We start from the raw sequence: 144,179 nt of genomic DNA on the forward strand, positions 1-144,179 counted from the left end.
TGCATACTCGTTAAAATTATTTTCCTAATTTCCGATTTAAGTAAACAGAGAAAAGTTTCATCTACGCTAAAGATTTTAAAACGTTTTTTCTATTGTGTAGAGTTGATTGTTTATGGTACCTACATTATAATATTAATAGTATCACTTTAATGTATAACGTACAATAACGTAGGTACCTATTCAGTGGTGGATTTATACAATTACTGGTCCTATAGACAACTTTTATTTTGACACTCTTAGTCAAAAATTTGTTTGGTCATCCATTAGTCACGATTCACGAGTAACGTTTTTATTGGTTTGTTATTTTTTTTTTAAGTAGGATTAGTAATGCTAATATTTTAGACAAACATCTATGAACTGACTATAGTGACTAACAAAACGTTTAAGTACCTACCTACCTAAATTGTTCTAATAATTACGGGAAATGACTACAAGAATACAAATTATTCTGAAGAATAAAATGAACGAATATTCTCAAATAATTTTTACCATTCAGTGTTCACAACCTACTTATACAAAAAGATGGCGACTTGAAATAGAGGAAAATAATTCTGACTTTATTAATATTATTTCTATAGCTCACAAGCTAATACTGTTTGAAAAAAATATTGGTTCCCAATCACGGCTATGTGTTTCGATATCAAATTATAAATAAGTGACTACCATTTGTCAATATTTTAAATGATAGTACCTTTATTGCACTATAGTTATAAGTAACATTATATTATGCTGTTTAATAGGCGGCTTATTCCTGTTTTGTCCGGCGCTATGTTTACCAAAGCATATATTTTGATTATATTAAAAATTAATACCTTTTACTTATCAGATACCTGCATAATATTTCAGATTATTTTCAAATTATTTAAAAAAACATAATTATTAATAAAATAAAATGACTAGCGTTTTGATTGGGCTTATGTTTATCATAACACGATGGTTATCTACGGTTAATAACATTGGTTTAATAGATACAGCTCAAATTTGTTTTGCCTAGACCCTCATATTTATTAGTTTTAAGTAAAATATTTTTTTTATCTATATACTCACGAAATTTTAAATTTGATGAATGTTTTGTAAAGCTGGAATCTCATAATTTAATAATTAATTTCATCTAAAATAGTGTTTCTTAAAGCTCTTATAGTTAAATACGTCATGAGTTTCCTCTTTTTATAGTAAACCAAGAAGTATTTACGATTTAGTAGTATTTTTCTTACTCTCTTTAAAACAAATTTTAATTATAAATATATATCTAATGATAATTCAATAACGTCTTATATTAATATTTTTACAATTAAAATATTGTTAATGATTGTTATTAGACAATTTAGTTTATTTAACTATTTGTCATTTTATAGCTATACACCATATTATGTAGTTTAGTCTAGTTTAGAATATTATTGTGTACACGATCGACGATTTCTTTTACGGCTGTAGAATTGTAGCAGTATATATAATAGCCTACGCCCTACAATTTTTATAACCATGTTGTTGATTTCTATACTCAATTTAATCAAATATCAATAACCATTATAGACTATATAGTATGAAGATATAAAAACAATTAATTGGGTTTATCACCTAAGCAGACACAGCACAACCGCCCACGACCCATATAATTTTTTATTGATGAATTACGTGATTCAAATATACCCCCTTTGAGTCATCACTTTACTGACTACTGATCAGAGTTTTAGTATTCTGCTCGTTTCTTATTCTAGCTTGACTCTGTAGTCAGAACATTTATTATATACAGTTTTGAAAGCAATGAATAAATTCAATATTAAATTATGCGATTTGTGTGAAAAATGTTCAGAGAAAATGCCTTTCTTGTAGAAATGTATTTAAAAAATATTATTAAATCACTCCATTCAGAATTTAAAATAATAAATTGTTCTTTAAACCTTATTAAGTATTAAATGTGTTACCCATGTTAAGTAAATGATAAACATTAAGTAATATATTATGTTATATAACAATGTAGCTTTGGGATTTTTTTATTCTTAATGAGAAAAATGATCAAATGATCATTATTTTATTTATAAAGTTTTCATTTAGTAGTATTTTGCGACTTTGTTAATAGAAGGTATATACGTATACAGCATACTATATACCAGTGGTCGCCCACCTTTTTGGACTCTGAAGCCGCATAAAAAATTTTAAAAGTTTTGTGGGCCATGTCATACAAAAATTAAAATCGTTCAATCTTGTTTGGAAAAAAAAGCCGTATGGAGTAGTCTTGCGAGCCGCCGGTTGCCGATACTGCTATAGACTATATCACAAACATTGATGTTATAATTATTATTATGTTGTTACTACTTATGTTATTTTTATTTTAATGCTCTATATAATACGAGTAATACTTAATTGATAGCGCATGGCAAAATTAAATTCCCAGTTGATATTTTTAAAACCAAATGCAATATGTTATATTATCTAGGTGACTAGGTATAATATGATTATATTTTCTGGTTAATATCCAAATCCTACATTATAGCATATCAGTCCCAATTCGATTGAAAACACATTTTATTTTATTTTAAAGAAACACATCTGTTTATCTAGCGATGACATATTCATTCGATATTTATATGCTAAAAACAAAAAGCTAAAAAATATAAATAAAATATACAAGTAGGAATGTTACAAACAGATCGCATGCTATCAAATTGCTTTAATAATAATATATAAAATAATCTTTGATATTCAAACTAAACTTTGAAGACTTAATTTGAAACAAATATTTCTTATACATTTAAACAAAATATAAAATATAATATTACCTCCATGTATCGGTATCTTATTAAAATATATTTTAAACCTATGTTAAACCTAACAATTTCTAACTTGTATTAATTTTATTATTTTCTTTATTTTGTACCTCATTTAAATCTTATATAACTATATATTAAGTTAACCATCAATAATACTAATAATAATGAAATAAAACTTACTTTATCATGAATAGATATTAATGTTTTAAATATTTAAACATTAATTATCATATAATAGTACATTTAGTAGTTATCATTATAGTTTATCTAACTAATTTAATATTATTTTTTTATCACTCTTGTTTAAGGAAATGGTATAAATTGATATCTGCGGATTGCGATTAACTTATGATGAACTGGAACATTATAAGTTGCACAGTTACGGTTTACAATCATTTATTTAGCGATTAAATAAAAAAATTAAAACATCTCATATCTCCATTAAAATGTAAGACTTGTGATTTTGAACACGTAAAACTCTGCAATTTGGCAGACCATAAAAACAATTTTGAATTTCTGCTTAGATTTTTCTTCAAATTTTTAATACTAATATTATTATCTAGGTACTAAAAAATAATATGTATATCATGCATGTACCTGCAAAGTATACGTTTATTGGTATATTTCCATTTCCCCTGTTCAAATATCAGTAATATAACTCAGTTACTTTGTTAAGGTATTTAAGATACCTATGCCAACTATAAATAAAAATACGGGAAAACAGCTTGCTACAAATGTTATAGTAACAAACATTTATTTAAAAACAAAAATTGTTTTTTGACAACTTTGAAAACTTTAAATTTAAAACGCTTTTGATCCCTGATTAAATCAGCACTATGCCGTAGCCTGTAGATATACACTATATAGACTACTTCAAAGTATTTTACTCTTCAGTATAGTTTTTAGTCAGGTTTAAGCCTTGGAAAAATTAAAACTGAGAAAATTGAATTAATTGTACCATATCTTATTACTACGTTTATATGATAAAACGAAACACAAAATGTCAAATCCATAGATTTGGTGTATGTACATCTTATTAGAGCTTTTATCTATATCTTATAGGTGGTGCTCAAAAAAGGGTAGGCACATCAAAAAAATTCATAACCTTTTTTTTATGGTTTTATATAAGCCATATTATTTTAAAATAAATTCATATACTTTATTATTTAAATAGATGTTTGGATGGATGACTTTAAATTAACTTAGTCGAAGTTTTTCATAATTAATTATTTATAACTAATAATTACTTCCTACCTAATAAATAATGTGATTTGTATTTTGTGAATAATGTAATGTTTACAAAAATTGATCACCAACAGTTTTTTGATCACTCGTATATTATCCATTTATTACATTAGTGAGAGTAGCCAGTAGATATACTTAGTTAATAGTTTATTTTAAAATGTACGTATCAATGTATCATCATCCATCGACTTTTTAAGAAAAATAATTCACATTAAAAAACAAAAATCCCATAAAATGTATACATACTTAACGAAGTGCAATGACATGGCATTTGGGAGGAGTAGGAAGCTTTGGCCAAAATCCAAAATTTAATTCAAGATTGTGCACCTTGTAAAATTAAATCGGACCATACATGGCGACGATACGAACATTATTTGGAAATTGATACTAGATGACTTACTTGCGAGGACTTTATATATACGTCATACATCGTTAGGCGTTCATTAAACTGTTATCGAGTTAATTATCGGTAAGTTCCCATATATATATATATATATATATATATTTTATATTCAATAATCTAGCATACATTTCGTATTCGTTATATAATGTTATGCTAATATACTCATATGTTATTAAAATAATTGTAGTAATAAAATATAATAGATATGAGATTAGTGATTATTGATGTGTCTGACTTTCTTATAGTTTGTTTATTATACGCCTAAATAATAAATAAAATCATTAGTTTAAAATAATAATAATATGTTTAACTTGGAATTAAATTAATGTTTGATTAATAGATCAATGTCCAATGTCTGTAAACAATGCCATCTCATTTATTTGTTTTGTCATATTTAATCAAAGTTAAATAAAACAAATTTGATCCACTCTGCAGTCTGCAGTCGAAAACACTTTGCAATTTGCATTGTAAAAATGTTACATTTCAGCTATTATATACTACGCAGTAGTAACTTAATTAGAACTTAGAAGCGAGCCAGTGTGTACTTTGTCTTTAGCAATCGGCGATTGCTGAAACACTCTAAAAAAGAAACCATGATTACTTCCGCCTATAGCACGACATATATAAATATAATTGTTATATATATTAATATTATACATGTCTCTATAATATTTGATGATCATAATTGAAAAAAAAAACCAGGAAAGTAGCTTTGCTGTATAGTCGGTTTCGAGTGTACCTCGTCATTGAGCCTACCTCAGATAGGTACAAAAAATTTGAGCACAATAATATATTCATTATATAAATAAACGGTTCTGAGCGGGGACTGTCAACCTATATTTCTGAGATATTTTAATTGTATTATAAGATATGCATGCTGATTTCTATATTATGCTATTAGTAATACGGTCTTGCAGTTAAACTCATTTTTGACAAAAACAAATCGTATATTATATTATTATTGTTTTATAATAATTATTGTAATAATACTATCTGTTATTAACTATTAGCATCAATATTGTTCATGGCAAAAATAGCTTACAATAATAATTTTAATATTTTGAAAGTTATATTCTGTATGGTTCATAATAATATTCGTAATTGCAAAAGGTTTCAAGTCACTACGAATAATATTTTTAAATTTCAACAAAATAACCAATATTGTTATTTGAGTAAAAAATTTCGTGAAAATTTGAATTTAAAATGTTTAAAGAAAAAATGTCATTAGGCAATAGATTTTATAGATTTTTTGTTGTTATAAAAACAATAATTGTTTATAAATTATTTATAATCTTATATTACAATTTTCAGCCTTAGCAATGAACATTGACAATTTTTTAGAGTAATTTGTGTAATATCTTTTCGCTTATAATTTAAAAGTAATATAGGTTTTGTATATAAATATTAATTAATTATAGAAACAATAAAGATAATCAATTTGACACTTTGTCCTTTTTATAGGTACATAGGTATCACATTAGTTATAATGTTATGTACATAATTGTTGCTAAAATTGCGTTAATATAATTTAAAATGTGAAGTAAATGTCTATTAATTTACGAAGAAGGTATATTATGTCATGCTATGTTAGACACGACGAATGGCATGTAGAAAAATCAATGGTTTTTTATTTGACCGACCCGCAAACGATGACATTATTATTGACCCAAGTTCCTAACGTTTTACCTACCAGCTGGCAGCTACCTTTTTATAATACCATTGATGTCGCTTGCCTATCTTCGAAAAATACATATTTTTACTCGAAAATAGAACTATTTGAAATACATTGAATTCAACATTATCCATTGACATACAATCAGTTCAGATTAACTATTGTAAAATATATTTTAAGTACCTATGTACATCGTACATGAAATTCTAAAAAATAAATCATGCACTGCATATACACACACTGCATTCTATAACATGGTACCTATAATTAAATACATATAGGTATAAGGTACTCTTGTAACTTTGAAAATGGAACTGTTCAATATAATTACTTCGTGAGCTGAGGAGTGTTCAATAAACTAGTTTTACTTTGCGGATCGACTGATGCTGGCAGTGATGTATAACCTATCTATATACCTATACCACTGCCACATATATTATTTTGTGAAAACCTTGTAAGACCATAAGAGCAACAATGCAACATAAACCAAGAGCACAGTGATGTCTGGTAAGTAAACCAATTTTTAAGCGAATATATTATTTTCTATATATATATATATAGGTCCCTACCTACAACCGTTCGATATAATATGGTCGTGTCTGGTGTCTCGCATGTCGCAGTCATCATATTATACAACATTGCGGTAGATCAGTGACAGTGTACGACTGTACGATGGAATAATATGAACCGATCACAGTTAGGTATGATAATTAAAATGTGTGGGTAATGTACTTGTATGTGGATGTGGCAACGCTGTAATGAAAAAAAGTAATTGTAAAAACGTTGGTAAACACGATCGTATTTTGACACAACCATGTAGTCGATAACGACTTGCGACAGTTTGCAATCTTAAAACCTATATAGCATAATGTACGTTATTATCATTCATCGTTCATAAAATATAATATGAATTCCATCATAGCCAGTGGCTTGCAGTATATTCCTAATAGTTTTATACAAGCATGGGCAAGTTAATGATCATTTTTAACTTAGTTAAGTCGAGTTGATAGAAAATATTTTAAAAAGCTTGAAGTTAATAGTTATCCTATTTTTTTAAAACTCTGTTAAGTTAAAAGTTATTTGAAAACTATAAGTTCACCTATTAACTTAAGTTAAGTTAAGTTATTTTTTTTTTTTAATATATAAGCAGCTAGTTATATGGTTTAAAATATTAAAAAGTAAATATTTATGCAATATATTACATCATCAATAATAATTTTACTATATTTATTATTGAATTATTTGTAAATGAAAGAAAATGGATTTGATTAAAAGTAATTCGTTATTTATTAAGTTAATATCAATACAAATCAGTTAAGTTAAAAATTAAGTTAATGAAAATTACATTTTAAAAAGATAAGTTAAAAAGTTAAAATGAACTAAACTTTTAACTTTAACTCATTTATGCTCAGGCTTAGTTTTATATACCTACTTATGAACAGAATTTGGCAAATCATCAAAAATAATTTAGGTACCTACTTATTTAAACAGGTATACTAATGCACTACCAAGATGAAAATATTAAAAAATAATTAAAAAATAGGTTCAAATTACAAAATTATTTTTGTGTGATATTTAAAAATTGACTGACACATTCATACATTTAGTAATAAATATTTTTTTATTAATATTTATTAATATGTTTATTAATTTAGTATTTATTATTAGATATCGGATATCATTAATTACCATAGTCGCTCCAACGAGAACAAAAAAAAAATTCTAAATAATTACCTCAAAAAATAAATTTTTCTGATTTTTCAAAATCGAAAATGCGTATTATTGTGTTTTTCTGCAAGGTAATTCATCAATAAATCATTTATAGAAATTATTTCTAACTTTTTAAAAACAAATAAAAGCATTAAAATGTGTACTTATTAGAACATAAATATTACAATGAATGAATGAATCAATAAAATATAAATAATGCATGGCCGTTACTTAACAGTATAAATAATAAATTAACGGTAATTATTTACATTCCATTAGGGGTTTTTCACTATATGTTCGTACAGTGATATTTTTATATTATCGATACTTCGATACATTTTGTTAAGTAGAACATAATACTTATGTTGAATATGTACATATTATATACATATATATGTATATAATATAAACACAGTCAATATTTGTATGTATAATTCTTTGTAAGTTCGAAAGTTGTGTTTATAATTTTGTAAATTATTTGAGATAATGATACCTAGCGATCGTTTTCGATTTGCTATGCATTTTTCCTAAAAGCAAAGAAATACTATGGAACCGTGAAAAATATTGAAGGAATCTCAGTAATTGCTGTTGTAAGTGTTTTAACTGCTAACAGCTCCGATTAGATATGAATACTATGATTTATCGCTTTTAAATGTATATGTTAATAGTATAATAGACCATTAACCTGTGTCACTTATAAGGTGATGGAAACAAGACGAGTTCCTAACCTATGTCCATATTCTTTTCATTTAAATTATTAAATGTTTCCTATTAAGAAATAATAAGTAGGTAATAAAATTAGTAATAAAATAAATTAAAAAGTGTTTTAGACGATTTTTTCTTCTTCAAAAATTACCATCTTAGTCAGAACTATGGTTGTTTTTGTTCCAGATAAACTGTCTAAACATATGTTAACTATACTCCTTGATTTAAAGTAACATTTTACTATTTTATTTTATTAGAATTAGGCATTTATTTCGTTTTAATTTTATTATCTTTGTTGAGTGGCTTTTCAATAATGGCAACAGCATTAAGTTTATGAGTCATTTTCCTGTTTAGATAATCTATTACGTTTTAATATTATAATAATATTAAAATACAAACTTAAGTAAATATTTACATAAATATCGGAACCGTAGTAGATTAAAAGTATAAAACTACGTCAGTTACTCATTTTCTACTCACCTGGAACCTGCACATGTAATGTGTATAATTGGTATGATAGCCAACAATAATCGTTTAACTGTTTAGGAAATTGGAATCTGATATTCATTATTAACCAGAAAATTCACCTTCCTAAACTTAGTAGCACAATGATAACAGACACTTATGAAATACTGACAACATATTTGTTGGTAACTTGTTGGACATTGTTGGATTACTCCCAAACTTGTCCAACAAATCTTCATTGTGATAGATTTCCAACAGTGTTCAGCAAATTAAGCTCAATATTTTTTATTAGAGTGAAATTTTGATGACACAAAATTGTGCCATTGGAGTATAGTTGGCAGTACAAAAGTTTATAAAGCTCTAACTTCAAAAATAAAGTTCAACAAAGTCTGGGAGTAATCCAAAAACATCCAACAAGTTACCAACAAATTTGTTGCACATATTCATAAGTGTCTGTTATGTTTGTGATGTTAACTGTATAGGGTAGGAAATTCTCATTGCTTACTCTGCTGTACGCTGTAACATTAGGTATATGCTATGCGTTTAAAAAAATTTAAATGTTTTATTAACGCTGTGATTGTTGTTGGTAACTTGTAAGTAAATTGAATATTTCATGCGAACACTTATTTACGAAACATAAAACTATACAAAATACATTTTAATCAGTTTTGAGATCAGGTATTTAAAGGGAATTTAATGACAATACTTTCCAATGTTTAAAATAAAAACACCCAAATACTTAGTTTTATAAACAATATTTTAAAAGTAATATTCAAAGTTTGGATAATTATAAATACTACAAATTATTCATATTATATTGTTTTCATTATTTCTGCAATTTCTTGCAGTGAACACATTGTTTATATTATAACTCCAGCCTATTTTGCATGTACTGAAAAGTGAAAATAATTGAATAATGTAAACAGCAATAATAAATAATCAGCTAAAAAGCATATTTTCCACTTAATAATTTAGGTTGTATATTAATTGTGTTTAAATATCGTATACAGCAGTTACGCTGTAGGTACTCAAATAATTACACTGCGGTTAAATTATGGGTAATATAGTTAGATATTACTTATTCGGTGTTCCTCATTAGTATCTGTAATTATATTAATAAAAGTGTTAGGATTCTGACTTTTTACACTAAAAACAATAAAATACGTGCATACACATATAATATGTGTTTGTATGACGTAGGTATGTAATTTGTATGTGTATGTATCTACCTTTCTATGTATGCAAGTACCTATAATAGATGTATCATGTATGTAGGTACCTATGTATATGTATGCAGCGTAGTCTGCAATTATTTTTTGAAAAAATATGCTTTATGTTTTTTATTATTATGAACATTTATTTTTATTTTTTGATTTAATTATAAATATTCATCATTAATATGTTAATAAAAAATATTCATCTATTAAATTCATAGTACGTTCAAAATAAAGAAGACCACTCTGCAGGTGAGCGCAATAACTCAATATTTTTAAATAAGATAGGTACTTTTGATTATTGAAATTTTTTTTTTTGATTTATGAATTCTGTGTAAGTATTTACTTACAACAATAAGAGCATCATAATTCTGAATTTTTAAGCTAAAAAACAATACAATTATGAGCATTGTCTGACGTGTGTAATGTGTAATGTGTATGTATGTATATATGTATGTATGCTTATTGCGTATGCATATATATGTGTATAATGTACAATTATTTATTTTTTGAATGTTGGTAATTAAATGTTTACAAAAATATGCATAATCTTGTTTATTATTATGAACATTTTTTGCTTTTTTGCTTAACTTATCCATATATCATACATCTACTTTCTATGTATCGAATAAGAAAATTAAAATTAAAAAAACCACTCATTAATTTTATAGTATGATTCAATATATAGATGACGACCCTTATTATTATTATTATTATAGATTTTTCTTCTAGTTATTAATTATGATATTTTAGATTCTGAAAGGATGGATAAATGTATTGATTTTATAATGAAGTGTAGTTTTTTTTATTTAGGCCTATCATTACGTCCTTCAACATATTTTCTAAAAGGAGATTTAATCTAGTTGGTACTTTAGATAACCAAAAGAAAAATCAGTTTCAAAAGTTTTAAAAAGTGTCAAATAAAAAGAAAAAAAAATTAAGAAAAAACTGAGATCTGTATGCAAAAACCTTTTTTTGAAAAAAATTAATTTTGTTTTTTTGGTGTTACTCTAATTAAATTAACCATAGATTCTTGAAATGTTCACCGAATATTGAAATTTTCAATAAACAAAAAAAAACGTTTAAAATATTTTTATTATTTTTGAACTATTTACTTATAGGAAAAAGAAAATTTCTTGGCGAACTATTTCGAATTTAGTCATTAAGAAAATATTTTAATCCATAGATAGGTAGTAAAGGTACTTTTATAAACATTACATTAACTTGCTGTACCAAATACACGATAGTATTAAGCGATATTTATTAATATGGCCAATTATAAAACCCATTGAAAATAATTTTATGAATATCTTATATAAAACTATTAGATCAATTGAATATTAAACAGAAAAAAGCAAAAAGTAAAAAAGGTAAAAATACATCCATTATCTTAAATATTAAATGAAACCTATTTTTATATAAATACCATTTTCTATAATTATTTTAAAAAAGGGGCTTTTGCCTTCAAATCCGAGACCTACGTAGTATGTACTAATAATACCATAACAAATGTGTATTAGGCCGAAGTGTAGAATTAATTTTATGTTATGAGCTTTTTTATTAGAGTCAATTTATCTATTATATAAATTTAATGTATAAGACCATTATTATCATTACCTGTGTTTGTTGGTATTTTAGTTTTTACGATGTGAAAACGTATGAATATGTAAAATATTATAATTTAAAAATATATATTCATAACTAGTTCTTAAATGTTCTTAACTTTAAGTTTGATAAGAGGCCAATTCACCTTAATATTAAAGCTTACAATGCAAAATTGATTCTGCTGAACTTGGGTTTGCTATTTTAAACATTTGTAAGACATTATGAAAAATGTACACAATATGACAGTGACTGAGGTTCTCTTGGGTTCTTCAGCTTGAATATCTGTTTTCTCACCGTATACTCTGCCGATAATATATATCGCATGCTTAATATTGCACTACCGTCAATAGGTACTATGTATTATGCCAGTAAAAAATACTCAACACAGTCCTAAAAAACTTCAACGTTGAATAAATAAATATAACTATATCAACAGTCAACAGTTTAGGCTAACTTTCCAATTTAATTACATATTTTATGTTGACTATTTGACCTGAATGCAAAAAAAAATTAAATTACCAACCGAAACCATAAAACATAATATAACGATTGAATCTAGTTGACCACAATAATATGTGTGAGAAACCAATTGCACATTTTTAATTTTATTTACAAACGTTATTATTTTATTTCAATCAAAACAAATTTGTGATAGTGAATAGTGGTTAAAAAAATTTTTAAAAAAATTAATCATTTATTTTTATTCTACAAAGTTCATAGCTCATTAGTCGTTTTGATAAATGGTAATTAAAATTTAATGCTAGGTACTTTTTAATGGCACACAATTCATATAAATTAATTTTAGTTATGAATATTATATTATTATGGTATAAATTTATAATTTAATATATAAAAGTATAGCTCATTTGATTAAATATTTATTTAGATAAAATTATGCCCAACTACTTTATATTAAAGATATTATACATTTATACTTAAATATAGTATAATATATAGATATAGGGAGTAGGTACCTCCTATAACATTGATATACGTATTACACTACGTATAAGCCTTACTTATCAAATAAAAAACAGAATTAATATGACCTATTAAAAATATTTTGTCTTTATTTCTACATAGATCGAAAATCTAAAATCTAAATCTCATTTTAATGAATGCAATCCTTATTTATTACAAAATATTATTGATACCCAGCTTATACGGTTGTCTAATAATTAATATATATTAGTATACTCTTGAATATATTTAATTGTATATGTGGGTATCTATAACACTTTCTATGATTAAGTTTTGGAATTTTGGTTAGATAATCCAAATTCCAGTACGTGTTTGACCACTGTCCGATTCAAACGTGTATAATCTTATCACGTTTCATGTTAATATATAGCTTCCGATAGTAGTAAAACAATATTATCGCCAATGTATACATGTGTTATGTTTCGATACACTTCACTGCCTTCGCACTCATTTTGGGGTAAAGCATTATGTGTCAGAAACGGTCGAATCAAAACAAGTATACTGAGCAAAACTCGAATAAATTGGAGATGGGGGCAAACATCTTTTTATCAAAAATTAAAAAAACATACAATTTAATTCACAACTCAATAACATTTATTTATATTTCAATACCTAACATTTGACAATATTTAATACTGTTGTATTTTTTATAACAACAATACATAATATTTGTATTTGTATAACTTATAGAGGTATCATATGTATGTGTTATTGTCACTACACTTATTATTTTAATATTTTCTCTATGATATTTGTTGGTATTGTTTATTTTATTTAATCGCGGTCCGAAGGCCACTCAATGCAGTTTGATCATACATACGGTGTGACTGGTGTGTTCTATACAGAATGTAACAGAAAGATCTGACAAATAAATAAATTAATTGATACTAGTTAAACGTAAGTATGATGAAAATTATGAAAATTATATGGACAGTAAATAATTTAAGAAATTTTCTTATGTCAGAAAATTCCCAAAAAAGGATATATTCAAATAAATTATTACGTTTCAAATTACTTTACTCCAAAAAATTAATGATATTTTGAAAAATTGGAAAAAATAAAATTTTTGGTTGGAATAAACCTTTTACCATCAAAATTTATCAAAAAATTCAATTTAAAAATTTACTTTTTTGACTTTTTTTTGTCCTAAAAAAAAATGTTTTAATATAGATTAGAACAAAAGTTATTTCATTAATCAGGATTTTCTGTTACACTGATACTAATTTACAACATATATGATATATAATATTATTGTATTTTTATGTTATATGAGAAATTGGACAGTTTGGACTCATTTTGACAGTTTATATTTGCTCACTAATAAGCTTTTATGTAATTTTTTTAAAATATTTTTTATACACTTGAACGACCAATTTAATATTGGTTGGTGTTTGGGAAGTACATTAGAATGTTATAACATGTTTAATGTTCATTTAGTCACTCTTGAGTTAATTTTATTTTGTAAGAAATTGTTTATTTAGGTCTTTACCTTTTAGACTTTGAGTGTAGCGATAAATGAATTTATAGTTATTATAGTTATTACAATGATGTGTGTTTTATTATTTGTGTTTGTCATCCCGTTTTGGAGCAGTAAAAATGTAATCTTCCAACTGAATGGTTATTTCTGGTGTTTATTGGATTTAGTGGGCGTGTACTTAGATGGGTCAAGAGTAATAGGTTTTAAGAACTTTTCAAAATAATCGGGAAAAATGAAAATTTTTACTCAAAACTAGTTTTTCACAAATTTTTTCTTTTATTGTACTTAATTGAAAAATGAATAACTACAGTATTGGAAATGTTCACCAAATATTTATCTTATCATTAAATAGACATGTGATATAATTTTCAAAATATTTTGGGCTATTTATAGATATTTAAGAAATATTCAATTTTTCTTTTAGTTTTTTTTAGATTTAGGTATATGTAGTGGCACACAGAGAAATTTTGAAAACATATGTATTACCAGTTAACCACATGTGTCGCATGCAGATACCACCTGCCCTTTTTATATTTGTACAAAATTGTGTTTCTCTGCTCGACAATTATGCTCTCAACACAATTATTTGAAAATATATTTTTAATTTAATATTAAATATTTCAGAATAGCTTAGTATCTTACTAATACAAGACTTTATAAATCAGTAAATCACTATAGTACTAGTAGATTACCCTTCGAACACACACTCAGTTTCAGTACTTAGTAATCTGTCTGGGCGCCACAGGATTTAATGATAAAATTATTGTATATAAGTGAAAATCATTAACATTTAATGCAAGTTTCTTCATAAGTTGTTCTTACCGCAATTAAAAATACTGAAATTATATAGTTATTTTTTTTTTTAATTAGCATACCTAAATACCTAATTAAAACGAAATTATTACGGAATTCGTCAAAACCAAAAAGAAACATGTTATTTTGTAGTTAAAAATGCATAATATTTTTAATTTAAACACCGAAAACTAGAAAACTGAATACAAGACTCCTCTCTAGTTTTTTTTAACTAACCACAAACCTATATTTATTCACACCGTTGATATTAACTTATAAGTTACGTAATAATAACTAATATTTTATGCTACTGATTCCATGCTTTGGTAAAAAATAGTTCAGCCCACCCCGTATTAGTAATGGAAAACTATGTTACTCATATAAATTTAAATACATACAGTGTGTCTAACGATAAAGGTAACAAAAAATATTTTGAACATATGACACTAAATTACAAAACCATTTTTTTTGAATAGCATCTCCATTTTTAACTGACTTTAAATGTAATTAATTTTTTTTTTTCATGTTGACAAATAGTTTCTTTCTATTTTAAAAATGGACGTATTGAGAGTGAATTTGAGTTTCAATTTATGCATGTTGTATATTTTATTGTATTTTTAATAGTTCATTTACAATTTTATAAAGATCCATGTGATTTTGTGTGATTCTTTTGATAACTTAGATATTGTGTTGTACAAGAACGAATTCACATGACACTTTGTAACTCCATAATTGATCAAATATGTTTAAAATAAAATAATCAATTCAAATTTGAATTAAAAGTGAAATTTAAATTCAAAAAAAATTGTTTTGCAAGTGCACGAAATTTTTTGAATAAACTAAATTTTTCAAAAATAAGTGTAATTTTAAGTTCATTAAATTTATGGTCATGCGTTCGAAATAGTTGTTGTATAGTGTTGCATCTATCGTCGAACACGATGTATAATACAATATTTTTAAAAATAATAAATATAGACTGGCAGACAGTATATCCGCTCAATATCGTTTTCATCGATACAATCATTGAATTAAAATTAATCACATCCATTACTGACTACTGTGACCTACTCAATGACGAGGTACATTCAACAACCATAATAATTCAGAGGACGTCTGCAAACCCACACGTGTTTTTTCTGTCTTACAAATGTGGAACATAGTACATTTTTGATCTGTAGATCCAGTTTTAGGTTGGTACTTTAATATTAGATTGAATTGACATTTATCTTACATTCAAACATAAAAGTAAGAATATTATCTATGTTTTCTTCTTGGGTTTTTATAATATTTTAATTGTTAAGCGAGTTATGAGGGTTTTAAATTTTTAATAACTAAAATATCGTACAAAACCAACAATATAATAGATATAAGGTTAATAATACTTATTTGTTTGGTAATGAGTCTAAAGCATTGCTGAACCACTATATATATTTAAGGTAACAACACATACTTGCCTAAGGTACTTTAGTATTAATACCTATGTTATGAGTTAATAAGACGAAGATAACATGTGTGGTATACATCCAGCTAAGTAGGTATACCGCGTACATATTATATTTTCATAGTTCCATCCTTTTTAATTAAAGCGCAATTATTGTAATTTATAAAAAATATTATATACATATTAATATAGTAATCATTTGCTATATTTAACTTACTGTTAGTAAGTATAGGATATGTGACATTTACATATGATGTATAATTTAGTACCTGTAGTATATGCAATGATGAACAATTTAAAATATTGATTTTAGTTTTTAACTTGTCTATAACTATAGAACACATGTTACATCCACTGATTTAAATTGGTAGATAAACATGAAATATTTACTGATGTAGTTATGATGTTATTATAATATAGGTTTACATATTTATTATTTACACAACTATTGACTTGATAATTCATTAAAAAAGCCTGATAAAAAAAAAAAAACCGAACCAACAAATTTTAACAAGTAAATATTTGATTGAATTTATTAAATTTAAATAGAATAGGCATGTACCTATTATGAACTTTGTTTATGCGTACCCACCTAATCCAAGTACCAACGATATGAATGACGTTCATAAACTCAGTGAATACACGTTCTTTTCAATCGCAGAAACTTGTTTTCCTTATTTGTTTGTTTGTTTTAAATGACAATTATATTGTGAATATTATACACTTATATTTATATTGATAAATATTACATTATTTAAAGTACCTATATATAATGTAATGCGTTTGAGGCATAAATTATAAATATTACAAAAATATTTTCTTACATCTAATATATTTTTTTGAATTAAATTATTTAGGTTTAAGACCGGATTACGACCTCTAAAGGCCCAGGGGCCAATACACGGTTATAAGCCACTATTAATGTAAAAACAATAATACAGTTTTGTGGCTGTCCTTATCTTTGTTAAAAGATTTTAATATTAGCCACATTGGCGTACCCTCATAATTTAATAATAAATTATTCTCTGTTGAGAAATGATATCAGTAATATCACTATTTTATTTAATTATGGGTACCTACATTATTATGTTATTTTTGCAAGCTTTAAAACAAAATTAATCATGTTTTCACTTGTTCTCATTTTTCTCTTCTCTGCTTCATTGCGAATTTGCGATGTTTAAATCGTAGAAAAAAAATCGTAATTCGTGTAATGTGTGTAGATAATGAATTAAATTATAATATTACAATTTACACTATTATAGATAATAGAATACTATAGTAGATAGATAGTTGAAATTAAACAGAATTTTTTTGTACTTCCTGGTTTTTATAATTATTAGTTATTTACATGGTAATAAATAATAATTATTTACATATAATAAAAATAATAAATTGGTATTTAGGTACTACAATGCGGTCATGATATCATGCATAAGTCGTTAGTGTCTGTTTAAATACAATAGGTGTAAGTCCGAAATTATAATTATAGTTTCTGCTCTCGTGTTATTTATTATTCAGAAATGCTTAGTACTAAATGTACTTGTTGTTTTCATATTGAATGTTAATACAAAGTATACAAACATTACAAACGTTTTAAGAATAATACTTGTAGTAAATGTAAAATTGAATTTAGATTGAATGACATAAAGCGTTTATTAGTACCATGTGGCTGTATCGAGCTGGATAGTAAAAAAATAGAGTAGGAAAAGCACATGTACCCGACGGGCGTTCTATAAAGTTTTCCAGATTTCTCAATAAAAATACACAAATCGATTAAAAAAAAAAGTAATTATATCAACTATAATCTATACGTGGGTACCGCAGACCACAGTTATTATTTGATGCACCTTTTAAACAATTTAAGAGTAGCAGGTACTCCGTGTAGGTATATCCAGTGGTCGAAGTGGGGGGATACAGAGGGATGACATCCCTCTACTTTTTTGTATTTACATTTTTCATCCCTCTACTTATTTTATCTAGAATAACGCATTCCTCCTAAGACTTGTGTTTTAAAATGATATAATTATTATGATTTTTATATTTATACCTATGTATAAGAAAACTTTTTATTTTTCGTATAAGCCTAAATCTGAATTGTAAGTCATCCCTCCACTTATCTTGAGCAATTTCGACCACTGGGTTTATCTATATACAATTGTGCCTAATATATATTATATACTATGCACAAATTGCTTATATAAGAACCTATCAAACAGTATTATTAATTAAATGTTGTACCAACTTGTTATTTTTCACTAATTTATGAATTATGCTTTAATTTTTGTCAAATATTAAATCATCGTTAAAACTATAAGAAGTGTCAGGTTTCTTCGTGTGAACGCACGTGACGACCACATTTTTTTTTGTGCTCGCGTATCCCTTACAAGATTACACCTACTCAGTTTTCACGACTATAAGAATTGGCCCTCACAAGACGGCTATTGCATTCCTATATAGTTTGTTAGCAATACAATTATTTTGATCATCATATTTCATTCAAACTGTTCGACGTTGCCACGCTGGGAAATCACGATTCCGTGTATAGCCTGTATAATATATTACATGTTTACGTCACGATAAAACAAAACTTCCATTTTCTATATCGCTAATAAAATAGATCTAGATACTATAGGATTGCAAATGTTAAATGCTCGTACTCAATCGTATCGTATTCAAACGATTCCTTCGTCATCCGACAACTGTGCACAGACGTGTTCCTAAAAAGGTTAACCGTACGCAATCGTTGATTCTTTCATGGTTTATGATTTAGCCACTTAGGTACAGGTACATCGTATATGAAATATATTCATTGTTTGAATTGTGGAGATGGGAGCAGAGGGGCTAAGTAGCTCAGCTAAATGTTCAAATATTTTAGAGTTTCACTATTTTTTTTCTAATTAGAAGGTTATATTCTGTACTTTGTTTAGTATTATTAAAAAATTTAAAAAAATTTTTTGTCAAAATATACCAATTACAAAAATTGTGTAATTGATATTTTATACAGAAAATACATGATAATTATGTAATATAATTGCATTTTTTATTGGGGTATAAGGTAAGCACTGATAACTGATAAGTAACCACTAACCATGGCCTACAACTTTGTAACAATGTAACCGCAAATGTTAAAAGTCGAGAAGACTACGTAATTTAAAGGATTTTTTTTATTTTGTCTTAAAAGACAAGAATATAATGTTTTGAATGCAAAATGTTACTATTTACATAGTTTATCAAATATTGAAAGAGTCAAGGGGACTCTATATCACCGCATGTGTTGTCTCCATCTTCTAACTCGTAACATAAGAACTTTTCAAGTTGAGAAGAATGCGTGTTACTGATTTATTTTTAATATTAGAATGAATTGACCTATCATCAAAATTAAATGTAAGATGAATATGATCCAGTGTCTCACATAGGCTTTTTTTATATAGTAAGTACATTAATTTTAAAGCAAGTTGGAGCATTTTAAAATTGTAAATTTTATAATTTGGAATAATATTTAGGTATCTATTCTCTTGAATAAATTATTTCTTTAGTAATTTAACAAAAATATTTCTGGTTAAAACACCGGTGTCGATGTGTCATGTTACCCCCGTAGTTGTATTTGACATATTAAACCAGCTTGTCCTGCATATATTTCTCATCTTATAGAATTTCGAACTGATTTTACTATTTTAGACAAAAAATATATATGTTATACATAGCCCTCTGTTTTCTAGAGTGTATTAATTAGCTAGGGACGCGCATTTCTTTTGTGTCATCACGTACCTCTACTATTTATTTTACAAGTCAAGCACTGATATCACTGCATTACATATGAATGATTAATTTATAATATTTATATTGGTCAGGTGCGTCCCCAAGAAAGGGGGTATTGAAGAGGCACTCCCCATAACAATTTTGTATAAAATTACTCTGATTTTCAACAAAATAATAATGATCAAAATTGTAATTCATAGGTTCGTTCCCCACCCCTTCTTGAAAACTGTTAGGGATACCCCCGATATTGGTAGGTCTTAGGTAGTAGAAGGGACGCTTGCAGACTAAGTGAAAATGGTGAAAAAAAAAGTTAAACTTTGTTGGATTCGTCACCACATCTCCAATTATAGTAGTTGAAAAAGGTAACAATACCTCTATTATATTTATATATATAATTATTAATTAGGTACATAAAATATGTATCTGTTTAAGTCAAGTTAACTTGAACTTTATGTAAACATAGAATATTATTTCTAATAATAAAATACAAAATGTGAACACATTTAATTAGCTAACAAAAAAAATGTAGAGAGATACATATATCGTAATTTTTAAAACTCAATAAATATTTAATTTAAAAAAATCATTATATTGTAACTTGTATTTTTAAAATATGAATATAGCGTTCGTCTATTTTTATTATTTGTTTGCAACGTACTCGTACTTAAGCTGCTAAGCATTTAAGTAGGTACCTATCAATTAAAAAAAAAAAAATAGTGTAAGTAGTTCCGGAAAATCTTATTCCCTGCTGCCTATGTTTATTACTCAAATTAATAAAATATTTTATACCCTCGGTAAATGCCGATTATACGGAAAAATAATATTATACTTGAAGATGCTGCTTACATGAAATATATTGGAGAAGATTTCATTGAATTTTATTGAGAGGGAGGGGGGGAGTTAAAATCCACCTACAGTGCACGGTGTCAACAGTATAGACGACCGACGTCGATACCGGGCAAATTTAATTTTGGCGTAGCTTCACGTAATGCATTCATGACGTGACAATATGCACACGTCATATAGGTATTCAGTAGTACTCGACGTGTCGAGAATAAATTTTTAATGAAACCATACTAACATGTACTACTGTCTTCTGTACATGTAACCTGATGTATTAATTGTTTTTTTTTCGTTAAATGACAATCAAATGATTCTCAATTTTTTGTCACTGATCATTTTAATGATTTATAATATTAACAAATTGTAAACACTTACAAAGTTCTGATGTTTTTACACATAATAAATTTTTAAAAAAATCTCAGTAGGGACTAGGAACCATTCTTCAGGTGCCTCTGTCTCTGAGTAGTACCCACCTGTGTACTTAATTATAGGCGAATGAAATGATTTTTGTTATTTTAAATTTATGTTTTTAATAACTGTTTCGATAACTTGTAATTACTGTACATTATAATATTAATGCGATTTCGCATATTGTTTTTAATTGATTAACGAAATACCGGTGTATCTACAACTAACTTAAACGATTACAACTATAACGATGTAAAGTTCCACCTCAGTATAGTATTCAACATTTTATTTAGAAAACGTCAGTTGTTTTTTTTTCATTATTGAAATTTGATTAAGCAATATGATAAATTTATACGTTGTTGTTTTTTTTTTATCCGAGCGTCAATCAAATTAACACGTTTTAATTAACATGTATAATAATAATATTATGTTATGCTATATTATTCAATATTGAGTAACAATCTGGCGCTCGTGCGGTAAAGGAACTGTCTATTATTATGTGCGTTTACGTACATCATCAACTTACATCATTTGAACTTATTGACCATTGATTATTATTTTTGGACGTTTGCGTGCGGAGGTCAAAAATGAATTTTCCTATACTTGCGTCTCGCCATCTATATATAAATATATATGTATATAATGAAAACACTCTTAAATTAAGTTGATCTCAATGAACCGACTGAATCGTTGTTGGTTCTTATTTCTTGTTTATCAAATTACGTATAGGCAGGTCGTAACACGTCAGGATATAGATTATAAATACATATAGGTATAACACAGTAAATACAAATTTATTATATAGACGTATACAAATATAGATACCTACACATGTTTAATATTTAATATTTAAATATATTGCGTCAGGGTGCATTTTCCACTATCAATTATTGTTTTAATACAATATATAATGGTCTACCTAATACCTATTGAATACAAAACATTATTTTTTCATAAACAAGTAACAATTTAACAATTTGTATATTTAACTCAATAAACTTAGTTATTACTTATTTTATTTTAAGCTGTTTGAATATAGTAAAATACTATGATAAATAAAAATACAATTTTCATCTGAAGCTTTCATTTTTATTCTGAATAGTAAAATAAATAACTTTGATTCTAATCGGATCATACTATAATAGGTATCGATTAGGTTATAATATTTTAAAAAATGTTTTCTTTTGTTGAATAAATAGTTAATTTTTTGATTTTTGTACAACTTGGTACTAGGTAGTAAAATAAATATATTTAAGACAAATCTAAAATAATAAGTATAGGGTAAAGGATTGTTTAAAAACTACTTTTGGTATTATCCAAAACATTTTAAGGAAATTGCAATTAATGAAGAAAATTTTTGGGACTCTGATTTGAATATTTTTTTTTAGTAATACCGTCATCATTCAGAAAATAATTATTTCTAGGTTTTAATTTAATATTACGTAACTAATAATTTTATACACGTGATAACATTTTTAAATATTTAATAATCTATTATACTTACCTATACTTACCTATATTTTTACAAATGAAGAAATGTTTGGTTTTTCCAAAATGTAAATTGTAAATTCAAACTTTCAAAGACTTACAAGTTACAACTTATAAGTCTTAAATAAAATTAAAGACTTAAAAACTAATAAAATAATAACGTACCTACTAACTAAGTACATAAATGGTATAATAGTTACTATAACATAATCCTATATGCTATCAATTAACTATATCTTTATAGTAGAATGCGTTTTAATTAGAATTCAACTAAGAATATATTAATTTCATGAATATTGTTTTGATTAAATGTATAATCTCGAGTACCTAGACGTATGAAGTTAAATTATAAATAAATACAAGATTAAGTTTACCGTGTTTCAATTATTTCTAAAAACATCTCAAAAGGTTTGACTAACTTTTTTTTAAATAAATGCTTAATTTAAAAGATAATTTTTACATTTTATTTTAGAATACTATAAAAGACGTAAGTTCCTATATTATGATATAATTTTCAGATATCTTTTAATACTTAGTATTTATAGTCAGCTTTTTGGTATATGAAAGATAGACGAAGTGGGTCTACAAATTAGCCTACAAAGTCTACAAAGTAATGTTGTACCAAACATACTCACCATCACTTTTTCCTTCAATAATGAATTTATTCAAATTCTGACTTTTGTAATTTTTAAGTAGGTATGTTTATTACTTAAGGGCCATTATTAAAATTATTTCATTTTTTCTACCATTGTAGTCATGGCCTGGCAATACAAACTTCTTTTTTTTTAAATAAGTGCTAACCTTTTTTATCTTACATTTTAAAGTAGATGATTTTTATGAAAACGTTGATGTATAAAAATTAAAATTGGAACGAGTATTTTCTGAGTTTATAAAATGTATATGTTAAGGAATAAGGATAGTAGTATTTAAAGATAATTTTACAAACGTATACAATAGATTTAATATTGAATTGAATACATATTATTTACTGACAATGTTTACAAATCATAAAATATTAAAAGTTTCAATACAGAATATTACTATCGTTTTAAATTATCATCCCATAGCCCTCATATCTTCCATACCTATTTTTTATCAATCATCAATTAGCAATAATTATCTTTAGTAGGTATACAAAGTTAAATAGTTCAAAGGATACTCTTCGAATTTTCATTTAAATACATCAACATTTTCAAAAATTTTATCGGCTTAACAAGTTTATAGAAAACAGGGTAATTCTTATTTTTTTTTTAAGTTGGTATTGGTATAGGACATTCCACAAATCTATTAATATGTAATTGTAAACTTGGTTTTTATGTATACTTAAAAATTAAAAAATTCAGAATTTGAATAAACTCATCAGTCATTACTAAAACAAATGTGGGTGAGCATGCTTTGCACTTTGAGAATCACTCAGTATAAATTCACTGTTAAATTTATTTTGTTCACGATCAATTTAAACTTTAAAAATGTTTTATAAATCAAAAGTAGGTAAACTTAGATTTGTCCAGAATCCGAATCGTTTTTAGAATACAAATTACAATAATATAATATTTTGTAAATTTATTCATGATTTCAGATTGTATAATAGGTATTGGAAATATTGGCCTAAACAATAAAGCGAGCAAAGCGTGAGTACGTGACAATAACAATTATTTAGTGGCTGTGAATTTTGATAATATTAATATTAATAATAGCTTATATTAGTACCTATACTCACTTCCCGAAAATGTACAATTGCAAAATCACTAAATACATTTATTATGTAAAATTATTATTGAATACAATTAAGTTTTATAATCGAATATAAGTTTAAGTGTTAACAATGAATGTTGAACTTGTATAGCTGTATTTATATAGTTTTGTCTAGATTATTGTCAACGTTTAACCAAAGTTAGAGTGATTTATAAATATTTTTATGTCAGGTCAATTTTTCTGAATGCGTTTCCTGGTTCTATATTTATATACTAGGTGGATAGAAGGTATTATGAAGCAGCCTTTTTGTGTTCTACAATTGAAAATTAAATTTCTGCAAATTATTAAAAATATTTTGAAAAAACTTAGTACTAGTTTAGATTAGATTAGATAGATTTGGGGTGCAAACTTTATGTAGGAGTGCAAGAGTGCAGCGTTAATTAAATACCGATAGGAGACAATTAGGTTTTGCATGATAGGGGTTGAGAAGAAGATTTTAAAATGTGATGCTTAAATTTATTATAAACAATTTGGTTACAAAAATTGCCACTGGTTTGAAGTCAATAGCTGTAAAAAAGAGGGAAGGTGCTGTGTGAAGTTGTTGTCCACATCGGGAAATCATTTTCCCGAGTATGGGTGGTGTTGCAAATTGTTGCAAAATATTGTCACTGGATTGGCGTCGATCGGCAGGGGTGGATCTGGCTTGGGGTCCACGGTGGCCCTCTCCCAAGCCCGTATTTTTTAAAAATTGTATACTGTTAAAAAAAAAACCTTTTATATAATATCGAAAGTGTTCTGAAAATTATGACTTAGCCCCCGCCCCCCTCCTACAATTGATGCAATTAAATAAGGGTAAGTGGTAACTGCTGTCTGTTACAAAATATACCATGAGTAGGATTGGATTCTATTCTCTAGTATATGAAATATAGTATTTGGTAACATTGTATAGCAGTATGTGCTAACTAACTATTATATTCAGCCAATCACAGCGCTAATTTTTTTTTTCGGAAATTACGGTTCATGGAGAAGTGTTTGCCTTTAGCAAGCCCATATGCAAAAGAAAACACTCAAACAATTGAGTTTTATGGTCAATTTTTAAAATCGAAATTCTCTTTTTAAATATAAAGAATGGGATGATTGGACAAATCACCAAATGTTATTTAGTCATTTATTTGAAGCTTTGACGCCTTGTAGAGATAAATAGATAAATAGGTAGGTATGTACAAAAATAGTATGATTTCACTATCATATTTTTATGATCGTTAAATCCTTAATAGATTGTTAGATTTAAAAAATATATATTGTACTTTTTTGACGTATTAAAGGGAATTTGTAGGTTATATAGGCAAAAGTAATATACAATTTTATTTTATTTTATAAAAAGTTTTAATGAATGTCATTACGTATCATCATAATGTATTTAATGAAGTTTATAAATATTTTTGACTGTGTAATATGTTTTATATAGATGGGTACTATTATAAGTATAATAATATAACAAACGTTTACGTAGATTGTACAACTATAATCTGGGCCCCTACACTCGTGTCTCAGTGGGGCTCAGTATTCTTTCCGAGAAATAAATAATAATAATAAGAAACTGTGAATCATATTTTTTCGGTAGACAGTTATTGTTTTCAGCGCGGTAGATCGCATACTGCACGAATGCCAAAGAAATGATATGCGCCCCTGAACATAGTAATGACAATATTTGTGTAGCGTAAAATTCATATTCATGTTATATCATACTTCACTACACTTGACATACCTACGCAATAATAATATACTGCAGACACGTTCTTTCGTCTCATCGTGAATATTTTATAATAATATCATACCAACAATTTAAATACGTAATAATAATTTGTTATTAAAACCTCAGCAACGAGATGGTTTTACGACACTATAGTCGTGCGACGTCGTATAATTAAATAATAATACATATCGTATAAATATATTGAATATTATTATTATTATTATGACAATCCCTCGTAAAAGAGCGGACACGTCGTTGTTTTTTACACGACCGGTAGACCGGCTGTAGTTCTCGACCCACGCGGAGGCCACAACCACACCAGCCGACGAGTGCGATACATAAACGAGTACAGGACAGCGTATAATACTACGCGCACACGAAGATTTCGGCGTCGGATCGGTGGAACGGGCGAGATTTCGGAAATCATGCCGAGAGTGAGTATAGTTGTGTGCCAGGCGAGGTGACCGCCGCCGCCGCCGCCGCAGATGTAGTCTGTGGCACGCGGCGTGCACAGACTGCAGCAGGCACATGATATTATTATTATTATTATTATTATACACGGACCGTCCTACCGAACCTGACGGAGTGATGACGACCACCGCTCACCGAGTTCAATCGACCTCGGTTTTTCGACCTTAATATAATGCGGCGGATGTGACGGTGCGGCGGCGTGCGTGTCGTGTCGACGCGAAACGGGTACGCTCGCTCGCGAATCATACGTAGTATATTGTACATCGATATATAGCTACCCATAATATATTTTATACAATATTATAAATGGGTATTTATACGGTACAAGTATGCGACGTTACAACAGACACTCGACACGATATGCCCGGTGGTATATACCGCCGGAGTGGTACGCATAATATTGTGTTTGTGCATTTTTATTGACTCCGTTCCGCCCACGTGCGAAACGTTTGTTTATTATTTTTATACGATATTATGCGATATATTATGCTTAGGGTCCCAAGTCGTAACAGTACCGCGGGCGGTCATCGGGTGCAAAGGGGAGAGGGTTTTCCGGGGGCTGAGCCCCTCCCCTCAATGGAATTGCGTACGCACGTCCGTGAACCGTATCAAAATAGTAATCAAAGTGAAGGCCACTTTACTACGCCTAGCCCTTCCCCTCAAAATAAAACTCAACCAAATTTCCGGTAATGTAATTCACATGGGTTCCGATGAACAAACGTTCGTTTGTCCCTAAACAGTCAAACATCAAGATCAAATACTTTACAAACGTGAAACGATAATTAGGTACCACGATGAATACATTTCACAATAAGCCTACACGGGTAGGCGATAATCATCGTTATTCGTTATATTATTGTGGCTGCGGCGGCCGGCGGTGTATCGAACTATCGTGTGGCGAAAAAAACCCAAACGCACGTTTGGCAGACGTGAAATGACGTAAAGACGTAAAGTAATTACAATAATTACAATTGACCACGGATTCCTGTATACTACACTATAGATAAGGAATTTGTGTCATCAAATGAATCTCGTTTCGCCATTTTATTGGTCGGAAAATTGTACCGCCCCGGTAAAACAATGACGTTTATCTACGGTATTTCGGTATGTCGCCTAAACGGCTAAATAGTTTGCAATTTGTATGTCCACTGGCATTTTTACATCCCAAACATGGCGGACGACGAGCTTCAGCTACAGTTGCCTACCTACTTATTTTGCATTCGTGTTTTATTCAGATTTCCTAATCTACAGTGTAGCACAGAAATCCGTGCAATTTACAACGGCGTCTGCGCGAAAATCGCGGTGTGTTATCGTAGTCATTACGTTCCGTCGGCCTCGGATGATGACGTCACCGCGGCAAGACTTTCGGCACAAAACGAGGCTAGCTGCGGCGACCGAGTGCCCGACCCGGGACGGAGCGGTAGGCACGCAACGTCCGCGGTGTAACTTTTTTCGACAACGCGGAGTGCTGCTAATAAACTGAATAAACTAATAAATAATAACGATAATACGTCCGACCACCGTCATTCGTGACTAGTGTCTCGTAATATGTACCTGCCTAGTGCCTAGTGCCTGCCTACCTACTTAGTCCCAACAACAACAGTACCATATTACCGTCAATATATAGAGCATCGTGCACGCACTATTCGTATTATTATATAAATAAATAATGACGATTTCCCGGACGAGACGCACTCCTCGTGGCTCGTCGATATCGCTGTTACAAGTTTTGTAACAATAACAATAATAATCTCGTAAAGTGCGTCGAGCATGACGTCAACGCGGAGGAGAAAAACAAAATTGCTAATCGAAAGAAATCTACCAAGAAGAATAAGGTGCGGGCATATCGGGTGTAGGCCGGCAGTGCGAGCGCGCAAATGCCGCACGTCAATTCAATTCCCCTCGGTGACGCGAGTCCTCTGCGGCGGATTCGGTAAGGGAATACCGCGTGGTAAAAATGCGCCGCGCCGCCGGCAAATGGGAATAATAGTCGATCGATACGACGGTACGGGAATCGCGCGGGGCACCAGGCCACCGGCCACTGCAGAAGTGCAGAGAAAACGCGAAAACAAAATAACCCGTTGACATGATACGGGACGAACCACGAGCGGCCCGGCCAGCTGCTCCTCGGACGGTGGTGCGGAGGTCGAGGGGGCTCGTTGAGCGGGTAGCGGTCGTCGGCGCAGCGGCGGCGGATCCTTTATAGTATTACTACTACTACTATTATTATTATTATTATTATTATTATTATTATTGTTACACCGTCATCTCGCGCGGTGTCTGGCGCGCGAGTGATCGCACGCACTCACTGGCGCGCCGCCGACCCGCCCACCGACCGCGACCGCGACTGCCGCCGCCGACTGTCGCGCGCTCTCCCGTCGTGCGATTGCGAGTGCGGCGAACGCGAGCGCTTAGGAGTTCGGAGAGTGTGTCGTGTACTATTATTATTATTATTATTATTATTATTATTATTATTGTGCTGCACTGCATCGCTCGCGCTCTCACACAATAGCGGACGATGTGAGGGCAAGAAAGACGGGGAAAAAAAAAATACAAACGAAAAGCAATTTTTTCGTTCAAATTTTTTTTTCCCTCCACTTCCCGTCGCCGCCGCCACCGCTCGTTTAGTGTGCGTGTGCGTGTGTGTGTGTACGTGCGTGTGCTTGTGGAAAACTGCCGCCGCCGCGCTTTCGTCTGGGGGGCCCCTATCGCACAAGGAAACGCGACGACCGACGACAGCTACAGCACAACACACTACCCCGACGGAGCCACCGATCCTCATCTCTACAGGCAACCGTGGCACAGCGAGGACGTGCCTGTCGATCATCTGCCCGACCATACACATCCACTGTCGTGTCGATCCGATCTGGTCTTCCCCTCATCACCTTCACCTCATCTGGACCACTACACCGCCTGCCAGCCGGACGTCCGGTCCGTCAATCAGCTAACTCCTTGCCACAGCAGTCACCGTCGTGTCCACCGTCTGCAGTCCGGTCTATCATCTTGAAATGCCACTGTTATCAGACTGCCACCGCATTCTTTGCGGTGCACTGCCAAAGCTGGCTTCATCGCTCTAATATACACCGTCGTTTTCGGTGAGTGTTCTTCAGATGTATGGTCGTACAGGCCAACTTATAATATATTATATCTCCACCTAGTTCCGTCAGTGCATTTGCAATCCTAATTTATGTACGTTGTAATCAGTTCACTGATTTGCCTATATTATGTTAGCTTTTAAGCACAACTTTTGATTAAGTCTCAGTCATACTTTTTCCGTCAACCTGAACAATATTTAATCTTATTTATTTGTGGTGGTTATAAAACTATTTGTTTCAAATGCAGAGAACATTGTTAAATTCTATTAGGTACTTAATTTTTTTTTTTTTAATATTTATCAAAATTTGATTTTTGAGTTCATGGTCACCTAAGTTTATTTTGATAATACTTACTACCTAATAAAGTAATAACTAAATTGCTTACATTTTATAAAAATGTATATCCTAAATGAGTTTAATATTTATAGTTATATATTTTTCAATAATAATACAATTGCCTAGTTTAGTAAGGTTAAGCTAAATAAGAAATAATTTGTTTCACTTCAGTAATGTTTTATTTGTATAATATATTAACTATTAAGCAAAAAAAACTGAAGTATGAACTAAATACATTTTTTAGGATGTTGTTTATAAAGTTGACCAGATAGAATTATTTGTTAAAAGTAAAAATATCTAGGTAGGTATTAGGTACTTTTTTTTTTTAATTGCTTAATAAATATATTTAAGTGTGTAGGTACCGATGCTTATCAGTCTGTAAAGTCGATATTACATAAATATACTAAATTTTTTCTATTTGTTTTCAATTATTCGTAGTTTTGTTTACTAAATAATAATAATTTATTAAAATTTTTCCCAATAAATTATACCTACTGAGGTATTATTATTTGTCAATAAACCTCATGTTAGATAGGTAGTCTGTAGATGTACATAACATTACTATCATACTTGGTAACTTTTACATCATTATTTTTTTGTTAATTATCTTATTTCAGTACCTACCTATTTCAATTTCAATTTGTGATATTTATATAGGTGTTTAATTATACATTTGAATTTGTGAAAATTAGAGATAAGAATTTGTTATCATGTATTCTGGGTTCAAGAGTATTAACTACCAATTCATATATAAGTATATAACCCTATGTAGGTATTGATTCTGATCAATTATTATCAGTGTGGATTGTAGATATTTTATGAGTTATTTGGACCTGAATATTGTATATCAATTAATCAATACAGTACTTACCTAAGTTATTTATGTCACGTATACACTCTAGTATAAAATATGTAAGTAGTATATTAAAAGTATCAGAATACATTTTCCTTTAAATACTTTTTGTTAACATTTCACTGTTTAATAGGTATGTATGAGTGTATGCCAAAAATATTGTATTAATGAAATGTAGGAATAAATACCTTTTTTTAAACAATCTGAACCATAGGTACCTATTACCAATATTTCATAATTAGTAAGTATGCATACATCTACCAAAATTTTTTAAATTACATTTTTATTAAAAAAATTAAACCTCCATAATAGGCTATTATTTATATAAAAGTCATATTTGTCAATAAAAATAATATAAAAAGTTATGTGGAATTTTTTTGTTGGAAATACCTATAAGATGTTTTTTAGTTAAATACATGGGCTTAAATATTAAATAATGATATATAATGAACTTTTTGATAGGTACTACCTATTACCTATTGATTAAGTATAAACCTTCACTATATCTTCACTACCTAACTGAACTTTATAAAATATGATTTTTTGATATTCAGCAAATGCAAAATTGTGTACCTATGATTTTATTATAGAACATAAATAATTGTTGTGATGGATTTATATTCATTAATTAGTAATTACTTAATATTTTATTTATGTGTACCTATACAATTTAAAAATATATTTAGCTATTTTATAAATATCATATAAATAAGATGAATAAACATTTTTATAATTTCTATTTGTATATTTTTATCTATAATTTCCAGGTGCAGTAAGATTTTATCTTATTTTCAACAACATACTTGTAAAAACCAAATCATTTGCCTATAATATGGCTATGGTAACATTCATGAATCATGAACTTTTTGTTTATGTATAATACAAAAATTAACTAACAATGGATAGTAGAAGATCTTGGAAGGGGCAACTGTCACTGAAGGAGTCTGAACATCGTCGGTATTCAGATTCAGAAGAACACAAGAGTAAAACATCAGTATCAAATAATTCAGGTAAGAATTAAGATGGTATTAAAATAATATTGGAATTTTAAATGAAGTACATTTTATCACAACTTGTTATATGAAATGTTATTTTCTAAGTTTTATTTTTTCTATCAATATCAAATATTTGTATTGAACCTGAAGAGATTATTACTTAGGCATTTAGTTTACCTTTCACCCAATTTTAATGAAATCAAATGGTTACAAATAGTATTGAAAACTAATTACAATTTTTACAAAGTCTCTGTAAATAAAAATATATTATTTTATCAATAGATTATCTATATAATTTAAGCATATTATATACAATGCATATAAGAATACATATTATAATAATAATTATTTTAATGTTAGAAATATAGAAATCTGAATAGATAATACATAGGTACAATTATTTTTAAATAAATTGGTTAATTGCTCAAATCATTAAAAAAAATTGTAGAACTTTACCAATTATAATATAGGTATGGATCATTTGTAATACATGTGCCTACCAATAAATGTAAAATCCAAATAAAATCAAGAATTCCAAAATCAAATAACGATGTGTGATTAATTTCTTTCAAAGTGGGATGCAGTAATTGAAACGAGTTAGTTGAGTAAGCTATAGATACCAGCAGGATAGGATTTTAAATTTTTAACCTATGTTTGGCATATCCAAAAACTGATTTATAATATGTTTTTTTGTTTTTATAATTTTGTCTTTGTTTTTTTTTTAAATATAACCTTTGTGAGTACAATGTTTCTAGTTTTAAATTATATAGTATTCAGTTTATCAAGAAAGACCTGTAAATAACAGCATTATTTACTGAACAAAATACTGTTTTTTTAAAAATAAAAATAAAACATGTAAGAATTGACTGAAGTTGGTTTATAATTTATTAGACCTTAAGAGTTTCAAATAACATAAATTGTAATAAATTTCAACTGTATTCACATAAACTTAAAACCACATCAATTTTAAGTTAATGGTATACAGATTATTTTGATTGAAATTAAAACTTCAAGTGTTATTTTGACCAGTTTTTGTATTTTGTATAAAATATGTATACTTTGATGTATACTTGTATAAAAGATATTTTCCTTGGAAAAAATATACCACTGGACAATCAATCTTATCATATTCAACAAATTTCTTTTCAATTCTTTTCATAGTATCTTATTTGATAATATCTATATTAAGTTCATTCATTTGACTGCTTTATTTGAACTATAATATACAATTTAGGAATTTTTGTGATTATTAGATTACAAGAATGGTAGCTAGTAGTTACTGACCATAATATACACTTCTATTGCTTTCAACCAAAATTTTAAATAAAATCTATGTTTATTTATTTATTTGAATCTTTTGTATTGTCACTAGTATTCCATTATACCATCAGTTGTAAAATATAGGTGTAACCAATCTGAAATTTCAAATGTTCACATTTTAAATGAATACATACAAAAAATCAAGGTAACATTACAGAAAAAAGAAAGGTTTTAGTGATTGTAATCATGATAAAGTCATTATTGGGAAAGGTACTATTGATAATAGTTATTCACAATCGTTGTTTCATTGTCTCAGGGTCGTATCGATTCCAGGGTAACAGGAAATTTGTAAGGGATCTTCTAAAAGAGGCTTTAGAGATAAGTATTCTTGATAAGGGTGTTATAAATATTCAACATAGCTTTAAATAAAATACTAATTAATTTTTATAGTAAAATAGAATAAAGTATTAGGTACAATTTTTGAATCAGTATGGTAAATTAAAATTCTTAAAAAAAATTGATTAGGTACCTAATTTATACTAAAAAATGTTCAATTTCTTTAAATATAAAAGTTTTTGATGGATTAAATAATTGGTTTTTGATAGTCCTATGTATAATATAAATGTATTCTAGTTTAGGTGTTCATATACTTTATGTACTATTTACTTTTCTTTACAACAAAGTTATTATTCTAATATTTAAAAATAAACCACATTTTATTTAAATATATGATATTATTTAATATTACATTTGAAAATAGTAGGAGTAATATTATAGTTTTATGTAATCAGTTTGCCTATTATTTTGTTATGTTAAATTTGAATGACCTTCTGTAGATACTATTATATTTTTATTTAATTACATGTCATTATTATTATAATATTTTTGATTCCTAGTCTCATGTGCTTATATTACAATGTAGCTTGAGTAATGAGTTTAAAGATTTTGTAGTCTTATGGAACAATGCCAATTTGATTCTGATGTCCCTTATTTAAAAATTGTATAAAATGTCATGTGGGTAGTAGTAACTAGTGACTTTTGGTAAAAAATATTATAAATATTTTAACCACTCAAATTAATTTAAAGCCATTTTAGTACATAGCATTACATTAACATATTTTTAAACTTTAAATAAGCAACTATATTATGTTATGTTTTAAAATACAATAAAATAAGGACCGTATATTAAACAGAATATAAAGTGCTAGTGTGAATTAATCTCTATCTAAAATGACCTTGATCCAAAAACAATATTAATATAACAAAAGTAGTTTAAAAACTTATAACATTTTGAAAAATTTGTGAAAGATAATTACATTAAATTTAATATTGTTACTACAATTTGTTAAATTATAAAAATATATTTTATGAAATAAAAATTAAATTTGTAATTCTTCAATTTTGTTGTATTATGTTTACAGTTTACTATATTTATTTAATTTTATCAGTTGCTTTGACGTGTAAATTATTTTATATCATTATTATTATCCATTACCTACCTATACAAATTAAAAACTAATGGTTCCAATGTACCTATTCTAAACAATTTTAAATGTGTAAGTACTATGAATATAAAAACTATTTTTGATTTTATTTATTATATAATTGATGTTTACAAATTTAACCATCATCAAATCAACATAATTTGATTTAATTTAATTTCCATTCAAAACATTTTTAAGGAAATTATGTAGCATGAGTATTGACTGTTTTATAGATTTTAATAAATTATTTTATCAAGAATAATTTACAATTTAACAACATATTAAAACATAAATATAATTCTCATTTGATAGATTAAGGGCACATCTTACAGATACTGACTTGATGTTTAACAATTTTTTACCTTGTATAGCATTACATTTTGTGTGAAGTTTTTTAATTTTAGAATAATTATGTAAATATTTGGCACTGTACCAAAGATAAAATCCTAAAAAATATCATCTTAATTCATATTGTGTTACTTTTACCAACAAATATTGGTTATTATTTTTAGATATTTAGGTATAAATCAATGAATATTTTCATGATCCTTGATTTCTTAAAAATGTTTTATCCAAAGTCATTAGCACCAGAATTATATTAATAATTGTAGTTTAGTTTGTTGACTTCTAATATTAAAATCTATATTTAACCTTTGCTAATAATTATCAGTTCTTAACCTATTTGAATCTTACCCGATTCACAGATTTAGTCTTATTATTTTTTATATGTTGTATATTCTTTTGATTAAACTTTACTGTTTATGAAAAATATGTGCATCATATGTTATCGATTTGTTATCAATAAACCTAATTATTATTTAATAATGAATTACTTTCTATAGTGATATTTTAATCTTTGATTTTATATTCATTATCCATATATACTTCAATTAAATTATTAATTGAGTCAGCTGTCGATAAGACTGTATTTACTATATTTTATTATTTAGTTTATTATGTAATGATTTTAAATATTCAGTCACAATTTATTTTAATAAACGATCAAATTTATGTAAGTGTTTATAAATGCCCATCTAAACTTCTAAAATCCATAGTTAAATTATTAATATTATATGAGGTAATAAATTAGGTTCCTATACAGTTTATGCATTTTCGTATTAAAATCAGATTTATGTTTAGATTCATATCAAAGCCTCAAAGTTTTACTGTCATTGGTACTGCCACTTTAATGTTTTATCAATTTAATACAGAAAGATTTTTCCTTAAAATATGGGTTTCATAATTTTTGAAAGCTTTAAATATTAACACAGACAATTAGTATTAATTATACTATAGTTTTCCTTTTTTAAATTACATATTAGACTCAGTTTTTTTGAACACTAAGAGTTGTATATTATTGTCCTTATACATACATTTGCAAAATGTTAATTTATCAAATGTTTTGTTACTGGGTCTTGTTATTATGTGTATTATAAACATTTCGGTTAACTTTTAGTACCTATTAATTGGATTGAGTATTAAATGTTTATGATACATTTGTACATATGTATTAATTACTATTATTATCAGTTATAAATGCATTATTTTTAATAGTGTTGTTAAAATATAATTATGTAAAGGTAACCTATGTGACTGACACATCTTATCTATGTTATTCTAATATCAATTAAGATAAATCAATATATTTAAAAATATCCAAATTAATAACATAGCAATAATTTAGGGTGGCTCGGCTTGGTGTTTTGGCCGCTGCCAGTCGCGGAATGCGACTGAGAGAAAGTAACGGCCACAGTTACTAGTTCCCGGGTGGGTGACCACCCGGGTTCATAGTAGTTAAAAACCTTGCCACACATGTACGTGTTTGCTCCCTACTGTAACAATCGTAAAAAAAAACTACCAACCAACCTTACTTCTACAACAGCTAATAGCCTTAGTCGCCGGGATTAAGTTCAATAAAAAAAAAAAATTATTTAGGTTTAGTTTGCACCAGTTGTTTGCTAAATAAGAGTATCAATGTATTTAAACAGTGTTTAAAAACAGAATTCAGAGTTGTTACATTTTTTAACCAGAAAATTATCTTTAGTTATTTAAACTTAAACCAGAATAAATAGTAGGTATAGTCTGGATCATAATAAATTGATAATTCTATATTGTTGAAATATTTATACTGAAGGTATAACAATTAATAAGGTCAATAATTTATTTGTTGTTGTATATTAAAACATATTTTAAGTAAAACCTCATCTATACATTTTATAAATGTCATCACAAGATAATACAATTTTATAAGTTATAACAATTAATAATTAAATGACATATGATTGGTTCATTACATTTTGGTGAACTTACTTGATTTTTATGCAACAAATGTAGCCCTAAATATAGTGAACACAATGTAAACTCATATTTTAGGATATTTGATTATGTTTTACTATCTGAATTGCTATTTAAAAATATTCTGCAAAACAAATATTGTTGTTTACATTTTCATAAAATGAAAAGTAAGGTTTTAGTAGATTGTAGATTGATGTACAGTGTAAGTCTTAGTTTCAAAAACTTTTATCTCTTGATTTATGGATGGAAGATACTGAGTTTAATTTAAGTTTATTGCTTTAGTTATTTCATTGTTCATTAGATTTTAATTTTGTTTAACACATTATTACTACTCCAGAACATTTTTACTTATTTAAGATGAATATTTTTTTACTTAAAAATAAACTATTTTTAATTCTTTATTTCCTATATTTTCAATTAATTAATTTCATTTTTTTTGTTTTTTTTTTTAATTTTTAAAATTTTAATATGTTATTTGTCTATAATTAAAAAACTTCAATTTTTTTTTCATAAAATCACACATGTGAATAATATGTATGTTGTTTATTCAATACTACAATATCAAATTGACTTCACACTGAGGTACCTATACACATTTTAAGACTATATTTTTATATTTTGTTATTCTGGTTTACTTATATAAAATATGTAAAAAAAATACAGTAATGAATGATTAAAAATTATATTTATTGATCAATTGATTCAAAAATACTTAAAATATAAAATTGAATACTTAACTATTAGCTATAGTCTATATCCTGTATTATAAAGTGTATACAATGCTGTATATTTTCTGTTCATTTAAAATATCACATTTAAATTTTAAGTCTTAACTATGATGGGTATGATTACTATTATAACTACAAATTATTCTTATTTGTTCTAATATCGTATACAATAGTTTGAAAAGTATTTTTTTTTACAATCAATAAAACTATAAGCAGGTATACTGTCCCATTGATAAAGTTTCATAAGGCTGATTTTAGAAAAATTTGATAATTTATTTATATTAAAGATACGTGTTTTGTACACAGTATCCACTCCTATGTATATTTTTGTAGTTTCAAATTAGTCGTATCATAATGTTATTACCAATTTTACTTCTAATTTTGTAGTAACTTTAAAGGAAATTTACTATTTTCATTGCTATAAGTATGTTATTTTATAATTTGTTCAGAATTTCTGAAAATTAAATCAACACTAATAAAAAACATTTATATAGTTCTCTAAGTGTTTCGATATTTATAAATTATAAATATACATTAATGCCAAGTAAAATGAAACAAAAATCAATGGCATTCATAAAATATTGGCACATGATCTATTTTCTTGGGATTTTGGCAGATTTAATACTAATATTCAGAAAATTTGAGGTCATATGTCACTGTTGGCATTCATTCTTTTTAGATTTTAGCTATTGCACATAATATTTGTCTTTCATCTTTCAAATATCTGCAATATAAATATTATACTAAACAAATTATATGATATTGTTTTAAATATGACATTAAATAAATTTAGAAATTGTCAGGACCGTATGACTTTTTAAATCATATAGTAGACCATAAAATATATGTTTAGTTTCATCTTTTAGTACAGGAAAAAGATATTAACCAAGTTATTGATTTTTTTTTCAAATTGTAACATGTCTTTCTATTCTATAAAGTTTATATTATATATAATATTTAGGTATTATATTACCCATTGTGCCTGTTAGGTTAGAATGTTGTTCCTTTCGATTTTCTTTGCTTTTGTTGGTTTGATAAAAACATTAAAGCTTAAAATTAAGGAAACAAATGTCAGAAAACACTGATGTATACTGGATATTTGCCTAATATTGTCTAATGTAGGGATTCTCAAACTTTTATAAACACCGTACCCCATTTTACCAATTATCTTTTTTGGGTACCCTACTTAGTTAGTAAATTAAAATGTATATAAACAATTAAAAAACTTGCACATATTTTTATTTCATCAAAAACCAACTTTCAAAGAAATTAGTGAGAAGGTGAGCTTGTTTCTGTTGGCACAGTTGATCAATATTGGGTTCTAATTTAGTTAAATACAATCTTAAATCATTTTCAACATTTAATTTGTGTCTATATTATTTACTTTTAACATAAGTTAAACTTGATAAACTTTTTTCCCGGCAATAATGCAAGGTTTTATTTCTGCTCATAGACGCACATGACACTGTGTCTATATATTATAGACAGACTCGTCCTTATACCTTTTAAAAAATTTTGAGTAGGCCCCAAGGGGTATGCATACCACAGTTTGAGAACCACTGGTCTAATGTATTCAATTTATTGTTTTATTTTATTGCATTGTATAATAATTCAAATATTCTATTATTTTGTTCTGTTACTATATTTATATTAGCAGACAGTATTTATCACGTGCAGTTTCTATATGTTTATCATTTTAGTAGGTTATCTAAATTTGAACATTTTAATACACTGTATGACAGTAATAATATTATTACCTATTGGTTCTATTTATTTTAGAATCACAAGTTACATGTTTTAAATACATGATATTAAATTTATCAATTTAAGTACCTACTCTGATAAAAATAAATAATTGTAATGTATTGTGTTGATGAAATTAAATAGTGTTGGCAGTTTCTAAATAACATTTTGGAAAAATGTACATTTAAAAATGTATAGACTTTATCAGTTGAAAATATTTCATGTTTAATACATAGTATACATTGTCTAGTTTTTATTTTATAATTTCTTTTATTTTTCTCAGTTATCTGAAGCACGTGCCAATTAAATTATCTACTATATTTTTTTAATATAAATGTGTATATAAGTATAATCTTGTCCTCTTAAATGTATCATGTGACTAATTTGGTCAAACACTTAAGAACACGCTCATTACTATTTTATTTTATCTACTTTTTATTACAAGGTTCGTGATTTTCTGTAACTAATATAATTTATTTAAACGCTAGTTGTCAGAGCTGTAAGTCGTAGGTTTCATTAATATTTTATATTTGAAGCGATTAACATTACATCGCTGTTCAATATGTGCTATGTAAATTCTTCTTTATTTGTTTGTGAACAAAATACTCATTTAAACAATAAAACTGGTGAGTTATATTTTATAATACATATAACACTACATTTCTTACATTGAGCATTTTTAATATTAATGACTTATTAATTATTATTAACTAAATTGTTCGTCGAGTATTAGATATATTTTACAAGGCATTCGGCATATTACGTTTTTAGTAAATCATAATTATTTTTTTTTTCTCATACTAGCGTTTTGCTTCACACGCCATTTAGTGAATAAGAACCCTTCATCAGCTTGATGGAAGATACACAATTGAAAATATTTGCTAGGGACTTATACCATCAAATATAATTTTGATTATTCATTTAAATAATTCAAGTATATGCTTTTTAATATACACTGTAGTACTTTGACATAATATTTTTAAATTTAAAATACTAAAATATCTCTTTTTAATAAATTGACCTTTTATTTATTTAAAACTTTTTTATACTCCATTATTTATTTTTGTTGATTTGTAAATGCTATTATTTTTGATAAGTTGTTGGTTGATAAAGATTTTTTTTCTATACACATTACTACATTAGTATTTAGTATAATATGAGAAAGACTGTAAAACATTGTGTTCCTCATATTATACTGGGGTTGTTGCTAGTTCTATGTTAACATTTATTATTTTGTTACACTTGGATCCCACATTCAATTTAGTGAAACTTGCATTATCAACAATTCACTGTATTTCATATTATACCTACATAATGTGAAGAATAGTAATTTTAGTAGATACAAACAATTAAAAGCTCGCCAAATACTCGTTTTTTATAGGAAAATTTAATAGAAATGTTAAGAAAAATTAAAATTAAAAATAAAATAGATATATTTAAATACCTACTGATTAAAAGTATCTTGAAAGTGTTCTCGTATAAATACCACATACCAGTAATGGTCGTTTCATTTAGCATATTGCATAATAACAACATTTTATAGAAAAAAGGTAATGCACAAAAAAGAACCATTTAAGTTGGTGTCATAGTTGAAAGCCAAATGCATGTACAATAAGGACAACAATATTTAGTGTGTCACAGCATTTTTATTTTTGACATCATTAATACAAAATAAGTTATTTTTGTTTTAATGCCTTATTAAGTTAAATAACTTTTTTTATGCTAATGATATCAAAATAATAAAAATGTTCCCACACAGAAAATATTGTCTTCTGTATAGAGTATAAATTTGATTTTCCAACTATGACCGTAACCTAAGTGGCAAAACAGTTTTCACAAATAATTTTTGGATGTTCGTAACTGGAAATTACACTTCAAATCAAATTATTTCCTAAGCAACCTATATTTACATAAATATGTTACCATGAATAATTTTTGTTTCAATCGAATAAACAAGAGATCTTTAGAATTAAGATAAATATTTTAGAAGTATAAATAAAGGACTTAAAACAATATAGTCATTTTGAGCGTCTTTATTTTATTAATTTACTCATGCTTTTTCAAGGCATTCAATATTTTAAAGTTAGTATTGTTTAAATAAAAAAAAATCAAGTATTTTTTTTATAATTGGGTTTGATTTATCAATTCTAAATACATTTAAAGCCAGAAGTGCCATAATGCACACTTCTAACAATTTGTAATTAATATGCTTAATACTTTCCTAATATTCAAAATAAATCTGAAGAACATGCAATGGTATTTTTTTAAATGTCTTTATTTTTCTAAATTATTTAAATTTTTAATAATGTGCAATTTTATTAAAACTATGTTAAGTTTATATTCCAGGATAATGTAAATTTATTTTTACCTACACGCATAATGTATTTTGGATACCGTGATTTACTTTGACTATTAAGACGTGTTCTTTGATCTCTAATCATAATTAAAAGATAAATATTTTATTAAAAATTATTTTTATGTAGATATAATACTAAAATTTAATGACTAAAATGATAATCATTTGTAGGTTTTTTGACTACTATAAACATTGTACTAAGCTAAAGCAATATTATTTATTTTTATATAACAATTTTAAATGATAAATAATATGTGGCCTTTTTTTACCATACTATAATATTTCATTAACTATATTTTATTTATTATTTTTAAATTTAATATTTTGTTAGTTAGAAATACTAATTATATTTTTGATATAAATTCTATTAATAACCAATAACATATATTTGATTAGATAAATATTACATTTATAGAAATATAATATTAGTATAATGTATTGGATGTGCTATTTGTATAGAGACATAAGTATGCTAACATTTAACAATCTATTTGTTTAGGTAAAGATAAAATTAGGTTTGAAACTATTGTATTTATAGATTCATTAAGATAACTTGAGCTTGTACTTCAAAATAATCACTTATGATTGTGCTAATATTGACTTACCATAAATGATTATCTTGTTGTGTTTTTTAAACAATATAGTTACTTTAGCACATCTTTTCAATAAAAAACCTTATTATATAATATTATATTAGCAGTTACTAAATGTAAATATCAAAGGTCATCAAAACCACTTATTGAGTAGGTTTATCATCAACTGTATTTGATTATTCTAGAAACAAATCACAACACTAAAGTTGTACAAAAAAATGAAAACTCAGATAATCATTATTACTACAATTTACTTATGTATTCTATACCCTTATAGTATTGATTGGTTTAATAATATATTATCATATTCAACACTTATAGGTTGGTTTATAGTACTATTTTAGATTTTAATTGTTTAAATAGTTGTATCTTATAAATAATAGTAATACATTTTATTATAATTTATTGCATACAATAAGTATACATTTTTATTTTATGTTTACAGAATTATCAAATTTAGTTTTGATGCGCAACAGTACATTGGGGCAGTCAGCACCTTCCTTATCGAATAGTTTGGTGTGTGAATATAAAATAATGTTATAATTCTGTTTCATTTTAAATTTATTATTTATAATTATTTTCAAATTTATTTTTAGAGAGAATTACATGTTGCTGGATCTGGAAGACGTTCTAACAAGGCTAGTCATAGAAAAAGCTTTATATCAAATACATCACCTACATTACCAAGATGTCATTCTCCAATGTCAAGTAAATTGCTTATTAATAATATTATTTTAAATAATGTCTGTTATTTAATTGATTTGTTTTAACTACTTTATATTCAGGCAGTCCGTTGGAAAGCCCTAAAGTAGTTCACTCACATCCTCATTTTCCATTTGTTTCAATAAAAAGGTAATTATTAGTGAAACAAGAACGATTTTGATGATCATTTGAGATTTTCTTTAATCTAATTTTTAACATAATAATTTTTTTTTTATAGGTCATATTTAAGATAAATAATATCTTTTAATATTTTTATGTATTTATCACTTTCTAGGCCGTATAATTTACTCACCACAGATTGCCGTGATGGAAGGAGATGGTCAGTTGCTTCATTGCCATCGTCCGGTTATGGAACAACTTCTGGAAGTTCAAATGTTTCAGTAAGTGTTGACAATTGTGTGCTTGATGAATAATTTTTGAAAAACAATAAAATTGATTTCTAGTCTCAGTGTTCCAGTCAAGAGCGTTTACATCAGCTTCCAAATATGCCAACCTCTGATGAATTACATATGTTTTCCAAACATTTTTCATCCAACGACAGTACCCATAGTGCAGAAGAAGATAACATCATCTATCGCAAACCTCGTTTCAATCGACCACGTTCAAGAAGTTTAAGGTTAATAATCGGTCTATTATACTTGCGTGAGTATGAGCATTTTTTTTAACATTTGGCTTTGTTGCAGCAGTCCGAGCAGATCGCCCGTTATTGATAATGATATTGTTATGATGAATGTGCTTTATAAAGATAGGTTTCCCAAGGTAAAGTTTAATCTTGGTGCTTAAACATTTAACTTTAATGTGTTATAGTAATTATGTACAATAATGCATTTATTTAGGCTACTCATCAGATGGAAGAACGTTTAAGCATGTTTATAAATGAATACGAAAAACTTAATTTAGAACACATAGAAATATCAGCAGATGCTGTACCTATTGTTAGATTTGTTAACCATCAAGTGTTGGAGATAGCTAGAGATTGCTTAAAAAAATCTGAAGAGAAATTAATAACACGAGGTTATTTTTATGAAATGTCAGAAAACTTGGAGTTATTGTTGGCTGAGGTATGTTGTGTAAAAAAATATTTATCACGAAATAAAAATATTTGTTTTTATCACAGGCGAGAGAAAAGTCAGAAGAAGCTACTGCACTACTGACAAGAACTATGAAAAAATTGTTATTAATAATATCTAGACCAGCTAGGTTGCTCGAGTGCTTAGAATTCGATCCTGAAGAATTTTATCATCTGTTAGAACAAGCTGAAGGCCAAGCTAAAATCTGTCAAGGCATTAAGGATGAAATACCGCAATATATAATAGGAAAATTAGGATTAAATCGTAACTCAGTTGATGGTATGTTTGTATTAATTTTTTTCAATTTCACATAATGTATTTTTCTTAACTTATTAAAAGTATTTCTATATATTTTTTCAGATATTGATGTAAACTTTCACAAATTAGATGAATATTCTTCGTCTTTAATGAAAAAGACTCAACAACAAAGTACCAAAAAAGATACATTTTCTTCTGTAAGTAAATATTAATTTTCTATTATTATAATTTCTTAATTTTCAATCATCTGTTGATTAACTTTTAGGCACCTTCAGAAGTCGATTTTGATGTAATTAAATTGATCTCTAATGGTGCGTATGGCGCTGTGTATCTTGTAAGACATAAACAAACTCGTCAAAGATTTGCAATGAAGAAAATTATCAAGAATAATTTAATGCTGCGTAATCAAATTGAACAAGTATTTGCTGAGCGGGATATCATGAGTTTTACTGACAATCCATTTGTGGTCACTATGTACTGCAGTTTTGAAACAAGGGTAAGTGTTTGATAATTAAAACATGAACTATATTAAAAAATGTTAATTATTTTATTGTGTACCTAGAAACATCTTTGTCTTGTAATGGAATATGTTGAAGGAGGTGATTGTGCATCTCTTTTAAAAAATATTGGCCCTTTACCACCAGATATGGCAAAATTTTATTTCGCTGAAACTGTACTTGCCGTTGAATACCTTCATAATTACGGTATTGTGCATCGTGACTTAAAACCTGACAAGTATATAATAAATTCTTCTATAAATATTTGAATTTGAATTCATTTTTGTTCTATCTTTTCAGTCTTCTAATTACTGCATTAGGCCATATAAAACTGACCGATTTCGGATTAAGCAAAATGGGTTTGATGTCATGTAAGAAACTTATTTCCAAACTTATGCAATAATAATTGTTTCAATTAGTATTAATTAATATAATATTTTTATTGTAATAGTGGCAACTAATTTATATGAAGTACACGTGGACAGAGATACAAGACAATTTTCTGACAAACAAGTTTTTGGTACACCTGAGTATATAGCTCCAGAAGTAATCCTAAGGTATGTATAGTATGTAGGTATATATAAATAAGACAACTATACTTCACTACAGCACACTTTATATTATTTATTAAGAAAATATATGTAATTATCATTATTTAAAATATTATTAATTTTCAGACAAGGTTATGGCAAACCAGTAGATTGGTGGTCTATGGGAATAATATTGTATGAATTTTTAGTAGGGTGTGTACCATTTTTCGGCGAAACACCTGAAGAACTTTTTGCCCACACTGTCAATGGTAAGATCATTTAATTGATGTTATGGAACTGATTGAATTTAAACTAACTAAAAATGATGTTTTTTATAGACGATATTGAATGGCCAGATGAAAACGAATGGCCAATTCAGCCAGAGGCTAAAAATATAATATCGTCATTACTGCAACAAAATCCTAGAGATCGATTAGGCACTGGTGGATCACATGAAGTTAAAGATCATCCTTATTTCTATGGTGTTGATTGGAACTCATTACTGAGACAAAAAGCTGAATTTATGCCACAATTAGGCAATGAAGAAGATACTAGTTATTTTGATTGTAAGAATGACATATATTATAATGTGAAATATTGTACTTATTTTAAATTAATAATAAATTGTAATTTTTTCAGCCAGAAGTGATCGTTACAGCCATGAAATTGACGAGGATACAGATGATGACTCGTTGATTTTGGGTACATTTTCATCTTGTTCTCCTCAATTCAAAAAAGTAGCAAGTAAATTATCAATGAGCAATGAATATTCATCATTATCTCCTTCAGTAAACTATAAAGATGATTCTTTATCTATCAATACTGGTGAGAGATCATATTTTACTCTGTTTTATTTGGTTATACACATGTTTAATGATGTGTATTACTGTACTATACATTTTTTTTTAGTTACCGGTTTAATTTTAAATGGAATATTTTTATTTTAGGAATGTTTGACACATCAGCTTCAGAAGGAGAAACAGTCGATGAAAGTTTAAAATCACCTGTAGCGAAGAAAACAACTATTGACAAGTCACAAAATGAAGACAATGAATCAAATACTCAAATCAGTCGTAGGCGGCGTTTATATAGTAAAGAAAGTATACCAAAATTTTCAATTTCGATTGAAGATGACAGATCTCCGTAAGCCTATAATGTTATTTATCATACTCTTGTGCTGAATAATAAAATATAGAAAATATTTTTCTTATTTTATTTTTTCGATTTAAAAAATGTTTTTTTGAACCGGGAGAGTAATATATTTCATAATATGTGTAAAATGAGTATTATTTACTCAAGATGAAAAAGTTTTAAACGCATGACATTATTTAATGTCATCTACAAAATTAATGAATGATATCATAAATAAAAAAAACATTGATTTGTGGTTTATTATTAGTTTTTCTGCTTTAATAATAAATATCATTTATAATCTTCTGAATTGGGGAATACTATTTTGAAATTTAAATTTAATAACAAAATTTGCTTTCCATCTACTTTTTTTAGTATAATATGAATTTTATTTTTTTTTAAATATCCAGTTTGTACATTCATTTTAGTCAAGTTATAATTATTGTCACATCTAAATTGGTAATTTTTTTTAAACATTTTCAAATTTGGTTTTTCCAGTGTTGTTTTCAGTTCATGATTGTTCTATATTTTGGAATTTTTTGAACACTATTAATAAATCTGTTAAATTGATCAATTTATTTCAATGGTTGATACTTTTAAAAATTAAATTGTACTTTAAGTATAATCTACCTCAAAAATCAGTGCTAGAACAATACATTTTTTTATGTTTCAAATAAATTTATTACCATTGAAATTATAAATATTAAGAACTATGATCATTAGACTGTTGATCTAACCGTAATACATATTTAAATTTGATTTGTCCCTTAATGTTTTTACTTTAAATATCAAAATATTTGGAATCGTATAACTATTATTATATGTAATGCATGATCAATGTATAAATAAACTACAATTGATCAACAAATTAATTATCAATCAAAAATAAAAAAATTATAATATTGAACTTCAAATTTAAATGATTACAATTATATACATTTTAGAATACGCAGAATACAATAAACAATTTTATTTGGTACTAAAAGTAACATAACTTGAACAATTTTATTGTATTTTCATTGAGTATTTTTGAATGAATGGCCACTTTTTTGAAATTTATGCTTAAATACAATCAAAGTGTTTTTTTGATCCTCGCCTTATATTTAATAATATATTTCTAATAAATGAAAAATATATAATAATTTAGAAATTTTAATTTATAAAGGTATTGAATAAATAGTCCTTTAGATTCACAACTGTATTCACTACATTTTGAATATTTATAACTAAAATAATTTTATGTAGACATTTACCAATTACATTTATAATGTTTATAAGTTTTAAAGGTGTACTGCTTGTTATAAGCTATCCTAAATATGCGTGTGTGTATTATTCTGTCGAGTTTTGATAAATATTTATATTTTCCAGCTTTTAGACCATTTAGTAATACAAATTTTCCCCCATCTCTCTGTCTTCTACTTCATCTCTCTAGTTAGCTCTTGGGTCTATTGCTTTCACACCTCTCTTCGTACAATATTTCCATTTTAGGTGAGACCTGTCCAATAGTATTCTTCCTAATGGATTCTCCTTAATCTTGTCATTGTGTAATTTTTTCACCAGACATGCCCTGCCCCTTATTTTTCACAATTTTGCTCGTTATACATGGCCTTTGGAACAGGTTTTGAAGTTTCTCATAGTTGCGTATTATCCATTCACCAGTTTGTCTGCCAATGGGCCATCAATGTATGGGCCGCGTATTCGCCTCAATACTTTTCCTAAGAAATGTCCGGTCTTACTTCTTCTGTTTTTCTTAGCGTCCATGTTTCGGAGACATATAGGATGATAAGATGTATTTATGTTATTTACATATTAAGTTAAGTTTTTTTTAGACATAGTTTTGGATATGAACGCTCTAAAATAGTATTTGTTTGCCATTTTTATTCTTCTTAAAATTTCCGTTTTTAACTCATTGTCTAGAGTTATGAGAACTCTTGAGTTCTTAAATTGTGGTACTCTATGTGATATGTCCTTTTACTTTTATATTTTCTCCGTGTTTATATTTCCTATACCTTCTGATACGTTTTATGTATTTCTTTTTTTTTTTTGTTAATTATTGTATATATATATATATATACAAATATATATTTGAATTGTTGTTCTGTAGTTATAGTCGCTTCTTGTAATCAATAAAACATTGAAGAACTATTTCTTCATTTATTTAATCAACCACACAGTGAATGCACAGTGAATGCACATTAAATAATATAATGTAATAAACTGTTATAATTATTATATCTTGGATTAATTAATGAACTAAGTACTCTAAAGTCTAAACAATGGTAATTTAAATTTTTATCACATGTTTTTAAATTAGATTATATACATATTTTGTCATATATAAGTATATTTGAAGTTTATTTCAAATGTTAACGTTCAGTGATGCTTTATTAGCTGCTTATCTAATCTGTGCCTCAGTGTACACTTGAAATTTGTTTTTTAGAGTAGGTATTGATTGTTTACTCACAATTCACTGATTATTTTTAATACGTATTTATAATAATAATTTTTCTTCCATCATCTATTTTTATCATTTAATATTTAGAAAATTAATATTTTGAAAAATGTTAAGTGAATGCTTAATACATTTTAGGCAAATTTAACAAATTAAAATACAAAATTTGAGTAAACAAATTATACTGTAAAAAATTCATATTCAATTAACAGAAATATTTTATTTTTTAAAAAACTATTAATTAAACATCTTGGTTTTTAATTTACCATTTAGATTTTAACCCAGTTTAATACGATTCTACCAATAATTTTTTTATAAATTCAGTTGAATAATATAGTGGTGATTGTAATACTAATATAAAGATAAAATATCCTCTGAATTGATTCATTGTATCTTCTAATAGTTTTAACAGTACATTTTATTTAATATTAATGTACTAATATTATTTGAATACTGTTAAATTATGGATGAGTTTCAGATTATCTTCCCTCAATTGTTCAGTGAAATCTGTAAACATAGTATTAAATTATACACAATTGTTATTTATACATTATATTATTTTGTGTAATTTCAATTGAAAAATAAACTACTGAAGAAAATGTTATTTTGAATTAGTAGAATATAATATAAGATATAAGATATGAGATATATTTAATAATCCGTTATACATACTATTTTATACATTGTTGGAATTGTTTTATCTATGGTTGCTTTTTCCTCTCCACCATTCTTTATTTTTTTAAACATAAAAATGTTTTTCATTTTTTTTTTCTGTAGTTGTACCTTGTCTTTAAATAATTAGTTGAGTTAAAATAGATTTTTTTAAACTTCTATTCGTTGAAATTTTTATACTTTTAATTTAACTTCAGAAGAAATCATATAACATCTATCATTTCAGTCAAACATATTTACTATAACAGTAGTTTTTTTTTATTGTAGTTAAACAGTTTAAATGAAGTATCTATAACATAGTGTAACAATGATTTAAGTTTTAATCTAATGTAATGTTATAATAAAAAATATTATTATTAGTTTTAATATGATTATTAGGTTACAACTTATAAAACTTAAATTCAAATCATATAGCAAGAGTCTTACATTAATTTGTATTTAGTTTTCTTTATAACATGTTATCCATAAACAATTTAAAGTATTTCAACAGCTTGGCTACAACATAATAGAATACAATACAATTTTTGCCTATATTACTGTAAATGTGCAAAACTACAATACAAGTAACAGATGCCTCGCCAACATGCTATTAAAGATAATCTCATTCAAATTCTATTTTTTATCTATCAAACCTAACCTTGGACATCGAATAAAATGTGATATAAAAATAATTTGTTTAATCCTAGGAGTTTAACTTTGCCAAAACTCTAAAAGGTGTTAAATGATAAATGCATTATTTTCATTCCCAATTGGTGTAAAATACTAAATACATAATACCATAGACCTTTTATAACATTCATTGTTAAATAATTTGTTATGAATATCATTACAAAGACTAAACGTATAAATAAATATCAACTACAGTGAAAAACTTAATAAATAAATAATAAGCAATTCTTCACTGCAGCATTTTGTCAATATATAGTAAAATTGATTTAAAAAAAGTATAAGTTGTGATTTTTCAATGATACAAAATTTCTGGTTTATTGGAAAGTAGTTAACAACTTTCTACCACTCTTATCTCATAAACTTATTTAGTTTTATTCATTAAAAATTAAAAATTTTCTTAGTATTTGGTTATTATGAAATGTATATACATTAAAGTTTATAATTTAGAACAGCTACATATATTTATTAAATTATTTACATAGTAATACATGAACATTAATTACTTTTTGCTTTTACTTTCTACACAAATATTTGAAGTTTTAATATAGGTATGGTGTTCTAAACCCTGCCTATCACTTTATTAAAGTAAAAACAAACATTGTTGTTTATAAAATAAAATTGTATTTTACTTTGTTACTATTTTTTTTTCCTGAACTATTCAATCATTTTGTTATCAGTGTATGGTGTTGATTGGATTATTTTGATTAATGGCCAAATTAAGTTTTATTCATAAACTACCTAAAATAATTTTTTGTTTGTCACCTTATGCTAATTTTATTTGAAAACCATATTCAACAATGAGTCTTCAACAATGCATTATGTTTTTTGTTTTTCAGGCAACTGAGAAGCTTATCCGAAAATGAGTCTGATGATCCTTCATCAGAAAAACAAGAGGAATTCCTAAGTTTACCTGTGACTGCTAATCTATGTCCCACTTTACCACCCTCACCAAGTACTTCAAGCATGTCGAAAAATCACAAAAGCAATACTCTTGGTGGTCAACGGGCAAGATCTGTCATTAAGAGTTTTTCAGCCACCGGATTGTCTCTGATGATACCTCCTGGTTTGTATACAATGATTAGTGAATATGTGTTATTGTAAGGTAAACAATTTAATTTTTACTTACCCTTTATTATAGAATCCAGTAACAATGGATTGCAAATGAAGTCTCCAGGATCATGTAGTGCATTGAATTCGCCCTGTCGCGATGTACCTTTAATTACCAGCTTGAAGCCACCAATTATATTGCGCAGAGGTCCTTCTGGCTTCGGGTTTACAGTTAATACTATTCGTGTATACTTTGGAGATAGTGATTTCTATACTATGCACCATTTAGTAATGGTATGTAAATGTGTTTGTCAAAACATTTATCTATATATGTTATCTTCTCATAAGCTGTATGCGTGTATGTAATTAAATATAATTCAGTAAAAAACCACTTGTAAATCCCAATATAACTCAGTTTTTATACATGAGTATTCAATTTGTCACATTGAGAACATTGTTTCTCTCGAGTGTATTTTCAATGAGTTTAAAGTGATTATACATACTTACGTCATCAAATACTACAATATTTATGATTAAATTGGTTAGTAAACGTTGAATCATGTACCTAATACATAGACCTTTAACTATGGACATAATTTTTAAATGGACATTTTATAATGTATATTATATATTATTTACATACAAAAAAAAGGGTTTTTGAAAATGCGCAATAAGCTAAAGTTTAATATTTTTCAAGCTATTAAAAATAAATCTTACATGTTCTACCAAACATATAAGAACGCTCCTATTGCTATTCCATTATTTACCTTATTAAGCAGTTTTATCATTTACATTTTATTTATGAATGCAATATTTAAGTGTTTGTTAAATGTCAAACTATTAATAGCTACTTGTTTCAAAAAACTAATGATTTATGCAAATTTGTATTAGAAATTATATCTCAATTAAGAATTAAATTCACACTTCCTTAGTATCATGTGTATACTACATGTTTACCTAATTTGATCAGTTTGGCTAAAAAATGAGAATTATTGGTTTTTCTGTAATTAGTATGTTATAAGTAGATGTAATCAAGTGTATTACACTGATTTTATACTCACTTCAAAGTTTTAACGAATAGCAATGGTTTTTATTGAACTTTCTTTAGAATCTTGGAATGTTGTATACAGTTACATATTAAACAAAAATTTAAAATATTCAAATTAATTTTGATATTTTTTTTTGCAATTGATATACATATACATATACATAATGGACTTCTTTTTTTTACCAAGACCAAAAATTCAATTTTGTGTATATTATTAACTTTTTAGTTTTAGTATCGAATTGAATATATTACTATGTATAAATGACACGTTAATATTGAATGTGACTATGATATGAAACATTCATGAACACTGAATTAATTTATTACCCGGAATGGAATGTTAAAAATTTATTTTATGGCCAAGCCATATCTTACTTTTTAATAGCATGTGATAACAAGTACTTAGGATTGCTATAATCAATAAAATTATGTTTTATAGTTTTGCTCGGTAGGGCGTTTTGTATTATTTTAATAAATGTGTGTATAAACATTGATGGCATATGTGTAAATTGTGCTCAACCCCAAATCTTCTTTATGTGTTTGTACCCTGCATGTCGAATGGGAACCAAAATTTGCATTGCGAGCAGGAAACTCAATAATATTATGTGATATGTTCAGAAAAAACCTCCATAGGGGTAAATAAGAAAGGAGAGGAAATATAAATCTTCCTGTATGTGGATCGATAGTATTTAAGCTTTTGGGTCGGCATATTGTGAACGAATTTTTGTAAATTGTAATTATTTATAAACTGGTCGGCGGACAAAATCAACATAATATGCAGTACAGTGTGTTCATGGGCGCCCATTGGGTATGAGTAGGGGCACTTGCCTCCCTCTCCCCCTGAAAAAAATATGATTTTGTAGCTCAATAAATATTATCTAATTTCCAAGACAATTATTTTTTAAATCTTTTTTAAGATATGAAATAAGTATAGAATTAATACACAATTTTTTTCTATACTTATTAAAATGTTTTTGAATATACGTATTTATACATTTATATGTGAAAATAACATTAAATCCTTATTATTATCTTAAATTTGAGAATTTTTTATTTTAACCCTCCCTAAAATTGCACCTATGGGCGCCCATGATTGTGATAATATTATTTGGGTATTACAGGCGGTGGATTCCGGAAGTCCGGCTTTCGAAGCGGGCCTGAGCCCGGGTGACTTGATTACGCACGTCAACGGAGAACAAGTCCAGGGGATGAACCACACACAAGTGTTGCAGTTGCTGTTGTCAGGCGGTGACAAGGCTACTCTGCGGTCCACGCCACTAGAGTTCACGACTATCAAGACGGGCGGACGCCGTCGGGAACCTGGCCAGAGCAAGTTGGCATCGAACGCCAGACACAGAGGCCTCGGGTTCGCTCACCACTCGCACCGGCACAAGAGGTCGCAGCGTAAGGACATTCCGGCCGGCGAGAGCAGGCGCCGTCAAAAGTCGTCGCTGTTCAGGCGAATCAGCACTAAGTGCACGCCCGATTATCAACAGGTACGTACACGGCGGATACTAGTGTGTTTGACATGTTGAAATTTGAAAACCAAATGGAATCAATAATAATTACTAATGAAAAATATAATTAAAATGTCTTGACCATTCCCTATATGCCGTTATTAATTTGACTGTTGGATATGCCTTATATAAACTTAAAAAATACATTTGTAATATTACTAAAAAATTAATAAAACTTATTTACTTATTTCTTAGCTTGAGAAATTATTTTATTTTGAATCAAACTGGCAGTATGTGTGTCAAAGTTAAATATGGTCTGATCGATTGTTAATATATGCTTATATAAATAACTAGTTAAGTAAATACTTATAATTTCCGAATAATATTATTGCAATACGTCATTGTATAAATCGATTTTATGTGCATAGTAATTAATAGAGTTCAAATGTTCAAGACATTTTAAAGAATATGTGATGGAATCAATAAAAATAATTTATAATGAAAATATTTAGTCAACAGAATTATTAAATAATAATAAAGTACAATAATTACTCCAATAATACTGCAAAGTTGACTTTTATGCAACTTAAAAAAAATGTTTGGGGTAACAACCGCTACTCCTAGTTATTACGATTATGAACGTAGGGCTTACATTTTGAAACTGATTTAAATCATGAAGACACGCACTATGAAGTATTTGTACACGTCTTTAGACGTCTTCAGCTACGTGCTATTTTCAATGATATTAACAGTCTGTCGTCGTTTGTTCACAGCTGACCATCATGGGAAACCGATCGCCAGCCGGAGTCGTCGCGCAGGATTCGGTGGCAGCAGCTGCGGTTGCTGTGTCGTCGACGTCCGCGGACTACTCGTCTTCGACTAGCTCGTCGAGCTCGTCGGCCAACTCGTCGCCGACGGTGACGCCCAACTCGCCCACGCCGTACCAGCGACCGTCCACGCTGCACGGGCTCAAGCACAAACTGCACTCGGCCACCAAAAACCTGCACTCACCGAACCGGCGCAAGTCCGTCGGCCATATTCCGCTGTCTCCGCTGGCCCGGACCCCGTCTCCGTCGCCGCTGCCGCAGTCTCCCACGCGGTCGCCCAGCCCGCTGACATTCTCGTCCGGCCACCAGCCCGGCAGCTCCAACACCACGCAGTCTTACAGCCCATCGTCGCTGACGTCGTCCAACCCGGCGGCGGGGGCCGGTGGCGTGACCGCGTCAGGGTGTGGTGCGGCGGCCGGCGTCGGTGGAAGTGGCGGTCCGTCGGGCTGTTGTATCAGTACCGGCGCCGTCGTCGTCGTCAAGAAGACGGCCGGTTCGTCGTTCGGCCGGCCGTGCAAGACGTCGGAACCGGGATCGCCGCTGTTGCGACGGGCCCTGTCTCCCGACCGGCTGCACCCACGTACCGCCGAGACCAAGTCCAATTCTATTTCGCCGCTGTGCGATCCCGCGCTCAAGGTCACCACACATCACGCGCCCCGCGTCACGGTCACCACCAAGTCGCCGCCGATGTGCGCTCGCGGACCCGGCGCCGCGGCCGCCAACTTGCCGCTGTCCAAGACCTGTACTACCACCACTACTACCACGACGGCGACGAAAATATTGCAAAACAACTCTGCGGCTTCGACGCCCAACGCGGAGGAGAAGGCCGTCGTCGTTCCGGCGGCCAGTAAAAACGAACAGCCGCCGTCGTCACAGGTGAACAAACTGTTCTCGGCGGACGTCGGCAGTGGTGCCGCCGGTCACGTATCGTTGCCCCGTATAGCCGAAGAAAGAGATCATCTGCAGCAGAATCAGCTTCATCATCATCATCATCATAATCATCAGCTGATGCAGCCAACTGTTGCGGCCGCCGCCGTCGTCGACAGACCGAAACCTGCGAAATCCGCAAACGGTGGCTGCAGGTATTTCTTCAACAGGAAATACAAGCAACAGAGGGAACAGCAACAGCAGCAGCAGCCTCAACCGCAGACGCCGCCGCCTTGTTGTAAGCCCGACGAGGCGTGCAAGAACGGCGCCACCGGTAAACACGGTGCGGCGAACGATACGTCTCCGCCCGCCACGTCGTCCACTCATCAACCTTGAGTGGCGACGGCGGTCGACGGACGACGACGGCCGCTCTATCTTTTCCGCCCACGACTATAACTCCTTTTATTGTTTACTCCAAGGCTCTCGCTCTCGACTCTTAGCGCCCCCTCCCCTCCCCCTCACGGGCTCTTACGGTTAATTATTTTATTATTGTCATTCATGTTATAATTATATCATCCTTTATAGACGAGGTGAAAACTGTAGGTTTGTTTTTGTTGATTTTTTTTTATATAATTTATATATATAGTTTACGTTTTAATCATTTGTTTTCCGCGCTTTTGAGAACGCCTCCGCTTTTTTCATCGTAGACTGTGTAAATTTCGTAGGATTGCACCCGTGGACTCGTAATATTAAAGTAACTACCATTTATCAAATAATCTATACGTATACGTTCGTCAGCAATATTATTGTAATTTCCCATCTGTGACCAATCCGAAAAGATTTAAATGAATGATATCCGTTCACTACTGCAACGATGCTCTGTATTTCATTATTGACTAGGTATTGTTTAGGAACAATTTTAATAATATCAGTTTCGTCGTTTTCGGTCTGGGTGATTTTTTTTCTTTCGAATTTAGTTTTTGGTTTCATTTCATACAACGTACAATTGTACGTTGATGTATGGCGCAATTAGATATTTGTACTTTGTTAAGTGGTAGTGTGTTTTCATCTTTTATCGTACTTCATGTTAATTATAGGTATTTATACTACCTATGCGTTGTGTGTTAGTTTGTGTTCGTGTTTATGGATCGTGTGTGTGTAATATTATTGAATGCAATAAATTTATAAATGCCACACTCGACGTTCGATTAGTATTAGTGAAAACTGTACACTGATTGCGTTTTCGGTATTACGCAATCTAGAGTTATTTATTTGTGATATTTTGTGATAGATATACAATGCCCAAACATTTTTTTTTTTATTCATAATTGTCGCCTTTTATAATATTAAGTAGAAAGGTAAGTAGGTAGGTATGTAGTTTCCAACACGTCATCATAAAAACCCATTCAATTTTATTATTAATAACATATTACTTTATTTACTATATAACCATCACTTAAGATTTATATGTAAATATATTTGTATGTACGATATATACAATATACATTTTATAATAGCCTATATTTTATTTATAATATTTTGTTTTTCTTTTGTCATAAAAATTATTTAATAATCAAACTTTTTTAGTATTCTATTGGTAAAAATCCTTCAATGGTGATAGTTATAAGTATACGTCAGGTTTATGAATTTTTTCCATATTGGTACATTGTATTTGAAATTTAAATTAAAAGAATTGTAAATCGTTTTAAAAGACTGGAGATTCATTAATCATATTTGTATAATTTAAACATTGCACTCTATGAGCAAAAAATATTTAATTTTGTTTTTAATATAATATTAATCTGCAATTCGTAATCCGGGATGTAAAACGATTGTATTTAGTATCGTTCTAAACGGTTTTATAATTGTCAATATTAAGATTGTTTTTAATTTATTTAATCAATTTTTCTATTAAAATAATAAGTATATTAGGAAATAATTTGTAATAAGAGTGCCAATCGCGAATTTAGAATATTTTTTTGCAATAAGTCCCAATTTGTTCAATGCCCGAAAATGTTTTTTTTCTTTGTAATTTTAGTTTTAAGGCTCGTTAATAAGCCAACTTCTTGTTATGTTCTGTTATGATACGTCGTTTATGAAAAATGTTCGAAAACACATCCGCAACACTCGTTTTGATACTAAACTCGTCACATTTTTCTTACGCGGTTCGTTTATCCGTTTTTAAATTTATGTTTTATTTTTGTTTTCTTCCTAGGTATCGTGTGTCTACCCTAAATTATCGTTAATGTATAACATTATGACCGTGCTATTATATTGTATCGTTTTTCCTGCGTTTCGCGACGCCATCAGAGCTCAAAAGGTAAATGTTGAAAAAACAAATACCAAACAATTATTTATTTATGAACTTTAACTATTATTAACAATCGTTTGCGTGGTGATGGTGCACACCGTGCACCGTCAAATAGTATAATAGTATAGGTGCAATTGTTATATATTATACGATTATTCGCTGTGTATCATGTTCCAGCCTGTTCTTGTTTTTATTTTATTTATTTTCTTCTTTGACTTTACGTTTTTTTCTTGTTGATATTTTAAGATATTTATATATTTCGCGAATGCAATTTATCATGTAGGTGTTCCATGTTTATTACAATTTATCTCCTATTGGATCATATATTTTGTAATAATAATAATAATAATAATAATTATAATAAATATTATCATCGTCCTATAATGGGTCGAACTTTCTGTCATGTCTACCGTCCGTTGGTATTGTTTTTGTTATTGTTACAGGTACATACCGAAAGCGGTAATTTAAATATCGTGATCAGATAGGTTTTATCTTTTTATTTCATTCTCTGAGTACATAATACCATAGTCGTAGCGCGCGCTTATCCACGAGGACCGCGTTTCCTTACGAGATATGCATAATACGCGTTCGCTTCCCAAAAACCCCCGGTTTGATTTAATTTAATTTATTATTACTATTTTTAAGGTATAATGTATCGGTTTTCCTTTTTTAGATAGTTATGTCTTAATCGTTATTTTATTTTATTATATTTATTATTATTATTTTTTTTAACATTATCATTGTACAAAATAGTTGATAAATTGTATCTAATCAATAAACTTATTTTTTTTAACTTGTTTTTTAATTTATTATTTATATTAAGATATCTACAACAATCCTTTCGAATGGTAGGTTTCATAGGTATCAATATAAAATATTGCTATTCATTATATATTTAAATTATGTCATCGAGTGTGTTTACTTTAACACTAATCGGTCACTTTATGATTTTTATTTTGTAATTCATATTTATTTTTTTATTTATATTTCATAAACGTATATTGTGCAGGTAAGTAGTTACATAAAATATATTGAAGTTTTAAGTTATAATTGATTAAATGGGTGTTTACTAATTAGATAATTTTCTATCTAAATTTAATTTTAAGTGCAATTATAATTATAAAATATGATTAAATTATGTAAATTCTGACTAAGATAGGTACATAATGAAAAATAATACTATTTTTCTTGGTTTTTACAAATGTTAAGACAATTGATATCAATTCAAATAGCGGGTGGAGGCCATGGCCGTATAATAATATCATATCAATTAAAATAAAATATAGATTTAAACAAAAATATTCACTTGCATTTCTCCTTAATTTTGCATGGCCATTAACCATTCCTCCCTCCTTAGCTATCATCAGTCGTGGGAAAATGTACCTTAGCGCCAACCCTGCAGCAGTCTTCATTTAAACGAATCTCTTTTTATACTCCTTAAGGTACTATTACTACACATGATATTGGAAGTTTTGCAGTTGTATTTGCCAGACGTCCATTTCGATGGACATATATTATAATATAATATTGTATTAACCTCTTATAACCTGACGATATTACCAAAAATATAACCTTAAATTAGACATCATAGGGAACGAAGATAAAATAACTTAAACATTTTTGTTATTTTATCATCACGTTGAATCCAAGCTCTAAAAAAATCCCACCACATTTATGGAGAACTGATACCTAGTTATTACTAAGGATCGAAACTGAGAAAAGGCAAGATTTTCCGGAAAAATTCTAAGACTTGAGTAAAATTAATAATTAATAATTACTTAAAATATGATTTTTTTGGAAAAAATATCTGTTTATAATTTATTTATAGATATTTTCAAGTATAATAAGTTATTATACTTGAAAATTTTAAAGTTATTATTAATAACCTACCTCTTAATTTAAAATGTTAAAATAATTACACACAAAACTACATTATTACAGTACTACATGACGAACAGTATATCCGTGTCGATAATACCATTGAATACCTCATTTTATACAAATGAAATATTAATATTTAAATTGAAAATAATTACAAAGTGGTTCTTAGAAATGTGCGAATAAGTCATTAAAATATTATAAGCCAAAAACTCAGTAGTTATATTAACAACAATAGATTTCGTGCCAGGAGTCTATTGATACTTTGGAATTTTAATATTTGGTATGAAAAATAATTAAAATGGTAAGCTGGTGTATCAACTAACAAGCAACATATACCTCGGTATAGGAATCATTTTAAAAACTTGAATTCTAAAAAATGACATATTTTAGACTGTAGAGTTGATGATGTTACGAGTCTTTAACTACAATTTAATACCAAATGGGTTGACTAAATATTTTGAAAGTGAATTTTTATTTTTAAATTAAGAACCACTGGCTGTTTTCCAACGCACTCGATTCTTATGTTCTAGCAATTAACAAATACCTACTTATTTAGTCATATGGACATTACCGAGTGGATATAAAGATCGTAATCAAACCTAAATAAAATTAAAAAGTGATAGCATAGGAATTTTGGTGTAAAAAATAGTAATTGTATGTAATTTGGTCATTATTCGTGTTTAAAATATGAAAAAATAAAATAATTTAGTTAATACTTTATCTGTTGTTTTTTTTTACTTCCATTTATCGACGATAATGAACAACATACTTTATAGGTAGGTTACTACTTATCGTAAATTCGTAAGGTCACATTCACTCGGTTGTGTGTTGATGACTATCAACTTGACATTTGTGTACGATACTACGATATTGTATAATTATATAGGTGCCATAATGAATGCAATGTTGAGATATTTAGGTTTATCATATATTACCAAACATATGCCTCATATGTTTATTAATTTAAAGTATTATTATTTATCTTTATCCATGCACGAGTTCTCGCTGAGAGCAAAACTAGAACAAAACCTTTAGAAAAGTGATTTTTCAACGTTTAAATCTAAATTTATTAGGAATTCGAGTTTCCTATATTGCATAGAATATCATTTAAAATAAAAATAAAAATCTAAAAAACGTGAATTTAATATTCTTTATGCAATTGACATAGAATTTATGGCCAAAATATTATCATCGACTGCGTGCGGCGTGCCCATGCATGTTGTAGATAATTTTATATTATCAAATTAGCAATACTAAGAAAATTAGTAATAAATACCTAGGTTCTAGGTAGGTACGTAAATTTTTTTGAAAACGTAATATATTATTAAACTAACTTTATGTATTCCTATTTTATTATTTGACTCGTTGTATATATATATATATTTAAAATTTGGTTGACTGCCCTTGTACAACAATTTTGAAAATTCCAAATCGAAAATGTGCGACGAAATTATTTCAAAATTTCTTAGCCAGGTAGCCTTAATTTGGTGAAATTTCAGATTTTAAATCATGCTGTTTGCGGGCAGCACAAAAGATTCTATAAAATAGGTAAACCCAACTTTGGACTGCAATGAATGAGTATAAGTAACGTAATGTAACGTGTTATATGTTTGTTTACTATTGTTATCGAAACAATTGTAGAGATGGCGTTTAGTGTTCACCGCTAGGTACACTAAAAACTGATTATTATCGTCGCAAATTAAATTACTAATTAGTACAAAACAAAGGCATCTACAGGCTACAGTAGCCAGTGGGTATAAGTATAATATTATAGTCAGTTAAAAATTGTACAACGGTCGAATTTCCGTGTGATTATATATATTATAAAATTATGTAAATATTTATTATTCTTTATTGTCAAGAGAAAAGCAGTTATTTATGAAATATAAAGTTAAAAGACATCGTTTTGCGGATTATATATATAATATTACGTTAGATCATATTTAAATATTTTCCGGTAGGCACGGTATCTGTCGGTTGTCGTTACGTGTCAGGCTGGTGTGAACCATGTTACGGAAAAATAAATATAAGTATTTAGATCATTCGTGGTCATTTGCACCAAAATAAGTTATTGTCTGTACCGACTGAACCTAAAATACATTTCAACTCTTCTAAAGCCTTTACTTCTACAATGTTGATGAACCGATTCGAGTTGTATTATATTTTTTAACCTGTCCTGACCTTCAGCGATATTAGAATTATTTCGGAATTTTGTTGCACTTCGGTATTTGATGTAAATAGTAGTATAATATTACGATTTATGACTGAACACAAAATACGAATACTTATAATTTGTAACTATGATAACAAATCTTAATGGTCATCATCGCAATAATAGGTCATTGTTTATTTTGTTTTTATTTTTATAATAAATCACTCGTTTAAAACCCTTTTGAAAATGTTCACAACCATTTATTGATACCTATGTAATTAATAAGTTGGGATTTATTAACAGTGCATTAAAATATTTTAATACTTCTTAATGTTGATTGGTAATAAAAATCATTAAATCTTATTGCTAAATTATGAGTGCGTACTAAACAGTAAACTGTATAGTTATTAGCAATTTAGTTAAAACAAGTGGCTTGTGTGGCTGTATATAATATGCAGATATATGCTCATTGACCACATATGTAATAAAAAATGTTGTACCTAATAACAAAATCCTCTCGAAGGTTCAATCTATAGTTTATAGGGATATGAACGAGCCAATTAATGCCAAGTACCTGAAGTAGGAGTAAGTACCTACTTCAATGCTAGAGAGTAAAATGTTTTTTTAAACTACGTGAGTTACATTTTCATAAGTGGCAATGAAAAGTAATCTATGGCTCTATATACGGTCCACGGATTTGGCTAAAAGAGAGAATTAATTAAACCAATTAATCAAACCAAACACTTACCGCGGTTAATAGGTGCTTAAAACATAATACAACAGTCATGAATTTTTTTTCCCGTTAAAATCGGATTTACTAAAAAAAAAATTACTGGGAGTGCGCCAGCTAAAAATCGAGCGAAGATTGCAATTTGCAGTAAGCCAGTAAGGCGATTGTCGGTTCCCAAAGGAATATAATGAAAACAAAATAAACTTTGCAAACGGCAAGGGGGGGGGGGGGAGGTAATTTATTCTCACTCACCCGGTTTTGGGAGTTTAGGACCCAATATCATCAGGTCGCTGTCGATGAGCAGACTTCGCGGTCTTGTTTTCCGCGCGCCCTGTATGGACGAGTGTTGTGAGTAATGCACTATCGTCGCAGTTTGTCGATGATCTGAATGCACTTACTGCAGCATATAACTCTGTGGCCTGAAAAAATAAGTAGCTACCTTTTAGAACCGATTAAATGGGATTGTTATAATATATATATATAATATATATATATGTTAGCTGTGCAGCGTACTCAAAAACAAAAAACATCGTTAACACCCGACGACGTAATCGACAATTCGACATTATGGCACTGTCGTCTAAAAAACGAGATTTATCGTAGAACGTTCTGATAAAAACAGAATTCTATAAAGTGTGTGTATATTTTTGTATGAAATCCCACTCTCCCGCCACCGACGACTTCGTTGATAATCATAATATGGAATATAGATTATGTGCCGCTGTAATAATTGTATTGAAATAGCTGACAAGGTCGGTGATAACTGATATGTCATTTTATTTCATACGATATTATGCTTTAAGAAAATATATGATATTTATTACCTATTACATCAATAAATTGTAACACTATACTATACTGTCGGTATAATATGTATTGTACTTATGTATATATTTATTTGGTTATGGACAACAAAAAAATACAATTACATAAAATGAAATCACTGTATAATCCATTTAAACATGAGCATCTAATTACAATAATTGCATATAATAATTATTGGAAACTTAAAAAAAGTGGCGATGAGTAGGTAAATTCTCTATATCAGTGGGATGAGGCCCAACAACTTTCTATGTCTACAACTACCCCTTTATGATTCAATCAGTACTTATTTCATTTTTTTTTTTTACTTCTAACTGAAATTATTATCGTTTAACTACACAGGTACAATTAGTAACTAAAGATTTTTGAATAATTTGAGTGTTTCAACTCGTATAATACTACTTTTCTCTGGGTAAAAAAATTTGAAAACTTAATACAATAGGTTCCTTACACGTTGTTCATATGCATACGTACCATAAAAAAAAAAAAAATAAAAAATGCACACTTACAATGTTTTTTTAAAAATCGTTTAAAGTTGGAATTTGGACAACAATTGCCATAATCTCAAACATTTGTAAAGAGTTATTTTATATATTAGGATAATACTATAAATTAAAAATTGTTTTAAAAAGTAATTTATATTTGTCGTGTATTAGCTATTAATCAGCTTTTAAGAACTCAATTTGTTCATTCTAGAATGCACACGAGACACAACGTGTTCAGTGCGCCTGAATGAAATTATGATTTTCAGATTTTACCGAGTGCAAACGGTAAATCCTAGCATAAACTAGTAATACACTAATACCTAGCTTTACCTCGTGATCGGGCATTTACTGTAACAAATGTGATATTATGTATACGTTTTAAAATAAGAAATGATATATACATGGTATTACACCCGTATTCTGCAAGTGTTTCTATACATCTTTTTGCCTTCCTGTATTCAAATTATGAAATACAAACTTGAATTAATGTAATAAAATAATATAAGTTTGTAAAATCGTACAGAGCTCACTTCATTTTTTTTATACTTAAATAATACGTTTTGTTTCAAATTCTGACTATTGAAATTGTCCAAGTACCTGTACCTAATAAAGTCCATACTATTTTTAAATGCATAGATTAGTTAGATTAGTTAGTTAGTCGATAGATTTAAGGAGACTCAAGCGATACAATCGATACAAACTTATTTTTTTTAAATGGGATACCGATGGGTTCTATCCGACCGGGCCCGACCCATGTGGTGGCAGATAATTTGTATAATAGTACTCTGTGGTAATTTGTAAACGTTTTTTAAGTACAATAAGTATATTTGGCTGAATACTACATCTATTTTATATTCGATTTAGAATCGTTAGTATTATAATATAAATTAATATGTTATATTAAAGATTATTATACTCAAAGTTCAATAACTCAGAAACTACTTTTTAGAATTTAATTTTAGATGAGTCAATATTTTCGACAAAACCATCTGCTAAACGATTCACTGTAAAAAGGTAGATTTTATTTTGAAAAAAAAAGTTTCTATGAGTACTAAAAACTCTCTAAATGGTAAACACATTTTAAGTATTTGGAAATATGCTCTTTGAGATAAGTACCTATCTATATCTTTAATAGGTATTAAAAACTCAAAACAGAATTTTATTAAACGCATAATCAAATAAATAAACGTGATTATTTTGGAGAATCACCCTGTTTATATGTGCACGTATAACACCGCAAGTAAGCACTAAAACCCATTAATAGTTCCGGATTATTTTTTATTTTTTAATATTTACTCCAACCGACGTCATCGATATAGCGCATAATATATTGGGTACCTGTAACCGACCATCGCGGTCTTAATACAATAAATTATTTTTATTATTAGATACCTATCTATATTTTCTCGTCATATATATGGTTTCATACTTTCATTTTCATAACGTTATTATTACGGCTGTCCGTTATCTCTTATCATACCTACCCCTCCACCCAGCCACACAGTCTCACACCACATTTGTATTCACCCGGGTGCCGAAAATGCCAAATTACGAGTGTGCATTTCAGGTGGATATATACCAAATGAATACTGTCATATTTATATTGATACGTCTATTGAATAGATGGTCGGACCCCGACACTATATCTTTGATCCATATTATGCGTCACGACGTAGGCACTTTGTAATTTATCAATAATCGTTACTTTAGAAATATCAAAATAGAATATATTGTTGAAAATGAGAAACGTGTCTCGGCTATTTGAATTTGTCAGACATTTAAAACAATAGATATATACCTATTATAAATTCAGTATAAAGTAGACGGTTAATTTTAAGCAATATCATCACATGAGTAATATAGAATGCATTTTGGCACCCAATCACACACACACCTCTCCCCCTTACGGACCGAGGGCTGGTTCTATAAATACATATATATATATCGGTGGGAAACTTTTTGTGTCTTAACACATACTAGTTATATACCGGGTAGGACCAGAAGTATAAGATGGTGGGATAGATCTCAGCTTTTATTTTGGTTGCGAACGGACAAGGATTTGACGAAGAACTTTTGTTCGCATCATGCAGAGACGTTTTCATTAATTTAGCACTCGGGTGCTGTTGTGCTCATGTCCAGGTGAACTAAATGCCAATTTAACTTTTTTCATCTGCCAAGTGCATCAGAGCTTACCTTATACTATGATTTTTTTCAAGCTTTAGAGGAACTATACATATGGATTGTCATCATCATTATCTTGTCTGTAGCCGTGGTGCCAGGCGGTGTTACAATCTTAGAATATTAATGATTAAAAAAAAATGTAACCAATTTATACAGGTAATTTTTCATTAACAGAAGATTGGCAATATAAAAATCTGATACCGCTCCTAAAAAATGTCACCCGGGACGGTCTCCCCCTCTAGTCCCGCTGAATACGTCACTGTTCGTATGCCCCCCCCTCACCACCAATAACACAAAATTACAAAACACTATACACCAATACGATATGACATAAAAGTTAACTTCGAAGGAAGTTCTAAACTTAAAAGGCTATGTAATTGAAACGATTGTAACCTACTTTATGTGTTATATGTATTCGTGTAGGTACTCGTTTGTAAATGTCTGTGTATTACAATATGTACTGCAAACATGACCTTTTGGCAGGATAATATTATATATGTATGTATAATGTTTTAAAGACAAAAGGCAACAAATGAAAAAGGAAAACTGAATTGAAATGTCAATTGTACAAATATATGTATATATATAGTTTATTAGTTTACGTTAGGCATTTGAAATGTTCTACTTTCAGTTTTTTTTTTTTGTTGATTTATGATGATAACATTTTTGTTTTTAGTTTGAAAATGTAATACAACATTCCTCATAAGTTTTTTGTACAGAAATTAAAAAATATCAAAAATTCGTTTCCACAAATTGTTTTATAAGGGTTTCAACTTTAAAGTTTATATTTTAACAAAATTCATCAAAATCGTTATTTCATTAAAATTAAATAAAATACATTTTTACTATCAATAAAAATAAGTACTTATATTATCATATGTTTAGTAAAAATTAAAATAATTCTCCTTTTGAATTTAAAAATGTTAACGATTAAAAGAAGGTCTTGTAATATTTTCTATTATTGATAATAATTTAAAAAACAGTTACCGTTAAAATTTATTATTTTGAATTTACTGTAGTTGCTTGCATTTTATTTATTAATTTATTTGCTAGGTAATTTTAAAAATGAAAATCTTTGTAGTATTGACACCCACATCATTCATATTTCAAATTTGACGATTGTATTTTTATAATACATTCATCAGATAAATTCCTCTGAGATTTCAGTAGGAAGTTTTAATTTTTTTTAAATTTGATTCTGTGTACGTTGCTAATGGGAAGAATGCCTCGTTTTTTCAAGTTTACCAACAGACCTAAGATTATACTAACTGTCAAAATATCCAGTAAGAGGTATAGTCGTACAGAATCCACTCTGATAGAGTTCGTACATAAATCAGATTAACCAATGAGGCACTGTCGATGACTATTATTTTGACCACTGTAAATCTCAATATAATAGGCCAAACTGGAAACACTTTATATAAAACTAATAATTCAAAATCTCTTTTATGAACAAAGAAGTCATCTTAGTAAAATTAAGTTTCACTCAGAATTTAAATTTCAGTCTGCATACATATATTATAAAAATAAATGTAATTTTGACACACCTACTAAAAATTATAATGTATACATACGATACTATTTTTAAAATAAAGAAATACAAAATTGATTAATTTTATTTTGAGAAAATTCCTACAAAGGTTGACTCCAGACATTAATTTGGTAGGTACTACACATAATTTTATCAATCTTTTATGAATAAATCTATATAGTCTGTTGCAGAATAATCGTTGACTATTTATTGTGGGCGTAGGTTGTACACAAATTCTGATCTAAAAACAATCGACGTTAATTTAATTCGGGTAATTAGTCGCATTTACTTGTGACGAATACTGATGGTAATTATAATAATATTATAATGCTTTACGTCTTACGTAATGTATAGAAATATTCATAATAATTATTAATTATTACATTTTTCACATTTTGAGTGAGTTTAATTGTTGTTTAAACGAATTACATGTCGTAGTGTTTTCATTACATTTTGTTAAGCTAGTTCGCTCGAATAACCAAGTGATTTGTTTAATATGTCAACGTCATTTTGAAATTACAATGAATTGAGTTTGTTCTCGTTTATTAAAATTTAATGGTATGTTTACATTTTGAATTCAGTTGGTTTATAATGGCTTCTGTTTAATAATTACAAATAGGTTGTAGTCATGCGTGTGATATATGTGTTATTTGAAACCGAAAATTGTTTCGTTTGAATGAAACAGATCCGATACAAATTTGGATACCAATACCTCATAGATTTTCAATGCATTTCTAATAAAAATAAGTATGTGAAACGGCCTTCCAATGATTCGTTATACACATTTCAGAGGAACGTAAAACACGATTCTGCCGAGTGCTTTGTTGATACTATTGTGACATAATAATATTTGTATCTATAGGAGGGAATATTCAGTCCAGGAAAATGTATTCAATGGGCTATTTCAGAATGGTCATAACTTATGACTAGGTATTCAAACTACATACATTTAATAAAATATTTATTTTAGTTACAGGTATAGATCAAAATTTCCGGAAAAATGGTTTTGACGAAAAAAATTGCAATTTTTCAGGAAAATTGAAAATATTTAAAAAAAAAAACAAAATTGTTTTTCCTAAAAGATTGAAAAAGTAACGTAATGTGGAAAAATCCAGTAAATAATTATACTTGATTATCATAATACATTAAAGGTTTATGGAAATACATTCTCCACATAAATATTTGATAGGTATATAATGTTATTTTTAGAACAAATATCGATATAGTTGTATTCAAAAATAGTCAATACGATATGATACGTAGGCACGCCGTATCGACAAATGTGAAATGACTATGTCAGGTTTCAGTATTTATATTTTTTAATTGGTTTTTTTTATAATTCGATCATTTTAAGCATAAATACAATTTTTTAATTTTCTGAAAATTTGGTTTTTTTTTAAATTTTCATTGAAACTGGTTTATTTTGTTAATTTATTATTTCAATATTCTCCATTTTTTCCACATTTTCTGAATCTCTGGGAAAATGGGTTTTCCTGACATTTTTCCGATTTTTTCCAGCATTTTGATTCTTAGGCTTACGGGGATTAAACACATTCCCAAAAACTTTAGGGAAGCATATTTATTTATTCAGCTCATAATGCTCATTATATAATAGTATAATATTGTTCAAAATTGTTGTAATAAAAAACACAAATTTAGTTCACACTATAAGTACACAGCATTAATGCATTTGTGTATTGTTTCATGATCCACAAATTGACCAATAGGCTGAAACATACCATGAACTAAGAGATGTCTAACTAGTAACTGTGAATAATGTGAGTTGAACGTTAAACGAATTTCATTGTAAAGTTATAAATTTATTATAAAAATGGAAAATTAAAACGATCAATAAACGGTTCTTGAACATCTACGACCAACACGATTTGTCTCGCGATAGTTGACGAGGTTAAAATGTCTCAATCACTCCATTCTATCTCATTGGACACCGTTAATGTCTATTTCCGTGAATTGTGTCTATTGTCATTTGTCGTTGTCGGCTATCCTGTATGTTTTCTGCAATATAACAGAGTATGAGAATCCATTTGTAATACAGTGAATTCCGCTCATCACATAGGGTGCAGGCTGTTTTGGTTCTAACACCAACTGATGATATGAAACATTTTTTTTGACAATCCTCTATTATTTCATTTACAAATCGGATAACACACATTTACATATAATTGAGAAAAAAATATTGAACAAAAAAACACACTAACAAGGCAAAAGTTGAGTGCAAGGTTATTAATTTTTAATATTAGCCTAACATTAACACATAGTATTTATAATTGTTAATCATATTTTTATGGCAAAGTTTAATGGGACCTACTTGCCAGTTTATATAGAATAATTGATAATTTTCTGTATCGCTTTTGAGTAACTTTTTTTTTAGTGAATTATTTCCTTGTTGTTTTCATCATTATTTCTTTCATAATTTTTGATTAAGTTTTAAATTGTTTGTAAAATAGTTCAAAAACAAATTCTCTACAAGGCATAGCGCCAAAAGTCGGTAATCCTTAATCAATTTAAATCAAAACGTGTGTATGCAATAAAAAGACATTATGTAGTACCTCTGGTTTTTATTATTAAAAACCATATAAAAGCCATTTAAGTGATACAGTTATACCGGACACGATGATTATAGTAAAATGTATTAGCATCATTAAAATATTATAATTTGGCTTAGTTATTTTATTTTTTGATTCTAATAAAAGGTTGATCTAATAAACCACTAACCAGTAATCTCATTCAACTGTTGTCACAGTAAAATGTATGTTATCACCAGACATCAAAATTATTGTGTGAGCAGTGAGACCCGCTTAAAAACTGAGTAACATATTAGATGAAAAAAATTGAACTAAATATGGTTGAAATTTTTATCCTAAATTAAAGAATATTATCATTTATCACAAACAAATTGGAGATTTTTAACGATAAACCAATAACAATATAATATGTTCATTCACTCAAAACTTATAAAAGGACACCATCAAATAAATAAAAAGCGGGTAAGTGGATGTCGCTCTGCTGTACAGTAGATAACAAGTGGGTCACTGTATAATGGATGGAATTAAATTTGAATTCAATGATACAATATCATTGTATAAGAAAAACGATTCTGAGTGGAGACGGTATGTCAGTCTTGGTTAAGACTATTAATAACAATATATCTGAGTCAAAATTCGAATTTTAAATGCTTATAAAAAAAATTGTGCCTATGTATTTTAAATATTTTACAATTGCTATTGTAAAAATATATCAGGAGTCTTGTATTAAATTTTCAAGCTTTTTCGCCCAACAACTAAAATTTTATTGGTATTATAGAAAAAAAAACTAAGAAAATTGAAAATAGACAATGTCCGTAATCGTAAACATCTCAAAAAGAGTAAAATTATTTTCAAAATTTTATCGTGTTTAGAAAATGCTAATATCAACATTCAGTGAAATTTTCAAGTATCTACAGCCATTCGTTTTTTAATTACAACAAAAACAGAAAATCGTTACATATAATAAATCGAGTGAATATCAAATGTTGTAAAAATATGAATTTCAAACGCTCATAAAAATTTAATTTGACTTTCTTCCACAAATTTTTTTTTTGATAATGGTAGACAAACTTATGAGGGATCTTGTATTAAATTTTAAAATCTTAGATTTAAAAACAAAATTTTTTATGAACTTCTAACTTAAAATAATTTCCAAATTTTCGTCGTTTTTACGTATTTTGTCAATATTTGAACTTTAAATGCTTATAAAAAAAAAATGTGACTAAGGATTTTTAATTTTTTTCATCTGCCTTTGAAACAATATACTAGGAGCCTTGTATTAAATTTTCAAGTTTTTTTAACCAACAAATAAAATTTTATTGATATTTATAGAAAAAAAAAATAAAAAAATTGAAAACTGACAATGTCCGTAAACAGTTCAAAAAGAGTCAAATTATTTTCAAAATTTTACCGTGTATAGAAAATGCAAATATAAACAACCTGTGAAAATTTCATATATCTACGGCCATTTGTTTTAGAGTTACACCAAAAACCAAAATCGATTTTGCGTAAAAATTCCCGTTTTTCCTTCATTTTTCTTTTGTTTTTCACGTCGCTATTGAAAACTACTGAGAAATTTTTACTTTTGACCCCCCAAAGTACCAACTAGATTCACTTTCCAATCAGAAAAGTTGCTGTTGAAGAAAATCGAAGCAGTTTTACTGTCCTAAAAGGTGATGACAGACACAAAAAAAAAAAAAAAAAAAAAAACACATCATTGTTAAATCAATACATTCATTGTTCCACTCAGAATCTAAAACATATGGTCGTGAAGAGCATTTAACATTTACAGTGCGTGTAATGTGTGTGTAGGTTTGATTATATTTTACACTAAAATTGATGATCAACAAATCAACACTCATCAAATGTATAAGAATACTAAATTACAATGCGCCTTCTCCTCTCCCAGTGAGTACTTAGAGAAAATGAAATTATGGGTTTATACTTTTTTTAGAATTTTAAATATTTTTTTAACGATATAGCATTAGGTTTAAAAAAAAATGTTGCTATCCTGTAACTGCTCCAAAGATGTTGTTTTTCATTAAAAACAACAACAAATTGATGACGACAAAAACCAATCGCAATTTATAATTGAGAACCTATTATACATGTAACAATCTGACTACGTTCGTTTGATGGTGATGAGAATAAATGAACAAGAGTTTGTTTTTTCTTTTTAATTTGAATACTTTTTATTTAATTAATACAAAACACAATAAATTTACTAAGTCCAAAATGACTATTTTAAATAATGAAGACTAGCGAGATGTGACTTTAATATCCTAGCTCCTAGCTTGTCGTTGGTGTTGATTCGCCTAGTTCAGTGTCGTTGGTCCGTCTAGTTCAGTGTCGTTGGTCCGTCTAGCTCGGTGGTGTTAGTCCGGCTAGCTCGGTGTTGTTGGTCCGTCTAGTTCATCTAGCTCGGTGTTGCTGGTCCGTCTCCCGAAGTCTATTCGTGCGACGTATTATGATGGCTATACTTGGATCATATCCCTGCCTATTATCTTACTACTTTACCATATAAGGTCATACCGTGGTCAGCCACGCGCTGCACACGCCGGATGTCCCTTGCTTATCTGGTCGTTGTCATCTCTACAGAGGCAACACAAAACTTTTAGTGTGAACTATTTTAATAATATTCATATAAGTAGTTAAATATCTATGAACATATACGTTTCGAGGTCACGCGCAATAGATGCGTCGTAGGCCTCCTTCAGCATATCGTGTTTCTGCTGTATATTTAGAACTACTGGAGGGATTTACTGGAATGATTATTTATAATATGTAAAACATAGTCACAGCTCGCTACATACAAATAAATTAACAAATTAACTAATTATGAAATACTCTGAACTGTGTTCTGTGAAATCCAGCCCGATGCTTTCGGTGAAGTTTTGTCAAAATACAGTTTTGGTTGGAAGACTTGTATCACATGTCATAGGGAAACCGCTACTTGCGCGTATGTTTCCGCCGATGTACCATCAAGTTGCTGCTTTGACTGAATGACTTGTCGCATACGTCACAAGGAAACGGTTTTTCGCCTGTATGTGTCCGCCGATGTACCATTAAATCGGTGCTTCGACTGAACGACTTGTCGCATACATCGCAGGGAAATGGTTTCTCTCCCGTATGTGTCCGTCGATGTACCATCAAATTGCCTCTATAACTGAACGACTTGTCGCATACGCCACAAGAAAAGGGTTTTTCGCCTGTATGTGTCCGCCGATGTACCATCAAATCGGTGCTTCGCCTAAACGACTTGTCGCATACATCGCAGAGAAATGGTTTCTCTCCCGTATGAATCCGCCGGTGTTCCATCAAGGTGTCGCTTCGCCTGAAAGACTTGACGCATACGTCGCAGGGAAAAGGTTTCTCTCTCGTATGTGTCCTTCGATGTACCGTCAAATATCTGCTACGACTGAACGACTTGTCGCATGAGTCGCAAGGAAATGGTTTCTCTCCCGTATGAATTCGCCGGTGTTCCATCAGTTGGCTATTATAATTGAATCCATGGTCGCAAACATCACACAGGTGTGCTTTCTCACCCCTGTGCGGCCTCCGGTGTTCCATCAAGGTGTCGATCGCTTGAATGACTTGTCGCATGCGTCGCAGTGAAATGAATTTAATTCCGTATATTTTCGATGATGCTTCGTTAAATCATAATTTGACTAAAAGCCTTGTCGCACTTGTCACACGGGGACGGTTTGTCCTCCACACTCTTATTCCAACCACAAGTAAGATCGTTCGTTTGAAATTTGAATCATTTTAGTTCCAAACAAAGACTCGTATTTTCTCTGGTTCCTCTTTGTACTAGTTACGGCGATTAAATGCTGAAAACGTTCGAGTTTATTGATTTCTACATCGAACTTACTTGTATTTGTTTTTTGATTAATTACGTGGTTACTAGACAATTCAATTTATTGGCATCTCCAGGTTTTAGCCAGTAGATATTTATAGAGTCAACAACGGGTTTTCATAACTTTTGTAAATGTATATTGTACACATGATTTATCATTTAAGTAGACCATAGATCTAAAGGTAGACAATATGGATTTTTACAGTATTTTTTTTTCAGCCAGATTACCACACCTAGGGCAACTATATAATTTTTAAAAACTTATATGATTGTTCACTTATGATCGTACCTATTCTGTTTACCAACTTAACATTACAAGTTAGATAATATAGAAAGTTTAGAATCAGAGTTAAAATTAGTTATAAAGGTTAGCATATGGCATGAAGTAAAAAACGATACTCAGATAAAAACAATACTTGATTTAATGCAGTTATTTGAAAAATTTGAAGTGTCTTTTTCTGAACTATATCCTATAGGTACTTTGTATCTATAATTATTCCACCATCTAGTGCAGAAGTTTAAAGAGCTTTCTCTCTAATTTTAGACAAATTAAAAATTAAATACAGGCAAAATGATGAACAATATGAAGTGAAAGCTGAAATAGGATAAAAATATCAATTATTATCAATGGTATCTACGTGCAATATGACATTAAGTACACAGTTTGACAGTTACAAAATGGTAAAATATTTATTAGATACTGTTCTTTGTGCAAACATCACTACACTCAAATATTGACAAATTAACGTCTATCCGCTATCGTATAACTGTCACTCATAAGGCTAGCCGTTAGGAGAGTCTTTGTTTGTAGTTCACATTCTGATAGACCTTAGAAGGCGGCGTGCATTTAATTTTTTAAACGTTATATCATCGCTTATTGTTGAATAATTATTTTGACTGAAATGTGGAAAACATTTTAAAAGACATATGGAATTGGTATCTATATGAACACTGAATATATACTATCGTGCATGACGATATCGTTAGAGTGATATTATATTGTGGTGATGCAATAACAATTTTTGACATTAAGTAGTTAATGAAGATTTAGGATTCTACTTTTAATACTAGTTGATAAACCTGCAGCAGATGTTAAAAATTAAGGAAAAATGGGAATTTCTAGGCAAAACCAGTTTTTCACATAATTGATTTTGTTTTTTTTTGTAATGTACCTACCTCAAAAAATAAATATCTGTAAATGCTTGAAATGTTTACCAAATATTTATATTGGCATTTTCTATGTGCCAAAACATTTAAAAATATTTTGATTTTTTTTTTGAGCTATTAGAAAATGTTGATTTTTATTAATTTTTTAAAAATATTTATATAATTCGATAAACAATGTTTTAATAAGTTAAATTATAGGAAAAATTTGATACTTAATACAATCTTTCCAGGGGTGGACTTGGCCGGTGGGTTACACGGAACTTTTCCGGTGGGCCACTGCAGCTGCTCTAAAAGAATTTTTTATTTTTTATTTATATTAACATCAATATAAATTATAAATATTTTATATTTTCATATCACAAGGCGTGATTAAAAAATTGGGTTAAAAGGTGTTCAAAATATTAGATTTCGGTTCGGCTGATCGTCCACTCCCCTCGGTATCAATGCATCATCAGAAATTATAATTTATAACTAGAGCACGGATTTAAATACAAATTTCATTTATTTTGCATTTTATTAGAAATTGCTGTCCTAAAAAAAAATTCGTTTCATAAATCAATGAAAATGAAATTTTTATTTAGTATTTTTTAAAACTTGTCACACATACAAGCGTTCCCTCCTAAAACCGTTCCCTCCTCCACAGTAAACGCTGACTAATAAGTAATAACCATGCAGTTGATTTTATAAATTAAAAAATGTATACACACATATTTTGTTGTAAATTGTAATCATATAAATGCATGTCAACTGTCAAGCCACATTATTTATAAAAAATACAAATTTTTACAATGTATATCATTTTAATACTAAATAAAACAGCAGTTATTAGGTCAAAAAATATATATGTATAAAACATGACCATGACGACATGCCATTCAGGTACCTGTTTTCTAATAATTGGAAGATAAGGGAACAGTTTTTAATTTTTAGCTATTGAATGCAAACACTAAACGTGAAATTTCAAAACAATCCCCAAAAAAATGTTGTTTGACCAACTGTATTTTCCATGAATTTTGGATTCGACCAATAAATCTTTTTACGAATTATTGTCGTTTTGACAGACTGTCCGGACACTGAAATTTCGAGTATCCAGTACAGATAATGTAGACAGATACAAAATCAAACCGTAGGTGGTAGGTACTCGAATCTACATTGTTCGTTATTCGCGTTAATATACAAAACTATTATTATAATAATATGTTCATTGTGTTATTATAATATTATGCCTACATACCTTAGACTACATTACTCGGTGCCTTTCCTCCGGCGCAGACACGCGCGATAGTGAGTCCCGGAAATGTCACGTAGGTACCTACCTACACAATACAAATATAATAATAAATGATTTAATATAATAGTTATTATAATTATTATTAGCACGCTCATATTATTATTTTATTATACTACACCAATCGGCAGTCATACGCCACTGTTTTTCGTCTATGACGACAAGCATTATTCACGTAGGTACCTACTTACAACGATTTACTAGAGCTGCAGCTTTGAGCAAATATTTATTATTATTATTATTATTATTACTATCATCATCATCATCATCATCATTATTGTTGTCATTATTGTTCATTGTCGTCATTGTGAACTTTCGGGTGAAAAAACGAAATTAATTAAGTACCTAACCCGCCTGAATGATAATATTGAGCGTTCTAATTTGGCTGCTTGTCGTTTCCAAGTGAAACATCACAAAATGCGTCTGCGGAACACCGAACACGTTCAGAATTATGCCGCATTACCTATGGGCTATGACCAAGGGCCAAGGCCGTAGCCAGGGGGGGGAGTCAGGGTTCAAACCCCCCCGAATTTTTTTTTGAAACAAGATTTAATTATTTTTTAAAAAAAGATTAATTTAATTAAAATTATATTTTTATATTTTCATATTTTATTATATAATATAACATATTTACACTCAACCCCCCCCCCCCCCACTAAATATTTTTCTGGATACGGTCTTGGCTATAACTAATAACCTCCTCCTTCGGCGAGTCCTATAAAATCTTAACATGTTCGTTCACTTTTGAAACAAGACTATTAATGCACCTGATATGAAGTTAAATCCATTACAAATCGTATTGTATTCTAAGTATAGGAAGGACGGGACCTGGCTACAATACTCAGTAAAATACGATTTACTATTTTCAACAGAATATTACTTCTTAAATGCTATCTACACAATAACATTATTAAATGTTGGTTAAAATATTTAAGACACATAATAGTGTATCTATAAATAAAAATGTAATAAATTCTTTGACAGTCTGTTACAGACTCTTGTTTACCAACTGCAGTACAATGATATGTAGAATACGTGCAATTTTAGTTTTTAGAACAGAAAAACCTTATCATATATTAATAAGTTGCGATAATATAATGATAAATATGTAGTCATCAAGTGGTGTTGACCAGTTGCCTAAAACTGTGTTCGACATTTAAAAATGTGCCAGTTGGGAGTTGGCCTTAGTCGAATGTACCAATTGTCATCAACGTATAGCACGCACCTGGTAGAAAGAGGGAAATATTACCGACACAAGTTATATTGGACATGACAATTTTTTTAATTAAAATTTTGTTTTTTGAGAAATTATGGTGTATGCCGGTCATTATTATCATTGAATAAATTTACAATATTGTTTCTTTTATCCTATGAATTTATTTTTATTTTCATTATTAGGCATAGGTAATTCGCACTTTAGCGGGGTCAACGACGTCGCGCCTCCAAATATTTACCATCATATTTTAAATCTGTGGTGGTATTGTGGTCGTATAGATGATAATATGTTGATGGCAACTGGTACATTAGATTGAAGGCCTGGTATATTTTTATTCAGGTAAATTTTTTTTTTGGGATGGGGGTCAGTATTAAAAAAGAAAGTTTTTTAGGTACTCATGTTATATCTGATTAGGTTTTTTTTGTATAGTCAATTTTTTCTTCAGGGTAACAAATTTGAGTTTGAAAGTAAATTTGTATCGATAGGTAGCCGCGTGTGTACTTACATACTATTGATAATTTTTAGTTTGGTAAACAACACTATACAACACTGATCAACATATTTTATGTATTATGACGCTTTGGACAATTTAAAATACAAATTATAAAATATCTCTCAGTTAGTTCATACTTGAATTTTAGGATACTGACTTTAAAGATAATAGTTTATGAATACATCTACTATGTCATTATAAAATTAGAAGGACGTACCTAATGCAGATTTTCATTTATGGGGGCAAAAACAATTTTGAGACGAAGAACCGCCATATTTAAGATTTCCAAATTTTTGATGATTTTTACTACATAAATAAAATGACATATTTTCTAACGAACGCTCCACTTATCGCTTGTTTGATTAATTGTGATATTTTGTAATCTCTATTAAAATAAATTTCATTTTAATGTCTTATCAAAGCACACCAAATTGTCTAAATTTTTTAATACTCAAACTGCACAAATAAATAACACTTAATACAACTAAAAGAAAATTATACATGTTTTAAATTTTAATATAATATTGATATGTGATGAGTAATTACAAATTACAATATATTTATTCAAATAAAATGACACTTGTATATTTGATTTTGTACAACTGGTACAAAGTGGTTGGTTTTATAGGTACGCGTGTAATATTATTATGTACATGATAACATAATTACATGCCTAGTTATTACTTAATTATTACACTGTTTAGGTATATGTAATGTCTTCGATGTCTAAAATCGAAATTTATTCCGATCGGCGAGAAATGAATCAATTGCAATATTTATAGTATTTTGAAGCCAAAAGTCGGTCAAATTATATTAAATGTTTATTATATTGCATCCTGTATAACACGTGAATTATGTTTATCGTCGCAATAACAATAATATTGCCGCAGGCTGCAGCTGATTGCGAAAGCACTACGATACATACCTACCTTGTTACTTGAATGCATAAAATGTATAGGTACATATTGCTTAGGAGACGTGTGGAGTGACGTTTAATTTAAAATTAAACTTTAAAACAGGCAACGCTCGCGTTTATTGTACAATTTATGTAGCCCGGTTTGGAATTTCGGTGGATGTTGACAAAGTGACTTTTGAAAGTCGACCGATTAACGCCCGCGGCAGTGCTGTGGCTGCTTGTCACACGATTCCCCGGCACCGAGCAAACTAACATTTCGGGGTACAAAAATAACATATTATATTGCGTTTTTGAATTTGAATTTTAATCACATGGTTATCGATTTCCTAGGTACCGTTTCGACCACAAAATTTTATCGTAAAAAGTAAAACACAATAATACTAATATTTTAACGTATTAAAAAAAAATCTACAATTTATTGTTCCGTGAACAGTGGTTGATGCAATAATTGCAATACGCAGAGACAAAGTCTTGTGCAGTGCTTCAGTGGGTACAACATAATAATATTTAATAATTAGCAGAGCGAAGTAACTTCGGCAAAGTAATACACATTATAAGTATTGCATGGAGCAGACATTTGACCTTCGGCTTATTCTTTGAAGGCCCGCTGATAGCAACTTTAATATACAATTTATTGAAAAAAAAATTAGGTATACAATTTTCCTTTCGTGTCACAATTGTGTTAGTGAGAGGCATGCATTATGTTACTTTTCGGTCTTATCTGCAGTTAAACTATGTAATTGAATAAATATTGTGTACAGTATTGTAAGTGATGAAAACAAATTAAAAATGTGTATGAAATGTTTTTTTTTCGATAAATTTGTACCTATGTGAGCCGTGGGGCCCCCATAGTGCCATGCCTGGCGTAGGGTGTAAATTTATATTCCAAAAGGAATTGTAATTACATCGGTGATTATAAACCCACATTAATTACCTATTGTACGATAATATTTGTAATATTTCGCTGCACATCAGAACATTAGTGTAGTAACAACTAAGGTACCTACTTAACTCAAAACTTGTATATTTTCATATTTCTTAAGACAAACGTTCTTCATAATGAACTTGTGATTTAACTTTTTTAATTGTAACTTTTATTTACTATTCTTACGGTATATCCAAGGTGTTGCATTGGACGTCAAATACTTTTTTGTGTTATTCGGTGTTATTGGTAGGTACGTGTGAATTAGTTTTTCGTTTTTCCAGTCACTACACTGATGTGTCACATTCACGTGCATTTTATATTTATGGATAGCATTCTCGATTACAAAAACGTATAATATAGCTATGTAATCGTATATTCGTATGTACATGCATAGTAATTAATAACGTTATTTTACTTGGGTAATAAAATGTAGATGTTCTCGAGGACGTCGAGCGTCATTATATATTAATGATTATAATATATCGGTACACTTTATCTGTCATTATTTGCTATACTATTATGTTATGTACAGAGTCACATTTAGAGGAGGTGAGTGGACAGGACCTGAGCCTCACATTTTTATGAACATTTGAAGTCCTGCGGTCAAAAAAAAAAAAAAATGAAAAATTGTTTTGAAAATTGTATTATTTCTTAGCGTTAAAAATCGTGTGTTTATCATTGTGAAAAATAAAAGAATTATTTAGAAATAAACTAGTGATACACTTCATACAATGTAATACGTCAGTTTTATTATTTCATTATATTTCTATATTTCTATGTTTAAATTATGAGCTCTGAAGTGGGGGGTGCACAGCATGTCCTTGGCAGCTCCACTTTAAAAGTTTGACATTTCGGAAACGGCGAATACACAAGCTTTGGGATGTAAAGCACAAACGAATGATGTTTTTTAATACATTTCATAATTGTATAACGGGGACATTTACTGTTAATATATTGCTGATGATATGTAGTTAATTTATGGTAGGCTTCGCAAATATTTTTGCACTGAAACCCACAATTATTTTGGGCCTGTGCCTGCATACTCAAATCGTACTGGCCATTATTATTTATAAACTTGGTTGGTATTATATCGTGAACGATAATCTTCACAAATTGTTTTATTAAACATTTTTAATAAGGTTGAGCATACAATTTGTTATGAGGCATTGATGTTAAAATGTTAATAGCATTGGATTTTCTCAATATTAAAAAAAAAAGATTTCTTCTCAAATAAAATTTTGTTGGAATCAAAAAATCCTAGAATCTTGAAACATTCTTGTATTACATTATTTTTTTTTTAATATTTAAACTAATTTTAAACTATTAATATAGGCATTTAACATTTTTGAATTTTTTAACGCCATATTCCCGATACTGCGGTCGTTAGTATTTATTTTCATTGGTACTACTGTACTGTATTAACAATAATACAATTATCAAAAAATTCGAACCGTCTGACCAAACGATAACTTAAGATTTATTTGAGATCCGTAATATGTTCATTATTTTCTGATAATTAATTTAGTTGAGACAATTATGCACTCTATACTGACAATAAGGCGAACAGTGGACTCCGATAAAGATGAAAATTCAAATGTCTATGACCGACCGAAGTATGATAAAATAACGAGTTTTTATGACAACCGAGTTATTATACCAACCTTTGGGTCCGGTGAGGCGGTGAATATCACTGTGTTTCGTATTTCGCATTTGAATAAACTATTTATATTATATGTACTTACCATGAGTCATGACACAACCATCAAAAAGCAGTGAACTGGACACTGAAGGTCGGTGGGGAAGGGGTAGGTATGTGTATCATAATTAAATTGCCATCTTATACCTTGTTATTTTATCACGGACCAAACGACGTGACTTGGAGTCAATCGGTGAGCTGTAGCGTCGGCAATATAATAATATTTCGATATATTGATGGAAGTTGAAACTTACCACAATAACGATAACATGCATTTTTTTTGTCGAAGGTTGGAATGGATTTGTTTTTAATGAAAACGTTTTGTTTTATTCATTTGGAACAGCCACTCATGGACACGTTTACCTATATACTATTTATAGTATAATATATATATTTAGGTACCTAAGTAGTAAAAAATAAAATGAAACCGTTTTCACCGCATTTGCAGTGGGTTTAGTTGGTGATTTCGCGAATCGCACAGACCGTTCATTTTCTGCGTAGAAGATTTTCACCGACTTTTTATTATTTTTTTATTGCTTTTCGACCATTATCTCGGAATTACTTCCACGTCACGAAATTACGAGATGTAAAACCGACGGCCACCGGAATCGTATAAGGTCCGAGCACAGGACCTATATTATATTGTTTACATATGTACATATATATATATATAATATATATGTATGTAAGTACATACTCATGTATGATGAAAATAATATATAAGTATACCCAAGAGCGTACACATGATTTTCTCATGGAGGGGGAATTCGTATAAATCAGGACAAAACGATCCTCGGCTTCCACCACCCATACCCTCCGGGCTGCTTCAAAATATCGTATTAATTTTTCCATCATTATATAACCGTCAAATATTGTTGTCAAAGTTATTGAAATACGCAAGTGTATACCTACACATTTTAATCATTAAGAATGATGTATTCGTATGATTTATGAGTATATTCGTAGTTAAAACATTAAAACAAATAGATAACACGGAAACTATAACAAACCAACAATAATATATTATTTTATACAATCTTTCTTTTTGATTGATTTTACAATGAAGTCTTGGTGTGTCTTTTTTGTGTAAATCTGTCACTGCCTTTTGGAGTAGTAAAAATGCTTTAATATTCAACTTCTATCTATTTTTCTAAACGGCAAGTGAATCAAGGTAGTACTTATAGGAGAGTAATAAGTTAAAAATCTACTGTATATTTCTCAATAATTGGAAAAATCAAAAAACAATTAATAAGGGAAAGATAAGAATTTTCAAGCAAAATATTTAAGAGCATTTTTTTTATACCTACATAATGGCATTTAAAAAATAATATAATAATTGTTCAACCATCTATAGACATTTTAAATCATCGATAACCAAAATATGAAAAATAAAAATTGATAACCATCAAAAAGTTTTAAAATTTTAGCACGAGGTTCATTATAAGTTGTGTACCTATACTCAAATTCAAAATTAAGTTGAGCGTTAATCTACACTATTATTATATGAAAATATATTAAAGTTATCAAAATACGAAATTCGACAAAAATGCCTTTTTACATTGGCAGATGAAATTTCAATTGTTAAATTCATATTTAATGTTTGAAAATCTAATACGAAATGTAAAACAAGCTTTGCTTACAAGAATTTAAAAAAAAAACTATATGAAATTTAATAACGTTTATTTATGAGCGTCGTGAAATTTAAATGCCAACTTTTATATTCACGAGTAAAATAATTATTTTAGCTATTCTTTAAATGTAGTTCAAAGAGTATTAATCATAAAATCTTGAAACATTTCATTATTTTTTCAATTATTATTTTCTATATTCTAAGAAATGTTGAAAATATTTATACTAATTTTTAATCTATTTATATAGACATTTATTAACTGTGCAATTGTGTAGGTTTTTTTTAATTGTTGATAAATCATTTTTTAGGTTTGGCAAAAAAGCTTGGAAATTGTTTACAAGATCCTACAAAAGTTTTTCTATGAGCATTTAAAAAATATTTAAAATCGAATCTTATGGTATGGTGGATAACCGAGGTAGACTCGAGACATACAGTCCCAAAACTTAATCTTTTATCATAAACTACTTATTATTTCAAAAAGTTTCTTGAAAAAAATGTCCTGGTTTCAAGTAGTTAAATAACAATATTTAAAAAATATAATTTTTAAGTTAATACTTTTTTGAAGGACAGAAAACATTTTTAATTTTATATTCCAGAGCAGAATATTGCACTGAGTATTTCGAAGCAAAACAATTACATTTTTAATAGAATTTATGACGAGTAGTTTATTTTATGAGTTATATGTATTTTGAATATAAAATTAAAACGGTGTGTTGTCATTCAAAAAGGTGTATTTAAAATTTCCAAAAATAAAAATTTGAATAAATTTATCACTAATAGAAAAATGAGTATGCTTGGTGAACCACCCTTCATAATTTTTTTGTATTAAACATAAATTAATAGAATTTTGATTACTCGGTCTTGCGATATTGGTAATAGAAGGTCGTTCCAAGTATAATATCCTATTTCGCATGCATTTCCTACATGCAACGTTTCCAGATTGGGTTATGTAATATTACATTACCACACATAATATTCACACAACACATGTAATATTATAATAGTAGTATACACATGATTTAAACTATTTTATACACGCACTAACCGTTAACACATATTATCTTATTTCGAAAATGTTTACATCTCTAATGTTAAATTGAAAAACTTAATGAGACAAATAAGATTATCTTACAGATAAATGCTTATTTTTAAAGATAATTTTACTGCGAATTTTAAACAGCGATCGTGACTGATACAATTGTTTTCTGTGTATAAAAGATTATAGAAAATCCTAATCATAGGTGTGGAGAAAAAATTATATATGAAAATATAAATCAACTAAAAATAACTGTGTTAAACAATGATAAAGCATTATTGTATACAGTATACATATTTGGTAATATGACTATTATTGCATGTTTACGTGAATTTCCAACCCACAACATATTATGTTATGTAGGCAACTGCACCTATTCTGAGTTTTATTTCTGGAAAAGCTGATGGAAAAATAAACTTATTTACACCTATATAATATATAGTTGCCCCTTGTAGTTACACCTAACTGAGATATACCTTAAAACAGAAAATATCAGAAAATTTTTCTTCTTATGATATATTGTACCCACACTGGGACACGCGAAATAATAATATCTATCAAAAAACAAATACTAAATAATAAGTTCAACTACCTTGTAGAAGGCTTCGCTCGTTATATTATTGCATATTTGATATGCTTTTATTGTATGAATAAATAATGGTTTTTGTTTTCCATTGATTTGATATTTTAGTTTGAGGATAAATATGCTATTCAAAAACATATCCAATAGTCGAGTTTAAGAAAGTAGGCATATTATTCATTATAATTACAGTGAATGATTGATTTTTCTAACGCACAATGCGTTCACAATGATACCTAACATTAAACGAACCTGGTGCCCTCTCAATTTCGCTGCCAAAAGTAATTAGTAGAAAATAATAAATAAAAAAGTAAAAATATGTAAATATTCAAGTGGTTATTTTAGTCAAAATACGACGTATTAAAAAACACCAAATATTTAACAAAAAGTTTTTGTTCAACGTACATTTTAAAAATTTGAATCGTACTAAAAATGAAAAGTACCTACTGAATATAAAAAAAGCATAGGACGAGCTAGAGAAACTAGTCACAGAATAGTACAACAGATATTGCGAATTTGAAAAATCGTTTACTTATCTTATCTGATTTATGATCCACTCATGACGTTTTCTGTTACTCTTTAAGGCAAATTGAATATATTTCCCTCCGAATTATTATTGATTATTAACAATATCGTATATGCATGCGGATAGATAAATAAAAAATAGAAAATATAAAAGAAAATATTATAGTTACTTCAAAACATGCTAAAATAATAATGAATATAAGTATGTTTTATTTTTGTTATGTTGTTCATTTTCAATTATAATTCGACATTTACATTCAATAAAATTAAGTATTTATATAAAAATCTACTCACGAGTAATTATCAACTGATAGACATATATTTATGTATAATATTCTGTTTGATTAAAAAACGAATAACACGATGACCGTCTATGGCAATGTCATGAGCCTTGATTTTGGTGCAGTACTGTCCTATAGTTAGTCCCTCTTGCAGAACTGATCTTAACTTCCAGAGGTACATTCTAAAACAGTCCTCAAAACGTATGTTTGCGGGAATCACGATGATTTCTCAGAAGAAATAACTACCTCTGAGATGTTATTTGTGCAGTATTAAAATAATTTCGTTGGAAAAAATTGGTATAGGCACCTATATAATATAATATTTTCATAATACGAATATCATGGTGTACCTACAACTATACTTTCTGCTTCCATTATATGGATACGATTGATTTTGATGGTTTTTCAAAAACTATTTGAGAATATCCGAACCACCGAAACCCCGCGAAACACATCTGCTCGGCATACATGTTATACTATGTATTATTGTTCTGCATATAATATAATGCATTGTTGCCTCATTGCTTGTTACGGTCTAATTACTAACCGTGTCTATTGGGGCCTGGGGGATTCACCTCTCAGCCACAGGGACACGGGGAAATAATTTTAATTGCTATTGCTGCTACCGAGCGAATAATATTATTAATGCGACTTTTTTTTTTATAGTGGCTACTAGAACTACCTACTGCATATAATGCATTTTTATTTTTAGAATAAAACACAATATTTCCATTTGCCTGTGTCAATTTCGTACACTGACCACTGACGATATTATTTTTCATCCATTTATAATAGAAGATAAAATGATGATAGCTATGCATGGTAATTCACCATAAGCATGATTACCTATAGTCCCCACTCGCCTAAATTTATCATTTAATTATGAATACAATTATTTTCAAAAGGGTTGGTTTTTAGTTTTTTACATAATGTTTGCAAAGCAGATTATTTAAAACAAAAGAATTATGTTTTTAAATAAAAATTCAAATGAGTAATTTCGAAAATCACAATTTGAATAAATACTTTATTAAAGGATAAAAGAAGGGCGAACATTGTTGATGAATAATAATGCACAGTGTAAAAATGTATAAATATAAATAATAAATGTATAATAATATAATAATATTATAAATATGTAGAGTTAAATAGAACAAATATTGATTTATAAAAACGCTAAACATTAATAAGTTGAAAAATGTAATTTATCACTTTATCGTCATTGGTCTGTCCATCGACGATTGACAATCAAAATATTATATCGTTGGTACTCTGATCTGGCCATTTTTAAATTTTATCAAATCTTTCAATAAACGTATCTGAGGACAAACTATACAGTCAAAATATTTAGAAGAAAGTTTTTCAAATGCAAAAATGTTATAATACTTTTGAATATATTATCACTTTTCACCACTATACTCTGTGTCCAGTCGAGAGCTTATAGCGAGCTTGGTGAGTGTTAAACATATTGTGTTATTACGAAGTTGGCACACATAGTTGATTTCTTGGAATAAAATATTAGCAACTTATAATTAACACAGTTTACTTGTTCAATAATAATAGTAGTTATATATTTTAGTTAAAACCTACCAAATATTGATATATATATATAATATTTTCACAAGTGCTTATGGAATTTATAAGGATATCGAAATCGTTACGTTCGGCCTGCGGGCTGAAAACAGAAAATACATTTTCAGTTATCTCATTTGGGAGGAAAATCTAATTTGTTTTTATCAGATTGCGGGAGAAAACGGAGCAGATCGACTGATCGACGATAAATCGGTTAATAAATTTCCGATAGCCGATAAGTCGACGGTGTCACAGTGGAATCGGGGCAAATGAGATAAAAATGAAAAATAGAATGGCACCGAAAGGGGGGAGGGGGAGAAGGTATAAAATAATACGAATTTCGAGAGCTCCCATATTATGTAGGCCTATATATTATTTTCCGTCCGGTCTACGGGGACGACCATGGCCGCGGGGTTAAAACCGGAGTGGCCGAGAGTTCGACCAGACGTGTTGAATGCAGAACACATTACATTAATATTATTATAATTTATAATTATATTTTGTTCTGAATGAGCAGAGTTGTTGACGGTTTAAATTCCGGTCGGAGTATACCCATTTAATGTACATGGAGTTAATGCCGTTATCTGCTGGCAGAAATGTTAATAAATATGCGCACGTGGTAATGAGGTTTTGCGTGGTAATTTATATATTATTCACATCCGTAATAATAATAATTATAATATATTATTTTTCGTCCGTCTATACTCTTTAGGGGAGCAATAATTTTACTGTCCGGCGTGAAAAATACCCGTATTGGTTTTGAGTAGAATTCATATTAGTACGTTCCCAGGGGCCATATGGAGCAACCCCCATCATCTCACCACAATAACACGTCACCGAAACATATATCTACCCCTATCCGACAGAGCCCCGTGGTTATTCTAACATAAATGCACATTTTGTGGCTCAAACGCGTTGAATATAATATTATAATTTGTATTTTAATGGTGCGGAAATTTTTATTTTTCAAAACGCGGTGTTCTGATTTTATTATTTTGTACGCTCGTTATCTTTAATGGAACGTGGTTTGGACTTTTTCACTTATGATGTATCACGCCAGTCTTCATGTCGACGATACGATCTTTTTTTTTAACTCCGAAAAAAGCTTCCCCACATCTACACCGTCAATATTTGACGTGCAAATATGAAAAGTTTCCATTGAAAGCGCGTGTCGCTTTAATGTTTAAATTGTACACGGGCAAGTTCTGTGTCGATAGAACTTTCACACGGTATCCAGCATTTTACCCTTTACACATTTTACGGTGGTCGTGTTTTAAATGAGTTTACGGTAACACATACACACGCACACAAGCAAGAGCGTCACACACACACACACACACACACACACACACACACACAACACAGTAGTACAATGAAATCGAATCACAAAAACACGACACGCGTGACGTATACACATATTATTATTATACAATAAAGAATGAGAAGCTATTTCAAACGATTCAAAACGATGATAATAATAATACATATTATACAGATATACTAATAAAATATTCACCGTGAAAAGGACGTACGTCACAGTCGTTTTTCTGTGACGGGCGTTTGATGAGAAAACAAAGTCACGCGAACACATTTTCGGCCAAAATAATATTTGCATAATGGCACAATAAATTAAATCGTACAAAGTTTACTTACCGACGAACCGCGATGGTACCGAGCAGCTATCCACGATCACGTGCTCGCGCGCACACACAAGGGGTGATGGTATGCAGGTGAGAAAACGTAATTGGAAATAATGTCCGCGGTGGTGATGGGTGTACAGTATAATATTAAAACAAAAAAAAAAAAATTCAAACTATTTTCACCGAACCAGAACGAAGACGACGATAATATACGGCATGAACACGAGTCCCTAGAGATCACATTTTTTTTGTTTTATTTAAAGCGGTGATTTTTTTTTTCTCCCATTTATCGATCATTCCGGTCGACAATAACCGTGTGCAGCCGCGAACACGCGCACGCAGAGACGAGACGCGCGTCGTGCGAAAACTGTATTGCGGGCCGCGGCGGCGCCGGTGACCGCGACGGCGACGACAGTTGTACAACAATATTAACACACTCACACACACACACACACACACACACACACACACACACACACACATCTACATGTATACGTAGGAATAGACGTGCGTTTCGATATTTACCTGTACACGGGCATAAATTATCGTACCTACCTAACCTACGCGTGTGCACACAGGTGTCGCCTCGTTACGACGATAACGATTTCCAAAGTACGTCACGCACGCACGCACGCACCGCGCCGCTCAGGTTCAGCCGAAATACATAATATAATATAACATGTAATACACATGGGCGTACATATACATATACATATACATATACATAATATGTATATATTGTATCATATATATGTATGTATATACGAGCGCAACGCATATACAGACCGCCGACAGACGTCATAGGACCAACGACGGTGATGTGCTCTCGTCACAGTCTACCTGAGTATTGTGGGTAAACATACCTACGTCCTAATATGCGCACACGTTTTTCGCGTTCCGAGACGAAAGCGTTCCTTATGTTGCGACAGTAATAATAATAATATTGTTATCGTCGCCGTCTGTCGTTCTTTTCAACCCCTCTTCCCCCCTTTCGCACAGCAGTCGCCGACCGCGAGTATGAATCATTAAATTATTATTGTACCCTACGAATACGTACGGATTAGCTGATATCATATACGCCTACTACCTGTTGTGCCGCACGTTTCGCGGCGCTCCGTCCGGAAGTAGCGTGGGCCCAGAGGTGGGCAAAATTATAGTGAAAACACTTTACTAGAGTTACATCAAGTCGACGATAAGGACGTCAGAAGTTATCAAACAATCCGTTTCACTGATAAAGTCCAAAGTTGACTCGGAGAAAGATGTACCTACCTAAACCTAATCTTAACTCTGCTAAATAGGAGTTGATGAACTTTATTTTAGTGACCTGATGGATCACACATAGATCGTTGAGAAACCGTCACCATTTAAAATGTACAACTAAACATTTGGTCAAAAACACTTATTATTGGCCAGTAGCAGATCCGCAGATCCAGGAGGCAAAGGGGGCATCTCCCCCCAAACACCTAAGTTGCCCTATGTTTAACCCTCGTTTTCCACTGGAATGCAGTAGGTGGGTAATGGATGTCTACAGTATTGACGTTTTAAATTGTTTTGTTCTCCCCCCCCCTCCCAATTAAGTACCAGTATTATTTAAAATCATTGTATTCAGTTTCATTAAACAAACATTAATTAAACAACTTGTTTTACCTTCATTCACACTTGTAGATTTTTTCATGGCCGGCTCAAGCAAAAAAGAAAAATCAAATTTTGCCAACAATAAAAAAAAAGCTAGTAAGTATAATAGTTCTATCAACTTGTTTCTACATATACACTCAAGAATTGATTTTGGCAAAAGTAAAACGTTTTTGCTAAGATATAATTGCACCATACATTTCAACAGCAATTTTATTATATCTGAAGTTGATCCATCACTTGATGTTAGTGCTATTCGTAAGTCTTTATAATTTTTTATAAGTCCATCAAATTTGGAAATCTTAGTTATATTATAGAGAAATGAAAATAAATCGCTGCGTTCTGTAAGTTGTGAAAATCTGTCATTAATTGATTAATATGATACATATCATATGTTTATAAATATGATCTTAACTTGAAGTAGTAGTTTTCAATCTAGTGGAAAAATTGTTTATTACAATTAATTCATTAAATAAGTACCCATAGTAAAGTTATTAAGTTGACTAAAAATTAATTAACTAGTTAACTTAAAAGTAACTTTTTAACTTTCGACTTGTTAATACTTAGCCTTCTTCGCATGTTTTATTTATAGACTATAGTGTCATCGGCCCGAAACGCACAGATGCCCAAAAAGTATTATAGATAGGTATTTAGATGAAAATGAGTTAATAATAAACTAAAATATAATAAATTTACTGTCGAGTTCCAATAAATTGTACGAATCTCAACGGGAATACGTCATATACATTCTTCTGATGTATTTTTCTAGTTATATTTCTCAATTATTACAACATGAAAACACTTCAGGGGACAACAAATTCAAATTATCTAGACTCGACTGTACTGTAAATGTACGTAACGCCACATTTAATTGATGTGATGCGTCAATATTCGATACGCGTGCGTACCTATATTAATTATGTCAGGTCTTTAGCTTTTATATCGTCTCGACTTTTGTTTCCACGCGTGCACGTGCAAACTATACCAATTCAAATTATAATATTAATATCAGCGAACATCGTATATTATATTATTATTAAATATATTATTATGTACATGATTGGCACAATAATTTATTTAAGTGCTCCATATCCTACAGTATAGACAGGTTATTGTGACGACTGACGACGCACGCGACACCGGCCGTCTGTTGCAGTGACAATAAAAAACGTATTGTAAGTATTCGCGTGCACATATTATTATTATACTCCGCAGCGGTATAATTGAAAAGTCATAGCGTATCAATGTATAATAGCTGTTATCTAAATAGCGCTAAAAATGCATAGCTGAGTATTTGTATTTTCTGCAATTTTCGCACCGAACAGAAGTTTGACAGCTATATGCAATATAAATATTTAGGGCACACGCTTCGTATTTATGATAATGCAGTTGCGATAAATATTCGTTTAACCTCTTAATAGTAATTACATATTTTTACTGGAGCAGATTGTCAGACTGATTTTCCATTTAAATAATATGATATGTATAATAGGTATAGTGCATTGCGTATGGCGCTAAAACCGTGATTTTAGATTCTCAGCTGAACGACGAATGCATTGATTTTACAAAAAGGTGTAAACGGGTTTTGTACAAAACACGAAATTGTGCCCTTCTGTGTTTTTCACGTACATTATACGCTTATTTTTCAGGTTTTGACAGGAAATTGTTATGAGACACTACAAGTCTGAATCTTAAACTGATAAATTTAAAACGAGACAATTTAACTCGTGTTTACCTTTTTATCATTGGGACCCGATTCGTAAATATATATATATTTGAAAAAATGATACATAATGTAATTTAATGTTATATATTATAGACTTTGTACACAAATTTGGAAAAACCTTTTTCAGCCTGAGCTGTTGAAGTTTCAAAATCAATAAAAAATAATCTTATGTATATCTTATACATGAATTATAAAAGAAAAAAGGTTTGATCTTGAAATTCGAGAGTGGTTTCTGATAAAAAATTGGATCTAGTTAAAAACTTCTATAAAGTTTAGAACTTCAAGTTTAAAATACTTTTGGGGAAATTTCCGATAGTTGCAAAATTTCTAGCATTTTTCAAAATAATAAGGAAAATTGAAAATTATTAATATAAACACGTGGTAAACCGATAATTTTTACGCAAAATTCGTTTTTGACAATACGATTTTCTTATTTTGTTGTGATTCAAGTAAATACTTGAAATGTTTGCCAAATTTTTATAATAGCATTTGTTATCGACCCGTGGTAACATTTACAAAATATTTGAAGTTTCTTTGAGCTATTTATAGCCATTTTTGTTTTCTTCAGTTAATTATTTATCTAAATGTCGATAACAATTATTCCTCTTTATCAATAAGCTTGAAAACTGAATTCAAGGTTCCTTATACGTACTTCATTCTGAAACCAAAAAAATATACAAACACAGTTTTTTAAACAGACTTTTGAAGTTCAAGTTTGGACAAAAATAGATATTTAAATTATAAGAATAATTATTTTAGTATTAGTTTGTTGTGATACAAAAATATTATTTTTGGGGACTTGAAACTACCTATACGCAATGATATTTAAAAAATATTTATTCCGTTTAAAGTAAAAGTACTTTAATAAAAATGTAATGTTACGGACAAAGTTTACAATTTGGGCATTTTATACGATGCCTGGACATTAAAATGAATGCCTAAATTGTATACTTTGCCCGTAACACAAATATATCATAAAATATATACTTAATAGTAATAAAGGTGGCTGACTGTCATCGTTCTTTTATCCAATTTTTACTTATACAGTATTACACCTGACACTTTGATTTTCACACAACTATCAACATGGTCTTGAATAAGCAAAAGTTTTTACAAATACCTAGTCATGTTAGGGATAGGTATGTGCAGGAATATCCTGGCGTACATTGAGCGATCGAGCAATATTAATAATAATTATTTAAATACGCCTTGCTATATTGTACTGACCATTTATAGAAAGACCAATTTATCACGTGAAATGTGAACTTATACAATAATTAATAATCATATATTATGGTCTATGGGTATACGTGCAGATAAATGATGTGGTTCAGCTGCACAACAATTTAAGAACTATTAAAACTAAAATTCTTGTTAAAAATTTTCTATCTCAGTTTATAACTTATGATAAGTATTGCATAAGATAAACTATAGTGGTCGACTATATTCGATTTACCATCTACTATACAGGTGGTTTATTAGGTTCTTATATCTATTATAATAGGGATTGTGAATGTACTTGATAATAATTCTCATATATTTTTATGGCTTTGACATTTCCAAATGTACAAAATATAAAATGTTAGTTCATTACTTTCGTTCGGATTACCTACTACATAATATGTCGAAAGAATCCCCCTTCAGTATATATATAATACGATAGGTAATTTTTTTTAAATTGTTTTTTTTAAACACAGATAGTTTACATTAAGTTTTAGATTCTTGTTTAAATTCTTGTTTAAATTATTATTGAATATTATGGTTGATTGTCCAGAATTGCTTGATCAATATTAAACTTTAAAGTCAATCCAACTAACTCCAGAAATAAACCCACATTTATCTGTCAAATGTTAACACTAAATATATGTATATAACATACATATAAAAAAGTTATTTAAGTTTGGAATAATGCGTTTTTAAACAATAAGAACTTTTCTTGAATTCGTGATATCGAAAAAAATAAAAACGATGTTGCACAGTAAATTTTCTGTTGACTATAGCGTGAAAATATGGTCAGCTTGAGTGGTTCTATTTCACGCAAACCAGTTTTTGCTATGTTATACATTTGTAATACGGATACAACACATGAAGGTGTGGCGTCCTCTTAAATATAGGCACGTGTTACTTAATATTATATTGTATTTTATTTTACTTTATATCATCTTAAAAAAATCACAAGTGTACATTTGCACTCAACAATCACTATACCTACTTAATAGAATATTTGTAACTGGAATTTATTTCGGTGATAAAGGTTTGTTATCTTATTATTAATGTATTACATATTATACATAATATATATATATTACTCATAAAAATTATATTATATTATTGTTATAATTTCATTTTTTTAAAACAATTTTAAAAACAAGGTTTTTTAATTCCTTATCCCAAAGTGGAACAAATTTGGGAGCACTTCTATTAAATATCGATTTTTGATCGAGTAGTTTATGAATCAAATGTATTTAATTTTCTGATGAGAGAAGTTGAATAGTTCAGGGTAACTCACTAAAAGTTGGACCACTCATCCTTTTGACAAAAAATTAAATACTTAAAAATTATAACTTAAAACTACTGGTCCAACATTTTGATTTAATCGATCGAAATATTCCGTGTAATATTTTGTCTACGGAAAATGCAATGAAAAATGTTTGTAGAAAAATAAGTATAAAGAAAAGATTTAAATTGTGTAAAAATAATATAGGTATTCAAATACGTTTCTGAAATAACGACTATCTTACGTTAAATGAATCACCTCTATACATTATTATAATATGTATATTAATTGTTAAAATAGGTAGGTATTATTTATGAAAAATTTTTTTCTTCAAATAACTTTAAATAAAATTCAAAATATAACTACTAACATATTTTACATTGCCCATAGAGATTGATAATTCTATAAAACGTCCGATTAATGTATAGCTAATTTCTTTATTGCAACCAGGCCATATTATGCATTCTACTTATGGTTCTAGCATTTTATAAAATACTCAGTTTCAACTTTGACGGTTGTTATGTGCAGTTAATAACAAATAGTTTTTGAAAAATAAATCTATTTGTTTAGTATTTTAGATTATGAAAATTAAAAAAAAAATCCGGTTCTTTTTAAGCTATTCATACACAAAAAAAAACAAATTTCAAATTTTTTTTTTCAGTTTATGTCAATAAAATGATTGTTTGTAAATGAAAAGTTCTAAACTCAATAAACTAATGAATATCGAAAATTCATTGACATAGTTTTTTGTTATATGTATTTAAAATGTTGACAAAATTAAATATTCAAACGAAAAATATCGGTTTTAGTTATTTAGTTGTAAATCTTAATTCAAACCATATGAATGTTGATGCTTGAAATATTTGAACATAAAGTATAACCTGCTATTAAACTTTCAATTTAAGGCATTGCGCGCACCAATACAGTGGAAAGAAAAACTGTCATGTTCTACTGTATGCACTGGCCGCTTTTTTCTTACTGTCTCGGTGTGGATTCTGCATTTAATATTAGTAAACATTATTAAAAAATTGAAATGTTCAAAATATTTAGTTTTATTTAAAGGTATTTAATATTTATACCACAAACCTATTCACACTATTCTATACGGTACATCGATGTAGTAACTTCATAATTTAATAACAATAATCTAAAATATATATAAATATACTATAAATATTTTATAAATTATCCTTAGAAATACAAAGGCCATCACGACAACTTCGTCAGAATCATTTAAACATTTTTTTTTTACGTATTGACTATAAAGCAACGTTTACGCATCTATGCTTTTTAACATACTATGTAGGTATGTACGACCAATAGAGAACACCAACGATGTTGAATACAAACACATGAAAATACTACAAGAACTTATTAAACACAATAAAAAAACCCCAAGTATGAAGTTCTTATCTTTAAAACGGAGATGCCAAATTCAAACTCAAAATTACATGTCTTGGAGAACAGTTGAATAATACTGATCATCAGGTATACCTCGTAGTCACACTAGGTAGGAATTTTAAATTTAAAGAAAAATAGTATAAAAAACGATGACTAAGAAATAAACATGAAACATCTTACTCAGAATATTGGCAGGTAGTGAATCGGCAGCAGATCGAATACAGTATACAAATGACAGGATTAGCACTATGTTTATCTGCTGATGAGTATCTACGCCAGTTTAATATGAAGCCAGTCTAAAAGTACTAAGCACAATTTTAGTTTAATCGATGGAACATGCAGAATATTAATGGTCTTGGACCATCTCCAATATATACAAAATTAATTATATCCACCCATTATGCTAATGACATTAGTGGGGATGGAAACACCAGAAATAAGAAGATATGCAACAATGTAATTAGAAATAAAAAAAACAAGCAACCGATATTGACCCTAAGCAAAGGGACCGGATGGGAACCCAAGTCACGGAGGAGCTTCATGAAAGTAGCCAAACGTCAAACAGAAGCGAAATGACACCCCAGAAGCACTTCGAAACATAAATCCGGAGAGGAGAATTATCGCAAGCATAGACGCCTGTCTCCCCAATTGAACATTTATCATCTGGTGGAAGCCTATCGTGGACCCTCTGGAAAACACTAAACAGATTAAGAGTTGGGGTGGCCAAAACAATGCATACCGTGGTTAAATGGGGAAGAGGCCTGAGACTTCCGATTGCTGTGAGAGTCAAACAACAGACGACCATCTATTACGGTGTGGACTAGTTCCATTACGATGTACAAAGAACGTCTATTAGCGATAACTGATAACTAATAAACAATCGATAGACGTAATAACCATTGGCTAACACAAAAGAATTATTGACCATTACACAGAAATGGTAGGTACCTACCTACATATTATTATTAGGCGTGTTTAATTGTATTACTTATTGGTATTTCTTCGTCACGTAATACTTATTTTAAAATGTATTTATTCATTAGTTTATCGACATGGGTATAGATGTGTTAAGTAGTAGGCGCAGGTATATGTGGTATAAGTGGCATATCGAATAATACAATTTAGAGAACTGGAAAGGAGAAAAAAAATATGAAGAAAACCCCAGCTAAATATAGGTACCTTCTCCAACCATTTATCTAAATATATGACATGCGTAGAGTCAGCCTTCAGTATAGGGGCCAAAGTGGCCCTGGTCCGTTTCTCCTATACTTGTATGACATTTTTTGCCTCATATTATAAAATATATTTTGAGGCCTCGTCTAAGAAAATTGACCCAGACCTCGCTCCACCTTAAGGCCGACTCTGGGCATATGGGTATGTCTAGATTCCTTCTTCGAATGTCTCGATATTCATTCACAGTCACTTTTACTGTGTAATGATTGACATTTTAGTTATTATTTATTAATAAATACATTTTCAACATTGATCGTTTGTATTATATTTTAAAATGGGAGGAAAGTAGGTACCTAACCGCTCTTCTGTGCAGTCGGTGTATAGGGTATACCTCATTGAGTATAAGTCACTGTTATATAGTGTTATGGATTTGTTAAATTAGAATTTAATAACAATTCATCAGATCGCATGTGGTCAGTCATCTTACATTATATATTATACTAAATAAATTTTATGATAAAATTACATTTTTTATATTGCTATTAAAATAATTTATTTTTTAGTAATTCGGTCGATTGAATTAATTTTTGCTGAAAAAATTGCAAGTTTAATACTTTTAATACTTAATATAATACAGTTGTCATGAACTTTTGAGTCAATACCAACTTACCGTGAAGAACGGTGTGAATAGGTTCGTGATATAAATTGACAAAAACATAAAATAAATCTAAAATGTTTGAAAAAAATTTGTTTGTGTATATAAAATATAATAACATACCCATATGCGTAATTACGAAAAGATTCGAATTCCCCTCCTCAACCCCCCGGATAAGTTTTTCTTTTTCTTTTTTCTATACCAAAAAATGTCGATAAAAAGTTTTAAACCTCCAATAAAATTATTATTTTTATTTTATGTTAACATTTTTTTCAAAATACTAGTTTAGTAATGATAAATAAAACAATGACGTGTATAAAACATTACCAATAAAGCAATCTTGGAACAGTAAACACACAGAAACAATATTTATTTAGTGTTTAACTTAAGAGATTTTTTTATTTACCAATTTATTTATTTTATTGAGTTTAAAAGGCTTTAACGTCTGATGACCTTAGCCTGTGGTTTTTAAATATTGGTCGTATTACCATAGGGATGCATTCTATTGAACAGTTGAGAGAGTTTGTAATAAAAACACTTTTTTACAGTAATACTTATTTATTTATTTACATATGAGATCATGTCTCTCTGTTATCGTATTCAAAATATTTACATCCTTGGTCCAAGTATTTTTCTCAGCTAGATATTCCAAAAATTATTTTACCTCCACCTTATTCTTTTTTTTCAAAGTTTTATTTACATTTCGACTATAAATCATTTGAATATTTTCCGTTTCGTGATTTGTTTGATATCAGTCGCTATTATTTAATACAATATGTAAAACGTAATAATATATGTTTTCCTTTTTCTCTGAACATTTTTTTTTTTCAAAAGCAACATTTTAAAATTTATATGTGAATATGACTACTACTTTTTGTAATTAACTAATAGCGTAATGCCGACCGTAACTCGGATAAGAACAAAAAATTTAATATTACGAGAACACGCATTTCTTTGAAATACGAACCAGACATTTTATTACGATCGCAATGTTTATGCAATAAATTCGTAACCACAACTTGGACTCAACGATTCATGATTATGATTGCACACCGTCATAATACAATATAAAAGTGTACAAGCATTATGTTTTACTAATTACGTTTACTAATATCTGTCCGTCACGCGCACGCATCATCACGCTTTACATGTATTTCAGTGAGGCGGGTTTAATTGCGCTTACACAGACCTTGGATCGACTGAAGTTTTTTACTGTTCGAAAGCGGGTACACTGCAGGTAGCTACCGCGCGCAGACGTGTATTGTACCTAAGTGCGTTAAAAAACTTAATTTATAATAAATATACACCGGTAGGTACATAAAAAAAAAAACCACCGATAAAATAATGATCACACTGCGGTTGTGTTGATTAAAACACGGAAGCGTGTGTGTACAGCGAGTTGGCCGCACGCACGAAACGTAAATAACGTATTGTGCTTACAAAACGGCGGCGCGGTGGTTAGGTATAATATGGTAAAAGTTTTAAATTTCACACCGTTTGCATAATGCATTAGGAAGACGCGTTTTCATCAATAGTGCTAAACCGTTTGTATATAAGTGTGTTCACTTCCCCGTCGTCCGAGTCCTAGCTGCGATATTGGCCAGGTTTGAAAACTCTAGTTACCGGACACTCTCGGTCGTTAAGATTTTGTCCGCTGTTCGTATATAGGTGTCCACTTTTACGAGGATTCGGTTTGCCTGTAGTTGGTTCCCAAGAAAACGCTCGCTATTCGGAGGCGGACGCTATTTAGAGGTGTCGTTTGGAGAGGTTTCGCTGCATTATAATATTGACGGCTTATCTCTGGTTTAAGTAAACGTATATTATATACATATATAATGCAGTATTATGATATTAATTCGTCTTGACAAACGTTTCTCTGCACGTTGAAGTAAACGCAAAGAGACCTATGTGAGAAAATGATGCGTTGTAAAAGCCTATTAGGTGCACTGCATTACTGCAGCGCAAGTCGCAACTGTTTTAGATTCTGTCAATGAACAAGGTGTCTATATATTGGCTTTACAATTATGCTATTATTAAGTTATGGAGAGTTTTCTTCTACGAAAACGGTTTTTTGTGACAGTAAAACACTAAAAGACTACTCAATCGATTGAATCCTGCACAGGCAGTATTTTAGAACGGACGCTTTTTGAATTTCTCAGTAGCTGGATGGCGTAAAAAATGCATCGGGAAAACTGTAAAAAAAAAAAAAAAAACAGTACAGTTTACGGAGTATACGGTTCGCTCGGTTTTTAGTAATTTTAACAAAACTTAACCATTTTTTTTCTAGAACACCAGAGCTGTGCTGAAATCGGATTTTTTTTAATTGCAATCGTTCACTGTCTATCTAAAAGTTTAAATAAATAATACAACAGTGGCATGCACCGAAGCGGGCGAATCGATACACTAATGATCAACGCCAGTCGCCAAACATTATGTCTGTATTATGCGTCCGACGTCCGAGGTTGTTGAATATCGTTAATGATATTGTATACTTATCAATGTTTATTCAACTATTGTGGTGTTGGTGTTTCGTAGTTTTTCGACCCAAATAGATATACAGGGCGATTTTCCGAGCATGTGCTCATCTCCGTTTTTTCTTTTCATAACGAGCTTATAAAAATCCTGATTTTTTGTTATTTGTATAGTACTTAATGACCTTAATTTCCATTAATTAATTTTTGTACCATTTAAAAAGTATCCTGTGGTGCAAATGTCAACTAAACAGTATCAGATGGGATTCACATTTTTCTTGTATGCTTTTAGTCAGATGATGTTTTTAAAAATGTTGAAGCGTCTAAACCAAAATTCAAACTGAATTTGTGTAAAAATATCTAGCCATATTTTGGCTGTGACGATTTACAAACTAAAATAATTTATATTAATTTATCAATATTTTATGCTTTGTAAAAAATGTTTGAGTTTAATAAATACACCAATAACTGACGACTGTAGAATAAAAAATATAAATCTATTTTTGCGATAAAATTTTAATGCAAAGAATTTAGATTCTTTACATCGACATTTTCAAAAAAAATCATCTGTTCATTAACTTGTCGTAAAAAAAGTTGGTTTACCTTCGAAAAAATGAGTTTGAATACTCCTTAATCTTATACTCCTTACAGTATGATGTAAAAAACTTGAAAATATAGTCCTCGGGTATTAAAAAATTCGTAAGTCGGTTTACGAAAAAAATTCAAGCAAATTGTCTAACCATTACTAAAGGAAATCAGGGGAAATATGGCGGTGAGCATGCTCGGTGAATCACCCTGTATAAATATTTATATGTATTACAATATAATAATATTCCACTACCTATAACGTTCTGATCCGGGGCAGTTCATAAATTGTGGTATTGACGTACTGTACATAATACAATATAATATTGTATTCGAGCGATGTTCTAAAATCAAAATCATATTATACGTCATAACCTACGTCTTAGTCCTTCATGGCTTTGTAGGATTATGTATGTACATAAATAATAACTGACATTAATTCTCTCAATTCCCCAGAGTAAAAAATCTACAAATCTGGGCATCTTGTTAATACCTATAGCCTATAGGTACAGGACAATAATATTATGGTCGTAATATATTTTTATGTCTGTGAAATAACGTTGTGTGGAAAAGCATTTTGGCGTTTTTGTTCAAAAAAATGTTAATAGGTGTACAATGTTAAGGGCATAGGCCGGTACACCTAAGGGTATCCACGGGGGGGGGGGGGGGTCAAGTAGGGGCAGTTGCCAATCCATTGGTTTTTTTTTCTTGGTAAAATACTCATTATATAATATAAAACAACACAAATTTGTTTTCTTAATTTTTTTTATTTAAACATAAATATCTACATATTATAAAATTGATAAATAATTTTTAAGTTCTTTACCCATATGAAAGAAAATATTTCACAAACAGTACTTTATCACTAGCCAAAAGTGAAATAAAAATTGAAAAATGAAAATATTTTGCCCTTCCGTTGACAAATTTCTGCGGACGCCCTTCAGTACACTTATAACAATTTACAATTATTAAACTATAATGCGCTCGTATGGCTTGACCTCATTGCTCGACTCGAGAGAAATTCGTCTGACATAAGACAATATTATAATTTATTACTGTCGTCGGTTGAACGATATACCTACTGTGGAGGCCTATGGAAATAATCGTCCACATTTTGAGACTATATGCGACTCGTACAAATACGGCTGATTCGGTCGGAAATAGAATTTCAGTTCATTTCATCAGACTTTCATCGCCTCTTTCATATATAGGTAGATAAGTAGGTACACACATTGTTATTATTGTCCGCATACGACGTTACATGCGTGGGCTACATATATTTTTTTTTACTATGGGCAACTGCAACGTGCGTATAAATATTCAACAAAACGGCATGATGCAGTTCTAGAACTGCGATAGTTGTTAAAAAATAAAAAAATTAATACTACGACGTTTTATTGTAATATTACAGTGCCACAGAAGAGATTACTCGATTCGCGGTGCGCAGGACGACGGCGACAGCACTCACGTCCTGCGCAATGTCCCCGACCACTTTATTATAATAATATACATAAATAATCGCTGTAATGGACGTACGTGCAAATCGTTCGGTTCTTATGCAATTTATCTGTGAGTGATCCTACTTTTTGTAAGTATTTTGGTAAATATTAAACGGACCCTAAATATTATAATGTATAACGCGGAACGTCGGGACGTGGTCATGCGAACCGATCGTTTTACCTTTTTAACGGCCAAACCTGTGCGTAAGTCTTCGGCAGTGTTTTCGGTTTTTTTTTTTTTAAGTTTCGATACTTGTGGTTTCACACGATATATTATGATTTCAATGCCTCGATTTGCCCAATCGAGTCAGAGCGGAGTTAAAGACACAATCACACACCATACACGACACACACATAATACCTATTCACATTCGTAAATTATTTTTTTGAGCCAAATATTCGAATTAGGACCGGATAGATACTTACTTACTAAAAACCTTCCGATAAACGTTAGTTTACGACTTACCTACCTGTGGGAACATTTTTCCTTGATTCAATGAAAATAGAGTTCAAACATATTATAATACAGTTGAACCACCTCGCAGGTTTTTCAAATAATTTCTGTAACAATATATTATATAGAAATCATGTTTCAAACAAAGTTTCTGAGAGAATATATTTTTTTTTGGTTTCATGATATTTTTGTCACATTACGCAGTAGCTTGGAATGATATAAATTATACTGCAGCTGTGAGGTAGGTTTACTGTTCTTAACATTCCTAGTTTGTTTTTGGAATATTAAAATTGCTTCAACAATCAATGCTATTTGAAAATATAGATTGTAGATATAGGTATATGATAATACGTAAGTCTTACACAACTATACAGCATACATTTGTATTATTATTTACTTAATTTTGTTAAAACCTTGCTTGCTGATACATATAGATTATAGATTATAGGGCATTATTTTTCTGTTTCGTTGCTCCATAGTAATAGTTGCTGCGGAATAAAAGTGTTTATTTCGTTATTTGTCTGTACAGTTTATAATTATTATTATCTAGATTTAGATATTGACCTTGAGTTCAAAATATATGTGTATCCAGCACGTCAGTATCTAAGTATTATTAGTAAAAAAAAAGTCGATAAAAAAATATATTATATTATATTTGCGGTGTTATAATTGTAATTCGGCAGATTGGAGAAAAATGTTATCGTCGGAAAAATGTTTGCTCGCCGGCTAATAATAGGTACACACAACCACGTGGTACCTATCAATTATTATGAGATCGTGTCGTTTCGCGAAAAACAGAGAAAGAAAATGTTGTTTACACATAATGTTATTGTGCCACACGAGTATAGCATACGAAATTTGCGAAATTTGAAACTGCGGAATATTATTACAATTAACAGCAAATTAACGCGTGCACTATTATCAGTAGAAATTTATTGACACGGCCATTGACTGTTTGTCGTTTGCCGTGTAGTATAGACTTGTGCATTAGATTGACGTACTCAGGGTTTTTCTATTGGTATGGAGAGGGTTTTGTTTGGAAATCAATTACACTTCAAATTGTCAAAACTCAAGAGTAAAGGTGTGAAAAATAAAGATGATGCTCCTTTAATTCTTGCTGACATGAAACAAAAAAATATAGTTTTAAATACATTTCTACTAGAAAAATAACGGGAAATAAAATGAAATTCTATTTTGACCAGTTTAATAATTTCAGCCGTTTAGGCGTGGTATTTCTCTTAGATGGAAAATTCTATTTATTGTTAATTGTTTTATTTATATTGGCTATAAGAACATGATTAGCATAAAAAACATGTCCCGACAAATAGCTGCGCTGCTGCGCTTGAACTTGACAGCGCAAAGGTTGAAATTCACCTCCTGCTGGTGAAAATAATGTCCAACAAATTTCGAAAGATATCCAACGATGTCCCACAATTCAACAACAAATTGTTTGGATGGGTCAGATAGATGCTTGCTAATGTGGCTATGCTAAGTTCACAGAGGTTATAATTATAATCAGCCACGAGGTATGTAATATATATGAATATAACAGTCCTTGGAGTTTGCTTACTAGATCACTATATACAGTTGAAACTCGAAAAATAAAAATCGAAAAAAAATTACGATAAAAATAATAATGGCAGTAGTAGGGGGGACTTCAGTCCGTTGGCCCCCTCCTGGGTACGGCACTGTGTGTGTTTAAAACTAAGAGTGCTAGTGGATTTGTCACGAGCACAAATTAATTGTCGGACACTGCTGCTGTAACGAGTAAGCTCACCAGTGGTGGGTAATTTATTCACAGGGAGCGGTCATTTTGATGATAAATAGTACTAGTTTTGATGTTTTTCTGAATTGATACGTTACACACTTACATCCAAGGTTTTCAATATTTGGCCTGACTGTAACTCCTACGGCATATTAAAAATAATTTACGTACAATTTGAATCTATTAATACCTATAGTAACAATATTATTTATTAAGTACTTCTTGTTCCTTCCGATTGTAGATGGATACAAGTACGATGGCCTTCTGATTTCTGAATACTATGTAAAAAGGTGTATTTTTAGTAGAGTTGATAAATAGCTTTTTTATCGTTTAAAACGTGATATTTTCATTTGTATTTTAACTGTTTTAAACACGATTTAATCGACTTCAATAGAATATAAAAAGATTGATATGGTGCACAAAGAAATACATTAATAACATAATAATAAATAAACCAACGTCAGTATAAATATAATTATTTACCAGTAGTTAATTAGTATCACAAGTACAATAAATATGTTTGAAATGATGTAAATAAAAATTATAATTACTGGTACACCCGTACATAGATTACTAAATTGATGAATTGATATTAAAGTATATTACTGTACGTATAAGTATAATACTATAGGTATAGGTAATTTAGACGAACTAAGTTTACCATTAATAAATAATAATCAAATCAACAATTATCACTTCTCTCAAAATGACATAATATAAAATTATGTGGATACCTATATAGATCATACAATTGTGAATAATAATATATTGTAGTATAATTATATTTTACAATTATTATTTTAGTGGTCAAAACGCGATGAAATGATTGTTTCTGCCTCTCTGACGATTTTATCAACTAAAGAGTCAAATTATTAAAACATTTCATTGATTTTGGTTTGATGTGACTTCTGAAATAAACTAAAAATTATTTGATAGGCTTTCAATATTAATCATGTAGGGTCTAGATACAAGTATGATGGCCGATGGTCTACTGATTTCTGAATACTATGTAAAAAAGTAAATTTTTAAGTAAACTTTTTTTTGTTGTTAACAATAAATTTTTCTGTGTATTTCGATACATACACATCGAATTGCATAAGAGTAATAATTTATTAATTAGTTTAGTAGTATTTACATTTTCGATGATCGGAAAATAGTGAACAAACATTCTGCTTTGTAACTGCGCCACTCTATACTCGTGTATCATTCCTTGAACTCAATGTTCTAATAATACAATTTAATCTACACTTGTTATCTCTCATTATCGAATGTATCTGCGTATAATTAATTTTATCTTCAACTTATCGTGACAAATATTGCATTGAGTTATAAGGAATGTTCAAGAAACAATAAATATCTAAATTATCCGTATATACCGGAATACGAAATATTAAAATGGTTAGTTGGTCGGAAAAAAAATCGATGCATATCGTGCTTATAAGTGGAACAGATAAATAATATTTACCAAAAAAATATTTTAAAATAGCAATGTCCATGGAGGGGGGTACGTATGTGAAGAAAACGCCATGTTCTTCTATTGTTGAAAGGGGAAAAAAAATATTGGTTATAATAATAATATTAGTTATACATTTAAACTATTTCATAATGCTAATATAACTATATCGTTTTAATTCATTCCAGCAGAAGTATATATAGGTAATATAACTAAAATAGTCTGTCAATTTTACTTCATAATTAGTTATTTTGATTAAACTATAGTTGAAACTATACCAAATAAAAATAAATGTTGCATTAAAGTATATTAATTATTATTATGCGATTATAGTCAATTGTCCAAAATAATTTTAAATAATATATAATAATAATAATCTAAATTATTTTTTATTTTTTATTTTATTATATAAATATAAAGCAAGTAAAATATGTTATATGATCATGGTTATATTCAATTTAATATATTATAGCTATAACTTATAACTGATATTGAGTTATCCAATTTATTATGAGCTGACAAGAAATTAATACAATACCTACGTTGTTTGGCGGATGACTTGATATCATACTATAGTATCATACCATGTAGAAGGAAACTTTTTTGACATGTTCGCTTAAAAGTCTAACCTAATTTGGTTCTTTTGCTTTATCATCTCAATGAAAACAAGAATTTTAAATATTTTATCATCATAAAGTATGTGTTGTAACTAGATTCAATAAAAGTATTTCACGTAAATTTTTTTGTCTCGTGTTTATGAGCACTTAACCGTTTTGAAGACGTCATGACGTCATCTAATGTAAAATGTACACCGTAATAAATATAAAATAGCTTATGTCATAATACAAGTAGAAATGGTAATCCGATCTCCGGTCGGAATCATTTTTCGAATGCGTCGCTGTCATACCCGACGACTGCTGCTAATGCGATGATGATTTTTTATCATTGCTTTCAATTTTGACAAGTCGGCTGACCTACTGGTATTGGTATTTCAACCAAACTTACTGGACTTCCGGTTTGTGATTACTGTTTGAATGACGTACCACTAACTGTGGACAGATTTCTAGCTTTGACCGACCCCGCAAACACCGCCTGTGCGGGCACAACGTGTGAAAGCATTGATTAAAAAATAATGTTTTTTTTATCGGTGGCGCCACTGTGTAATTTCTGTGTGAAAAGAGCCCTAAGTATACTGAGTGGATGCGTTTAGATTTGATAATCGATCCGTCGCAAAATTCCACGAAATTCCACTCGATTACTGAGAAACTCAACAAAATGGAATATGCACAATATGTCTGATAATATAGCAATATCCCAAATATAATACATAATACTATGTTTCAGTAAAATATGCCTTACCTAACTTTGGGTTTCAAACAGCGTTATTTCTCGATAATTATTATTACATCGTTATAATGCCTAAATTACATATATATTATACGCGATGGTGATAAGTCATTTGTTAGTAGGTACTCCCTAGATATTTATATGATTTATTCCAGACAACTGATTATAGTGATGTTAGGTAATAAACTAATAAGAACAAAATAATAACATTTAATATTAGTCTTAATTTATTATGATTATTTGCAGCGGTGACAGTTTTTTTTTCTAATCTAATTTTTAACGGTCATTTGAGGGGAAGGGCAACGATGTTTAAATATTATCTATATCTCTACTCCCTTTAATTTAAATGATCATATTATTTTCTCACATAATAAAACATAAGCAAATATAAATTATTATAGTTGATTATTAAAATTGAATTACCTCCTGCAGAAAACCTGGATTATCGCTACGACTTAGGATGGGTAACAAAAAAAAAATAATGATATCTTAAACGACTTAAACCATGATGTATTTAAATTGATATTATTGTATTAGATATTTTTACTAGGTATTATACAACTTACATTAATGAAAACGTTAAAAATGTAAAATGTAAAATGTTTAAATATTTTAATTTTTTTTCAGTTATACAATTTTAATGTTGATCGACTGTACTATCAAACGTTATTTTAATTTTTTTGATAAATTGTATTGTTATCAACGGTATAGATAGGGAATTAACCACACTATGATTTAAGAACTATCAAATTAGTGGAATTTGCTGTCAAGGATAGGTTATTTTCAATCATCCTGGAGTTTTTAATAAGTAGCTATAACTGGAAAGTTCATGTTAGTTTAGTTGTCAAATATTGGTTAAATATTATTTCATAAATTGATGATGAAATAAAAGATTTTATTAAAACAAATATTTATAACAATAATGCGACTTAAAATGGTATAATAATGTCATATACTTATTTAGTATGTACACCAAACCACACGCTTGCAGCTCTGTATCTAATTGAAATTGAATTACAGAAATAAACTAATATTCTATTAAATTCAATACTAATAAGTCAGACAGGGATAAATTATTTCAAAAAAACTACAAAAATTAAGTTAGACTTTTAGAAAAAAACATGATTATTATTTCGAATAACGTTATTCTTCAATTATTTTATGTTACCTACATAGACTCATGTTCATTGTTCATTTTTAATAATTAATTATGATTAATGATTTATTATGTTTAATGATATTCGATTATTTAAGTTTTTTGTTTATTTTTTTCATTATTTACCGTTATAAGTTATATCGTTTTGAAACCCAGATTCATGGGTAATATAAAATTAATCTTTTTTTCTGCTTAACATATTAACTATTCTGTAATAAATTAGGATTTTATGATAGATTTTGAAATTAATAAAATAATATATTATAACATCATACGGTCCATTATAGTTGTGTAAAAAATACATAAATTAAGAGAGGTGACTGTAGTACATATATCACAAAAAATAATAATGACTGAAAAAACTGTCATTTTTGAAAGTTTATGGTATTCCCGGGAATATCTGGAAGTACCAAGGACAACCCTATGTTGAAATTAAAAACCAAATTATTTAAACATATCAACTTTGAGCCGTATTATAATATGAATACGCGACGCTCAGATGACAATTTACGGAAACTTGTTGAAATATAATTATGTGTGTTGTACGAGTGTACCACGACCAGCTTTGTTTCATGATGTGCAATTCCGAAACAATAGTGCAGTCTGTATTTTTTCGCACTTACGTGCCTACTGTCTAGTAGTATAATAATATTTCCCCCCTACGAAACGTGTTACAGAGCAAGCGCCAGTTTATTATTATTATGCGTGCGAAGAACTTTGTGTTAGTTTATTTTTTAAAATTTTTTCATATTTTATACATGGCACTGGCGGTGTCGATTATTAAAACGGATCGGTATTTGATTTATCCTTTTCATACCGGCTATGGTTCGTTTTTTTTTTTTTTTTGCTGTGAATTATTGTAAAATATGTTTTCGTTTTGTAATGACTTTTTGTAACACAAATTAAAAAGTTTTTAATGTACACGCTCATATATTATTAAAACGACGATACGTGGTATTTTTAATTTCTGAAAAGGGACATATTTCAGGAAATGTTTTACGTGTCGTAATAATTAAACATTTGACCGTTGCGGGTGGACTGCGGCAGTTAGTTATAAGCCTATAATAAACATTTAAAGTTTCGACAGGAGAAGGAGGAGGAGGAGGAGGCGGAAAGAGTGATATTGCTATAAACTGGTATTTGGTATATTATTATGATACAATATATATGTTTATTGTATACCAGTACAACGACTGTGCACAAATCAAATTTATACTTTGCACTAATTCAATCTGTAATGAACTAATGAAACGCCTTCAAAACTTTAAGTGTTTTCAATTTAATAACTACACACGGTCGATATCCAATTATAATATTGTTGTGTTCGGATGTTTGGTGAGATAAAGTTAAAATAATAATAATAACAATCAGGATTCAGAGACTTTATTAATGTCTGGACATCAGGCCCTTCCCGTCTCGATCCGATCGGCTCGGTACAAGCCACCCTGGCATTGCACTTTGTAGCCTCCGATAAATTTAAAATTAATTTTAATCAATTATGGTACATTGAAAACGATATAGTGTCGTTGAACAAAAAAATCACTTTTTAAATGCTGTAGAAGTTTTATGAATTTCGCCATTTCATAAGTTTACAGTACTTAAAACTGCATCACATAAATTGAAACTATGAAGTTTACTATATATAAAAATACATTTGATATTTCCGTGAAAATGTTAACTAAATAATGGATTTTAAAATTCGAAATTAAAAACTATAGTTATGACAAACACATAATACTTATTGAAATAAAATAAAATCTAATTATAATTAAAATTACTGATAAAAATAATAACACAAATAAATGAAGAAAATTATTTTAGAATATTTTAAAACAATATTTTCAAAGAATATAAAAATATTATAAATTAAACGTTGAAACTTGAAACACAATGTAAATATGTAAATATATATATAACGATATTTTAGGTTATTGAATTAAAAATATTATACTTCGGTACGTATAATTTATAAGATGCAAGGTACAATTATTTTTAAAAACGTGAGAAATCGGTTTGCCATATTAAAGTTGGTCTAGAGTGCACTTCGTCATTGACTATCGAGCAAGNTTATTGAATTAAAAATATTATACTTCGGTACGTATAATCATTGATTATAAATACTATAGATTGCTCACTGGCCGGTTTTTCGGTGGCGTGCTATTTGCACAGTATCGTTAGGCTGCGCTGCGGACGCATTGTTAGTTGTGAACAGTAACGCTGTGGTCGCTAGTAGTCACGTCTGGCCAACGGTGAATACAGGCATTGATTATAAATAATTTATTACAATTATAAATTATAATCAAAATAATATTATAATCTATTTATAACAAATTATACGCTTTGTCAGGAGACGGCGAGCACGAGAGTGCGAGAAGCGCCTCATTCCTCCATTCCAGACTGTTGAACTGTTATTTAAACATTACATTGTAACTATTTTTACACAGTATTGTAGTACGGGCGTAATATAATTTTCACCACTTTAAGTTTTTTTTTTTGTAAATTATATTATATTGTGCAATACACTGCTAAAATGTCGAGGAGAAAATGCTCCTATTTTAATTGCTACAATATTCAAAAAAATACAAACAAAATATTTCATACCTTTCCTTCAAATACTAATTTGTTAAAAAAGTGGATAATTAATTCCGGTAAGTACATATTATAATACATAACATTATATATATAATAATGTATATGTTATTTTTTGTATTAAATTTCAGAATAATCTTTTAAGTTCAACAATTATAACATTAAAAATCATTATATACCTATTTATGAACAGAATAATGTACTTAATTTAATTTTTAGGGAACATAAAGTTAGATGCAATAAGCCCAAAAAAATTAAAATATCAGTTTTTATGCTCGGAACATTTTGATAGAAATCAGTACAGCAATCCTGTTGACCCTAAATCACGGCTTAATGCTAATGCGGTACCAAAAAAATATTGTGAAGGTAAATTGTATAATGATAGACTACAATGCACCTTAAATTAATTAATTTTATTGTTGTGTTCTAGTTGAACATGTAGATATCTCTATACCGGCAGACAATATTTTAAATTCGCCCAAATCTTGGGATTGGAATGTCTCCAGTACAGAATTTGATGAAGGTATTTAAAATATATATATTAAACGATTTTTATATATATATTTAACGATTTTTGAATTTTGTTATATTTATATAGTAAATAGTAATATACTACATGCAACGTTTTAAGAAAAAATTGATTAACCATACCGTATGCATCCGCAATTCAATTTACCAGCTACCGTATAATAACAATATCAATACAATTTAAAATATCCTAGACTGACATACCGTCTCCGCTCAGAATCGTTTTTCGTATACAATGATATATCATTGAATTCAAATTTAATACCATCCACTATACCGTGATCTACTTGTAACCTACTGTACAGCAGAGCGACATCCACTTGACCCCCTTTTTTTTTTTACAAAAACACATATTGCTGAAGAAATTTAGATTGGGGATGGGGCGTTTTTTTTTAACTGGGGCACAAAATTCCTAAATACGTTTCTGAAGACTTCAAAACGTTTTAAAGATATATTTCGAGATTTCCTTTACACTTGTACCAATTATTTTTAGTACCTCAGCCACAAAAACAAGATTATGTACATGAAGTGTTGATCACAACTCCAACGAAGGTAAAAAAGAATGGAAATACAATTGAAGAAGGTATGTACAATTTAAAATTATCTGTATTGAAGCAACCGCGGGCGGATTAACTAAAAAATTCAGCCTAGTTAACTACAGTAAGATAGGCCCACCCAGTGCCGGATTACCCATTAGGCGAAGTAGGCGCCGGCCTTGGGGCCTTACTCATTTAAGGGGCCCCGTGAAAACGAAAAACCACACTTTAAGATTCTGAACGGAGTGATGAATGTATTGATTTCACAATGATGTGTTTTTTTTTTTGTGTCTGACGACAACATTTGGAGCAGTAATAATGCTTCGATTTTCAAAAGTAGTACCTTTTCTGAAAGGAAAGTCAATCTAGTTGGTACTTTGGGGGGGTCAAAAGTGAAAAATTTCCAATATTTTTCAAAAGGTAAAAACCTTAAAAAAGTAACGGAAAAACGGAAATTTTTACGCAAAACCAATTTTCGACAAAAACGAAAATTTAATTTTACTATAACTCAAAAAATAATTACTGTAAGCACTTGAAATTTTCAACAAATGTTTATATTAGCGTTGTCTATACAGGGTTAAATTTTCAAAGTGTTTTGACTCTTTTTGAGCTATTTATAGACAATCATGAATATTTGCTAATTATTCTGTAGTTAAAAATGTATAAACAATTTTTTATTAAAAGCTAAGAAATGAAAATTTAATACTAGGTTGTCCATAAGTTGAGCTTAGAATAATTATAAAAAAAATTGATGATCATTCAATTAAAAAAATTTTACGAGTGTTTAAATATTCACGAAATCAAAACTCACGGGTAAAATAACGATTTACAATCAAACGAATTTTGATTTTGGTTATATTTGTATAGTAAATAGTAATATACTACATGCAATGTTTTTAGAAAAAATTGATTATCCATGCCGTATGCAACCGCCAACCCGTCCTAATTGAAAAATAAATTACTTGAAATAAAATAATAACTGCAATATTTAAAGACAATGTATCCTAGACTGACAAAGCATCTCCGTTCAGAATCGTTTTCGTATACAATGATAACTATCATTGCATTCAAATTTAACAAACACATTATAGTGACCTACTCTATGACCGAAGTCCACCCCACCCCCTAATGTACAGCAGAGCGACATCCACTTACCTGCTTTTTTTTTATTTAATAATACCTGTATCATATTTAAGAGATTACGGAAACAAATGTCCATTTTTTTTTAGTTTTTTTTCGAAAGATGTCAATAAAATTTTATTTGTTGGCTAAAAAAGCTTGAAAATTTAATAGAAGGCTCCTAGTATATTGTTTCAAAGGCAAATGAAAAATATTAAAAATCCTTAGTCACAGTTTTTTTTTCTAAGCATTTAAAGTTCATAAATTGACAAAATATGGAAAAATCACTAAAATTAGCAAATTATTTTCAGTTAAAAATTTGTAAAAATTTTTCTTTTTAAATCTAAGGTTTTTAAATGTAGTACAAGATTCCTCATAAGTTTGTCTACCTTTATCAAAAAAAAAATTTCAATAAGAAATTCAAATTATATTTTTATGAGAGTTTGAAATTCAAATTTTCACAACATTGGATATTCACTCGATTTCTCATGTAGCGATTTCCTTATTTTGTTGTAATTCAAAAACAAACGAAGTTAGATACTTGAAAATTTCATTGAATGTTTATATTAGCATTTTATGTACACCATACAATTTTGAAAATATTTTGAATCTTTTTGAGCTGTTTACGGACATTTTCAGTTTTCAATTTTTTTAGTTTTTTTTTCAATAAACATCTTTTAAGTTTTATCTGTTGGGCCAAAAAGTGTAAAAATGTAATACAAGGCTCCTGATATATTAATACAATATCAGTTGAAAAGTATTAAAAATACATAGACACAATTTTTTTTTATAAGCATTTAAAGATCGAATTTTGACAACATTTATCAAAATCTCGAAAATTATCAATCATTGTAATTAAGAAATTATAGAATGTTCAGTTTTTATATTTAAGGATTGAAAATTTAAAACAAAGTTCCACGTAAGTAATTCTGTAACCGAAAAATCTAAATAATATATTATAATGACAACTTTTCCTGTTGAATTGTGTCTTATGTAAAAGTAAATAGGTATTATAATATTTTTACAGCATCACTGATAATTTTAAGTTAATAATTAAATATATGAATAATATTAATTCAACTTACCAGCTACCGTATAATAACAACATCAATACAATTTAAAATATCCTAGACTGGCATACCGTCTCTGCTCAGAATCGTTTTTCGTATACAATGATATATCATTGAATTCAAATTTAATACCATCCATTCTACTGCAGTGACCTACTTGTAACCTACTGTACAGCAGAGCGACATCCACTTGACCCCCTTTAACTTTGTATTTTGTATTTTTATTTTATTATTAATTTTCACTTTTACGGCATCATCATCATCATATTATTATTATTATTATTAAGCCAAGTTCTAGCTAACAGAACTGGCGAGCAGCAGCGTGTGTAATATTAGCTGGTACACGAACCATGTGGAGCCGCTTTTGACCCCCTCATAACTCAAAAACTATTCCACATAAACATGTCAAATTTGGCTCATATATTGAGACTTACGATATGCATATGTGCTCCAAATTACATATATACGTCAAACCGTTATTTAGAAATTTAGATATTTATGTCCAAAAATCGTTGTTTTTATCACTGACTTTATAAACGACAATAAAATCTTATTCGTTGGGTAAAAGGGCTTCAAAATTTGAAACAAGACTTCTAATATATTGTTGCAATAGTAGTTAAAAAATATTAAAAATACATAGTCACAATTTTTTGTAATAATCATTGAAAGTTCGAATTTTGACAAAATACGTAAAAATCACAAAAATTTTAATAATAATAATATTGAGTTAGAAATTCATAAAAAATTTTTCTTTTTAAACTTAAGATTTGAAAATTCTATACAAGATCCTTCACTTGAAAATTCAACATTAGATTATACTTTACTTATAACTTGTTATTATAATCTACAGTATAATTCACTAATCTAGAAATACATATAAGCACAATACATTTTTTAAAATATTTTAGGTTCATTTGTAAGTGTTGATGAGCTGATGGTTAACAGTAATAATAAAGTGTTGAATACACCAACTGAGAGATCACCAACTACAATGTATTCTCCAAAATCATGGAAGTGGAATACCATTAATCAATCTAATATTGAAGGTAAAAAAAAAATTAATTATAAAAAGTATCAGGTGGAATTAATTAATTCAAAATCATGTATACCTATATTTATATGATTTTAGATTCATTGGTAAAAGTTGATGAGACGGTTTACACTACACCAGTAAAACAAAAACCATTAAGCACAAACCAAGAATTTGAAGGTAAATATTGTTATTGTCTATATAGGTAGGTACTTCTATACATTTAAAAACTTAAAACAATTCAGAAATCACGGAATTTTTTAATATAGTATTCATATTATAATTATATTTGTTTATTATAAGGGAATAATATCTACTCAATTTCACCTGAAACAATTAAAGTATTAACACCAAAAATAAAGTACAGTAACAATAAAGAGATTCAGACTCCAGATTTTTCAATATTTGACAAAACACCACCAACGATATCACCAGCTACGAAAAAGTATGTATCACAATTGATTGAATTGCCAAGTCCACTAAATAAAGTAAAAAATACTAACATGGTTGAAATATATGAAACCAAAAAACTTTTGCGTGAAAATAATATTTTACAAAAAAAAGTAAACAATCTAAAAAAATTACTTAAAATGGAACGCACCACAATTGGTTCATTAAAAAAAATACATAAAAAAAAAAATATACATAATAATAAACCAATTAATGTACATAGTATTTTTGAGGAATTAAAATTTTCCTCAGAAAATTCTAAAAGTGTTGTATCTATGCAATTATTACACAAAAAGCGTAAGAAATGGTTAATTAACGAAAAAAAAATTGCATTATCATTGTACTATAAGTCTCCTGCAACGTATAAATTTATGCGTAAAAATGATATAATATTACCTGGCGAGAGTACCATTAGACGTTGGTTGAACTCCATTAATTATTCAACCGGATTTCCTCCAAAATACATGGAACAAATTAAATTAAAGATTTCTGGAATAAAAGGTAATGAAAAAAAATGTGCGATTTAGTTAGATGAAGTATCAATAATGAAATATATTGAATATAATAAGATTTTGGATGAAATCGAAGGCTTTGAAGATTTGGGAACTTTAGGACGAAGTAACAAATTAGGTTCTCAAGCATTAGTGTTCATGGTACGTGGAATTTATAAGAACTGGAAATTCCCACTATGTTATTTTTTTACCGGCAGTGGTGTAAAAGGAGATGACTTAATAAAAATTGTTAAGAATTGCGTCGAAAAAATATTAAATCTTGATTTACTGCCGACTTGCATTATTTGTGATCAGGGTACTCAAAATCAACGTATGTTCAAACTTCTTGGAGGAACAGATGAAGACCCATCTACTATCATACATAATATAAAATTGTTTCTAATATATGATATGCCGCATTTAATCAAAAGCCTAAGAAATAATTTATTAAATGGAGATTTCGAAGTCAGTGAAAATAAAATTGTGTCAATAAACGATATTAAAACAGCGTACAATATAGATGTTAAAAATATAGCTCGAGCAATGGTAAAGATTACACCGACTCATTTGGCACCCAATCCATTTCAAAAAATGAATTGTAAATTGGCGATTCAATTATTTAGTCATTCTGTTTCCGCAGCAATAAAAACCTGTATTGCAACAGGAGAACTCAAGTCGTCGACTGCTCATAACACTGCTAACTTTATTGATATTGTAAATAATATGTTTGACTCTGCGAACAGTAAACATATATATGATTTAAATCCTAATAGAAGGCCAATGTGTGACCGAAATCCACAAGTATTGAACAATTTGGAAAACGCTAATTCTATATTTAAAAATGCACGGAAAATATGTCACAAGACAAACAAAATTAGCACACCGCCATGTTTTGTGGGGATTTTATGGACAACTACTGCTATACGTCAATTATACGAGTCCGAAAAATTGGAAATAATGAACGACAACCCAAAACAAGAATATTTCCTTATGACTAACCGTCTGACGCAAGATGCGTTAGAAAATTTCTTTTCAATTATGCGTCAAAAAAATGGGTAAGCATATCTATAATTAATTCTATAACCACAAATCTAAAAAAATTATAATTACACAGTTTTTATGTTTATTTATTTTAAGTTTACATTTAGACGAAATCACATATTAAATAACACAGAACAACGATTTTAGTTTTATTATTGTAATTTAAAAATATTGTTCTTAGGTACTTCTAACTTCTTAATTATATTATAATTTATAATAAACCAACACGATAGTATGCAAATAATATTAATTCAATCTACCAGCTACAAAACAATTCAATTATAATATAAATATAAAACATCTAAGCCCCTAGGGGCTGACAAACCGACTCCATTCAGAATAGTTTTTCGTATACACTATACAATGATATTATATTATCATATCATTGCATTCAAATTTAACACCATCCATTACAGTGACTTACTTGTAACAATTTATACAGCAGAGCATCATATCTACTTACCCGCTTTTTAAAAATTAATTTAATTGCACTTAAAATGAAAATAATAGTAGCCTAACCTAGCCTTATTTTATGTTGTTAATTTCCTTATTTTTTTATTATTATAAATATGTTTTTAGGTATAATAGAAATCCAACAGCTAGAGTATTTCGGTGCTGTTTCGGGCATATATGCTCATTTAGTTTAATGAGATGTAACTCAAGCTGTAGCAACTGCGAAACTGATGATGGCGAATTTCTGACTGTGGATGTACTTGAAGGTATTGATGTAGAGAATGATAAAGAATTGTCTAATTTACCAGTGAAGGAAAATAATTATAATGAAATAGATTCCGATTCAAGCAATTCGCCAATTTTGTGTAATAGCAGCCCATCGACCAATAATAGTAATACATTATCACTAGAAACATGTTCAGTAACCTATTTTGCAGGTTACCTAGCAAAAAAATGTTTAGATCAATTTAGTTGTTATGATTGTGAATTAAATTTAATTATAAGCAAAACAAATTTATACGACGAATCACTACTTTTATTAATGTATAAAACATATGATCACGTAGATCCTATTCAAGGACTTAAGGCTCCTTCAAATCAGCTTCTACAAATTGTTAAAATTTGTTTGGATGTTTTTGAAAAATGGTTTCCAATAATCAAGAGCTCTAAAAAACTTATTTTTCAGCTTAAAGAAAATGCGAATGTAATTATTAACAAACAATTCCCTAACTTTCAAAAAACAAAATGTATTAACCACTATACATATATAATTGAATTATTATTCAGAACAAAATTATTCAAAGAATGTAAAAGGGAAAATACGAAAATCAGAAGCAGCAATATTCAAAATGCAGCCAAATTACGCGTTCTGCAAAATCAATGATTATTTTTTTATAATTTATTTTTTATTTTTATTTTTTATTTTTTTATTTATCATTAATTATAATACATCTATAATCAGCTAGTGTTCGTAAATTTATGATTTGTATATTAAATTATATTGCAGTATAAAATATTTAAAAAAAGGTATTACATGTGTTTACATGTATTTTGAATTTAAATATATAATATTTTGTTTTTTTTAGCTAATATTGTCTTATAAGTTTTATAATATTATATGTATATATTTTACATTATTTCAAGTTATATTTAACAATTTATACTATAAGCTATAAATTATAATAATTTACAATTCATACTAGGTGTTTACTGTCTAGGTAAACTAGGAATCGTCTAGTACGTAATCCTCGTATCGTTCGTCACTATATATTGTCAACGACCGTTTTGCGGCGAGTGTTGGTTTATGACAATAAATGACGATAAAAACCTGTTATCCCCGCGGCCCGCACTATGTTTGTTCATAGTTACGGTGACTATATAGAATAAAATAGGAATTAATTGGTAATGTTGATTCTTATCGCCATCTAGCGAGAGTTTTATTGTACGCCACCGAAAAATCGCTCAGTGAGCAATCTATAGTTTATATAATCAATGGTATAATTTATAAGATGCAAGGTACAATTATTTTTAAAAACGTGAGAAATCGGTTTGCCATATTAAAGTTGGTCTAGAGTGCACTTCGTCATTGACTATCGAGCAAGTCACTGCAATAGATGTGTTAAATTATTTGAATTCATCGATACATCATTGCGTACGAAAAACGATTCTATGCGGAGACGGCCCGTCAGTCAATATTACTAAGCATATTTTATTTTATATTTAAATTGCTATTACCTATAGCATTTATTACTGACTATTAGTAATAGGTACGTGGTACCTACGGTGTTGGTTGACTTAATTTTCGCCTAAAACATTCCACTTATTATATTATATTAATTACTATAATAATTGTTTGTATTATTGTATCAAACTATATAATTGTTAATAGCTTTTGAGTTGAAAACGACTTGCCGTAGAAAGGTGCGGAAATATAGGTTCTCTTAAGAAGTCTCTGCCACTAAGTTTGTATAATAGTAATCAAGCATACCGACGATTTAAGCTACCAAATGTTATTTTATTCATACTTTATAGGTATGGAATTGAAAATGAACCAATGGCCAAAAGAGATGTTGAAAACATTTGATTTTTATTTATTTTAGCAGGGTTAATATACACACTACATTTAATTATTAAGCCTCGAGTCAGGGCGGACTAATTATTATCAAAGACATGACTATAGAAATTAATTGAGTATAAATGGGTTACACCGGAAGAAGCTGTAAATAACAAAAATTAAAATTTCTTATTTATAATGATTGAAAACAAATACATAAAAAAATTATTGTTACTATTTCCAATTACAAGGTGCAAGGACAATTTAATATTACAGAAAAGTTTGTGTTATTTTGTAGTATAGTTGCCCAAAAGTAAATACTTCATTTTCTTTATTTCTTATTTCAAATCAACATAATCAATAAACATTTTTTTTTAAAAGGTTTTGTAAATGATCAAATATTTAGAATAATGGAATTTTGGAAATATAATAATTTAACTATAAAAAGAATTGTGAATCTTCTTCAAATGTATTATTGGGTTGAATAGGAATTTTAAATTATTTTTTAGAGCATTTTTGATAATTTTTAGGGCATTTCCAAGGCCTAGTCATTACTTATTTCTATTTCCGTTAAAACCAGCAATGAACTGAAATACCTTACTTAAAAAATCAAACCAAATTATATTTTTAAGTAAAACTTGTAAAATACTAAAATGTAGCTGTTTATATTTTTCCATTGATTTTATTTCGAATCAAGTTACCTATACCCAAGTTTATAAAATAAATGTAAATTATCTCTAACAAAAAACAATTATTGACTCTATTAACAAACATAAAATAAATATTTAATATTAGAAAATATTACGTTGAATTTGAAAGTGAATAAAATTAATTATAAAAAATACATATTTTTTAGGTTGTTGTTGATCAAGAAGTAATAAAATTCTAATATTTACTGTAAAATACAAAAATAAAGCAAATTTAAATCATCTATGTTTAATACAACTGTAAACATATCAAATATAAATGATTAATATAATGTATAACAAAATAGAAACATATTTTAAATGTCTTTATAATCATTTGAAAATATTTGAACTCTTGTAAACTTAAATAAAACGAAAATTCGTTAATTTTGTATCAAGAATAAAACGATTAAATTATTATATAAAATAAAAGAAACATAAATATGGTTTTCCAAATCGTATGCGACAATATACGATGCATTCCATTGTAAATTTTGTCTTATACTTTATAAATTATTATATAAATGATTACTTTAGGATTAAAGTCACAGTAATGGTATTTTCTTAAATATTCTAATTTTACTAACATCATTAAATGGTAATATGTACAACTAATACTGGCTGAAAACCTGGCGATGCCAATAAATTGATTGTCTAGTAACCACGTAATTGTTCAAAAAACAATTACAATTAAGTAAAATAAATAAGTCAATAAACTCGAATGTTTTCAGCATTTAATCGCCGTAACTATTATAAAGAAGAACCAGAGAAAATAAAAGTCTTAAAGGGGACGTTTCTAAATTTGGGATTAAAATCATTCAAATTACGAACGAACGATCTCACTTGAAGCTGGAACATGAGTGTGAACGATAGACTGTCCGCATGTGGGAGGTGCGACAAGGCTTTCAGTCAAAATTATGATTTAACGAAGTTTCGTCGAACACATACGGAAAGAATCCATTTACCGGTGACTTATGCGACAAGTCGTTCAGTCGTAGCAGAAATTTGAAGGTACATCGGTGGACAAACCATTTCCTTGCGATGCATGCGACAAGACTTTCATTGAAAGCTGTAGTTTGATGAAACATCAGCGACAGCATACAGGCTGGATTTTGTAGAACACAGATCAGTAATTTTCATAATTAGTGATTTTTATTTTATTTATTTATACGGACAAAGTCCAATTTACAGTATATAATAACGATGATAATAATAATAGTATAATAATATTTGACAATTAATACATTTTTGAAAATTCAAAATAAGTATTACAATTAATATAAGGAACATTGTAATAATACAAATTAATGATTACAAATATAATATAAGACCTGAAAAGTGGGAGACAGAGTGGAGTGTGATTTAAAATAATATTATAGAAAATTAGATAACAATCATAATGCTTGTTAGTTAAATGATTTCAGATTACTTACATTACTTAAATAGTGTATTAAAAATTTGATTATTTCCACAAAACATCAAAAAATTTAATGGATCATTTAACATGAAATTCTGGGAGTAATGTGGTATATAAAATAAATCATTGTGTAAGTTATGAGTGTTGGTTTTAAAATTTATTTGGTTAAGTAAAAATGCATCATCAATCTCGTTGTTTATTAACTGAAAAAGGAAGTTGCTATAGTTAATAATTCTAAGTGTTTTTAGTGACGACTCTAAGTGTAAAATATTTACAATATGTTTGTATCCTGAGTGGAGAGGTTCTTGGTATATCAGATTTAATGCATATGAACCGAAAGACTTTGTTTTTTTTTTCTTAAGTTGATCGCTATGTCCAATGCTGTTATTTTCCCAAATTATTGGAGAAATATATTCAAGATTTGAGCGGATAAGTAGTATATAGGCATTTAAAAGTGAACACGGATCATTGTATTTTGAGCAATTTCGTTTTATCATACCAAAAACTGATAAGGTTTTTTTTTAATTACTAACATGTATGTTAAATGATAGTTTTGTATCAAAAGTTATTCCAAAGTCCTTTATCACATGTAGAATTTCTAAACTAGTGTCGGAAAGGGAATAATTATAGTTGAGTGCAATACTGTAATACGTTAATTAGAATACGTTAAAATTTGACATTTATAAATGTTGAGTTAGAGGCCATTAGAAATGAACCACTCGTTAAATGCAATTAAATCTTTTTGTAGTAGTTGAGAGATTTTCTAGGTGTGCGATTGATTTATACGTTTTAGCATCATCGACGAATAAAAGTATATTTGAATTTTGAATGAGTGATGGAAGAAGGGTGTTTATAATGGTTTTGGAATTTTACGGAGAAATACAAGTATAAAATTAAAATATATTTTTCTATTAGGTTAAAAGGCTTCAACAACTCAGGTCATATCATCAGCTTATGATAAATTATAAAGTATTAATCTTATGGGGAGGCATTATGTTATACATAAAAAGGGGAGTGTAAAGTATATTATGTACAATATTTTTTCATATTACATTAATTTTGCTAAGCCCATGTTTGTGAAGAAATTGTATGTATTTTTGGAGTTCTCTTCTCCGAGTGCTTGTTTCATCGATGATGGACTTCTGAGGATTTGTCTTTGGATTTGTCTTTGGGCATTCTAGTGTGATGTGTTTGACCGTCAGTTCTTTGCCACAGAGTTCACAGGTCGGGCCGTTTTCTTTAGTTATAAGGTGCATGCGTATTAGACGGGTGTGTCCAATCCGAATTAAAATATAAAACGTTTCATTTATTGTGTATATAGTTATTTACATTATTTTCATATTTATATAATCATTTTTTTGTATGCTCTTTGTAGTTTTGTGACGGGGTTTTAACGGCTTAAATTAGCCATTTTGAAACTAGCATTGATATGGGATGACGTTTTCTTGATGATATTTAAACAGTGAATTTTTGTATTATGCTGGAAATTGTACATATACGAATGCACCATCAACCCTTTCCACAAAAACTGCATTATAGGGAAATCCACACGATGTTGCAAGTACCGCATCTCCAGGTCTTGGATGCTATTTAAAAAAATATTATAGTTATATTATTATTTCCAATATATATATATATATGAAGTCTCGTATTAATTGGACCTAACCTAATTTTACTTAATTATAAATTCCAGTTATGTATGTTTCTATAAATACATTTAGTACCCATTCACGAAGCTCGTCAAATGAATGAGGAAAATCTGATGATTAACCGGCCACCTTCATTTCTTCCGTGTCACTTATTATTTGTGCAGCCCCTGTTTCATCATCAATGCATCAAATTGTACGACGAGGTGTGTTGGTATCAGTCTCACAAGCCTATTGTTTGCGACTTTATTTTCTCCGCCGACCAGGACATTTATTAATGCCGTCCCTCGTCGAATTCATCCGACAGATTACTAACTATAGTGGATTTTGGGTCCTGTCTGAATAGTATTCGGAAAATACATCTTATTGTATTAGCAGACCACCTCTGACTAACTTTTCTAATGTTTGTTGTATACCATAATACATCTGGACTTTTATCCAGTATCGGTTTTTCTAAGTTTCTGAGACACAAATTCTTTTAATACGATTGCAGTTAGTTTCCGGAAATGCATTTTATATTATGAATTTATCATATTATAGAGACTTGTGTCAGGTTTAAATTTTGATGTAAAACTGAGAAAATTTAAATGTTTAAATGTGTCGGAGAATGAACAAGTGCTCAAATTATTTAATATTTTAATCATTGCATCATATTGATAGCTAGGGACGTGAGCAATCGTATGTTGCAGGATTCAAGTCAATCGCACAACTATTCGAAGTTTGTTAATTGGGTCGTTCGATTCTATTATTTTTGTTGTATTCGTGTTAATTGGAATATTAGTATTTTTTTATAAGAAAAATAATGGCTAAATAAATCAACAATTTCTTGATCATTATCAACTGTTACGTGGTTGAGAGACATAGAATTTGGTAAGCCGGGTGATGAGTTGTGGTTTTTTATAAAATACCAACATTTTTTAGGTTGAGTTTTTAGAGAATTTTGCGTAATATTTAAATAGCAAGAGTAATCGAGCTTACTTAGAGCTTTACATTGGGAAGGAATTGAAGACAATTTCAAGTTATCATGATGATTGTTAGATATTCTGTAAATATGGTAATAGGTACTTTTAAGTTTTACTAGGTAACTTTATTAAATAATTAAAAAGCCATCTATTAAATTTAGATTTAAAATTAGTTTTTTAGGAATAAAAGTGTCTATTACAAAATCTAGTTGGGTGTAAAATTCCTTGATGATAAATTAGATATCGTTATTCATTTTACAAAGTTCTGACCAATCTATTGAGCCTAGGTATGACAAGATGGCATTACAATTACAATTTAGTATCTGATAGAGGGGGAGGAGTATGTAGTTGAGTATAACAGATGTTCAGATATTTTTTGTTAGTTTATTTGTACATAGTTTCTCAATTCTAAATTGCGATTGGTTTTGGCCGTCATCATTTTGTTGTTGTTTTAATAAAAACTCAGTGACGACCAGAATTTGTGAACAGTTTTAATACTCTTATTATCTTTAAATTATTATTTATGTGCCCGTGTGATAGGGTTTCTTGTTCCGTGGGTTCAAGTACATCGACCAAACTCCACACCTGCCGGTGAGGTGAATGCACACACGCTCTGCTCTGTCATATCCATGGTCCAGGCACACATTACCAATACATCAGGCCGTGTACTAGGATATCGGCTGATTAATTTAAATAATCTACATAATATTATCTCTATCGCCCTCACTCCCACTGTCACCGTTCTTTGCTGCTAACTAAGCCGGTGGGAGACGACACTTCTTTTTCACCCACCGTTAGCACCGCAGCATGGAGTAGTAAAGCCCCGATTTTGTTGCCACACTTGCGGGTGGCCTGGTCACACACAGTGTGACTGGTAATGAAGCCTTTTTATTTATTATTCAATACACCATGGCCAGTATCCTTGTACTCGAAAATTATTATTATTATTATCGTGGTATACTCCCGGTAACCGTCCGGAGGAGCCGGTGGAAATTTTACTCATTGTTTTTGTACCATAGATATTAGATATATGTATAAATGTATTATTGGTTTATCCATTTATTTATTTATTTTATCCGAGTTTTATGCCTGATGGCTTTCTCGGCGCCAACCTAAATAATAATAACTAAGTATCAATATAATTTATTTTATTTCATACCGCGTTACCAATTATTATTTAGTATTACTTGTCCAGTATGGGCTGTCCAAATCCACGATGCTCCGACCTCCTCAGGTCTCGGCTCGTGGTTGGAGACCTTCTTAATCCCCCTAGGCGACCACATGATATTTCGGCATTCAAATATTAATGAATATGGAGTCGAGATGTTACAAATCCTTTGTTACAGTTAAAAGAATAGCAACATTTTTATTTTTTTTTAAACTTAATGCTATATTGTAAAAAAATATTTAAAAACCTATTAATAGTATAAACTCATAATCTCGTTTTCTACGAGTACTGGTGAAAAAGGTATAATATAATTTAATATTTTCACTATAATTGATAAATATATTGTGTTAATATGATTACCTATAGCTTATTATAAGATATGGTTTACCGGAACCATAATATATAATTTGTTTTTAATGTACTCGCTAAACTAATACCAACAGCGTGTATTCTTATGGTAACTAATCCCTTATACCTTAACAAAAAATTTTATAAGTGATTTTATAACTTTTTAAATGTATACCTCTAATGATCCTATAAAATTATGAAAAAAAAAATTGCAACTGAATTTTTGGTATTTTATAGTTGGTATTTGAACAACATCCGTATGAGGAACTTTGTGTTACATTTTCAATTTTTTTTTACCCATTAATCAACAATTTTAACAATAATTATTCATATAAATCGACAATTTTAAAAACGATTTTGTCTAGATAATATTATGTTTTGGTATACCTAATGAATGCTAGTATAAATATTTTGTGAACATTTTCACAGTCTACAGTTATGTATTTAAGAATTATAACTAATAAACAAGATTTATTTTTCATTAACTGATTTTGAGTATAATTTCTATGTCTTTCTATAATTTCCATTAATTTTTACCAGTTATTCTTAAAAGTAGTTATATTTCTACAAAGTTAAAACTAGATCACATTTGCTATACCTAGCTAAAAGCATCCTCAAAGTAAAACATTTCTGTTCATATAGGGCAAACGCTGATGACAGACGATATATTTTTTTTTTGTAACACAATATTGAAAAACAATAAATTCATTGCTCAGAATCTAAAATCGATTTTGTCTTACACAGTTACACTAGTAATGAGTGAGCGTTCTAGTGTTTCGCTGTTGCTTGATTAGATTTTTCTATTTTTATTGAATATAGTATACCAGCCGCTTACTTGGGATTTTGTGATAAACACCTTTCTGCAGTCTCACAAAAAGAAGGTTTTACCATTAACTATATTCTCAAGGTTGAAGATGGGATCTTTTTTACTTTTCCAAAAGTTGAGGTCTGCAGGTACAAAATTAGATCACACACTGGAAAGCAACAGGTAGGTATGCATTTATCATTCCACTTAAATTCTGAAATCTAATTTTTGAATAGAATAGAATAAACAAAATGAGATTACATAAGTATAAAAATATATTACTGTATCTCATTTTTGGGATATCTTTACATGCTGAGTGTTGGCATGCTCATAATGTCACAATAATTATGTTTATCCAAAAGTTCATTGTTTCAACTCACGAAATGTGATTTTAACTATTAGTCAAGTCGTGTGAAAGACAACGATAACAGATTCATTAATGCCGGCGAGACGCTCTGAAGTGGATTTCACAACACTCGATTTTAAGGAGCATTATTTAGGCAGCTTCTTAGTCTCGGCCGTGGATTTGTATTGATCGTAAACAGTTAGCGGTTTTATAACATTATTAGTGTTGTGTTTGTATCTCATGCCGTATCGAAATAACACTCGAGGACACCACATATTGTTACAATGATGTGTATAGTAACTCGCGTGCACCAGACATTGTATAGTTTTCCAATCGTGAACCCATCATCATTTACCATTTGTTATTTTGTGTACGTCAACGCTAACTTAAACGAGATACAAACTACTCAACTACTTAAGGGTTTGTTGACATTTATATAAGAATATATTTATTTTAATGTTATAAGGCGTAATATTGAAAAAAAAAATCATTGGAAATTGCTCTCAACGAGTATCTGTAGTAATCAAGCCATAAATATTTGAATTCAATAATGGATCAATGTATACAGTGTAATTTATATTAATCTATTTATTGCCTATTTCTAAGGACATTTAATAATTTAATAATATTATTATTGGTAAATCATTTTTCTGGTTGAACTAATTTTGGATAAATATAAAGCAATTATACTATTATATACTTAATTTTATAAACGAATACTATAAGTGTGTAATGGTAATCACTATTCACTTGTATTACAAATTACAATATAATATAGGTATAGTGTGTTGAAAATGTCGGTTATTTAAGAATCAAGTAAATGTATTTAATGTCTAATAATTATAGCTTATTTGCAAATCGTGGTTCATATGATAACTTTTAGTGATTTTTATGAATTTGTAAACATAAGTGTGGATTTCAGCTTAATTTTTTTTTTAATTTCCATTAATAGCAACTGACAAAGGACCTTATATTACATTTTCGAGTTATTTGACTGAGCAATAAATATCATCGCAATTAATCAAATAAAAACTCAAATTAATCCAAAATGCCATATATCTATAAATAATTCAACAAATGAGTCAACATTTCTTGAAAGTTTTATAATGTATATAAAATGATAAAAAAAAACATTTATTGAAAATTTCATGTAGGTATTTAGGGAAATTTTTTTTAGAGTTGCACCAAAAACCAAAATCGATTTTGACAAAAACCAATGTCTAGTAAAAACCTCAGTTCATACTTATTTTTTTATTTGTTTTTCCCGATGCTTTTAAATATTATTGGGAATTTTTTACCCTCGACTCCCCAAAGTATCAACTAGATTCACTTTTCAATCAGAAAAGATTATGTTGGAGAAAGTGGATGCATTTTTACTGTCCGAAAAAAGTGATAATAGACACACCCACAAAAAAAAATGACATACTTGTAAAATCAATATGCAATACATTTATCGGTCCACACAAAATCTAAAATTAAAAGAGAATTCAAAGAGAATGAAAAATAATAATGTATAGAAAATGTCAATTTCATTAGCAGTGGAATGTGCTTGTTTCTATACGATGATTTTTTTTTCATTACTACTAAATAAATGTATTTTAGATGATGTCAATATTTTCAATTTTGTAAAAATTATAACTTTAAACGATTAAAAAAATGTATTTTCAATAATTAAAAATTACTATACAAATAACTTAAAAGGAAGTTTTCTGACCCATAAAAAATTTTTAAAATCATTTATTGGAAAAAAATTGTATTAAAAAATAAAATAAAATATTGTACATAATTGTATGCTTTGGGTAGTAAAGTTTAAATTGTTATGCATTTTTAACAACAAAATAATTTGCAAACTTTCATAATTATCCAGGACTCTATTGATATTATCAAAGTTCATGAATGTCCATTATCTATTTCAAAATAAGGATTTCACAAAATGAGTGCTTTAAATTGAAACAAATATATTAAAAAACTGCTTTATTCTATCAAGCTGGGGCACTAAAATAATATATCGTATATATTATTTAAATTTACAACTACCAAAGTATTGGTTTATTAGTAGAAGACAAGTAGGTATGAAATATTGATTTTATTAATGTAGAGTGCATATATTATAGGCTATTATAAAATCAATGGTATAAAGTATACCTATACATACCATAGTATACACCTATACTCAATGTGACCCTCAGTAAATTCAAACTTTTTGATTTATGAACTTAACATTTTTTAAAAGTCAATTAGGGTGTCTCCTATAAGATGTTAAATAATGTATTATAACTATTCAATTTTAATGGTAAAAGTTCAAAAGAGTTTGAATTATGAAAAACTGCAGAATGATTTAATGCAATTTTAAAAATATTTTTACCTTTAAAGTTGTATGTACGTTTTGATGGAAAGTATTATTTTATTATATACCCGAGAAAAGTCCGCTGTATATCCAATTCAAATAGTTATAAAATATTTTAATACTACAAAGATTCATTTAAATTTGAACCACATCGATTTGAATGTAGTTAACTTTATAGCCACACTATAGTATGTAAACGATTTGCATAATATGATGATTAAAAATAGTATTATTTTATATTTAAAAGACCTTGATAGAAATGCAATACAACTGTACCAGTTGAATGTAAAAATATGTTATAAACATTTAGGTATAAATGTATAATTGAACAATTAATTCATACATTCACCGAAGAAAACAATTACCACGATTCTGGGTTATGAGCACGTGATTCGGAATCATTTAATATATTATATTATACCAATCAATGAAGTAACCTACTTTATATTAAGAGCAATCTATTTCTTACAATATATCCAATTTGATATTTACATACTTATTGCATCGTACACAAATACACAATTTATACATTTTATTAATTAAATCACAATGGTATATATGCATTTATTTTTCATTATAAATTACTGTTCCATGTTTACTTTTACAATTTATTATTCCATACAGCACCTATATTATAATTATTTTCTCTGTATCTTTGTCCATCTAATAGCAATATAGGTATACGTGCAGTATAATTTATGATTCGTACAACAGTACGTTCAAAAATGGTTAGTTTATTTTCCTCCATACATTTATTTCATCTGACAGACAAATCCGTGTACAAACCTTGAGTTTCTTCTATACTGCTAAATAAAAGCTATAATATTATATTTTATTGAACATTTTTTCTCACTTTGCTCTACAAGTGGTCTTCTATATGTTTCTGATATTTGAATGAAATGCAATTGTGAAAAAGTATTTACTTTGATGGTGGCTGGATGTTGGAAATGATGCTCGTCAACTGTTATAGGTATACCGTTTTGGTCTAGCTGCAGGTAATTCATATTTTATAATACGCCTATGTCATAGATTATTATTTGTACGACTTAATAGTAGCAACAAACAGTAAATACCATCATGCCATTTAAGTACCAGTCAACCGTATCATAAAATTGTATTCGATATTGGTTAGATTATTATTATTATTATTATTATTTTTTTTTTTTTTTATTAAACAAAAAACCCTCGGCAGCGAGGCCATTGGGATATATAATATATTATAATAATGTTACTACATGTTATGTGTTAGAAAACAAAACAAAAGAACGGTTAGATTATTAATTTTATGTATAATGTAGATGTTAGTATAGTAAAGTTATTATTCAAACAAAATGTAAAGTAAAAATAAAAAATAAAAAATTTAAATTTAATTAAAATTATTTTTAATAGTATAATATGGATTATCTATAAGCACAAGCTACATACATACATTGGGACTTATGTGAACAGCCGGAAAGTAACTTCAGGGATAAAGTAATGTTCACGCAGTAAATGCCATCCCTTAATGTTAGCGGTACCTGACCGAAATACAGATCAAAAGAAGGTGAGTAGAGTATACCTACAGTAAGTATAGTACTTCCTGGTGGCCGATGCGAACTGGTATAAAATCAATAAATATAGTAATTCGAATGGGCTGGTTGTACTTGCAACCAGGTAAACGGTCACTATTTGTACTGTACATTTTTTTATTTGAACACAAATTAACTGAGGAATACATTTTAAAGCATGATATTGAATTGTTCAATACTTAAGAGCAACCACGTGAGATCACAATCTCAATCTCGATCAGTCTAGTTTGGTGACATTTTAAAGTGCATTATATTCATACACAATGGAGAATTTTAAAACCAGGAAGTTAAATCCGGCATTTTTTAAAAAAAATGTTTAGGTAGCATAGTTATACGATACCTAATTACGTGAGCTTGCACATTTTTTTTTTACAAAAATAAAATATAACTAATGAAGTGTTGAAGAATTATTTGAAATAAATGTCCATGCAGATCAATTTTAAGTCTATAATACATAACTCATAATTTTCAGTATGCATGTACACGAATGAAGTATATATTATATACTTAATAATACCTACATATGTACTTACTATAAATATAATGTATGTATCTATTTTATTGATGAATATATAATTATTTCACATTGAAATCTAAAATCAAACTATATGACTACCCGTAAAGTGTATAGATAATTACCTACCTGTTTACATTTTTATTTATAAATGTGTAAAATATACAATGCATTTTATTCTACATGAAATAGTATACAAACTGTCCGCAATATTGAATGCTGTTACCAACTAAAATGGTACACATTTTCCGAGATTTTCATTTTGTCTATGTGACCGTACGTACAATAACAGTCCTACAACCCCTCGACCATCGTAAAGTAACTCTTATTTTAAGAACTCGACAATACTGGAGAGATTACGAGAATAGTGCAGTAATAATCGACTTGTTTATTACTTGTTGTTTTTTAGTTCTAACTCTGTGTGAACAAATAGAAGGGATTAATGATATTGATTAGATATACGACATTTACAACAATACATACTTTGTATTAGGCTGGAGTTGGTGTCATCAGAACATTATGCGGTGTCACTCTGCGATATTTGTGTTTGTCGTGAGTTGCGCCGTGCGAACGTTTTATTATTCATAGTTAAGGCTCGGGTGAACGACAATAAATTATTTCGATTTCGATATTACTATAATGTACAGGTGGTCATCATATTGTTGCATATACGTTGTGCAAGTTGTCGGTGAGTCACACAACCACGGTTACTATAAGCATTTATTATCATAATTCTATAACTAGATACCACTTGCGAGCCACCGCGTACATTATAATATTATCCATTATATTAAACATTTATACAAAAATATCGTAAAAGAACACGATTTCCCATGAAGTGTGTCTGCCGATCGATTTTTATCTCGTGTCATAATATTACGGCGGTAGGTCGTGTAACGGTTGGCAGTTTTTACTTTTTACTCTTGTTATACCAACAAACGAACCGCATAAGTTAACGATTTCGACATTAAGTAACATAACACCACCGATCAATGTTGAGTAAATGTATTTATTAATACAAAAATAAATAAATAAATAAATAAATAAAAATCCAACTATGCACATAGACATTATATATACCTGATACAATAAAGTAGATATCAAAATGAAATGGATCTTTTATGGAAATCGGTGATTGGACATTTTATGTCTAAAAAGATGCCGAGAAGAAAATCTTTTGTCGTAGTAATCATTTTTACAACGGTATTCTCATTCAAGCCTACGGGGCTTCTAGCAACCTGACCTACACTTTTATAATAATATTTTATACATAAATATATATTATTATTAATTATTAGTGTTAGAGGGATAAATGAAACAGTATTTTAATTCGATATCAAAAATAAACTCAATTTTCTTATGAGGTTTTTTCACTCCTTGAAAATATTATCGATACGATCAAAAACGTTCACCTGAACATTAAGAAAACAAACTTGAAGATAACGTAAATTGCTTTTGTGTTTTACCTTCAGTATTTCATTAATACTCGGTAAAAACGATGTATAGAGAGGTATTATAAGGTGTATTATAAGTATATTTTTTCTTAATCAGTCGTATGCTAACACAAATCTTTAAAAAAAAAAAAATACCTTCTATTATAACTGTGGGGTGGTGTATGAATTTACTTATACTAATAACGCCCACTAGACGTGTAGACGTAAATGAATGTAGGTATAAGGTACATTATTATATAACGTTATGTGCAGCGTTCGTAACCGAGATTATCGATTATTCGGGATGATGCGGGCGCTGGAAATGAATGCGGGCTGTTTTAAAATAATAATAATAATCCGTTTAATTAGTTACTGATATAAATGGCCGTCCAGAAAACGCGTAAAAATATTGTCCGCACGTATTTTATTCCGTTAAAAAAGGATGAACATTTCGTATCGTCATTTCCCCAATGATTCAGAGACTTTTGATGTTTTAGAACATGTTGAGTGATTTCAGGTGAAAGATGACGGAGCCTGGCTTACGCTTCTAGAGTTCTAGGTAGCATACTGAGATTTATCATTTTTTTTTAGCAAATAATTATTGTACGATAGGTAGATAAACAAGAATCTGGACATAACCCATTTAGGAGTAAAATCATTTTTAATTTGCTTAGCAAAGAAATTACAGTTATTATATTATATGCTCGATGAACGATATTAAAAATATCAGTTTCTAATACACAAGTACAAACCTAAGAATAAAGCTCGACTCGGAACACCGTCAATGTACATAACATTTTATATTTATTTTTGTGTAGACGTTCTTAGTATTATATTATTCATAGCAACTATTATTTTTTACATTACAAGTAAATCATTAATATGAACTGCGTTATAAAACATTATATTAAGGAAACGTTGTGTATCTTGAATGATCATCGACAAGGTAGAAAAACTTAGAATTGGCAAAAACGTTAACTCGATTGGTCTGAGCAGAAATAGATTAAGGGGTTTTTGTGTAGGCAATTTTATATTAAGACCGTGTCTTTGTAGGAAAAGTAAATTAGTATCACAGTGTGTAATTTAAAGTTTCCCTAAATCGGCGTACTATAGTGTAACAATCAAAGTCAGACGTCAGTGGATACTTAGCCAATAGAAATTTCAATAAGCCCCCCCCCCCCATGGGACTGTATGTACATCTGTTGACCATGTAAATCGCAATCGGGTCCACTTTAATTTGAATAATGTTGGTCTCCCCACTCAAAAAAAATTGCAACTAAATTATGTCGATCTAATTGGTAGCAATCATGACGGCTATTGTCTATTTGGATTATTGGATATCATAATTATATATATACGCTCTAATTGACCAACATTATAATATAATGTGTAATGTGTGTATAATATAGTATATTAATTGTACATCATTATAATATGCACATATTGTAGTCTGTAGATACAGTGCGATTAACCACTAACTGCAGATACGATGATAATACACGATTTACACAGTATAAATAATATTGTTGACTGACCAACACATACCTTTTTTTCCGGGGGAGGACTGCTGTCGCCATTGCTTCTCCTAAACCAACACATAGGTATACCTAGTATAAGAAACTTACTTATATAACAATACGAGAATGCACCGTACGACAATGTAAAATTTCATTTATCTATTATTGCAAGTATTTTTAGCAGAAATAAAATCAAAAAAATGAGGAAAGTATGTAACCAGCCTGCTGTACAGCTGTAGATGTCGAGTGTACCTCGACGTTGAGTAGTCACTATCGAGAGTCAAGAGTCAAATTCGATGATAAATATTTACATACGAAAAGCGATTCTGGACGAAGACTTTTTTTGTCAACCTATATTGCTTATGTTATTTCTACCAATGATTGAATGATGTATTAATATTGCCATTATAATATACTTGTAATTTATTTTATAATTATTATCTATTAGTAACATGTCAGGTCAAATTAATATATTTTTAAGATTACATGTAATATGAAAATATCATTATGCGCTTAAAATAAAATACACTTTAAAAGTTTCAAGTATTCGAGAATATTATTTTTATGATATGAAATAATTAAATTTGAACTTAAAAATATATAAAAAAAAATGTATGTAAATATTATATATTAATGATTTATTTTGGTCATACAGTATGAACTATTTATGATAAAATGTGTATTAAGTTTTTAAATCAAAGCTATAAGAACATAAAGTTAAACACTTTATACATTTTTTTTAAAATGTAAATGTTATTTTTGACTAGGTATTTTTAACCTATAGTTCACAAGTGTTGGTGATTTTGATGAATTTTGTGAAATTTTAAACTTAAAAATATTTATAAAAAACAATCATTTTTATCAGTCTTTAATATTCTTAAATTGCTATGATAACAATTTATGTGGAACTTTGTACTATTATATCTTACAGGTATGAATGTTGAGAATGGGCCAACATCGTGGATTATAGGTACATATACTTCTATACCAATGATAAAATGACTATACCATGATATTATATTTACTGATTCTCAAAATTGAACAAGTGAAAATTGGATTTTGTTTAATTTAACTTCAGTCCGTATTTTGTTTCGCTTTGAACAATTGGCTGTAGAATATTACTTGATAAATTATAATAAAAACAATTTTATATTGCATTATCATTAGTAATGTATTATTTTCAATATAAATGTTTGTAATGTGTTCACTTTTATTCATTAATGCATAAATATTATACTTGGTATGTTATTGGAGTACCTATTGTAGTATTATGGGTGTAGAATTGTAGAAATAATATTCAGATATGCAAACCTCACGATTAAGATAAAAATACAAGATTGAAACACACACTTTTTACGGTTGTTGTATCAAAAATCAGGACATTTTATAATTACTTGAAAATGTATACATTTTTAAATGTAAAATATATTTCTATGTATACAAGAATGCATGTATATGTAATTTCAGAATACATCCGGACTTTGTTAAAAAATCGTATGTGGTATTTTGCAATGCACAGAGCCTATAAAGTGTGTGGTATTTGTCTATAGACCTTTATTGAATCTCAATCATAGGTGGGTGGTTTTTGGATGCAACCAAATATAGTCAAGTCTAGACCAGCGTTTCCCAAAGTGTGTTCCGCGGAACCTTAGGGTTCCGTGGGACAATGTCAAGGGTTCCGTTAGATGTATGAGATTATTGAGAAAATTATGTTTATTTAATGTTTGTTGTTTAAAAAATGTTTGATTGAAAATTTTTTTTTAAACTAAGTTTAATAATGAAAAGTCATTAACAGTATCATTAAAATATTATTTGGACTTGAGAGTTTAAGGAATTGATTTTCCTTTTTTAATTTACAAAAATTGTAGTTGAGTTGGATTAGACATTAGGGTTCCGCGAAACACAAACAATTTTTTAAGGGTGCCGTGGTCGTAAAAGTTTGGAAACCGCTGGTCTAGACAACTCAATTTTTTTACACGTGTTCTTGAGTTGTGTTTGAGGTTAATAACTCGAAAAGCACATAAGTCGAATTTATATTTTTTATTCCTCTTGAAATTCGAGTAATCAGGACTCGACTGCATTTCACAATATAGTATTATAAACACCGTTAAACTGTCTAGGTGCTCCACCCAGTGGGTTCAAAATAAAACAATCACCCTGACCCTGCAGGTATATTATTATATACTGTGGCGGGTGTCTTATTATTCGTATACGTGTTTCAAAGACGATGACAAATCACAGCATTCGAAAAACAATTCCACAACTGCACGTGACTATGAATAGTTCGTACGAAGTCTTTCTTGGTCTTTGTGACTCGCACGAAAACTACTGGAAAATTCTAACGACGACCTCGCCTAGTCACCACTCACCTCATCTGCATACACCCAGTGCCACGTGTGCAGTGCACAGTGTCATGAGAAGGCGCTGAACGCGAAACTCGACTGGCAAGTGACGATTTAAATGCACACGAAATGTGTGGCAATATACCACGCGACGGTAATAAGTACAAATTTACAGCGTGTGAGATGTTGAAATTCGACTATATTTCGTGCGTTTAAAATTATTATGTGTTCGCAGAAGCCTATATCGGTTAAACCTATGATAATATATACGATACATCTAAGCCCATAGGTTAATGTTATTCGTTTACAAAATCTGGACGAGCCCCTTGACTTTTGCCCGTTTATTTTTCGTGAATACCTTTCTATACCTTTGTGAATTGAATATTGATTAACGCATGTGCGGTAGTAGATCTCTTATACGCAGTATAGGCAAATACCAAATACCTATGTGCGGATTGCAATTCTATGTAGCTGGTGAGTTAAAACCTAGTTATAAAAGTTTGATTCCTTAGCAAGTTCTATAATTTCTCGCTGTAATACCTTAATATTAATTTTATGTTTTCAGCATTATGAATACTAAATAGTATATTATACTGCAGCTGTAACTCGTAACTGTATCGCCGACTAAACTATAACTACGTAATATGATAATTTTAGATTATAATTTATAACATCACAGTATAATAATTAGAGGTAGGTAATCTCGTATAATAATGCATCCACATTTAAAATTAAATAAACCAATAACGGTTTAACCGTGGTTTTTTGAGTATAGACAATACTTAAACTGTACAGGTTTTGTCGTCATATTCGAAAAAACCGTTTTTGAGTGAGTACAGATTGGGTTGTATACAAACCACGTCGTCGGGTATATTCTATTCAATTTGTCAAAACCACGCTTGCCTGCAGCGTATTTTTCCAAACGTTTTCGACACTCGGCGACGGAGATTTCCACCGCTTGGAAATGTATATCTCTCGTGGCGAGCAACGTGCACCGAATGTATATACGAAAAATAAAACGATAATAATTGTCGTCACGCGCTGCGCATATAGCGAATTCCGTCCTCGTCCCAGACGAGTAGTATGTTGTCCAGTCCGGTGGAGCGTGTACAATACGATATTCGCGAGCTCGTATTGTGTGCGGTAACGATGAAATAATAATAAATATGTGATTGATGCTGCGTGAGCGTTGCGCAATCGTCAGATTTCGGCATGTCGTCGTCGTCGTCGTCGTCGTTTCGTAATAGTCACATGCCGTGTAAACATATACACAGGTAATCTATACGATTGACACACACACACACACACACACTCAACGGTGATATATTTAACGCGAGTAGCTTGTTACATCATCGTTTTTGGAAATATATTTTTTTTACATGATGTTAAACAGAGAGATCTTACCGGAACGAACCAGTCTTGAAACCGGAACCCTTTGGATATTGGAAACCAGAACCTCACCGAAGACCTTATTTAAATTAATTTAAAAACCGTAACTTCACCCGAACCGATATTTTTGCATTCATGTAAAGGTTTTTTAAAACTAATTTCGATTAAGTAACAATGATTAGTAAATTGTTTACTTATTTAGTCCTCTAGAGTACTAAAGGAGTCCTAAGTAATCGCTAAGATATCTGGTTGAAATTTTTGTTTTACTATAATTGACACCAATTGACAATACCAATATGATTTTCAAAGAATCGAAATGGAACCAAATTGTTATACAGCCAAAAACAGGAACAAAGTTTTCATTTTTTAAGAACTGGAAAAAAACCGAAACAGACATTTTAGCTTTTCTAGGAACCTAAAAATCATCAAGGTTCCAGTCCCTGATGTTAACTGTTAAGTCGTTGAAAAACATAATTTTTCTATTTTTATCGTAGAGTTATTATTTAAATATTTAACTTTTATTTATTTAATCAAAACATGTATTTCCGATTCTTTATTCTAAAACAAAATATTCTTTTGAGTACCTACTTCTAGACATTAAAATAGAATTTTGGATTAGTTAGTTTAATAGCTATAAGTATTTAAAGTATCGATGAGTGGTGTGGAACGGTATACGTACTGCAGTATACAAGTTATACATAATATATAAAATGATAATCCACAGTACTTTGCTCGTTTAAACATTAAATACTTATAAGTTGTAATCGACAAAGTACTTGTCCAAAATTTAATTATTGAAGACCGAAATACTCCAATTAAAAAAAGGAAATATGAGATAAATAGAAAAATGTATATGGTTGTCATTCAAAAGAGTAAAAACGTGAAGAAAATGTGAATATATCAATTTTTCCCCCCAAAATGTGATTTTTTTACGATTTAAAATTATCGTGAAATATAGCATTCAAAAATTTCAAAAACGTTATTAACGTCTTCTGAAACAATGAGAGTGCCTTACGTTTAATGGATCGCCTCGTCGTACACATATACATGCAGCACCTATGCATATCGTTAATAGAACAACAATGTCAGGAATGTCGCAGTGTACAAAAGGACGCTGTTCGTATACTTTTGTGCTCGCCATATTATTATGTACGTGTATCTCGACCGGGTAAGACTAATTACGCGATTTATCGTAACGGACAAATAATAATAATACAACGATGACGATGACGATAATAATAATAATAATAATAATAATAAATTATGCTTCCACGACGTGGGCACACACTGCATCTTCGTCGACAGGTCGCCGTGTATAATAATATATAATATAATATATTACGCACCTATACAACAGGAGTCGAACAGCGATGCAAATGACAGTCGTATATATATATATAAAGGTAATATTACATAGCTAAGAATCGTGCGCGACCAAAATAGTGTCCGTTTAAGTATTAGTAGGTACCTATACCTATATAAGCCGCGTGTATTATGATATATTATGAAGGCACGTCATAGCGCGGAATATTATTATTGTGCAATATTGTTATGCGGTGCCATAATCGACACCATAATTTATTGTACTCATTGCGCCGGTAGCGAATTGGTAGGAAAGGATTTTTTTTTAAAACTACTATTACCATCTAAAATACCCTGGACTCGACATTTCACCATATATGGGCACCCCATGGCCCATATAGTCACCGTGCTTACGTTTGACGAGCTTTTGATTAAAAAAAAATTGTAATAATAATAAAATAAATATACATTGCTTATTTACGCCGTTATTACAGAAAACACCTCGAAGGCGGCTCCACCGTCAAAACGCCCGAAGGCATTGTAACCTATACATACATATAGGCACGGCGTTCCCGGAATTGCGTAATTTTTTTTCGGGGTTGTATCGATTTCTCCGCCACGGTTGGTGTTTTTAATTTTAATTTTTTTTTTAATAAAAACTTATCGGTCCCCAGTCAATATCGATCCCGACAAAACTAATTAAAAGTATACGAGAGTATAATAATATATAGTGCAGCTTTTTAAATAATTTATAGATTTTTATAGTTATTATGAAATTACCGTGTGGACGCGAACACCACAGAGCGGTTAAATATACAGAAATTATATGATGTAGAATTCAGTTTGAAAAAAACCCCTTATTCCTCTTTTCGTCCTTAATATATAGAAATGCAATAATATTATCCTTGTCGTCTAACTAGTTAATACAGTTGGACGAATGGGACGGATCGACAGACACATTCGCTGTGTAGAGCGGCGTCGTGGCCGACAGACGCGGCTCTGCACGTCATCGGCAGTAAATTATATTGACAACAAATATTTTTAATTAGTAGCAAACCAATTTTGTAGCGTAGGTAAAGCACTCTCTTAATTCGTTCGAAGTTCCGGTTTTGTGCAGCTCGAAGACGGATCTGGCCGCGCGGATGATGATACACGCATGACGATTGAATATCGATATAAATCACTCTGTCGTGAGCAAAGTCCCGATGTACGTATTATATATAGGTAGGTCACCTGTAAAACTGTACCGGTGAATGAATGCCGATCGATTTAGATTTATGACGACGACCTATATATTTTAACGCGTATCTCCTATACGATTGCTCGCAGGCATCTCGCATCAATTAGTCATCAAACATTATATTGCATCGTGCGTGCTCATATAGTCACTTCGTATAGCTGATATGAATAATATATTATGTTAAGAGTTTTAAGTATTTATCGTAACCATTCGTCATCCCGTCGGCCACTTAAGTTGACTGAACCCGAGACACACATATACGCACAGACGACTGCCAAGTAATCCGGAACACGAGACGTCATCCTCATGTTATATCACGTTAATATTATATAATACGCCGGGTTGTTATTTATTTAAGGGACGAATCGTTATTTATCATTTTTTTTTTTTTTTTATAAATAAAAGCATAGAATACCAAATGTCCGCAACCACCTTGCAGATCACGTCGACGGTTAGGCCGTGACGGGTCATTTCATAACTTCAATTTTGCCAAATCCTATAGTGGTATTGCTACCAAATACTTGCTATACATTATCATCAACCGCACCGTAAATTGTAAATCCTCTGCAAGACGATGAAAAAATAATGTGAGTAAGTACACCCACTGCGCCTCGAGAATCGCACTCGTCGTCGACGTAGTAAATAAATTATATTCCACACATGTGTCGTACGCTGCACATTGTTCGGTTTTACTATGGGGTCACTGCAGAAATCCGCAATCGTTGCGAATGCGAAACAAACGATTTAAAACGATCGTCTTAGGTATATAAATACTGGTATCTGGTGAATTAGTCTACCACTGTATGTAATGCATTTATTACTATACTGTACATATGCGAGTGTTTAAAAATGCACTTCACGCTGTACGTCATACGTTTAATTAAATTTTAGAATCTAGAATTCATATTGTCAAGTTATATATATGTAGCTATGTCTTTACCTACGTCTACCGAGACTACAATTGTCTTGTGTTTTTAATGCTTTTACACCAATTTTTTGTGTTCTCGCGAGAGCTTATATAATAATACAGTCGGTTATAGCAAATAGGTAGCTAATTTTATTTTTTTATTCATCTTACAAATACATCGCGGTAATTTAATCTGCGCGTGTGCACAGGCGAATAAAAACAACCAACTTTCGTTATGTAATACGAGACTTATGCTCAAACATTTTTCGAGTGGAAAAAAATTAAAGCGCTGAAGTTCGCTTCCTGCGACAGCGATGACGCGTATTCAGTAGATTGCAAATGAGAATCGTGATAGGGAGGTGATTGTTCACTCAGCCCTGACTTTTTTAAACTAGACTCGCAAATATTATTTTGAGAAGAATTTAGCATCTGCAGAGGATGTGATTCTCATTATTCATCACTAAAAATGTTTTTATATTTTCATATTAATTTTATTAAAAAATTACGAACACACTTGTAATAAAATAAGTATACAAAATCGTAATAATTTACCTAAGTATATGAATACTCGTATGTGAAAACAAATTTGATGATTATATTTAACGATGTGTTCATTTATTTTAAAACAGAAAGCCATACACTTACCTATACGCATTCATTAATATTTTGTTAAAAATATATTATGTATTTCATTATCTGTATATTTTTTAAGCCTAATATTTAATAGGTAATTGTTTTTGTGCAATCAAACATTTTTTGATCCTGCAATGGTTCATTAGGACTGTTTTTTTTTTATGCAGTTTCAGTACCGGTGTGTCTCAGTAATTTGTTGGTGACGAGAATGTCATAATATTATTGAGAGGAGCGGAATTATTGCGCGTGTAGGTAGTTGTGCATAGTACGGTATAAGACTTGGTGAAATAACCGGGGTCGAGATTATACATAGTCGACCTTTTCGCTATCCGCTTTTGCCGCCGGACTAGGTTTGCAACAAAAAGGATAATCGCCGGCAGAGCTTAAACATCTGCCAGTGCGATATAGGATCGTCGGTTTCCTTGTAGGTTGCAGGATGTAGGCAGGTATATAATATATATATGGTACACCGTCACTCGACGAGTGAATAATAAAAAAAAAAAAAACAAAACAACGACTCATTATTATCATAAACCTTATATTTAACTGGTACATACAGCACAAATAGGAGTACACATCAGTTCTAAGTATTAAGTGCCCTGTTCTAAATTCATACATAGGTAATTCTAAGCTAATACACGTTTTTTTTTTTGACATTTATTCATTTATACAGCGGGTATATGGCAATAAATTGAAGGACGTATATACATTTTATATTGTTGTGTATCATATATATATATATAAATACTAACTAATATTAACGTATTTCAATCCTAACAAACTACACACAAAAAAAAAAAAATTAAGAAAATTAAAAAAAAAATACAATAAATAAAAAAAAAATTAAATAAACACACGGCGATTTACTATTATTATAATATTATCCTGTAAATATTTTATTAAACATACAGGTTTGAAGTTATACTTAAATCGTAATTGTTCGAAAATTCAGCCAGTTTTTTTTTTCATTTTAAAACACAACAGGTGATTACGCGGCGATATAATAATAATATTACAGTTGTTTATAAATTTTAGTTAATAGTTTACTTTTAGAAATTCAAAAACGTTTTTTTCTCTCGTTTGTACTTTTT

At 29.3% G+C, this 144,179-nt stretch overlaps 3 protein-coding genes and 2 long non-coding RNA genes across 10 annotated transcripts; 2 read left to right on the forward strand and 3 right to left on the reverse strand.

Annotated features, from left to right (window-relative positions):
• Positions 1–29,390: 29,390 nt before the first annotated feature.
• LOC111038101 (microtubule-associated serine/threonine-protein kinase 3) lies at positions 29,391–58,680 on the forward strand. 6 transcript variants are annotated; one of them, XM_022321041.1, is made up of 23 exons: positions 29,391–29,996; positions 31,953–32,195; positions 43,085–43,155; positions 43,236–43,347; positions 43,425–43,491; positions 43,637–43,742; positions 43,812–43,978; positions 44,046–44,121; positions 44,199–44,423; positions 44,480–44,711; positions 44,793–44,887; positions 44,956–45,186; positions 45,253–45,425; positions 45,488–45,558; positions 45,639–45,744; positions 45,865–45,986; positions 46,056–46,283; positions 46,357–46,542; positions 46,665–46,860; positions 51,478–51,704; positions 51,780–51,982; positions 53,858–54,232; positions 54,967–58,680. In XM_022321041.1, the coding sequence occupies exons 2-23, from the start codon at positions 32,084–32,086 to the stop codon at positions 56,281–56,283; spliced, it is 4,698 nt and encodes a 1,565-aa protein (XP_022176733.1). In that variant the 5' UTR covers positions 29,391–29,996; positions 31,953–32,083; the 3' UTR covers positions 56,284–58,680. The 6 variants fall into 6 exon arrangements, with proteins under 6 accessions (XP_022176733.1, XP_022176729.1, XP_022176732.1 ...); XM_022321037.1 differs by having other exon boundaries at positions 43,806–43,978; positions 54,967–56,283; XM_022321040.1 differs by having other exon boundaries at positions 29,392–29,996; positions 43,806–43,978; positions 44,049–44,121.
• On the reverse strand, positions 49,506–51,880 carry LOC111038102. Its single transcript, XR_002604938.1, has 3 exons — positions 51,768–51,880; positions 51,552–51,701; positions 49,506–49,807 (listed from the first exon to the last, which is right to left on the reverse strand). It is a non-coding gene; the product is annotated as an uncharacterized LOC111038102 (long non-coding RNA).
• A 4,496-nt stretch (positions 58,681–63,176) lies between the features above and the next one.
• Positions 63,177–89,709, reverse strand: LOC111038105. Its single transcript, XR_002604939.1, has 3 exons — positions 89,358–89,709; positions 76,784–76,865; positions 63,177–63,380 (listed from the first exon to the last, which is right to left on the reverse strand). It is a non-coding gene; the product is annotated as an uncharacterized LOC111038105 (long non-coding RNA).
• Positions 72,779–75,133, reverse strand: LOC111038104 (gastrula zinc finger protein XlCGF71.1-like). The gene is made up of 2 exons (XM_022321047.1): positions 73,194–75,133; positions 72,779–73,118 (listed from the first exon to the last, which is right to left on the reverse strand). Exon 1 carries the CDS (start codon positions 74,127–74,129, stop codon positions 73,476–73,478), a length of 654 nt encoding a protein of 217 aa, XP_022176739.1. The 5' UTR covers positions 74,130–75,133; the 3' UTR covers positions 72,779–73,118; positions 73,194–73,475.
• Positions 89,710–115,861: 26,152 nt separating the features above from the next.
• Positions 115,862–117,007, forward strand: LOC111038100. The gene is made up of 3 exons (XM_022321035.1): positions 115,862–116,046; positions 116,130–116,210; positions 116,334–117,007. Exons 1-3 carry the CDS (start codon positions 115,935–115,937, stop codon positions 117,005–117,007), a joined length of 867 nt encoding a protein of 288 aa, XP_022176727.1. The 5' UTR covers positions 115,862–115,934.
• The last annotated feature ends 27,172 nt before the right edge of the window (positions 117,008–144,179 follow it).

The sequence above is a fragment of the Myzus persicae genome, unplaced genomic scaffold (genome assembly GCF_001856785.1).
Source record: "Myzus persicae strain clone G006 unplaced genomic scaffold, MPER_G0061.0, whole genome shotgun sequence".
NCBI lineage: Eukaryota > Metazoa > Arthropoda > Insecta > Hemiptera > Aphididae > Myzus > Myzus persicae.

Excerpts from the sequence above, each read along its gene's own strand:
- LOC111038101 (XM_022321037.1), top strand. The coding sequence starts at position 32,084 with ATGGATAGTAGAAGATCTTGGAAGGGGCAACTGTCACTGAAGGAGTCT. Across the intron at positions 46,543-46,664 it reads TTCTTTATCTATCAATACTG|GAATGTTTGACACATCAGCT; the intron begins GTGAGAGATCAT and ends TTTTTATTTTAG. Across the intron at positions 51,705-51,779 it reads GTCTCTGATGATACCTCCTG|AATCCAGTAACAATGGATTG; the intron begins GTTTGTATACAA and ends CCTTTATTATAG.
- LOC111038104 (XM_022321047.1), bottom strand. The coding sequence starts at position 74,129 with ATGCGACAAGTCATTCAAGCGATCGACACCTTGATGGAACACCGGAGG.
- LOC111038100 (XM_022321035.1), top strand. The coding sequence starts at position 115,935 with ATGGTTAACAGTAATAATAAAGTGTTGAATACACCAACTGAGAGATCA. Across the intron at positions 116,047-116,129 it reads TAATCAATCTAATATTGAAG|ATTCATTGGTAAAAGTTGAT; the intron begins GTAAAAAAAAAA and ends ATATGATTTTAG. Across the intron at positions 116,211-116,333 it reads CACAAACCAAGAATTTGAAG|GGAATAATATCTACTCAATT; the intron begins GTAAATATTGTT and ends GTTTATTATAAG.